Here is a 127,885-nt window from a genome sequence, read left to right as displayed (position 1 = left end):
ACAGGACTCAACATCACTCATGAAACTGTAGAGTGTTATTGTCATCAATTGAGCATTCTGAGATGTCAGTTCTTATACATAGTTCTGAGAGAAATCAGAGTGCTTCTTGATATACTGCTTCAGTGAGTACTTGAAGAAGTTCATCAGTTTGAGCTGTTACATGTCATAATTCATTCAGTGTAGGTTCAGAAGAAGTTGAGATATCAGTATCAGTATCAGTGTCAGTTTGAAGAGAGAGTATTCTAATCAGAGAAGTGTGTATAGTGTCATGAGTTGTTTTATCTTGATTAACTAGTATCTTCAGATTCAAGAGCTAGTACTCTCAGTTCATTCAGTAAGTATCTGTTACATCAGATAGCATATCTTGCTCTTGTTATAAGAGAACATCTATCATTGAGTTCTGACTGCCAGAATAGTAGTGTATCATAAAATAAAAGCAGCTTAAGAACTCAGATCATTGTATTTATTATTCAGTGAGTTTACAGATAGTTATAAAGTATTTAAGATTCTTATAATCTATAACTATCTCAAATTCAGAGACACTTCAGAGTTCAGAGTCTCATTCTTTTAAACAGTATATAATTGTAAGAAGTTTCTTATTATAGATCTTATAATTGTATTCAGCAGGACTCAGTTTCTTAGACATGAAGATATATGATTATAGAACATCTTCATCATCATATTATAATATCACTCTCTCTATTATATAGTCAGAGAAATCAGCTTCAACAACTGTCTCATAATCAGAATTGAATATTATCAGTGAAGAAGTATTAATAAACATCTTCTTTATCTGTGTAAATACAGCTTCAGTGTCTACTAATTATTGAAATACTGCATCTTTCTTAGTGAGTTCTATAAGTAGTCTCACAATATCTGAGAAGTTTTGTATAAATTGCTGATAGAAGTTAGTAAATCTGATAAAGCTTTATACATCTTTCACAGTGCACAGGGCCTCTCATTTAAGAATAGCAGAGACCTTCTCAGAATTCATTCAGATTCTCTTATCAGCTTCTATGATAAAACCTAAGTATTTAGTACTCTTGACTTTAAAATCACACTTGTTAATATCAATTGATAGTCTCACTTCTCATAGTTATTGTAGTACTCTTTGTACATACTCTTGATATTTCTTTCTGAATTTATCAGTGAAGATGAGAATATCATCTAGATAAGTAGATACAAATTCATTAAGAAAGTCTCAGAGTGCTTAGTTAATATACTTCTGAAATGTACTGAGAGCATTGACTAGTTCAAAGAGTGTGACTACTCATTCAAAGAGACTATATTATGTTCAGAATGTTATAAGTCACTCATCTTCTTCAGTAATATAAATCTTATGAAAGATGGTGATGATATTTAACTTTGTAAATCATTAAGCTTGTTCAATATAAGCTAGAGTTTCATTAATAAGAGATAAAGAATAACAGTCTTTCTTCATTAATCTGTTCAATTCTCAATAATTCATACAGAATCAGAGTTCTTCATCTGGTTTCTTTGCAAAGAGAATAGAGGCTGTGACAGAAGAGTTACTAACATGTATAAATTCTTTATTCAACAGATTATTAAGTGTCTTTCAAAGAAGAAGAAGTTCATCTCAGAATATGTTATAAAGAGAGTCTCATAGCAGTTTGAAATTCTTATTATTCTTTTTCTCTAACTTGATACTGTGATTCACTTCAGAACCTCATAAGAGAGAAATATTTATAATATTATCTTGTTAAAAGACATCTAGATATTCATGATATTATTAAGAGAGTTTTGTATGAGAATCTGTTATTATAACACAGAATAACTTTTCTAGAGTCTTTTTAATATTGATCAGACTGATAGAATAGGTTGATATATAGTTCTGCTATTAACAAACTTATCAGTGACCTTGTCAGTGATTTTAATGATGACTTCTTTTTCAGAGTATTTTATAAGTGTTGGCAGAGATCTGTGTAAAATTCATAGTCTTGTAAATATCATCTTTGTGAATTCTGTCATTATTAGAGAATATCAAGCTCCTGTTTTAAGCATTCAGTAAGATGCCTTGTTCAGATAGCTAGACAAGTTCTAATATAAGATTATAGTCAAGATTATCAACTTCATATATATAGACATCTTCATATTAATGTTCTCTCACATCTATGTTTAGTTTCACTATGTAATGAGTACAAAAATTCTTCAGATCATTAAATTCTGTGAGAGTCAGATTTAATAAAGAGATATGCTGAAGATTATGATATCTACACTGAAGATTTTATTATTGTATAGTGATATAAACTGCTGTCTATCATGGCTTTTATATATATATGTTATTAATCACAGTAGATATAAGAATCATATTCATTATTATTTTCTCTTCAAATTATTATTATCTGATCTCTTCAAGCTTCTGTTTATAAATTTGAACAGAAGTTAATCTTTTCTCTGTTTCACTGAGACATTCTTATAGTTATCTTCTGAATCTTTCTTCACTGCAATATAATTGATGTAGACAGATACTGATTCATCTTTTAAATAAGAAGACACTGATCTTTCTCTTAATTGAGAAGATATATAGATTAATCAGCAGTTGAAAGTAATATACTCTGATTAGTTACAGTTAATGCACACTTCTTATTAACATTGATCAGTGACTTCTTCAAGAGTGATATCAGAAACTCAGAAGCCTGTTCAGATAGCAGAGACTCTTGCTTATATGTAGATATTTAAGTCTACTCAATTCATAGTATCTGCATTATTATTATTCTTCAGTGCAGATATATGAGTTACTGAGATGTAACATCTTCTATCACTGTTCTATATACTCTTGAGCTTGATAAGATAGTCATTCAATGTTCAGAGCTGTGTGTAGAAGTCTTTATAAGTCTAGTCTTTATCTACATTTACAAGAGTCTGTAAGAGTTCAAAAGTTAATGTCTTCTTAAGTATACTAATCTTCATTCAATTCTCTCAAGATTAATCTCCTACTTCTAGAATTTTAATATTGAAGTCAGGAATAAATGTTGTAAGAGAAGTGTTTCTCTATCAGATACTTTATAATCAATTTAATACTTTCTATTACATGACAGTGTCTTGAAACAGAATATCAAGATATTTAATAATATTATCAGATATTCACAACACTGATTCACATGCTTTTATTCATAAATAAAACTTCTGTTTCATACAATTCTTCAATTATTCATTGATATATTAATCTTGATTAATTAGTAAACTGATGATATCTTCATCTATACTCAGTTTCATAAGCATTTTCATTCTTTATAATGAGTAGAGAGTGAGATTGAAAGTATTGAAATATACAAAAGTATCTAAGTATTCTTTCAGCACTTTTGTATTTAATTCTGTAGATATTGAAATTATCTGAGTTTCTTATTATAATAATTATTAAATCTCTTCATATTGATGTTATTGAGTTACATACATATCAGCTATTTATTGCTGTTATAATTTCAACATTACTTGAAATTACTGTGATATCACTTCTATGCTCATGTTCAAGAGTTCTTTCATATTATTATTAGACATGATTATCAATTATCAGATATGTAATTATATGAATATCTTATATATCTGAGTGTCAGAACTCTCAGATCTTTCACTGATATTCTCTTATAAGATCTTACTCTCTTTGTAAGATCTTATTACAGAGTCAGAGTGACTGATAAGCAAGCTTCTATTTAAGAACTCAGTGTCTGCTTTAACTGATTGTTTCTCTTTCTTATATATTATTACATATTCAGATATCTCTTGATGAATAATCATTTCTAATGAGAAGATAATATGTGAATAATCATTTCTAATAAGAAGATAATAAATGTTTTTCTAGTGTAAGAGACCTACACTGAATAGATTGATATAATATTAATAGATCTTATATAACAAAGAGAAAAATGTTAGAGAAGAAAAGAAAGAGAAAGTATGAGAATCAGCAATTGAAGTGAATATTTATATGTGTATATAATGATGTACATGATGATGCTTCAGAGTGGAAGAATATACATGTGTTCATAGCAGCCGAGGATCAGTGATCAGAACATACATGTTCATAACAGCTGAGAATCAGCAATCGGGAATGAAGTGGTAGAAATCTATGAAGTGTACAGAATAGTCTATATAATTAATCAGATGCAGCCTGCTACAATTATATATAAAAAACTGTATAATAAATAGATTTTAATAATTAATTAACTACTTTATTATATTATTTTTATTATATATTAATTATATTAAATATTTTTTACTTCTAATAATTAATATAAATTTAGATAAGATAATATTATTTTTAATAATAAAATTACTTATAAAGATATATTCACTATTTATATTTTTATTTATATAAAAATATAAAGATTATTAACAGACTTATTATAAAAGTCTATAATAAGTTAATTAATTTTAAAATTAATAGTTTTTTTTAATTTAATTTATAATAAGTAACTGTAGAATTATTAATACAGTGTTTTAAAATTTAATTAATAAATTTTTAATTTAAGTATAAAGTAGTAAATATCTTACTTAAATAAAAGTAATAAATTTATAAAAAGAGAATTTAATACTTTTTAATTAATTAATTAATTAATTTATTTATTTATATTATTTTTTTTATTTATATTTATTATTTTATTATTTTTATTATTAATTATATTAAATTTTTATAAAAATAATATTTTTAAGTTAATTAATTAAATTTAAAAATATTTTTAAATTATTTATTATAAAATATATAATATTATAATTTAAAGTTAAATTTAAATTTTTAAATATATTATATTAATTAAAATAATAATTAAAAATTTATAATATTATTTATTTTAATTTATATAAATAAAATTTTACTTTTAATTTACTTTTATATATTTAAAAAAATTAAGAAATATATAAAATACTTAATTAAAAATTTTTAATAATAAAAAAAATTAAATTAATTATATTATTTCAGAAAATAAATAAAATAATAATAAATATAAATTAATATAATTAAAGAGAATTTTTAATTTTTTTTATATTAATATAATATTATTAAATTTTATTTATTATTTTTTCTTCTTATTTTATATATTAATTATAGTTATTAAATATTTAAATATTTAAATTATTAAATTAATTATACTTTAATTAATTTAATAAATAAATAAAATTTAAAATAAAATTTATATATATTAAATAATTATTTAATATTATATAAAAAATATATTTTTAAATATTATATTTATATTTATTATTATTAATTTATATTTATTTAATTTAAATCAGATTTTTAAAAAGTTTATACTATAATTTTATACTTTTTAAAATATATAATATTAATTAAAAATCTTTATTTTTATTATTAATATATAAAAATTAATAAAATAAATTAAGTAATAATAATATTATTATATTTAATATAAAATATTATTAATTAAATAAAATTATTTTAAAAAAATATTATATAATATTATAAAAAAATAAAAATAAAAAAATTATAATTTATTTATTAATTATATATATATATATATATAAATTATTACTGAAAAAATCTTTAAAAATTTTTTTAATAATTAATTTTTTTAAATATTATATATTATTATTTTTTTTTATTATTTAACTTAATTTTATATAAATATTTTTAAAATAAAATAAAATTTTATTTAATTATATATTTTAATTTAATATATAAAATTTTATTAATATATATTTTTTATATATATATTTAATTATTAATTATTAATTACTTTTAATTTTAATTTTATATTTTATATATTTTTAAATAAATAATATTATATTTAAATTTAAAATATTATATATTAATAATTTATTTTATATAAAATTTTTTTATAATAAAAAAATAAATTAAACTTAAAATTTTTATTATAATATTAAAATACTTTTTAAATACTATTTTTTAATATTAATTTTAAAATTAGAAATTAAAAAAATAAAATAAATTATTTTTTACATCATGAAATTTAATAAAACATAGAAAAAAACTAAAAAAAAGAAACAAAGAAAAAACAGAGAAATTATTTAAAAACTGATTAAGAATTGATTCTTAAATACTCAAGCTTCATGAGTTATAAGATGATTGTAATTAAAAAAACTAAAAATATTATAAATCTTCACATTATAATAGTAATCTACTCAATCAATTAGTAATTGATTGATAATTAATTGAGAATTAATTGAAAATTGATTTATTAATTTCTGTCTTCACACAGTCTTTACAGAGAACTGCTACTCTCATATCTCTAGTCATTTTTTTCATTTCCTTTAAAAGTGACTCATAATCAGTTAGCAATTAATTCACAATCAATTAATTAACTTTTAAAGTATAATTTTCTATCTCACTGTTATCTTTGTATTAAGACAGCTTTGATAATATTATCTTATTCTTTTCTCTCAGAGTGAACAGGTTCACTGTAGTATTATTATAAAACTTTAAAGTATTTATTAATTAATTAAGAATAATCATATAAAAATCAGTTATTAATTAATTTATAAATACTTATTAATAGTCTCATTAATCACTTTCTACTTAATATAATTTCTCTGCTGCTTCAGCACTCAGATTCTCTCATGCATATTAATATAATAATAAAGATTATTTATTAATGAGAATTAATACTATAATTAATTAGTAATCAATTTAGAATCAATCTGAAATTAATTCAAAATCAATTATTAAATATCTTCATCTTAATGTATTCTGAAATTCTATAAAATATCTCTTTATATTCTATATGAATTTGTTCATTCATCTAATTAATTATAAATCAGCTATACATGCTTTGAAAATCAATTCTCAAGTAATATTCAATTAATTACTGTTTTATATTCTGAGAGAGTAAGATCTTCTACTGTCACTGCTTGAAGATATAGCTGATAACTTGGCTATAAAATAACATAAATCAGCTTCTTCATTTTTTTCATCAAGAATCATCAGATTTTCTGTCTTTTTTATTAATATTTCACTTACTGTCTGAGCTAGAGCTGTCATATCTGCTATTTCACTGCTTTTTTAATTGAAGAATGAAAAATTTGATTGATTAATAGATTGAGTGAATAAATGAGTGAGTGATTGAAAGATTGAAAGTCAATTATCAACTGATTATTACTGTATTGTGTGAGGTCAGGGTCATAATTATGTAATGAGGTCAAGTGGCGCACTTAGCGAGGTCAAGTTTTCTGTATACACCAAGCCCAAGCACTTGAAGCAAAGCAACCAAGTAACTAACTTAGCTCTGTGGGGTATTTTAGCTTAGGTGCGGCCTGCAACCACCCCCCCCCAGCGCCAACGAGCATTAGTTGAGTTATTCAAAAACACAAAAATAATACCAACGAATGATAAGAGACAAGAAAGAGAAAGTTATCAATAATGACGATGGCAAACAATTGGAACATCCCCTATTTTCGCGGGAATGGTGGGGGGGCGGCGGCTAACCTTGCTTTTGCGCCAGCCGTAGACTAAAGAGTGCCCTTTTCACCATATACCAATCTATGGTCCGTCCTATTATAATCTGAAGAACCAGAGATGGGGATGATGATGATCAATGACGGATGGCTTCGACCAACAACGGTAGCCGGTAGTTTCAAGGGCAAGGCGGTTCCCGGTTTCAGTCCTAATCTCAACTTACACGAATAACTGCCAAACGAGTCCAGTCCAGTCCAGCGCTTGAGGGGCCCAAAACAGATCGCCTAAAATAGCCTCCCGGGATATAGTTATACGATACAGAACTTCTAACGCCGCGGCGTCCCCGCGAGACTGTATTCGAATTTTTTGTTAAATTGTACTACATTGCCAATCTACTGGACTTGATTTATATATAGATCACCATCCTCTACTGCATAGAACAGTAGCAGTAGTATCACTCTGATATATTACAATTGTTTCATGTTTAATGTGCAGAGATACTGTTCTATTCTCTCAGCTCTTCTACTCAATGAGTTCAGTAGTAGCAGAAGTAGTATTTATAGTGCTTGTAAAATATTATATTAAACACTGCCTCAATTCTTGAATTCTTTTATTTAATTAAAAAAAGATAAAAGATTCTTGAACTCTTTTATTGAAAAAGACAAGATGATGAAGTTTTTCTAAAGAATCTAAACTATTCACAGAAATTATAAAGAATATGAGCTTTGCAAGCAGTTATTAACCTTAAGATTAGGGGGGTCACTATGATAATAGTATTCAAGTTGCGAGGGTAAGCTATGATAGTTATAGTGGCCAAGAGGCCCAATACTCACTAACCCTGTTATGTGTGGCGAGAATAGGGGTAAGGAAGATCCGCGAGGAGCGGGATTTCTTATATCAAGATAGGAAAGTTGTAAAATGCAAGATAGCGAATATGTATCAACAAATCAGATTGTATAGAATTTAGCATGAGAAATTACACTAATGATATTGCTAGGCTAATTGTGTCCTCGCGGCCAGACGAGGGAATAAATGAAAAAATGAAAAATTTTTATAGTCATTGATATGCTGTGAAGTATGATGTCATAGAAATGGAAGAACAACTTATCAAACTGATAGATGATTATGTTATGAGTTTGCCGTAAGTTACCGGCAAATCCAAAGCCTCGAGGAATTTAATTTCAAGGTATCAGATCTGATTGGCAGGCCAGATCAGTGGTCAGAAGCATGCTCTGTAAGGCTACCAATCATACCTAGCTGAGCGTTAGACTTAGTTACAGCCCTGGTACCTACATGTATGTACAGATGACTATTAGAGCAACGACAACGAAACAAACCTCCCCAACACATAACAAACACACCATGGTGTCAGTTGAGGGCTTGACTGACACATAATAACTAAGAATACAACGCAAGTTGAATAACCTCCATGAATTGACTAAATAACATGCAGGCTACTGTGATATAGATCGTCAGCGTGCTCAAACTCAAAATGACAGGCAAGTGCAAACACGAAACTGTAAGCTATCTAGATAATTATATACATGACATGTTGAGCTAAAGGACACCCCATTTCTCCCCTATAATACCTTCTCCCGTATAATACCTAAATACAATAGGCAGTGCCATTTGGGCCATCTCTGCAAGTGGCTGGTGCACCTGGGCTGCTTTTTCGCCTGCACACAGCTGAAAGTTGCCATCTTCCAAGAGCATTACAGACATCAACCGCGCAGTAAGTCGAACCAGCCACGCATTTGCACCGATAGGTGCCGGGTGTACATCGGGCACTGGCGTTCATATCCTCAGTAGGGGAAGTCAATGCGAGCGGGGCAAGAAGGAGAGCTAGAGCCATGAATTTGCCGGTGAGCTGCATTTTCAATTGCTGAATCTTGATGTTAGATTAAACACTTGTATTATTTTGAATGAAATATCATAATATTGTTAAGATAAAAAGAGAATCACCTTTGATAGGAACTTGGTTATTTTTAGAAAGACTCGGATATGCGAAGGTTTTGAAGTTGCAGATATCAATCTAAAACATAGATTTAGTTAACTTAAAGTCTTATAACAACATTGAGTTAAATTAATAGAAAACTTCTTACCTGTAAAATTGAACTTGAGAAGAATATGCTGATAGATGGGTCGAACTTTTCAGAGATGAAGAGTGAGAGAAAGAGGAAGAAGCTCTCTTATATAGATCAGCAGATTAGAATTAAAATCAGCAGATTATTTTAGATATTGTAACATCAGCTCAGAGATTACACTCTTCTACCACTCAGTCTAGTTGTATAGGAACTTAGATCTGCATTCCAATATCAAGTAAACAATTAAGTTTAGGTTAGAAATATTTTGTCCTGGTTAGGCGGAGAATATTGCCAATCTGGATAAAGTAGCAATGCAAGCTTGTTCACCCCATCCTGGGGGAAACAAGATTGATTCAATCAGAACATCCCAGAATAAATGTGACGATGACACCTAGAGTCAGCGTTTGTCAGACCTTAGTGCTTATAATTACATGTATGTATGTACATACAATGGATCCCGTATCGGGTTCCTTCCCGGTAGTTAGTTAGCGGCGGGATAACTAGCGGGCCGAGAGCTATCTTTCCCCAGCCAAGTCTTGGCTAGCTCATCTATTAGACCGTCAACCCCACAGTGTATCAACTAGAGCTTGGCAACTCAAACGCTTGAATTTAAGGTCTATGGCAGCAGTGTCACACTTAATAAAATACTGGAACTTCAACAGTTGAATTGTTGTGGGTTTTGGAACTCACTCTGACAATCATTGACATTTCGGAGCCTCTGGGGAAAAAGCCTCATTCAAAGCAGGCGAGGATAGGTTTCTATCACTCGTTCTAAATGGTGAGTAGAAGAAGGGATATCCAGGAAGAGTACCTATAGCGTAGGTAGATTGCTTGATCAATCAACAGAGTTACTTGCCTGCTACTCTACGAATCACTACTCACTAGTAGTTACAAGTACGGGTACATGTACCGTACTACGGAGCATAGTGCTCACAGATGGTTGCAACCCTCCGCCAGCATGTCTCCATGAGAGCTATTCAAACTACTATGTACATCAAACAGTGTCAAACAACTGTCTAGTTAATTTTAACGGCGGTGAAATTAACCAAATGGACTGTAGTTAGGTGAGACTTGATCGTGTTGCTAAATAAGATTACTAGTTTTATGAGCCTGAAATTGTTCTTATTCTTACTACTTCGTTGATCTATGAACTGTTGCCATGACATAGCTAGTCAATGGACATTATTCTATGTCATATCCACGGCATTATTCCACTATTCTCAATCACTTCATCTACTGGATCTACCTCCAATTATTTAGATCGGAGAGAATATATTGAATCATCAGTTGTTGACCTACTTACAGAGTAGGCTTTTAGGGAGTTCTCTTTAGCCAAATGAGTCAGGTCAAGCAATTTATTAATCCCTGACAAGGAGCTATGTAACTTCCTAGATAGATAGGTAGTCTTCGCAATTTTATAGCTTTCTACTAATGCAACTTAAATCTGAGAACTTGAGATTTGAGTCTTGAAAGCATCAGCAAATCTTACATTTTGGAAAAGCTCTCAATGCATGCTAGTTAAGATGATTAGAAACTATTTACAAAACTCATTATAAAAGAAGTCTGATAGCCTTTTTCTTTTCCATTAATTTTTTCCTTTCACAGAACATCTTCTCTGATTTGAAGCTATTCAGGTGAGATTTCATCTCTTTCCTTTCTAAACTCACTATTATCATGTGTGTGTGTGTGTTGACAATCGTTTCTCTAGACTGACTCGCCTTTCACACCCTCAATAAGGAGTATTTTATTCTATATTCAAGAGAAACATATTCTTAAACTGTTAGCTTACACTCCTTTTTTACATCAATTACAAAATGATAAAAGCTAACATGATAACCAAGATCGAGCGATTCACCGTCACGATGCAGTTGATCAGCAAACTCACGGTTCTAGCCCTTTTTCTCACACCACTTGCGCTGGCTGCACCTGCAGAGAATGCACCCGGGCAGGATGACGGCTCCAACGATCTCCTAGCATGCAGAGCTGGCTCGTACCGTTGCAGGTATATCAGTGATTATCACTCTCAGATTGAGGTCTGTGCTGGCGGCGGGAGATGGGCATTATCAGCCAAATGTGCGTTCATGAGGCTTTGCCAGTATGATAACCGCGGTCTCCCCTATTGTCCGTAAGAAAAGAGCTTGGAACTTATATGGAACTTGCACTCTGTACATGAACTCAACTTCGTTCGTTCAGATTTTTGTTGTACGATGATAGCTTGAATTATTATGATATCATTTATTCTCAATGAATCATGAAGCTTCAACAGCTGAATTAACACTCAACTATTCTCTGCTCCTTTTTCTTTTCCTCTTTTCCTTTTTTACTTATTATTTTTTTTTTCTCTTTTGCATGAGCGACTCAAATGTGCTAGTTATGAGAGCTAAAAAAAATCTAATGTACAGCAGTGATGCAAGAAGATTTAAACTTTTGAGACTTCTAATCAATATTCACTAGTCTCAAAGTAGTTTAACTCATAGTAGTTAGAAGTACACTAACTAGTTATAGTATCACATGATATTTAAATGCACTCACTCAACTCTATTTTCTCATCATTTTTTCTATTCTCTTTCTCTCTTCAAAATAATGAATCTTTATATTCTCTGTATACTATTTTCCCATACTACTGTCATCTTATTAGTTATATTTCTCCATCACTAACATGTAATTAATTAATTAGAGCTAGTAGCAGCAAGAAACAGTGGAAACACTAAACTACTTTGAGACTAGTGAATATTGATCAAACTTCTTGCGCGGCACTATATGTAACCAGCAGCATCAATCTCAGCAGGTTGAACTATCTCCGAAATTAGAATTTTTTTTTTAAGACATCGTGAAAGCAGATATATATATCGCCCTTCGATCTTCGAAGAGTTACCCATTATTTATTGATCTTTGTGGGGGGTTTCTTGTACGTATATTAGCATAACCAATGATAAGAAAATAGGGCAAAACTCCCTCCTCCCTTTTTAATATCCTCCTCCCTTTTTTTTTTTGGTTTAATCCAATAGCTGCCCTCATGGCTCACTTGATATGAACAAGCACACAATGGACGCAGTGAAAAACGAATTTTCTTTTCCATTGCATGTAACATTTTGGAAGATATTGATTGGAGAATCATGGCATGACTAATCTGTACAGTTTTTTTTACGATCCTTTTCTATCCACGAGAAAAATTACACGCCCCCTGCCGATCTGCGTTGGACCTGCGTATACTATACCCGGGAGGCCGATGTAGATAATGGAGAAGGAGTTCAATCTACCATTAGCGCGATAGTACAGCATGAACTCGTGGTTCCTTTCCAAACCTCTCACTGATTTCAGGTTTGGTGCTGGCTGACTTTACTACATACACACTGCCAATCAAACGGCCATCTTTCCACAGTACACGGCTCGTAAACACATATGTCCGCCCCATTTAAACCATTCCACGTTCATCCATGCACCCCACCCCTCATTTCCGCTAGAATCTCATTGACGCTCCGCCGCTGCAAGGCCCCCTTTCCACTCCCCTCTTCTTTCTCCCCCCCCTCTCCCTCCGTCTCCCCATCATATCCACAAGCCATCACCGCCGCGCCTTCCCACTCCTCTCGATCCCCATCCAGATCCACCGTAATAACCGCCCAACGGCGCGAAAAGCACCCAATCCACTTCTCAGGAGTCCGCTGCGCCGTCCCAAACCTAACCTCCAGATATGCGGCGAGCTCGCGGCTGCGTGGTTCTAGATAGCGGACAGTGCGGATGCGGTAGTAGCCGACGAAGGAATGCGGTTTGGAGGGTTGGTAGCGTCGTCCTGGGACCGCTTGGTCGATGAAGATGGGGTAGCTTGTCGGGTGGGCGGGGGATGGTGGGTTGTTGGTGTTGTTGTCGTTGTTGTTGCCGTACGTAGTGGTCGTAGTCGTGGTGGTGGTGATATTTGTCATTGTTGATGCTGCCGCGACTAGCACACGGAGAAGGTCGAGATTTGACTTGCAGAGGATTTCGCGCTTGGTTTCCCAGAAGGGATGGGCGTCGCTGAAGAGTATTATGTATGCCAGTGTGTCTAGGTCATTTGCGGCAGTGTTGAGGGTTCCTCGCCGCCGTCGTTCTCGTGCTTGTGCTGGTCGCGTGGTGGCTCTTGGGGGTGGAAATTTTCCATCTTCGGATAACCACCTGCTGTAATTGTTGTTGCTGCTGCTATTGATATTGTGGAAGAATTTATCGCGGAAGCTGTGATGGAACGAATGGCCGAAGTATGCGTCGATCTCTCTTCTTCGATAAGTTGTAGATGTTGGGTTTGGATGTTGCTGCTGCTGGGGATCCCGCTCTTGGTCGTCGCTTTCCTCCTTGTAGCGGAGGGCCGGTGGGATGTATTTCCTCGATTCCATTGTTAGACGATATGCTAAGTGGTATTTCAACCTGGGAACCTGTATTGGGTGTGATGTGGGGAGAAGGGCAAGCAGGTCTCTAACCCAACAAGGTTGGAGAGGGTGAGGTTGAGAAAGAAGAGCCCAGTTGAATTGATACAGTAGTAGCAGTTCAACTGAGAGGAGGAATAACACAGAAGAAATCTAAAGCAATCTGGCTGCTAGGCCAACTACATATCCATGTATATAAATAGATCCTCTGGGTACTTTTTTAAGAACTTCATAGATAATGGATCTCTCTGAAATAGTCGATCAGATTCTATTCACGTTCTGGTGACGATGGGTATATTATGAGCGCAACGATATAGATGGGCGCAAGATATAACAAGAAATGAAATTGATGTATGCTGATCTCCATTCAAGACTGAAGAATAAAAAGAGAAAAAGCGAACTCCAGGAGATGCACTGTTGAATGTCCATCTCATTTTTCATAAATATCGTTTTCAAGATATGAATTCTGTTCTTTCATTAGTACATCCATATCCACCATGACAAGATAATCCAGGCTTTTTAATGATGACAGAAATTTCTGATCAGCTCCTTCAACAGCTCCTACAGGTCCTGACCACGAAGCTGCTGCTTCATGGCGAGTTGGCAAAAGGAGTGAAGAAGGTTCAGTCAGAAAGAGCCAGGTCGATCTTTAATGAACCTGCTCTGGTTGGCCTCGCTTAAGAAACCTGAAAGTTATTAGTCCGTAACTTAATGATCTTTAAGCTTAAATAAATATACTGATATCTTTCTTCGATCTGACGTTTCCATTGTTCTTTGCATCTGTTCACATCGCAATTCCTCATGAGATCATATTTTACACTGAGAGACATAAGTCTCAGATTCCGTATTTCCCACTCATCTATTCATCAGCCTGCATGTGTCGAGTCTTCCCTCCCCATCCATAGTCGTTTCATTTGGAATCTGGAAGGCGAAGTCAGGTGTTAGTAAAGAATATCTGGTATCGCCCGATGATTTGCGGATTTGCGGAAGGAAGGTCGCCCATTCTCATCACCGGTTCTAAAATGCACATACATACATTATCTGCCCTTGTGCGTGTGATATAGTTAAATGGGAGCCCGTTATGGATAGCCAAAGCGACAGGTTCGGTCCATGTTCTTGTCTTGTAACAACCCCCGTACTTCTTTTTATTTCTTGCAGAATTTATTTTCTGGGGTGGTATCCCGTGGATCAGTTCTGCAGAGATATGCCGAACTTTAAAAGAAAAAAAGGGCTCTCTTTTCACTTCGGGCCGCAGCTGAAGCTGTGGCTTCTGAAGTTTCTGCTGCATTGTTTGGCGCAAGATCACTGGGATCATGCAGGGTCCAGACCTGCCTAACACATTCACAAATAATTTGCTGATTATCATCATGGTGGTTGATCTGTGGCATTTTTTGATGTTTTTGCCCTTGTGTGGCAGCCATCAAGCACCACCATGCGCCCCCATGACATAACTAATCAGCTGGCGGCGACAGAACCCATGTTGTGCCAGTGCTATATTTATTCGGCATTGCAACTGGGCATGGATAATACATCACTTCTTCCTGTCGAAGTGAATGATCCGATTCCGACAATACTCGGAGAAAAGAATGAATGAGCGTTTCCCTCGAGGGCGCTGGGCACATGAGCCATCGGTGGGTACGCTAGGGATGCGGTACACCATATCTTCCATTTTGAAAGCTAGAATTCGGGTTGGACGTTATGCGGTTTTTGAGGCGAGTGGTTGTTAGGGGTATTCACGTAGGGCCCAGGGGGGTGAAGCAGGAGGCGAGGGAGTCCCCTGTAGGCTGTGAGGCTGGTACTGTAGTTGTTACATTACCGGGAGGGAGTTGGTGTTTCAGGGGTTTTATTTTTGGGGTAGAAATCATCACACGCCAAAAGGCTGAAAATAGCCAATCCACGATCGCTCACTCACTCACCTTCACACAAACAAATACAACACATTCTCTAATCATATTTATCCATTATATCCTTGATATCGCTTCGATGCTGACTGCAGCTGGTGCTGATGACGCGCGGTTGCAATATTGTTCTTCTGCTGTACCTGGGAAGTATTTAGGGAAACACCCTTTTTTAGGAAACTCGCCGGGATCCATGACACTGACTATATATACATAGTATTGCTTCACCAGATATCCCTCTGTGTTTGCTGTTCATTCTCTTATTATCTCCGTTTCTGACTCGTTTTCTGACTCTCACTTCTTCATAAACAATCCTCACCTATAAGCCCAATCCAAATTCTCCTGCATGTTTCAAGCGCATAACACCCGTACGACCAGCTTCCTCTTGCCGTCATGGCGACCTGCCTTCATGGGCTTTTACAATCAATACTTATCTGGGCGCTTTTGTCCCTCCAAGTTATGGCTTCGTTTATATACCCTGCTGTGACAGATCCACTGCGAAGTGCGCATAAACACGAGATGGGGGATGTCGTACTAGAAACACAGCTTAGATTAAATATGGCTATCCCTTCTCGTGTAGCAAATGCTACTCGATCGGACATCGACAAGGCTAGGCGGATTGTGAATGCGGCAATTGAGAAAGCCTCAGTCCTTAACAAAGCTCGACTGGACCATCCAGTGAGAAATCACTATCCCTGGAAGCCTGGTTTCAAAGCTTCCCGTCGCGATGCATCCAGCGGAGATGCACCGCCACCTCTTCTCAAGATTAGCAGCGAGATAGCAGCTGCCTCAGCTCTCTTAGCTGAGGTGGAGGCTGTTGCTGAAGCTAGAGACCTTTCCAAAACTAAGCGCGATTACTCGTATATTGACGCCCTTTACAACCGTACGGCAGAGAAGCAAGCAAGTACCTTCTGGATGGAAGATATCGAAAGAAAAGGGGCCTGGCCGTTTGGGAATGATCCTTCCTTCCAGGTGTGATGTTACCTTGACCAATATGACGGGGGCTTTTAAGGTTATCTAACAGGTGGAATTAGGTTTTCCGTAACGTGAAAGACTACGGGGCATATGGAGATGGTGTGCATGTAAGCTATAGATTCTTGATTGCTGGATCAGCCTCTCATGGTTCTATATAGGATGATACAGATGCCATTAAGCGAGCAATGGCAGACGCGGGAACATGTGGTGAAAGATGCAACGGCGCGACAACCAAGAATTTCATCCTTTATTTCCCATCTGGTGAGCTGAATTTCCCACATGGACGTAAAATTTTGATATTCTATTGACCTATTAAGGCACATACCTTGTCAGCTCCACGATCGAGACCTACTTCGGAAGCCAGTTAATTGGAGACGTGAGTAATGGGTACCACTATCATGATTTGGCTCCAGGAGGTTCTAACGAGCCTAGGCAAACGATCGACCTGTCATTAAAGCTGCCAGTTCATTTGTTGGTCTTGGTGTGCTTTCCACAAATCATTATGTTGAAGGCGGTGGTGCTGGTCCAGATGGAAATCCAAAGGAGTGGTATGTTACCACGGTGAGTGAAGGAACGATTCGACTATAGCTGGATTGTTGAATATACATGTACACTGACACATTGGTGCAAAAGGCCAATTTTTATCGCCAGATCCGGAATTTCAGAATTGATATTACTGCCACAAACCAAGGCGCATATGTTGCTGCACTCCATTATCAGATCGCCCAAGCCACAAGCCTTTCAAACGTTGACTTTATCGTTTCTACGGAGCCTGGTACCACCCAGCAGGCCATTTGTAAGTGATCTTTTGTACAGTACTATATTTATCGTCCGATTCTGACCAGATCGAATAGTCACTGAGAATGGAAGTGGTGGAGTTATGAGTGATCTAACGTTCACTGGAGGAAATTTTGGAATATGTAAGTGCTCAACATCATCTCCTCAGTTTTCATAGTGACATCCTGTCCTGACGCGTGAATAGATGGCGGGAACCAGCAATTTACTGCCCAAAGGCTCAAATTTACAAATTGCAAAACAGCCGTACAGTTGATATGGGACTGGGGATGGGTAAGTTATTCACTTCTGATTCGATGAAAGTCCTGTGTCCGGGCGAAATCTTGCAACAATTTAACGCTGAAACGTTTTAGATGTGGAAAAACATCGAGATCACTGGATCTGCTACAGGCTTTAAACTTATGTCTGAGGATTCGGTCCCTCGAACTGGCTCTATAATGGTAATAGACTCCATCTTCAGAGATACAGACACGGCACTTCTCACGTTCCCTGCGACTGCGGAAAAAGGCAGAGGTACCACAGGAATTACCCTGGACAATGTTGCTTTCGAAGAAGTTAGAAATGCCGTCGCGGACAATGAAGGAAAGGTGTATCTTGCTGGAAGCGTTCTAAGCGTCGATACATGGGCCATTGGCCCAGTATATTTTGATATTTCCCAAAGAGATTATACCCTAGGGATGGACTTTACCACAAAACGAGAGTCCACCTTGCTTGCGGATCAATCGACTTCCCTGCCCAAAGCACCCTTCTTCGAGAGACAGAAGCCTCAATATGAAGCTATCCCTGCCTCCAAATTTGTTCACATGAAAGACCATGCCAAAGGTTCCACTCCTTTTTTTTTGTTCGAGTATGATCTATCACGTCATTGCTGACCTTCACTTCAAAATAGGGGACGGCGTTACCGACGATACAGCAGCATTCCAAAGTGTATTGAGCCAATATGCAAGCAGCGACAATATTATATTTGTCGATGCGGGTTCGTACATTTTGACTGACACCATCACTATTCCCGTTGGAGCCAAGATCGTTGGAGAGGGTTGGTCCCAGCTCGTTGCATTTGGCCCCAACTTCCAAGACGAAAGGTGAGAATATTCTTTCATCTAAAGATTTAAATGTATAAAGTCCTTGCTGATGTTGGATGCATAGGAACCCGCGACCTCTGGTTCGAGTTGGAAACGACGGCGATCACGGTGATGTGGAAATTCAAGACCTTCTTTTCACCACTAAGGGGCCTACGGCAGGCGCTGTTTTGGTAGAATGGAATATCAAAGCTACCTGCTCAGGCTGTGCTGGCATGTGGGGTACGTTCAACTCGAGACTTCGCCTTCTCCTTTTGTGATGGTCACTACCGTAGCTAGGACTACAGCTAATGGGCTGCAGATTCACACGTACGAATTGGAGGGGCTACTGGTACCGAACTTACTTCGACAGAGTGCCCAGCGATTACGAGCGGTGTAAATGATGATGGCTGCAAATCGGGCAGTCTTATGATGCACATTACCAGGTCGGCATCGGCATATATGGAAAATGTTTGGCTTTGGACGGCAGATCACGACATCGACGACCCTGACTTGCAAGATGATAACAATACTCTGGTAAGTATATGAAATCTCGTAACCGGCTTAGTGTTAGTACATATCTAAACCTGATACATATAGATCCAAACTTCTGTATACTCTGCGAGAGGTTTGCTTGTCGAAAGTACCGAGGCAACATGGCTTTATGGGACGTCGTCTGAGCATGCGGTCTACTATCAGTACAATTTTTACAAGGCTCAAAAGGTATTCGCAGGCATGATACAAACCGAATCTCCATATTATCAGCCAACCCCTATGCCGCCGGCTCCATTTGAATCCGCTGTCGGTATCTTCAGTGGAGATCCTAATTACGAACGTTGTCCGCACGGTTCGCCGGGATGTGATGCTTCGTGGGCGCTCCGGATAATTGAATCGTCTGAGATCTATATCGCTGGAGCCGGTTTATATTCTTGGTTCACAACTTATACACAGGAATGCAGTACGTAAAGAAATACTCAGCCCCAATGGTCCAGCTCCAATAAGTTCACCCAGTTCATAGTTAGTTGCACATTGGCTAATCTTCAGCTGAACCGATAGTTGCTACGCGCAGCTGCCAAAACTCGATGATACAGCTGGAAGGGAACAATGGCCGTGTCAGAATTCACAATTTAATCTCCATCGGGGCTACAAACATGATTATTTCTGATGGAACCCAGGTTACGTCGGAAGCCAATCTTGCCGTCGACTATCACCCATACTGGAGTCAGATTACTGTCGTAGATCCGATCCACAACACGGGCGCTCAACGGCTCATAAAACAGGGGCTCCATACTAGAAATGAAGACAAATGTTCAGTTCCTCCAGATGTTCGCGTGCCTGGAGGAAGAAATCCCACAGACCTGCCGCTCGTTGATATCGGCGGTGAGGCTGACCATGGATACTTTACATTGGTCAATGGATCTCCATACAACTGGATACTCACATATAATCACTCATATCAGATGGATCAGTGGAAGTGGCACGATGTTCCAGCCGGTAATTTAATGTATTTGTAACAGTTGTATACCATTATTTTGCTAACATATTTGCAGGTGAATCCGTTCAGTGCGAATGGCAGTTCGCCGAGTCCTTCAATAGATTCGATGATAAAGGCGAGGCATTCTACACGCTCGAGGGAACGAACAAGACTTTTCAGATTTGGGCCAGATACTACCAAGATGATCCTGACAATGAGTTCCATCTCCATGTCCTGTATGATGGATTAGAGACCAAGGATGTACCCAAAGGCACTTCTCTTGATTATCCTTCCAGAGGTGGCATCGGAGACATGAGAGCTATTAACTGGGTATTGACTGGGAGCGAAACAGAAGGCTTTTGGTCAAGCCATAAGCCGCCGATAGCGTGGATGTCATCAATATTACATATCATTGGTGATCGAAAATTGAAGCACGTTTGTATGCCGGGAAGCCACGATGCTGGGATGTCGAAGCTGGATGGGCACACTCAATGTTCGTTCCCTCCGTCCCCGATTACGTGGAATTTTAAGGTTGTTTTGCTAATAAAAGAACCCGCAGTTTCTAACGAAGGCAACACTTTGACTCAGTATTTGAATGTTTACGATCAGCTAAGGAGGGGATCTCGGTACTTCGACGTTCGCCCTGCCATCGGCAATGGAGGAAAGTACCTCACGGGCCACTATGGTTATATAGATATTCTTGAGATTGGATGGCAAGGGGGTAATGGAGAATCGATCCAGGAGATAGTGGATGGTATAAACAGGTATGAAGTCGATTCTCAAACCTGCACACTGAAAATCTAATCCAACCTGTGTTTCATAGATTCACCGCTGAAAATCCGGAGCTAATCATCATCAACCTCGACCTAACTCTTGACACGGACAATGGCTATAAACCCTTCAACGATGAACAATGGAGTAAAACATTCGATTTATTTGAAGGTGTCACGCATCGCCGGGGTGGCCTCCAGGGAGATTTAAGTGAGAAAAAGATGAACGAGTACATTGGCAACGGCCAGGCTTGCGTAATCATCATCGCATCAGGCGGCCCAACACGCCCAGACAAGGGGATCTACTCAACCCGCCAATTCCCCCGGTACGACAGCTACTCCAACACCGACCAAATCGACACCATGGCAGCCGACCAAATCGCAAAGCTAAAAGGAAACCGCAACCTCGTCCCTAATGACGGCGAACGGAAGGACATCTTCCACGTATTCTCATGGACATTAACGCTAACCCGTGTCTTCGAGCGAACTATCGCCGACCAATCCATCGAACTGGGATATGACCCCCTTTTCTGGCGTGGGTATCATTCCTTCACCCCCTTCTCGTACCCGAGTGTACTGTACATGGATTTCATCGGGAGTGCAGAGCAGGATACAAAGACACTTGAGAAGACGACGGGGGAGGTTACGGCGATGGCGATGGCGGTTAATATGCAGATTGCGAGTCAGAATTGTTATGTTGGTGGCGGCTCGATTGAGCCAAAGAAGCCGGAGTCGCCAGTGGCCCACCAACCCACGCCCGGGTCCGCAAGTCCACCGTTGCGTCCGTGTCTGATATCACTCACCTCCGCTACTCTCTTGATACCACTTGTTTTCTTCTATTCTTGCATATTTTGAAATTTTCTTTTCATTTTTTTGTTGTGTTTGGTACGATTGATGCTCATGAGCAAATTATTTAGTTATCTTGAGTCATAATGTAAAACGTGGGACTATAAAGGTTTCTTCAGCATATATTCGGATTCAAAATCTTAACTGATATTGCAATATCGCCTTAGATTGCAACCCCTGCGGGCAAATGTGTTTGCTCTCTAACTAACGCTTTTCGGTTAACTAATGCTATAGTTGGTGGGCTCCTTTGTTATGAATGAAAAAGTTACCATGCTTGACATCGCAAGCAAGAATCAAAACACCAGATGCCCCACCTTCAAGTAAAAGGAATATCACCAATAACATCAATAAATATACACAAACTTCTTGTTTTCTTGATCTGTCAAGTCGGAAAGAGTTTGATCTCTTGCTCTCACGCTCCTTGCATTTGCGCTCTCCACGCCAACATCACCACTCCCACCCCTTTCTTTCCCCATCGATCTATCCATTATAAACGCCCGCTTTCCAGCTGCAACTCTTTCTTTTGCTGTACACTGGCCAAGAGAGCCAGAATCCACACTTGTAGAGGTAGGTATGTACAATTCACACCAATGCGGCGAAGATCCCAAGCACATTGCGTAGTTTAGGATGATAGCCTGGTGCAAGCTGTCTTGTTGAAAAGAAAGGGCTCAACGTTACTAGCCGAGGAACTAGCTTTGTATAGTTAGTTAATGATGTTATGATGGACTGTTTGGTCGCTTAAGTTCGCTAAAAGCGATAGCCACGGCTGATAACTACTATGATATCATGATATCATCGCCTTGCGCATCCCGCGGCGAGACGTGGCTATCAGCATTCGGCTCGTCGAGCATACTATGCTATGGGGGGACCGGCATGCATGCTCTCGCGTAGAGCAATTCGAGAGGTAGGTTAATAGGTATTTCGGACTCGAATATTATGAAGAGTTATTCAGCTATATCCGTGTGTGGGATTACCACAGTCGGAGAATGGGCTTCTACCGCGCCTGAGAATTTCGATGTCTTCCGCAGATAGGACCCAGGCAACAGTCAAAGGCATGTGTGATGTGTGTGTGTGTGTTGTGTGTCTGTCTGTCTGTCTGCGAGTTGCTCCGTTGTCATGTTGCGCCTCATATTTCACTGTGTTTACCGCTTCAACAACACAACACCAGACTTCCACCACGCAAGATATACATACCATTCTCCCAACCACTGTCATGTCATGCTGGAGTTGATGTTGCCGCCCTGTCGCGAATCCATAGGCCTTCGTGAGACTTTTCTGATCTGCTTCGTGTATACGGTAACAGGCGCGTTTAATAAATGGCGTCTCCAGTACCCCTGAATCAGTTCTCTCTCTTCCATGCAATCGGCAACACTCCTGCTGTCTGCTTGACACAGGATATCCCTGGTGACGATCCTGCACGTCTGCTGTTGCTTGGATGCGGAGATGCTAGAAATATCCTCTTCACTAGCTTTATGAATAGTTCATCAAGTAACCATCTCTAGTTTGTTATCAACATGACACTATTGTATGATAACCACTGACACAATTCACTCATGATGATAGAACCTCGCCCGCTGGATTATACTTGCTGTGATATCCAACCTGCAGTTATTGGTGAGTTATGCTTTGCTCTTGAATTTGCCTTTGTCTGTCTGCTAAACATAGCCTTTTATAGCCCGAAATGTTCTTCTCCTTACTCTCGTCGTGGATACCAATGAAGGCGCGGATACCTCAATGCTGTGGAATATTTACTATCATTTGTTCATCGATGATAAGTCGCACAACCTTCTTGAATCCCAAGTCAAGAAGCTACATCGTTTCTCAAGCTCTCTCAAATATTGGCACAAAAGTGAGTATGGGCGGTTTCTGAGATTCTGCGACTCAAAGACTCTTGCTCTTGTGAGAGACATCTGGCATTCATATATATCTGTCCGGGACAAAGCCGACTACCTTGCTAGTTTCCGTAAGGCAATCCAAGCTTGTCTTGATGTCAAAGTTGCAACCGCGGGAAGCGGGATAGACTTGGGTGGAGCCCGCGCTGCTGCCCCCAATGCAATTCAAGCCCTTAAAGATCTCCCCGGTTTGCACTCGCGCTACTGGAAGAATGGGAGCACTTCCAATGATCCCAAAGCTCTAAATGTGCACCCGAACCCAACACTGGCACCCTTGGAAAATGACAACGCTCTGCTCCATTCCGGCACGGATCCACTACTTGGGTTCCACCTAGTAACCGCCTACACACCAGTGGATGCAGGATCCCATTTTTACCGCAAGGAGGTGGCTTTTGCTCATGCTCAAAACGCAGTTGAATCAGCTCGTCTTCAATTCAATATCTGGTGTCAATCATTAAAACGTGATCACAAATCCGTGACCGTGCGCTTCTTCGCTGGTGATGCCCTTGCCTTTTGTCACACCTTGCAGCATCTTGACACCACTAGAGAAACTTCTGCGAAGTGGTTCCGCACGTCCTATGGTTTTGATACTGTCTCCCTAGATGGGGAGGATTACGCGCTCGAAGATGGTGTGGCTCCTTTAGCCTTCGACGTTATTGACACCTCCAACCTTATTGATTTTCTTGGTGGTATCAACGTCTTCATTGCCGCTGGCCCATTGCTGTACGAGAAAGAATCATCCACGATCTATGCTGAGTCCTTTGCCAAGTACGTACCCGAAGTAGACGTACTATTGAATGACCTTTTTGCCGGACATTTTCCGACGGTGTCAATACTACTTGGTGTTTTCCCTGTCCAATACTGGACAAATTCCTCAGCCGTCGCAAATGCTGAGGAGCAGTTGATGCATGATTTCCGCAAATGTTCCATGGGGGATGGCGTCAATACGCGGAATGTGTACAACAGAACATTGTGGAAATATCAATGGCCCTACTGGTCACATTCGCCAGGAAGTAGCTGTTCCTCACTTATCAAGTTCGATCCGGACAGCTTAGCAGTTGTTCTGTTCGGGATCTACATGAACATGTTCATGAACGAAGACGTGAAGTTTGTCTTGGCCCATCCAAGTTGTGAAATGATTCGTTACCACCGTGGGAGTTTCGTCCGGTTTCTAGCATTTGTTAAAGGGCGCGTAATGGTTGACTGGAATAAGGCCATCTCGGCCTTGATCACACTGATTGAAGCAGATAAGGCTCTTGGAGTCGGGCAGAATTTCCTCCACGAACTTTATACTCAACTCCATATTCTTGATGTATATTCTGATCCCTTGTTTACCAAAGAATTCAAGTACGATCGAAGCTCCCATGATTTCCGTGCTTGGAAGAAAATGCCTTACTTGGTGTCTATCACGGTTAAAGTTCCAAGGGCAAAGCTCTCGGTTTTCACCAAGACGCGTTGCGGTAAACTAGCAAAGCCATATATCAACGGATTTGTTCAGTCAAAGCAGATGGGCCTGGGCCAGCACAGTCTGTTCGCAGTTGTGCAACTTGGATTTGGGCAAGCCATTTGCTCCGGGCCGCGGAATAGCGATCATTTTGCCGTAACTATTGCTAAGGATCACAGTGGCTGGAAAGGGAAGAGTCCTCTTATCATCTCTTTCGTCGTCCCCTCAGCGCTACTACTCGCGCAGCCAGAGAGCACGACAGTTGGGATGTCGCTTTATCACACACCTGGTATCTCCTCGATGTTTGAGGACGCATTGGGGACTGAACTAGTTGTCTTTTCCAGTGACCTTGGAAACCAATCCTCTGTATATATTTCAAAGCACCGCCCAAATCACGCCGGCATGCCGTGCCCACCCCAACTGTGGAGCAACAGAGTATACCCTGCGAAAATGCACGCAAGTTCCTATCATGTCACACTAACGGCTGATATCGATAAGAAAAAGAGAATAATTGATCGCTTCACCGCTCGTATCGATTTTCTCTCCAAAGAAGCAAAAGCAATCCTGACGCGCCAGAATAAGATCGTGGTTAGCCAACCTTCGCCCTGCTCCCTACGTGTACCTGTAGAAGGACAGGCTTGGGAGATTGTGATTACTTTTCCAGCTCCGGTCCTCAAACCGAACAAGAAAAACACGATCCGAGTTGCTAGAAAATCATCTTATGTGGAGATAATTGCACACAGGGCCGAAAAACCCGACCGCCAGGGCTACTCAGATTACATGTTCCCAGTCTTCTTGTCCGGAGGAGAACCTTTGGCTTGGAACATTCCATACCTTAATCCAAACCGACTACCTATTTTGGATACCAACCGTATGGAAGACTTTGGTTGGCTGATTACGCATGTTTCGACGATGTTTTCCGGCAAGGAGTGTGAAGTACGCAGTAATCTGGATAACACTCGTCCAAAGCCCGATCAAGACAGCAGATTATGCTTCAAAGACACCTTGTTTGCCATGCACATGTCGTTCGCTAGGGTTAAGGGAGAGAAGTGCAAGGTATTTGGAATAAGCTGCGGGGATATTGGACTGCATATACTATTTTTGCGCTCCTCCGTTCGCATGGACATATCCAACCACACCCTAGCTCTTGACGTTGCAATTGTCCCGCTACGGTTGGATATGGAAAAGCCAATACGTGATTTCATCGCGAAGCTAGACATGGACGAATTGATCACCATGCTCGTTGAAGAGGATGAGTTGAGATTATGGAAAAAGCTCCTGCCTGCGTTTGTCGAGCGCTGCAGGGAGTGGAAGCACAAGCCTACCTGCGAGTATAAGGCCAAGTCTCGAATCCCGCTCTCCGTCGAATTGCACCAGCCGGTACTCTGCTCGTGCGGGAACGGGATCTTCCCGCCAAATTTCGTTGGCGACTTTCCGAAGTGGGAAACTGTGTCCAAGCATGCTATCCGCGGTTTGATACCGCTTTTGTTCACTCTGCCGTATCTTGACACCAAGGATGCGCTGGGCAAGGAGAAGAAGGCGGGACAGAATCAGTGTGAGGCGTGTGGTGCTGGGAAATCTGTACATGGGCGGGCGTTGTTGTCATGCTCGCAATGCCATTTGGTGAGGTATTGCTCGTCAAAGTGTCAGCGCATACACTGGAAGGCCCATAGGAAGACTTGCTTGGGGAAAGGGACTGCGGGTCCTAATTGTTAAATGATGTGATGTGAGCGGGGAGATAGGTTGATGGAATGGGGTCATGGATTTAATATCTGCGCAAAAGGGAGGCAGAAAAAGTTCTGCGTTTTTAACTAATTGCGGGTAGAATATAAAAACAGTTGTCTTCTGATCTGTCGGTCAAGAGCTACCTTGGATGGATAGCTAGATAATAAATAGGCAGTGATCACGGTTCTGGGAGTAACTGGCACATGTAAAATAGCTTTGAGGAAGGGCGGCCTGAAGCGCAGGGAGTACTTGCCCGGGCACTCTCCTCGATATTGTTAGTACATGTACATGTACAGTACATGTACATACATCGGTGTATAGGAGGACATGTACTCTGTACATACATTTCGGGATGTTGTTCAGGTGGCGGCGGAGACAGCAGGAGGAAGACTCCACAGCACACGCCCACCGCCTGAAGCCAAGGATATATAGTTAACTATACACAGCGGCGGGAAGTCGAGACGTAAGTAATTAGCGCGCGGATAAGCCCGGCTGCGAGAGGTTGTAAGTGTTGATAGTGGATGCTGGATATGTTACTGCTCTGTATTCGTTTGAGAGCGTTTTCGGGGATTTAGATCATGATATCATAGAAAAATGATTTCAGTTCATGTTGTCTACTACAGTAGTTTCTGCGGATGGATTCTATATCCAAAGTTAATGTAACAATACATACTGACTCTGCCGGCAGCCTTAACTTGTCCAGTTAGTAGTTCAGTCAGATTTATGGCAGAACCAGGCCATCATGAACCTTCCCACACCCCTTCGGCACCTTGTGTAGCGTTTTAGGCGGCGGTGGAGGGTCGCCGCCAGGAGTGGACTTGTATACATTCTCGACCGACAAGTTATAAGAACCGGGCCGATTCCCCAAATTTACCCCGCACCGCAAGATTATATAGTTATACAACATTCGCCTCTTCGGCAGTCAGTCAACAACAATACATCCCACCCCACCTTTAAAGCTACAACTATTTAATACAGCAATACCTAACAACATATTTCTCCCTCGAAGAGCTCTAGCAACAGTATACAAATGGTCGCCAAAGTTCCCCCGTCCGGCGTCTGGTGCCCCGCCGTGACCTTCTTCGACCCCGTAACCGACACCCTCGACCTCCCCAGCCAAAAGAAATACTACGCCTACCTCTCCAAGTCCGGGCTCGCGGGCCTGGTCATCCTAGGCACGAATGCAGAAGCCTTCCTCCTAACCCGCGAAGAGCGCGCACAACTCATCGCTGCCGCGCGCGAGGCCGTCGGGCCCGATTTCCCCATCATGGCCGGCGTCGGTGCCCATTCCACCCGCCAGGTCCTCGAACATATCAGCGACGCAGCGGCTGCGGGGGCCAATTACGTCCTAGTGCTGCCTCCCGCATACTTCGGCAAGGCCACCACGCCTTCGGTGATCAAGTCGTTTTTCACGGACGTTGCTACCAACTCGCCGCTGCCTATGCTTATATATAACTTCCCTGGCGTCTGCAATGGTGTCGATCTGGATTCCGAACTTATCGCGGCGCTCGCGAAGCAGAACGAGAATATCGTCGGGGTAAAGCTCACGTGTGCCAGCGTGGGGAAGATCACACGGCTATCCGCATGTCTGACGCCGGAGTCCTTTGCGATTTTCGGCGGGCAGTCCGATTTCTTGATCGGGGGGCTCAGCGTGGGGTCTGCGGGGTGCATTGCTGCGTTTGCGAATGTATTTCCCAAGACGATTTCGAGGATATATAACTTGTATAAGAAGGGGGAGGTGGCGGAGGCTTTGCGGCTTCATCGGATTGCGGCGCTGGCGGAGTCGCCGTGCAAATCGGGCATTGCCTCGACTAAATATGCGGCTGCTATTTACTCGGCGAAGAGGGCAGGGATTGAGGGTGCGGAGGAGAAATTGAGACCTCGACGGCCGTATGAGCCGCCCTCAGAGGCGGCGAAGGAAGGTGTTAGGACGGCCATGGCGTTTATGGAGTCTATTGAGGATGGATTTTAAGAGTTCGGTAATCGGGTAGCTGCGGCCTGCTCGAGTTTGCGCGGAGGAGCAGCCGTGACGGGGCAATGGATGCCGAGAGCTACTGTGTAGCCTGTAGGGCATAGGCGTCTTCACATGTTAAATCGAAACAAAAGTTGTGTCATTCTTAACAGGTACCTATAGACTACAAAATAAAAGCAATAGCTGAGTGCTTATCACACATATCCCCTCCCATGGCGTTAAAAGTCAAGGATTCAAAGGATTGAATTTGGTTTCTCTAAATATCATGGCCGTGGGGGAAGTCGCTGCAGGCTTCTGGCCTGGGGCACATGTCCAATTACATTTGATAATAGGCGAAAGAAAGGAGCTTCAATGGGAGTGTATCCAAAATCCGTGGCTCATATCTGCCGGGTCCCTACGTAGGTAGAGTGACATCACAGCGAGAGAAAAGGTTTCCATTTACCCAGCGCTGGGCTCAAAGGTTCCGAACGAACTGTTGGGTAACTTTGATTCACATCGCGGCTGTGCAATAACGATCCAGCAAAGTCAAGAGCCATACACCACTGGCTATTAAAGGCACCTGGACAAGTCCATCAAATAGAATCCTCATATATCGATCGATGCCTGAACCTTACAGCGTAAAATGATTCATCAGGCGCCATCGGCAGGACCCGATGATGATGATGATGAATTGGTATCTGAAGCTCCGAAATGTTCCGCACGTGAGGATGAGGACAGGATGATAGTGATCTATCCTATCCTATATGCATGCACGCTGTAAATACAACAGATGAAATATCGAGAGAGACCTGAGTAAATGGAGTTGGAACTCACGAGGGTACAAAATTGGGCCATGGGATAATTGCTCATGGTTTTCCGGAGTACTTTTAATTTGCTGCTGTCAGTCAGTCTAATTATCACTGGGCAACAATAGAATAATAGTAGATATGGATTTTTTCATTCAATTGCCTGAGATTCATTTTAGAACTATTTCAATATCAAAAAAGATCAGAGGTTAAAAAAAGAATATTACTAGTGGTATTTGCCAGGGCAGGTCCCCGTATGGGTTAGGCCTGTTTGGGACTAAGCACCAAGCCCACGCGCAGGAAATACCGTAGCCGAGATCGTATGATTTCCCTTTTGTGCGTTCGCGATAAATGCGCTACGATGCGCTCCAACCACTGACAAGTCTTCCAGTCTAGTCTTACAGCGATACCAGGCGGTATTTGCTGCTTTGCTGCTTTGCTTGGCTATGATCTCATCTGGTGGAGCAGAATGAAGGCAATCCGGTCTTCCGCCTGCTCACGTGGCTCTGTGGCTTGGAACTTGCTGTCTGGGGGCTCCTGAGGTTTTGATATCCAACGCAACCTGAAGCAACCCCCATGAATCATCGTCCACTGCGACGAGTCAACGACGACTTCTCTTGGAACTTGAGACGGCCTGTTAGCATTCCTATAATAAATTAGCTATCCCTGCGAAACTATTGGATTGGCTTGTCGGAACCGTCCGAAGGATGAACGCCTTTTGTCCTTCGTAAATCCCTGCTGCGCGATTCGACTCTTTGTTTCTCTAAATAATACACCGCGCGGCACTTCTACTCGGGCCCATGCATACTTATGCTGACTTTATATCAAGCTTAACGACTACGAGTAAAGCTGCTTTTCCAATCCTGGAATCGTTGAGACTTGCTTCACTGGTTGAATAAGCTCAACACCAGTTTAGTTTCCACGCTTCTGGCCTGCTACTTTTTTGCCCACCCACCTCCATTCAATAATAACATCCAACGACGTGAGATATCTCTGTTTGATGGCAGCCTGATCCAGGGGGGCGATGTACTTGTACTTTACAGTGAATGGACATTATTGTTTCATTCATTACCGACGCCGCGCCCATTAATTGCCACTAAGATCTTCGACATTTTCACCTACTCAACCTCCAATTGGATTCATACTCTTTCTACACATTGCACTTGAACGACCAGGACAAATTAGTGCGCCTCAATTATCGGCATCCTTGCCTTTTTTTTTTTTTTTTTTTTTTTTTTTTTTTTTTTTTTTAATTATTTTATTGTTGATTTATTTTTATTTTTTGTTATTTTCCCCCCCCGTCGTCTTCTAGAAAAACACACCCACACAAAAAGGCAAAGGAAGATTAAATATATCCCAATTGCGCGCATGTGTTCGAATTAGAAGAGGGAATAAACTATTTGCCATGGATTCTCCCGTTGTACAGGGCGGCTCGAAATCCACCAGGTCCCCTATCCGAATGTCGATGAGGAGCCCATCGACTGATACCGCCTCCTTCGATACTCCCCCAGAGAACTTAACTGCAGACTGGTCCCAATGGATGAGATGGGACGATATCGATCATGATGATATGTCAGCGCATACGAATCTATTCAACTTGCCTTCGAAAATCGATGAAAAATTATCTGATATAAATCAGACCATGATGCCAAAGACTTTCGATGTTTTACCAGCCAACGTACCGTTCACATTCACAGCTGGCTCTTCAGGTCGCGATACCACCTCCCCACAGGAACCGCCATTTCTATCAGATATTTCTCCTGCGCCTTCCGACTTCTTTGATTCAGCATTCGGCCCAGAGTTCGTCAGCGGGCATCGGAATAACTCCGTGCCAGAAATAGCCTCACCCGGAGATATAACACGTAGGAGCACATCAGATGGAAACATAGTCAACCCCTCTACGCCATTATCATCTCTTTCACCAACAGACAGGAAGAGGAAGGCGCCCCCAGCTGAACCTCCAGGACCCTCTAAATCAGATGATACGCAGTCTGCTTCAAAGTCTTTACCCTCTAAGAAACGATCCCACAACGTAATCGAAAAGCGATACCGTGCCAACCTCAATGACAAAATTGCCGAATTACGAGACAGCGTGCCGTCCCTTCGTGCTTTAGTCAAGCAGAAAAATGGAATATCTGGCCAGGGAATGCGCGGAGATGATGAGATTGTATCGTCCTCTAACAAACTCAACAAGGCTTCTATTTTGGCCAAGGCCACCGAATATATTCGACATTTGGAACAGCGGAATAAGCGCTTGGAAGAGGAAAATGTCGGACTGAAAAATCGCCTTCGCCAGTTAGATAAAGTTCAGGAACAAAATTTAACAAACTACGCCAATGTTTCCGGTTCAGCATCATCGCCTGGTGCATATACTGTTTCCACTGATTCCGGACCAGGGTCTTCGCCAGGAGTCTTCTCGCAAACCGAAGAATTGTCTCCAGAGGGCTCGCCCAACCCGCTCTATCCCCCTGAAGGGCTTATTAAAGTTCCCGAGTATTTCAAACGCCTGCGAGCGAATGCTCCTCAACAACACTATGCAGAATCTCTCAACCAGCGATCAGATGCACAGACAACATATGCATCACCAGGAGCTCGACGAATGACCCTCCCCAACAAGTTTATGCTTGGAACGCTTGCTGCTCTAATGGTCGTCGGTGGTTTCGAAAACCAAACGAAATCAGATTCATCTAAAAAGGGGTTATTAGGTGTACCTCTGCAATTTGCTGGCGACCTTTTCCGCTTTGTTCGGCTGTATTTTGGCTTCCTAACGGCAACCTCATGGCAAATTCGAGCTTTATCTCATTTCGCATTAACTTCATTGGTTGTGGTTGGAGCAGCGTGCGCCGTCTTTGCTTACCTCTTTAATTCAGCCCCAAGGCGAGCAAAGAATCCTACCAAATCTGCCACGGATTCGAGAAGCGGTGTGTCACCCATCGAGTTCCGGCGAGAGGCATGGCTGACAAGTATCCAGACCGTCTGGGTTCCGAGCCACACGTTCTTCCCTGAGTGGTTCGCAGTAACGTGGCGCTGTATGGAGTATGTCCTAAGCTGTCTCCTTGGATCAAAGCTGTATTCCTGGCTCACAGGAATTACAGAAGACGATGAAACGGCGAGGGCTAAAGCATGGGATATTGCCATTGATGCCCAACTAACCGGAGGGGACCCGGAAGTAAGCAAGAGCCGGATGGTTTTAACTATTTTCGCCTCAGGCACGTTGCCGAGGACTCCAGCACGAGTGATGCTGAAGGCTCTCCATTGCCGTCTTTTACTCTGGAGAGTTGGTTCTCCAGGCTCTTGGGCTTTTAGACTCTCAAACCACGCGGGTTCCATCCTGGCCAGGTATCAGTGGGATATAGCGAGAAATCTCCTGAAGAATCTACCCGAGGACCATGACGACGCTCTTCCGGAACACCTTGTCACTCTACTTGAAGCGGATGTGGACGACGTTATGACCGATGCAATTATGCAACGCGCATCCAACATGGCGTGGAACAGATATACACAAGAAGCTACGTATGGTGAAGATGCTATGCTGGATATTGTCGTTGAGGACACAGCAGTACGCTCGCCTCTTGATGCTCTTGCGGCATGGTGGTCTAGTCGAGCCCTGCAGAACGCATTGATTCACTGCCTCGATTTCGATACTCTCCCTCCGGAACTTAAGCCCAGAATAGCCTTCGAACGCAGCCTCCATCTGGCGTTAAATGCCGCGCCTCTCGCCTCGGCTGCCTACACACGAGCTGCGGTAATCAAGGCCGTTTTCTTCGATGAAGACAGAGTAACAAATATCAACACGGTCCTTGCTGCTCTGCCGCGATCCAAAAGCCAGCCAGCCATCAGCAGCACAAACTTCCTTGATTCGTCTGTCCCACCATCAGCGCGGGCAGAAATATCCATTGCTGTTCGTTGCGCCATGATTGCAGCAATATTAAAGGGGCAGGTGGGTGGTGGAAGCCCATCTGAATCGTCCCAACTCACGCTTCGCAACGCAATTGAGCTCTTCAACGTTCTCCCCATAGATCCCGTTGAGCTTACACTCCTCGGTTTCGCTTCTCTATACCACCTTTTACACGTTTTAGCAACGGAACAGAGTCTACTTTCTGATTCCTCATTATCTTCATCCATATGCTCATCTGCCTCAGACACCACTACCTCGTCAACACAGCAGGATGAAACAGAATCCAGTACCAGTACCAGTAGCTTCTCTACCATTCCCACTCCGGACCTCGCTCGTATCGCTCTAGGCCTCATCTATTGGGTCCGCAATGCTTATAACCCGATTTCCTCGGGCTTTGATATGGAGTTGGTTGAGAAGGCTGTCAAGGGATGCATCGATGCCTGCCAGCGGGCAGGGATCCATATCGAAGCAGTTGAAACCAGATGGGAAGGCCAGCATCATCTTCACCATGGAGAAACCCCAAACGACTCTAACGACCACGTGCAAGATCCGCAAAATGTTACCGAGGCTCCCACAACCGATACTACTACGGCTACTACGGCTACTACAACTACTACTACTGCCAATGGAGCGTCGAGAGAAGCGGACCAGAAAACTGAACATGTTCGCCGTGATAGCTTGAAGAGCACGGATACGGGATATGGGAGCCTGGGTCATGAGGATGATAGGGGTGACGAGGCGGAGACGACGAAGCCTACTACCACGGCCTCTCACGCGAACACTGCCCTCACCCCACCGATGAATCTGGCTAAATAGCCCAGTGTTTTGTCTTTTCATGAATGTTTTTTTTTTTCTTCTTTTTAAATACTTGCAATTTTAGCGTGCCATTCCACTCCTTGGCGACTTGGGATAGATGTATGTATGTATTTTATGTATGTATATTCTTTTACGAAACACAATAAGGGAAGGAAAGGAAAGGATATGGCAATGATGGGAAAACGGAAATGGGAATGCTATGCCTTGCGATGGACCCTCCCCTTATTTTTCTACCCTAAAATAACTAGCCACTACTTGTGCCTTCGCTTCCCCCACCACATCTGTGGTTGGAGAGCCTCAACACAACGCTATTATCCCCACAATGCAACTTGTATGTTTTGTATGAGCTCACCATATGAAAGATACCTATTAAAAAATTAATATCTTCAACACAGCATCAGATATGAGTGAAATATTAATGATATAATAAGTATACTCTAATAGTTAGTAAATCTACTAGTGATTTCAAGTTAGTAGTAAAAAGTTTTAATACATTTTAAATTCTTTAGTACTACTATATTCTCTGCTCAAAAATATACTGATGTAATATCTGATGTTGTGTTGAAGATATAGCAGATTTCAAAAACATGCATTGACAGGTAGGTACCCCCCTATTTGAATGAAAACACTCTGTTGTACATGTACATACTGCAGAGATATAACACTTTCCTCTCCTACCTCTCTATATCTGAGGCCCAAGTTCGATTTTCAACTCTATCCGAACATTGGGCTGTTTAGACCAAAGGCTCTTCTCGCTGCCCTGGCAGCCTTGTCCTAAATAAATATAAAGTTAAACTTTATCTCGCGGTAAAAATTATCACATATTACAAGCTACAAAAGCGCTGAGCTTTCCCCCTCAACCAGCCCGCGTTACAAGATTTGATCCAAAACTTGTTCAATGGGAAGAAACCATTTGGAAAACACGTCAATGGTAAAGACATGTACATGTACGTGTACATACATAGTTATATATCTCGAATATGGCGTAAATAAGAAAATAAATAGGGTTCCAAACTACCTCCTCCCGTCTCACCAAACAAATAAAGTAACTTAATTTATCCATGTGTTGAACACGGCTTGAAATGGGAGCGAGGAGGGAGGAGGACTTTGCCGGCTAGTCAAGGTAGATAGATAGACGTTAAATCATATTCTGACTCTGCACAAATTCGCAAATCCTCCGGCCATCCTCCCTCTCTCTCCCCTAAATATCGAAAAACCCGAGGTGGCCCCCGAGTTATTCTAGGTAAGGACTAAAAATGCCAATTTCAAAAGAAAATCTTTTTCTCATATTGTGCAAGGTGCGAAACGCGACGGAATTGAAGTTGAATTCAATTCAATAGCTGGTTCAGAAAAACTTCGAAAAAGCAAAACAAAAATAGAGCCGCTTGTTGGCTAGCTGAACTATGATGAGGGTAAAAAAATTGGATATTGCAAAATATGAAAAAAAAAGGTTATACGAAAAGTCCCCGCTGGATAAGATTTTTCTCACATCACGTTTATCCATATGGTTCACTGGAAATCGAGAGCAGAGCGAGTTGCACATGAAATCATCATGGATCAAATTCATACTGATAGAGAGACGAGGGAAGAAATGAGTGACATCATCGTATCAGGTTACTCAAAACAACACAATTTAGATTCAAAAACGTCGTTCTCGGCGCGTTCCATTTCAATTCTCCTTTCATTTTCATTTCCCTTTTATTCACTGGTTAGCTCACATCAACCAGTTACTTCTCCGCCGTCTCACCACGAGGCGGCAGAGTAGGTGTTCCATTTGGGAACATCCCGACTCTCATCTCCGCCTCCTCCATAGTCAGCACCTTGACCCTCGCACTCCCGATGCCAAAAGCGCGTTTGATCGCCTTCCAGCTCTCTACCAATGCAAGGTACACTGCCACAGCGCCAAACACTATGCCCCATTCCCATGTGATCCCCGAGTGTTTAAAGACCGACTTGTTCACCACGGGTAGATACACAACAGGGAACACAATGACAACGCCGGCGCAGACAGCCCAGAAGAGGAACCGGTTCCGCCACAGGACAGGGAAGATGGAAAAAGGGCCAGAATAGCGGGCGGGATCGAGATTGAACAGAGAGCGGGTGAAGTGCTTGACTTCCCAGGCGGTGACAAGGAGGAGGAACGTAATGGTTGCATAAGTGGTGGCACGGGCGCGGAACACAACGTTGCACTTCGGGTTCCATCCCTGGTTGCAGTTATCTCCAAGATTGCCGCCCCCAGCACCATACACGACTGCTACGAATGTTAGGAGGCAAAGGGATCCCATGAATGTGCCGTAGATCATTTTATCCATGATTAGTTCGCGTGTGAAAACTCCGACGCGTAAGTTATGAGGAGGTCGATACATGATATCTGGTTGGCTTTCTTCCAGGCCCAACCCCAAGGCGAGGAAAGATGAGGTGATTAAGTTCACCCACAATATCTGTATGGGGGAAAGCGGGAAAACGGAGTTCTCATCCGCGTCTTTGAAAGTCAACGCCAATAAGAGTAATATTACTTGGGCAATGTTGGAGATCAGTAAGTGCATAAGGAACTATATACGGGGGGTGAAGTTAGCGGAAGCTGCCAATGGTATTTTTCTCTTGTATGTGGGGAAGTTATAAAGAGTTGTTTCATCTTTTCTACCTTCTGAATATTGTCGAATAAGCGACGCCCCTCTTCTACGGCTTTCACGACAGATGCAAAATCATCATCCGTGAGAACCATGTCGGCAGCCTCTTTGGCCACATCGCTTCCATTTTTGCCCATAGCAATACCAACGTCAGCATGCTTGAGGGCCGGCGAATCATTTACGCCATCACCAGTCATGACGCAGAACGCATGTCTTCGATGCATCGCCTCGACCATGCGAACTTTGGTTGTTGGGCTACACCTTGCGATCACGAGCGGTAGCGCTTCAATAGCATCGATCTCTTCGTCGGAGAGCTTGTCAAACTGCTCTGCACCCATGACTACAGTGCTCGCCTGGGCGGACGGTATTATATTCCCAAGAATGCCAACTTCATAGGCGATAGCTGTGGCTGTCTTGATGTGGTCGCCTGTAAGCATGTGGACAGTAATACCGGCCATATGACACTTCCTAACTGCGCCAGGAGTTTCGACACGAGGAGGGTCGTAGAGTCCAACGAGTCCAATAAACTCGAGATCCTGTTCGGTAGATTGCCGTAGGGATAGTTGGCCGAATTCGGTTTCGGGAATAATCTTGTGCGCTACACACAGGACCCGAAGACCTTCTCCGGCCATACTATCCACAGTGTAGCGAATTTCCGCCTTCTTCTCATCTGAAGCCCTGAGTAATGGCAACATTGACTCTGCAGCGCCCTTAGCAAAAGCTTCAGCAAACTTGCACTTGGAATCTTGATAAACGACGGTCATTCGTTTGATTGCTGAGTCGAAAGGAAACTCCGCCAGTTGTTTTCGCTGCTGGCCTTGAAGCAGAGCCAGCTTTCCGGAGTTGAACCGGAGAGCAAGAACGTGGAGGGCAATTTCCGTGGGCTCTCCCACAGCAGTCCAGTTATCTCCGGCATCCGTCACCGACTGGTTATCAATGGAAGCTTTGTCATTGGAATTATAGACGGATGACAAATTGCAAAGAGCTATAGCCTTGAGAAATGTGCTAAAGTTAGAATTGCTACCAACATGGTCGGTATCAATATTTGTGCCGTCCATCTGAACAAATCCACTTCGAGGATCAAACGGGTTTGTCGTATCGTGTACTGTCAGGGTTCCAGCGTCTGGAACCCACGCTTTCCGCGCAATCATTCGGCCTTGAGTAAGTGTACCGGTCTTGTCTGAGCAAATATTTGTGACTCCACCCACAGCCTCAAGTGCCTGGAGTTTTCTAACTACCACGTTGCCCTTGGCCATCGCCTTTGTACCAACAGCAACAGTTATAGTGAGGACTGCAATAAGTGACTCGGGGATGACGGCAACGGCAACACAAATACCGTATATCAAAACTTCCCCATGCACATCCCATTCATTGGCGGAAAAAACGATGATTGCCAACATGATAGCAAGCGCAAAGAGGATCAGCGCGAATTTGCTGAGCTTGACCTGGAGTGGCGTTCCCACCAAACCCAAGATGTGGACCAGGGTGCTCTTCACTCTATTCAACGTTCGCCGGACCACGTTTGAGCCCGCAACAACTTTTGGCCCTTGCTGGCGTAGAAGCTGCGCAATCTTACCTACCTCGGTATCCATTGCGGTTGCGATCACAATCCCAGCCGCACGACCCTGAGTCATTGTACTTCCAGAATAGGCCATGTTCGTCCGATCCCCTACTGCCATTTCACGAGAGGGGAAAACAAGATGGTGGTTTTTGGAAACGGGCAACGATTCGCCCGTGAGGAGGGCTTCATCGGTCGAGGCATTCATACCGTCAAACAGTCTCAAATCTGCAGGAATCATATCTCCAACTGCAAGTTGGACGACATCCCCAACTACGAGGGTCTCAGCCTTCACGGATTCAATTCGGCCGTCGCGAACGACTTTAGATACTGGGGCAGAGAGGGCCTGTAGCGAAAGGATAGTCTTTTCCGCACGGTAATCTTGGACGAAACTATGCTCAACGGGTTCGTACTTCAGCATCATTTCGGCATGGGAATGTCTGTATATGTCTGCAGGAAGTGAGGAACGACGTACCCAACAACAATATTGAGAAGGATAACAGCGGTTATAACAGCTCCTTCTATATAGTCATTGATCCCAAAAGATAATGCCATGGTTATAACGAGGACCTGCACATCACCGCACCAGAGTTAACATCGAAGTTATCGATCCATAATTACCAGTTGGCTGGCGAATAGTCGACTCGGGAAATAAATGTTTCTCGTACTAAAGTCAGACTGTTGGACACCTGTCTTAACAGAATTTTCCACAGGGAAACCCCCTCTGCTCCCTTAACTTTGTTAGGTCCATCCCGCTCAAGGCGAGATGCTGCTTCGGTACAACTGAGTCCATGCCTAATAGAATAATTATCAGCCGTCGAGGTTGGATTATAAAGCTAGTCTCGGCTAAGGTAGTGGGTGACTTACTGTAAATCAACCCCTAGAGCACGGGAAACTTCCGAAACGGGGTAAGAGTAGGCGTGTTCACAAATTTCTTGACATTTTTGGAGCTCGTCAAGGGTCGAGGTGGCTGTGAAGTTAACGGAAAGGGCAGTGCCTGGACTCTTCGAGACTTTTTCTATTTCGTCGAGACGGCGGTTGGTGGACGCCGATTGATTTAGGGCTGATCCCGAGTGCTGCTGGTGCCCTTCATGAATAGAAGAACGACTTGGTGGCTCTGTCGATTCCTCGACATCTGGTGGAGAGGTCTCTATGCCCATTCAATAGGAGGTACGATTTAACAAAGGAGCGAAAGGTCTCGACGAAAGGCACCGGAGTACAGTGAAGGTAAAGGTCGCACGTGTGATGATTTCACAGGACTTCAAGCAAAACGCTTGACGAGGAAGAACCAAAGAGTCGAAGGTGCAGAAATGGATGGGGGATCAAAAGAGCGCTGAACAAGCAAGGGTACGATTGTGGGGAGGCTATATATAGTTCTTATCAATCTGGATTCTCCACATCTCCAACTCAACGGTATGTATGGGTGTGCGTGGATCAGGATCAGGATTCAGCCAAAAGTTCCAATTGAAACGATGCTGACTGTGCATGCGATTTATGAATGAATTTCAGAGCTAGCCCTGGATTTCACTTTCACCATCATGACGAAAACAACGCTGTCACACACCGTCGAATCTCGTTAGTTTCTGCTTGGCTTACCCACAGGGCTTCTGCTCTGCCTTGACGCAAAGAAGAGAAGCGCTGGCTATTAACTAATCCATATCAACGCCCAAGCAGCCCCAACCAGGTAGTCCAAACGGTTTCATTCACCAGTTTCCACGGGTCCCCAAGCTGCATTGGATACCCCCAAATCGAGAGGAGAGAGAACGGGAATGGGGGAACCCTCAGTCTATCTGTCGACTGCTCCTTGACAAATTCTCCGCGTTGACCCGCTTGTTCTGCTTGGCCCGTGTGGTTCCAAGCTGCAAGTCCGGTTCTGGCCATATTTTTGTTGAGCGGGGTCTGCTGTCTAGACTCCTATTGGCTGCTCTGCTGCAGCCGTTGAAAGAAAGGACACCTGGAATCGCCGTGCGGATCACAGTTGCGTAGTTTCTTGGCTAGGCCACTCCACGGACTTGCGCCCAGGAATCATAAGCACAACCAGCTCAACATTCTCATTCCTCCTCCGTCGTTTCCCAGCACCTGAGTTTTCTCTTGACGTCTTGGCCGCCTCAGCACTTTTCGCCCCTAGAATGCATGGGTGCTAACGAAAGAGAATATAGGAAAATATTCTGTGGATTTGTTGGCCAAGGAGCAGCGTTCTTCGGGGGCTCATTTATACAGTACATGGCTGTTCTTGGTTGGCCCTGCGCGCCTGTCTCACGACTGCTTAATAGTGCGCTGATCGGTGTGGCTGCTTTTTCCCCCTAATAATATTGGCTGGGAGTCATGCCTTTTGCGATTAAGTACTCCGTAAATAATATAAAATAATAATTGCTACTGCCAGCTTTGCTTGAAGCTGTCTCTGACCCATATGCTGCCTGTCCAACCCACCAAGACCCCACGCAGGGGCGCTGTTCCGGCAAGTTGCGTTGAGGGACCCGGGCACGTTTTTTGTGCCTTGACTTCAATCATGGTTGGCAGTTAACATGCAACCGATATCGTCCCAACTTAAACAACAGGCTGCACCAGAAGTTCCCGAACCGACGCAAACAAGCACTTTTTATCAGTGTCCTCTGTCGAAGTCCTTTAGTAGCATCTCAACCCACGGATTGTTCACTTGACACATATCCATATTCAGACCGTGGGGGTCCGACACAAAATGGTGACACGCCAATCCTCACATAGCATAGGCAAAGGAGCACATGACCCTCATAATGTGTTGAAGCCGGACCAGTCTTGGCCCCAGCGTGAGGAGCAGCTGTCTAAATCGGTTGGACTGTCAAGATCACACAGGTGTTGACCAATGAACGCTGCGGAAGGGTGGAGCTTGGCTTGAGAAACCAATTCGCGTGTGAATGTAACCAACTCCATGAGCAAGGAGAATGAAATTTCCTCCCGTTAACTAGACTAGAGGTGTGATATCGAAGAGAATTCTGACGAGGAGCCCTGAGTTCGTCGTCGTCGTCATCCTCATCGAGGTGTCTTTGCTTCTGTAAGGCGCCGGGATGCCAAGCACTCTTCGGAGTCCGGGTTATCTATCGTCCGTTGACTTGTTCCCTTCACCATAAAACAAAAATCGTCAATATCATAAGATTCTCCAACTGTATTAACTTCCTCTCCGACCTCTTCGTTTGCTCCTGCACAGTTTATAGAGCCCAATGGCTGGCCCGAATGCCTCTCTTACTCCGCTCCGTTTCCCTGACGGTTCGGCATCGTACACATCCCCCACCGGAGATCACATAATTGGATCCGTAAATGGTCCTATCGAACCTGCCCGTCGCGACGCCCAAAAGTCGGAGGAAGCCGCAATAGAAGTTCTCGTTAAGCCAGGCGTTGGCGTGTCTGGTGTTGGCGAGAGATATGTCGAAGGCATCCTGCGGGGTATCCTGAGTCGGGTTATACTACTTCGAGAAAAGTCAATGCCTAGGAAGGCAATTATAATCACTTTGGTGGTATTGAAAAATAAGGGAGCCGACGGGAAGGTTGCAGAACGGGGTGGATCGGTAAGTGCAATGAGCAGCGCGAAGGACAAAACATTAACTCTCCGGAAACCCACGTCGGTTGGACCTTTCTTTATAGACCCCTCCTTACTGACTTTGAGCTGCCAAGTGTCTTTCTATCTTACCTTCGCTGCTTCACACGGCTCTTCTAGCATTGCTGTCTGCCGCAATCCCGCTCTCTATGGTATACACGTCCGCCTTCATCGCAGCATCCCCGACCGGCGATCTAATTGAGCATCCCTCAAATTCCCAAGTCAAAGCTGCGAAGTCATTACACGTCCTAGCGTTTTCGTCCAAGGGGCATCTACTGCTTAACGAAAGTGAGGGTGAATTTGATCTCGATACCTGGGACAAAGTTTATGAACTCGCCCAATCTACCTGTACGGGAAGTCCAGGGGTAAGAAAAGGAGACGGCGACGTTGATATGGATGGTGTGAAAGCGGGCCAAACTCTCGAACAGCTCTTGAGAGATACGGTGGAAGATAAGGTCAGGGAAAACCTGGCGTGGAAGATTGCAACGACCTGAAGGCCTCATCCTACATATTTCCTTGCTGCACTGAAGACGACAATGTACGATATACCGTACAATTCAGGCACCGGGTAATTGCATGATACCGTGCATGTGAGCGGCCATGTGCTAAATCATGCTACGCCCGGTGTATTACATACATACACTAATCGTCACACGCAGGTAGATGCCCTCCACCATGCTTGGAATCTCCACCCCTTCAAGCTGTGGCACATGCTTCTGACGTGTTTGGGTGATTGGAAGAACAACCTTGGAAGTATTTGTGACATTCCAGGCTCTGGGATTCTAGCCAATGAATGGCAAATTTTGTCGACTCTGACACAACCTGCATGCTCTAGGTGCTGTATGGCTGCAAAGGGAATTTTCGTTTGCTCTTTGTCTGAGAACAGGGGGTAAATGGGAATGGTGGTGAACTCATGAGGCGGGCTTATATTGAATTGTTTTGATACCCAGTTTGCTCTTCCAGACATTGGCATCAATTGAATGACTCTCTATGTCCACTGAATGCAGAAAACCCCCTAAGGCCACTTGATCGTACCTCTCTATATCGCAGACCATCTTTATCTACATATATAGCCGTGACATTTTCCGTCTCATTACCACTCAAACCCTAGCAAGTTGAAATTATCGCGCATGATGAACTCCACAGCGACCCTTGAGCCCAAACACATACCGACCCGCGGTCCTCTTCAAGCAAATCCACACTCACAAATTGTTCAATAATTGCTTCAGTCCGATGTATATTACAGACTCTTAGGTTCACCATACCGAAATATAGAAAATGAGCCAGCGGCTTGCAACCCAGGAGCAAAATGCTTAGAATTATTGGGAAGAAAATCGAGACTTTGTCCTTCAATTGCCTACTTTACCTAGGTACATCTGATATTACCATGTTTACACCCATCGAGCCAATCAAAATCCCGCGGGCCTTGTGCACATAATATCTGATACAGTGCACCGCCAAAGTGAATTGCAAGAAGAGTTTCAAACTTGTTGCAAGGTGCTGTAGCATATTCCCTCGTTGTTACGCCATGGTCATTGTTGGGTTCGCTTTCGTGGCTATCAGTATGGAACGAAACATTAACCCCCGCGATTTGCGCAGACCGGAGGATGGGAAGGAACATTTCAAGAATAACATACCAAAATCATCTACAAAAATCTTACGAGAAATGTATGACTCCCTCCTGTCCATTCCATTCAGTAGGTATGCATATATATAAACAGTTGACTAGCAAAACATAAGTGATGACGTGTTTATACCAGATTCGGGAATCTACAGTGCAAACCATAAACCAATGCAAAGGGCTACATCCGGCAACACACCCTTTTCCTTCAGAAGGCTCCTTAAGTTTTGGAAATTCGTCGCCGTCTCGTCTGATTTAAAATCGGCAATGTCTTCTCGCTTTCTGTATTTCAGATACAATTCCAAGTCAAAAATTGTGACTTTGACAAAGGTCCCGGGGTAACTGCCAAAATAGACTGCAATAAATGTACCGACCAGATTTTGAATTCAAGCCCAAAAGGAGCGATAATCAGTCCACCTCACGACAAGGTATAGCACAAAGCCAAACAAGACTAACAGAATGCTCAGGGAGATGGCCAGCAAGCTGTTGTTGGCCAAATATGTTTCGGGGGCAGCGGTGGTGAGGGAGAATCCAGAGCCGGAAGCGGAGGGAGAACTAGACATCATGTCAGATACCCTACTCTCTTCATCGGTGAAGCTCCCACCTGCGCTAGGAAAGTCGGAAAGGAGGAGGGGAGTTTCCTCGTCGTGCGCAGTTTGCTGGGATCGAGGTGAAGCACTGGATGTGTCTGGAGAAATGTCGCTCCTCGCCATGTTGCTTGTAGAGGAGAACAAAAAGTGAACAAGACCCTTCGATTTTATGTCCTCCTTGTTGATAGCATAACAGATATGGAGTAATAGGAGGCCTGAATAAGAGTGGAAAGGGTGCTGTTCATCTGAGTGTTGATGGGTACAACTCTGGGGATGGTTATGAAGGAATGAGCTGGGGGGGGATAGCAATGCCCTGCCAACATAATATTGTGTAGTTGTTATGGCAATTGATGATATATCATCATGAGCTCTAAGAAGATCATGAGAACACCATGCGGCATGAAGAGAATATTGTCTCCCATGAAAGAAATCAATGCCAATGTTTGCAGTTCTCCCTGCGTATGTGCTCGTTCTCTAGATCCATATCTCACTGCAAAAAAGATGACAACCGAGATGAATGAGAAAGAGTATAATATCTCATTACAATCAAATCGTTCTTTCAAGAAATATTTAACCGGAGCGCATCTCAAAAGGAAGCATGCAAAATGTAGTTAATTAATATTCAATTTTCCAGAAAGATATGATGAATGCGGTGATGAAGTGGCTTGCAGTTCCACGCGCTGGCTGTGGCGGTGGCTGCTTGGCAATGATGTCAAAGTCGACAACAACATGCTTCAACCATCCCGATACGTCTTAATATATTAATATCGAATTATGGTCAAGCGCCAACATATGTGCAGAAATGCAGCTGCTCTAGGGATTATTTTTTTTCCATCTTGATTTCTAACCCTTGGCTCCACAAGGATGCTAGCATCGGATAGCGTGTCGAGCCGTATTATTCCTGGGACGTTGATTGAATAATGACACAAACACAACCGAGTTTCAGTAAACCACGCCCTGATCTGATGGTAGTTGAATTAAGGTTGCTTTTACATAGGGAGCTTTTGCCTAGAGCCGATATCTCTAGCTGGCTGTACTGTCGTTTTGCCCGGAAACAGAAAGACCAAGCTCCTTGATCTGGAGACGATATGTGGGATCGTTGCTCAGTTTCAGCCTGCTTCGAGTTGGCCGTCCCCACGAGACTCCTTTGGCAAGGCAAGTGGAATGAAGGGGAAAAGCTGTCGGATTATCAAGTAGGACCTGTGGATATCGCTCCCAGCAAGCCCTTTTGGGCAACTTCAATCTTTTACCAAGGCCAGCCTCCCTTGCCTTTGATCGATTTACGGATCCAACAATCATCTCTCCCTAAAAGTATGCCTGGCTATTCCTTTTCTATTAGTTATCTAATTCCTGGTCCTTTTCATTCAATTCATGATTCGACATTCCTCTCAGCAATGCTAATTTCACTGCTTAGCTCACTGATTAGCTCACTGGGGGTGTTGCTTATTGGCCTCGTGGCATCGGTGCACCCGTCCCGATCTAGTTCCTTCCAGGTGATTGAACAGCTTACTTCTGTTCCAGATGGCTGGACTCAAGGACCTGCTCCAGATAAATCGTTGATTCTTCGATTTAGGCTAGCTGTGCATGCGGAGAAGGAGGCCATCTTCCACCAGAAAGTGGTGGATATCTCCACTCCAGGCCATCCCCTTTATGGCTCTCATATGAAGAGAGATGAAGTTAAGGACTTCTTACGACCTCGCTCAGAAGTGTCTGCTCAACTTATACTGTGGCTTACGTCTGGGGGGCTCAGTAGTGTCAAGATCAAGGATGATGGCGCCTGGATCAGTTTTGATGCTACTGTCGACCAGGCAGAACGTCTTCTGAATACTCGTTTCTACTCCTTCATAGATGAGCAAACCAAGGGCTCCATAATACGCACTCTCGAGTATTCCGTTCCCGTATCCGTTGCCTCCCATGTTCGCATGATCCAACCTACGACGAGATTCGCAAGGCTCCAACCGCAGGGTTCAACATTGTTGAGGGTCACTGCACCGTCCATGGAACAACAGACAAAGAAGGAAGAAGTCAATTGCTACCAGCTGATCACTCCATCTTATCTGTGCACTATATACAACATTCCATGTTCCAAAGAACCACAATGTACTCCAAGCAAAGTCGGTGTTTCCGGCTACCTTGAGCAGTATGCCCAGTACACAGACCTCCAGCTTTTCCTTTCTACCTACGTTCCTGAAGCTCCCGACGTCAACTTCTCAGTTCAGTCCATCAATGGCGGCCTCAACATCCAGGATCCCTCAGTGAGGAGCATGGAAGCGAACTTAGACATCCAATATGTGCTTGGTCTCGCACCAGCTTCAAATGTTACCTATTATACAACTGGAGGAAGGGGGAAATTCATTCCGGACCTCGATGCACCAGACCCAGCACAGAACTCCAACGAACCATATCTGGAGCAGCTACACTTCCTTCTCGACTTGGCTGACGAGGATTTGCCCGACGTCCTCACCACTTCATACGGAGAAAACGAACAAAGCGTCCCAGCCGGCTATGCCGAATCAGCATGCAGTCTCTTCGCAGAATTGGGCGCAAGAGGTGTCTCTGTGATCTTCAGCAGTGGCGATTCAGGTGTGGGTAGTTCTTGTAAATCGAATGACGGGACAAATAGGACAGCCTTCACTCCTATCTTCCCCGGTGCCTGCCCTTTTGTAACCTCAGTTGGCGCCACGAGAGGCATGAACCCCGAGATAGCAGTGGCTTTTTCATCAGGAGGATTCTCTGAACGATTTGACAGACCTTCTTACCAGCAGGAGGCCGTCCAGACATACCTCAACAAGCTGGGCAATAGGTGGGATGGCATGTACAATCCTGCAGGACGTGCTTATCCCGATGTTGCTGCCCAGGGGGTGAGTTATTCTATATTTGACAAGGGGGAATTGATCATCGTTGACGGTACCAGGTACGTGGTTTAATTTCTACGAGGTTCCCGAGCGCAAGGTATATCCGCGCATATTACACATAATTCAGCGGGAGTAAAATAAAAGAATAACAGAAAAAGTGATCAATGTGGACGACCCCCCACTAACCAATAACAAAAACCACATGTTCGAAATCTAAATACAGCGCATCCGCCCCTACTGTCGCTGCAGTAGTCTCTCACCTAAACGCTTTGCGACTTTCACATCATAAGCCTGTCCTCGGCTTTCTTAATCCCTGGATTTACAGCACTGGCTTCGAGGGGTTCACGGATATCGTGGACGGAGGTTCCACCGGTTGCGCCGGCACGGAAATAGCCCCCGGCGTCCCGACGGGGTACGTGGGGTATGCTAGCTGGAACGCGACAGAAGGTTGGGATCCGGTTACTGGGTTTGGAACACCCGATTTTTCGAAGTTGGTGGAATTATTACCTAAGGATGGGGAGGCACCACTCTGACTGAGCGGACCGGGAAATGTTGGCCGTGTTTGAAAGCACAGATTGACTTAATTGATGGTGTTTCTGCGGACTGCTCATAATAGGTAGTATAGATTCAATTTTACTCATATTTCCTTTGACTTCTGATAATTTTTCGGGTGAGTCATATTGGGTGGAGAGGAAGCCAAAAGTCCTGCCAGGTCAAAGATTTCGTATGTCAATGTACGCTGATGTTAGAATATTTTCAGCTTTAGACTAAATTGTTGAAGCAAAGATGGTGAACGAACCATGGGCCAGTTACACGTTGATGCTCTTGGGCCAAACTTGCCCAGCGACAGTCAGACTGAAGAATCTATTGACTAGTCTCCGTCAGCCTCTTCTCGTGACAACCCCTGACTTTCCGGACAAAGCGCTTAAAAAGATCTCACAGCTGAGCCTAGAGCTATGATAGCTAGTGACAAACGATTCGAATGATATCTTATGTGATATGTGGGTGGTGGAATACGCGTACTGCACATTGGTATGTGTAGTTATTGTACGGTGCGAGGGAACTGTGTTCAGTCCCTGGTGTTGGTCGGCAAATCTTGTAAAAATCATTTGAACCAATTTTTGTCGCTTATATAACTATCAAGAGTGAGGTTATCGCTAGTGACGCTGATCTGGTTACTTTCTTGGTCAGGTTGGTGACCCTTCCGATACGCGGCAAAAATGTAACAGACTGGCCCCTAGCGATCCTAAAATTAAACTTTTCAAATGGATGTTCTGTTACTCAGATCTTGCATCCGTCTGATCCACGTCCCGTCCCATCGATTTGCATGCCTGTAGCGTACGGCGGACACGGAAACACCACGGCTCCAGAGGGTCCTAAATATTCCACTCAAAATCCGATCCCCTTGTTGGAGCATACGTTTTCAAATGGCAGGGGGTACAGGTGTGGGCAGGGTCAAATTGCTGAATTAACGTCCTTGGAAATTTCTTCTGCACGGAAGAGAACTCTCATGGAAGCAGTGGGGATCTATTAGCGTACAGAGCACACCGATCATAGCTGATAAGAAATACATGACAGTCACTGTATCAGTACTGCCTCAGAGTTAGCGGGGACAAGGACAAATTTAGAATTGCTTTGACTAATTGTGTGTCTGGAATTTTGGTCCAACCACCACAAGAGAGTGACCTGGGATATATCTGGCACAGTCAAATAAAAAGGTCACTGTTTCTGCTGTTACTGAGGGGGTGGTGTCTATCCGACTCTTGATTCACATTCGAAAAGAGGATGTGTTGGATAGGTGGAGTCGGGAGGGGTCAAGGGGCGAACAAAGTTAGGACCCCGCCCCAAACTGCGAGTCGAGTTTGAGCTAAGGATGTGCGGCCACTAATAAAAAGCTCCTTTATCTTTTTTGCTGGGGCAGCAAGATCGATATGGGATGGATATTCCTCCCTCGGGAGGGAACAACCGGTAATAACGTTGCAATACATTTGGCAAGTTTTCAGATTCTCCCTATCCGGTCGTGATCCAATTGCGTTTGATGCCGCTGCCATGCAAGAGATGTCATCACCGGGTGCGGCGTGGTATGTGATGGCCACGGTGACAGCCTTTGGCAGATCTGGATAGGCTCGAACAAATGTTCAATCACCCACTACAATACCTTGAAGTCCTGTGGATCAGCGTGTATCCAGTTAGAGCTGTCAACTGCTCATTTCCCAGCTTGGATGGCGGCTATGACGCTAACTCGGAATTAGGCGCAAAATTTTTGGGAATTTGTGATGTGAAGTGTGAAGGAAAATAGTGCAGTAAGTTTTGGAGGCACATCTCTCTCAGTCGACCAACCTTGTTATTCTCGCAAACCACAAGCGGCCTGAGACCAGAAAATGCCAACAAATAGTTAACTAATATCTTGGCCCATTGTGCGAAACCAATCTTTGGTCAAGATCGTAGTGCCTAGAAATTATCTTGACGCCATGATATCATCACATTGGGAATCGTAAAAACCGAGCAGAACCTACTCCGTAGAGCAACCAGCAATTCGGGTCAATGAGATATGGGTATTTCGCGCCGTCTCCTCGGGGATTTCAAGTTTTATCTGCTCGTCTCCTAGCTACGAAAGAAGTCGTTTTGCGTTTTCTTTGTGGAGCAGACGACTGAAGCTGACGAGAGACTTGAAGCAAAGCCCTGTTCGCGTGTTCCCATGGCGTAACTAGCATATTCATGCCGGTGAGGGCAAGATGAAGCGAAAAACCGAAAATATCTCCGTGATATCCGCCCAGCCATAGTGTCAAAGGATTGATCGAGAAAGAAAACTGCAGCAGTGGAGAAAGCCTCAAACGCGGAGTGTCACGGAAATTTCTTGTTGGTTTTGCCAGTAATCGCCTCTTTTGGTTGTCTTAGCTGGAAGTCCCAGGGAGTGTTAGGCGTTGATAGCGAGAGGACCAGGCCTGGAGAGTCATGTGATCTGCAATGCCCTTACTCAGCAAACCCTAACTTACGATCGCCAAATGCGGTAATCATAACCACCAGCCTCAGCACGAGTTTGTTCCCGGCGCTGGTTTGTTGTTTGACTTCGGCGGAGATAGCCAACCTCACTAGGGGCCTCCCGAGTCTATAAAAGCCAGTATGGTCCGCTTCACTCATTCCACTAATCGTCCCATGTCGTCGAGCCATGTATACATTTCCCATCCTTCTCTCCCCGTTTTCCAGCCAAGATCTCCGAGGCTCCCTTTGGCCCACTCGCGTTGCTCCACTTCCCCTCGTATCTCTGCCGAATAGATAAGACGAGCTGTCAGTCACTCGCTTGCGCATCAGCCGTTATCAATCAGTCGGAAGAGCGCCATCGCTGGGAATTACCAGGCTCTTTCTCAGCGGGGTCTTTCGGCGCATGTGAAATTTTCTCACGATGTCGTCCCCGTTATTCCCACATCCCAGTCTCTCGCCGGACAGTCTCCAGACGATCGGAGAAGAACCTAGTTTACCACCTTCTCCATCAAAACAGCAAGAACAACTACAGGAGTCCAGCAGTGAGGCTCCCAGCTCCTGCAACCCTGCTACGAAACCTCAATCCGCTTTTCCAGATCTCGCATACGGTTCCTCTCACACCTCCAACACCTTGCTTCAGGACTACGCTAGGAATCTCGATCCTTTGCAATTGGGCGATCCGATCTCCCCGCGCTGTCAGAATCATGAGAAAAATACCGGTGCCCCATCGTCTTCTATAACCCCTCAACTTGAAACACTTCCGCCGCTTCCCGGCTCTCCGTTCCCTCCGATGAGCTCGACGAGATCTTTCCTACAGCGCCGCCAAAACTCGCGCTCAATCGATTCCATACCACGCCAGACAATATTAAAAGCCCTCGCTTCGAAAGGAATCGGCTCAGTCAGTGGTCAAATACCCCTTACGGCGTCATTAGCAGGCCTTCCCTCTCAAACCGGCTCTGAGGCAGATCACAGTTCGGCACAGGGGCGCTCTGTTGCTCTTCCGAGCTCGAGCCTGAACCACGAGAGAACGCCATCCACCGCACCCTTCCCTTTAAAATCTCCTTGCTTTTATCACCAACGATTCGACGCAGCCGTCAACATTGATAAGGTGTTTGAGGAGATTGCTGCGGACGAATGGATGTCGCATTCGAGATTGATGCAAACTGCGACGGGTGTTCGAGAAGTATCGAAACAGTTGCAACGGCGCCCTATTAAACTGGCGGTCAAAAACGTCATGATTGTTACGAAAGCACGAGATAATCGCCTAGTATACCTCACACGAGAGTTGGCAGAATGGTTATTGAGCACACCACGATACGGTAGTAACCTAGGTGTAAATGTCTATGTCGACCACAAGTTGCGATACTCTAAACGTTTTGACGCTCCCGGTCTATTAGCAAAAGAGGCTCAGTTCGAACATATGCTGAAGTATTGGACTCCTGACCTTTGTTGGTCATCACCTGAAACTTTCGATTTGGTTGTTACCTTGGGGGGAGACGGGACTGTCCTCTTTACCTCTTGGCTTTTTCAACGTGTTGTACCGCCTGTACTATCTTTTGCGCTCGGGAGTCTGGGCTTCCTGACGAATTTCAAGTTCTCAAAATACAAAGAACACCTGAATCAAATCATGGGTGACGTGGGTATGCGTGTAAATCTGCGGATGAGATTTACATGTACCGTCTACCGTTTGGATCGGAAACCTGGACATCTGCCTGGGGCAGTTGTAGAGGGTGAGCAGTTCGAGGTCGTCAACGAACTTGTCATTGATCGTGGGCCTTCGCCATATGTCTCAAACTTAGAACTATATGGTGATAACGAGCTGTTAACAGGAATCCAAGCTGACGGCTGTATATTTTCTACTCCCACAGGTAAATTTGCCTTTAACACCTAATCCCACCTCTTACACAGGAAACTAACTATACAAAGGTTCTACCGCGTACTCTCTCTCGGCGGGCGGCTCTCTTGTCCACCCTTCAATTCCCGGAATCCTTCTTACCCCCATTTGTCCGCACACTCTTTCTTTTCGCCCTATGGTCCTCTCAGATGCTCTACTCTTACGGATTGCTGTGCCTGCCGCTTCTAGATCTACTGCATACTGTTCTTTCGATGGCAAGGGTCGTATCGAGCTTTGTCAAGGCGACTACGTCACAGTGGAAGCGAGCCAGTACCCATTCCCCACAGTAGTTGCGGGCTCAGGGGAATGGTTCGAGAGCGTCCGCCGTGCACTACGCTGGAATGTTCGCGGTGCCGTCCAGAAGGCGTGGAGCGGCGATACTGATGAGGACCCCGACACTACTAATGGCGAAGTCGAGGAAGACCAGTGGGATATCGACCCGGACACTGACACGCCTTTCGGGGCGGGGACCGATAGCGGGCTGGGCCCGAGTGAGGATGGAGAAAGCCCTGACCCTGGCTCAACTAGTCCACTTTGCAGACAAATGAGCCTCCTTAACATGTAGATATAGATCATGCTTATGATTTTTTTTTTTTTTTTTTTTTTTTTTTTCTGTCTTGCACATATATTCTTGCACATATATTTATACAGGCCCTGGTTCAGGTTTACATTTCTTGGTTTTCAGATAATGGCTGTCATAACCGGTTATCCCATACATATATACATGGTCCCTTTGATATACAGATTTTATATTCTTGAAAGAGGGAGTCGAAAATGATCCTCCTCATATGGTCATGAGTTATCCTTTGATAAAAGCTTTCCCGGATGGAATATATTGTTTGCACACGACTAGAGGGTTAATATGTGTTCAATCATGTTACGTCATGAATCCTTTGAGGTCAAAAGCGGTGGTACATTGCCCCGCGCATCTAATTATTCTCGGAAACCCCGCAGGACCCCTGCAGCTCACGTTTGTCACCAACAAGGGAAAAAGCAAAAATATAAAAATCGCACAATGCATCAACACTGTGGCGCGAACTCTTAACTAAAGTGATCAATTAACTGTTCCTTTGTCATTCTGCCAATGGGTTGGAGGCACACTTTGTACAGCCTTTTCATTGCTTATTTTCCCCGTTTCATATCATCCTCGGGTCCGGGTTGATTCAAGCGAAGGGTCTCCCCACGCTTCGAAACTCATTGGGTTTTTCCACTTCTTTTATTTTTTATATTTATTTTATATTTATTATCTCCTTTTGCTCTTTATTGACAATGGACCATCCGTTATTGCGTTCCAACAGGTAACTTGGGTGTTGCCTCATCCTTAGATGCCACCGAGGCCTACGACATTGTCAAGTTCACGTTCTCAAGGCTGGGCGATAGCCTAATATAACCATGGAGTTTGGTTGGAATAATTTCCTATGTTCGGCGATAGCATTTCACGATGATGGTTGACAAGGGCATCTTGTCAGGTATTGATTAATTCCCCATGGCCCATAGCACTCTTGAAAGAGGCTGTGAGGGGAATTCCGAATTCAAGGACAACGATCAAGAGGTTTGGTAAATGAAGGGAAATTTGAACAAGCCACTGAATCTGTTCAGAGCGAGAAAACAATTAACAGCAGGACATGCATGATTTCCAATGTCACACTTGACTTATCGATCTCCATACCGGGTATCATCATATTATTATTAGTTGACGCGCGTTGTCAATATGCTAACACCCTTCTAAATCGCCATCCAATTCCTCTATATAAGTACATCCTATATATCATCAACATGACACTGCATTTATGCTCATCCTTCTTTGGAAGACACCGATCCCCTGCAATTGATTCAGTATCATCAGTCTTCACACCATCGTCAACGTCAACAGCTATCAGAGGCTCGTCCGATGGGTGCTTCGGCACCATGAAGACAACCAGCGAGGTTGGGATCACTGTGAGGCCAAACATCACGAAGGAAACAATAAGGTTCACCATCGGCGTGGTCTTGGCAGCTCCGATAACTACCGTACGAGATGGCTGATAACAACACTGCGGAGCGTGGTGGGAAAACTTCATCTTACCAGAAAAGGACGTTCACAGCAAACCCCCGTCCAAAGCCAGGCTCAGCCCAGTCAAGCGTTACCTTCGACTCAGAGCTAGAGTACAACCTCTCTTTCGCAACCTGCCACCCGAACAGCCCAAACATGAAAGTTGCAACGAAGAACCAAGTACACTTTGCCAGCACCAGGTTGGCTAAAGCACTTCAAATCGAAGAACCAGCCCTAGGAAATATTTGCAAATGTCGACGCTATGCCGGAGCATAGTAATGCTGACGTTCATGAGCGGACAGAGAAATATGCCGTCTGATAAATGCCTAAGATATGAGACAGTCCAGCCGAAACCAACCAGCATCGGGATCAGCATGTATATGTGCTTGGTCTTCAAGACTTTCCAGGCTCCTTTGAACTCTCCCTTGAGGGTCTTATCGGCCCATGGTTGCATAACTTTTGTCCCGTTAGGCCGAATGACCTTGCCCGGAGACGATATGAGGGATGAGAGTGGCAGGCCCAGGCACTACTGGATTGAAATGAGGACCAAGTAAGTCACGTATCCAACTTTCCCTTTCTCATCCCCCTTAACGTTTAGAGAAAGGGATCTGGACGCGTCAATAAGTTGGCCTAGTTCACGAAGTCCGAGCCAGATATCAGCTTTTCACGCAGAATTAGTTTCGTCTTCGCGTAGTTGCTGGGCGGTAGAGGATTGACTTACTCATTTTACCACGATCTTTCACTGTGGGATATGCAATGGCCATAGCTCCCTCTGTGGCCCAAAGGGCGGACGCAGCATGACCACATGTGACGCCTAGAGAAGGGCGAACCATTTCAGTTCCATATCTATTATTGACGTATAGCGCTGCTAAGTACGGCGCGTAGCCAGGGTGCCAAAAATTAGGACTTTACATAACCCGTATCTGTTCCCGAGGACACCGAATATTGTGCAGCCAAAAGGCCATCAACCTATCGGTAATGCTTTGTTTAGTGAATCTGTCGTCATCAGCCGCACATAGGAAAACTAGAGAATTACCCGGATGTCAAAGAATTAGCTCCATTGACGAGACACAGCTCTTGCTGGCCGCCAGCACCAGTGTCTAGGAACGGAAACAAAATGTGTCCGTCGATCGAGTCCAATATGGATTTTACTTCAGGGGTGTTGAAGTCGAAAACTTACAATTCAACGCATTCCAGATACCCGTTGCGTGAAGGAAATCAATCCCACGATAATGACATTAAACAGTGGGCTGCGAAATCTGCTCGTAAATATGGATACTGGCTTCGACAGCGCCGTTTCTTCAATGACGACAGGATATGCTTCCCTTCCTTTCCTCAACCTCCTGGGAGGGCCTGATAGTTGCCATTTAAGTTATACCAGCTGTTATTTCTTTCGTTTTGAAAGCATACTGGACAAAGGAACAGAGACCCTTGTTGTATTCAAGTAAATGCCATTCTCCACCCATTCAGAATCCTCCCTCCCATCGCATGTCAAACCTTGCCATGGCGCAATTTTTTATGGAGCGCCCATATCAACCATAGCTCGTCCCCCCAAGCGTCTCCACTCCATGCTCGCTGTCCCGAACTTTTCATCCCTTTCGTCAGATCAGGTACCCGCTTCAGAAAAATGGAGCGCTGTGGTTGTCTAAAATACTAGTCCTTAGCGACATGCAGTAATTGGAGGTATGGTATCATCACAGTCATCGCGCGCTGCCGCTTTCAGCTGCCTTATCCTCCTCAACCCACCGCGTGACAGCCAATCAATGGCTCAAGAGGTCAACAACGGACCGAATCATTGTTCAAGACGGCAGATCGGACCGAAAACCGTGTGACTTCCGCTCCGAAAGCGAATGGAAACACGCTTGTCCGACTCCAACATTGGAGAGCTTCGTGCGCAATTTGTGTTAACTCTCCCAGCAGATCATTATGCCAGTTTGAGGGAAAAGAAGAAAAATAAGTTTTAAAAAAAGGGAACCGCCGGAGGCATTACAGCAATCTGGGACAATCGAGATATCGTGGCTCATCACTTTGCAAAATGCATAAACTCTAGATTCAGTTATTCAGTGTACTGTACATTATATGTTCGCCATTTGTAGACCGTCCGCATGTATGCATAATACCATATCAGAACGTAGAAAATCGTAGATCTATGGTACAATCACATAAACGAACCAACATGTTGACAAATCATAAAGGAACGGGGTATACTACATTGAACCGGATGTTAGTTACCAATCGCAGCTATCTGACAGTATCGCTGCAAGAGCCTCGAGCCATTGTCTGTCGACATCATCGAATCCAGATGGCTGAGTGCAGTCAACATCAATTATAGCAACGGTCTGATAAATAATTCTCTTAGCCTGCTATAACATCTTTTCGAGCACCCATATCACAAATTTGCGGCAACACAAATACTGTAGCATTTGCGCCTGGAGGGAACTAGAACTCACCTCTCCATTCACCAAAATCGGGACAACAATTTCACTTCTACTCTCAGCGTCACAGGCGATATGACCCTCCCAGTTGAGCACATCTGTCACCAGGACGGTTTCACGTCTTTCAGCTGCTGCCCCGCACACTCCCCGCCCAAATTGAATTAACTGGCAAGCAGGCTTGCCTTGAAAAGGGCCTAGTAGGAGGGTTTTCGTACTTGGTGTCCCCTTGGTATCTGAGTCGGGAGAAGCCAAAGATGGAAATTTATCTTGTCGAACGTAGAAACCAGCCCAGTTCACGTTGGATGAAGGCGTGGGCAGGGCGGCATATGCATGCCATAACAAGGAGGCAACATTGGCAAGATTGCTAGGCCTTATGTTGAGCAGTGTTCAATTGGAATTTCTTCAATGTGCAGATGGGATGCGGACATACCTCACCTTAATTATTCCCGTATAAGCGTTCTTGTTAGCATATGATCTATTGAAAATTGCCATCATCGAGGGTATTGAGGCTATTGAGGCTATTGAGGCTATTGTGACCATTGGGCATCGATAGAGAGGCATAGGCTGCAGGTACGGAATACATACCCAATTTCGCTGACCATCCAACAACCCTTTCGCTTGTTCAAGGACTTGACTGTACACCTCCGCCTTTGACAAGCCGGGAGCGAAATATGACGAATCTGCGTGTGGCTATTTCGGGCTGTTGTCAGATGGATTGCCAGAACTCGTCAGGCCAAAGGCGAGGTGAGGCATACCATTTTCGACCGTCCGAGGAACAAAATGGAATTTATATTGGAGGGATTATGATGTTATATATAGCAAGCGTAAGGAAGCTCTGGATATTGAGTGAGTGTGTAGATGACACAATCGCGAAGACGTTTTACTCCGAATATATACGCAGTATTAGCACAAGTGTCTCATCATCGAATGACGAAAATGTAACCTTGCCGCTCAGGTTGAGGTTCCGTGTATATTCAAAAACACATAACCAAAAGTTCATCATTTGATCTTGTCCCCTTTAACTGCTCTGTATCATCAAGTTGCCGATACTCATCACCGTAAGTTCTAAAATGATTGGGCACCCGAAATTCGGCGGCAGAAATCAACTAGTTAACCAAGAAGTAGACATTCCACCTGTGCCTCAGCGTAGCTTGCTATCGTCTCCAAGTTAACTACATGGCTCTCTCATTAAGGAACAGGTAAACTCCGCATACCCGCTCAGTATCCAACTCTACTTCGACGAGGTATCTCATCTTTCATAATCTATCATTTTTCGCCCGCGAGGAACATGCGCCATTCCCTGTTTCTGCTCCAGCTGTTGGCGGAGTTAAACCGAGCTGCAGACATTGTGTTTCCTCCAGTTGCAGCCATTCATGGCTCCGCGTCACAAGCACCGCTTGGACTGGAGAATACCATCGATATTGTGTCTGGCAGTCAGTTCTCCGGGCTGATGACCTTCGCAAATGTACCATATGTCAATTGCTTTGTGGATAGCGAAGCAGAGAAGCAACGATATGATATTGCGTTTATGGGTGCCCCTTTTGATACGGTATGCGCAAGCTCTGCCACAAGTGAACAATATTGTCTCTACCGGCTACATTGGTAGATTTGCAATTTATATTACTGATTGTTTATTGATTTCTTCACGAATTTACAGGGTGTAACTGCTCGTCCTGGTGCGAGATTTGGTCCGGGAGGAATCCGCCGGGGTTCTCAGCGCATTAGACCAGATGGTGCCTGGAGTATCTACACTGGAGAAAATGTCTTCCAGAGTTGGGCAAGCATTGTTGATTGCGGAGACGTTCCTTTGACTTTCTTGGATAATACCGTCGCTTTGAAGCAACTTGACAAGGCGCATAAGGTGAGTTGCTTCATTGTACTCTGTAAGCTGGCGTTAGATGGTTCCTGTCCAATCCCATGCATGGTAGTTTTTTTCTTTCAATGTGATGAACAACAAACGTCTTTGGGATTGAGAGAAGAGCTCTCCGCCATCTCCACCGTAATCGTGCATTGTTTCCAGATCTCACATTTTCCCACAGGTGGTTTCATCCCGACCCGCCAATGCGTCTGATGTTACGAGGGTCCCTCGCATCATCACCCTCGGTGGTGACCACACGACAACACTGCCAGCGTTACGATCAACATATAAGCATTGGGGCCCAGTCGCCGTCATTCATTTTGACAGTCATATCGGTTGGTATTTTCCCACTTCCGAGACCCTAACATGAAGTTGAGGGGGCTGTATTCCATGATTTCCGAGGAATGCGTTGACTAATGGAACACCCTCCGCAAAATTTCAGACACATGGGACCCTTCTGTGTTAGGTACACATACACTTTCACATATCCAGCTCTGTATTTGGCCATAGTAATACGTAAACTAAATCTGAGCATAGGTGGCGGCATTTCAAATTATGCGTGAGTTTATGGCACCTGCGAAAAGTCATCCCGCTGACAACTTTTAACTCACATTCACATCCAGAGGTGTCAATCACGGCACATTCCTTCATATCGCCCATGAGGAGGTAAGTAGACATACTCCCGTTTTCATTGTGCCTGTTGTAATACATCTGCTCCCCGGGATTCTTTCCCCTCACACTATCGAGTCACAGGGCCTCGTCCTCAACTCATCCTCCATACATGTCGGCATTCGCGCGCCCGTCGTGCGGCCCAAAACAGACATAGAAAATGATATCCGGTGCGGTTTCGACATCATCACAGCCCGCGACATTGACCACATCGGCACAAGTGGCATAGTGGAGAAGATTAAAAAGCGCGTCGGGAATAACAAGGCTTACATAAGTGTTGATATTGACGTTTTGGACCCGGCATTCGCACCTGGTATGTATTCTTTCCACCTTTCGTGCTTGAATCAACTTCCTTTCTTCGGCTGGACGTCTGTCGCCATCTTTGGTCTTAAATTTTTCTGTCGCTAATTTTGTCTATCAAAGCAACGGGAACCTCGGAGCCTGGGGGATTCAGTACCCGTGAACTTCTCACAATCCTCGATGCACTTGTAGAGAGCGAAATCCAGGTCGTCGGCGCCGATGTTGTTGAAGTTGCACCCATCTATGATACGGCTGGTGAATCAACGGTACTTGCAGCAGCAGAAGTGGCGCATTCGTTGTTGGCACTGATAGTTCGCGGACCGGTTTAATAGGTACTGTCCTAAGGGGAAGGAATAATGGAGATGAGTTAGTGGTCTGGTGTAATATGTGAATGGTCAAGGGAAACGGTGTCGTGCCGTGCTGGAGCGAAAACCGACGGGTGAGCTGAAACATTGCTTGGCATAGTCTGAACCCCCTGTTTCAATATTTAGGTGATTGGATATGTAATAAAGAGCTCTGCTCCTTCATTTCTTTCCATGTTCGTGTATATGATACTTGCCGGACTTCTGGTATGAATGCATGTGCTAAAGACTATATCGTCACGTAATTTTTTTTGCCTCCTCGACTGAATCAGTAGTCCACCATACCTGATGAGGGGGTTGGGCAGCATTAGCAAGAGATTTCGAACTCAGAATGTAGTCAGGTAGTTAAGCCAGGGACATCTGCGTTAAGGTTGTACTGCATACATTGATGTGCTCTGTTTCAATCATCCTGATATTCGAAATACAAACTAATTCTTTGTCTGATATGATATAAGCGTATCTGGTATTGAACAGCTTCGCGTAGTGAACCACTTGACGGAGTGGTTTATAGAATTCCTCTTGTTTTGAGTGATCGTTGATGCCTTGGATGCTAGCTCCAGAGCGCAGTCGACAATGGTATGATTCCATTTCAAGAGGACAGCAGTAACAGTTGGCTTATTGAGAATACACACAAGCGGAGCGTAGAACTGGTGCAGGGGGGTCAAACTGATATGGCTGAGTGAGGGCATCGCCTAGAAATAGCAATCAAGTTTTCATAGGTAAAATCTGTCCATTTCTCAATGCCCTCCAAATCTTCATTCAAACTGAGGTTAACAACTGAAAGATATTCAAGCAGAGTGAACATGACCATCAATTAAACTGGCCAGTGAAACCATGAATTTCACATTTAATCTTATTTGATCAGGTCGTATACATTTCTTGATATAAGTTCTGAAAGAAATGATGGGAAAAATAACTAGATTTATAAAATGTTTTTGTAGCACACGAGCCTTGATGTGCTAATTATTACAGAGCTAGTCTGTATTAGGAAACAGCGATTCTACAGGCAGACTGCAATATAGTAGAATTGAATATTTTCATCATCATCATCATTCTTCTTTATAAATCATATAAATCATCAATTTGATTGCTCTGTAATAACTAATTTTTTTTAAAAAAAATAATATCTGCATAGCTCAGTCTGTAAGCTATCTAATCATCTTTGATGAATTCAATAGCTATTTTTAAGAGATGCTGAAAATGATTCAATTTTCTCTGAAGAGAGATATTCTCATAGTATAGATATTCAATCTTAACTTCTTTGATATCAAGCAGCTTGATACTATCATCTCTGATATAACATTTAATAAAGTGAGCTGAGACTGTAACAGTAGCAGTAGATTATTTATAGAGAGAGAAATTCTACTTAATAACTATAACAGACTTCTTTTTCTTTTTCTTCTTCTTCTTCTTTTTTTTCTTCTTCTTCTTCTTCTTCTTCTTCTTCTCTCTTTTCTTTATCTCTGTTTTCTTCTTCATCTTCTTTATCATCTTCTCTATCTTCTTCTTCTTCTTCTTGAGATTGATGATTCAGTTGTGTAATTATATATCAGCTTATTACTAATTTATACTTGAATTTATAGTATAGACTTACTTAAATAATAAAGATAATAACTTCTTATACTGCTATAGTAACAGTTGATACATACATTATAACAATAATCTTGAAGATGAACATAACTTATAAATAAGTCTTCATCTCAGATGCAGTGATTATAAGGTTTTTTTATAGTTACTTTAAATACAGTAGTATAGTCTTCTGATTAATAGAATAATTTAAATTAAAAGTCTTATTCTTCTACATATTTACTGTATAAATGCAGAGTAGTATAAAAAGAGTAATAGTTTCTGTTAATAATTTATCTGTCAGAGTCTTAGCTAGAGCTGTTCAGCTCTTAGAAGATAACTCAGTGATTATAACAGAGAGATAGAAAACACTGCAAATAAAAGAGAGATAAGTAGTGAACTTTTCATAAGCTGTAATAATAGTAGTATAGATAGATAAAGAGTGAGAGCTGTTTATATATAAAGAGAGAAAAGAACAGTGATCTCTGACTACAGTAATCTCTGACTACAGTAATCTTATTATCTATAAGAGGCCTGCACTGAATAGATCAGTATTAAGATATAGATCTTATATAATAAAAGTGAAAAACATTAGAGAAGGAAAATAAAAGAGAAAGTGTGAGAATCAGTGATTAGAGTAGATATTTATACATATATAAGATAAAGCTTCAGAGTAAAAGAATAGAAACTCTGTGAGTTTCTTAATCAAGAATTAGCAACTGAGAATCAGAGCTTTCAGCAGAAATCTATGAAATGTAATGAAATGAATTAGTGACCGAGAATTGAAGCTTTTAGCAGAAATCTATAAAGTGTAGTAAAATAGTCTATTAATTGAGTGTAGTCTGCTATATTAGCTCTCTCTTTTCAGAAGTGAGATAGAGTCACAGATACATAGTTCTCATCAGTTGAGAGCTGCTGTTTCAGATAATATGAAGCTCAGAGTTCAAATTAGATAATTATAGTTAATCTATTTTACAAGATATTATCAGCTGCAGCTGCAGAGTCTTTTATCAAGAATATTTTCAATCTCTTATTTAAGTTCATTATCTTCTTCTATAATCTGTTACAGCTGCCAGTCGGAAGTCAGTTGAGAAGAAAATAAGTCAGTGATAGCATAGTAAAGTAAGCTTATATAAAAGATATTATAAATTTCAGATGAGATATCAAGATAATAGTTATAACTGTCTAGAACTTCTATCACCTTGTATTTAATATAATAGTAGTTAAGTGTATGAAATAAGCATGTGATCTGTATATTTTTAAGATTTAATCACATCAGGTCTTCTATCTTATATTACTCAGTGAAATCTCAGTGAACATTGATTTGATTCTCTTAATCTTATTTAGTACTTATCATGAAGACTTCTGCTCAGTTATAGACATCTTAGAGCTTTATTACTATATTATCAGCAATCTAAATTGAACTGTGAGAGTTCAGTATGAACTGTGTAATCTCTAGAAGATTTAACATCTTCATGTGATAACTATGTGTAAGAAAGAACAGACTTATATCTGTTGAAACAGCATCTCAGTTATTGATAACAATCTCTGCATGTAGAAGAAGATTATGTCAATTGTTTTATAAGTAATTACATAACTTATAAAGATAATTCTTTACAGTCTGAATTATTCATTCTGATACACTATCAGTCTCAGAGTAATAAGCAGTTGATAAACAGTGTGTAATCTTGAGAACTTAACAGATTCTTATTCAGAGAGTACTCATAAATTAACAGTTATAATCAGATACTATAGATCTTGATAAGTTATATATCTGATAGAACAGACTTTGTAAGAAAGCTTCAGTGATCAGTTAGTATTTATCTTATTACAAGATTTTAATATTATATCTTTGCTTAATTAATTAATAATAATCAGAATATTGCTATAACTCTTACTCTCAGAAAGATTAATAGTAAAGTCAATTACTATATCTTATTAGATTTACTCAGAGATATTGAGCAGTTTCAGTAGATCTTTTCTACAATTTTATTATAAGATAATAGAGAAATAATGATTGCAGTTTTGAATAAAGTATCTGATACTGTTTAATATCTCAGATCAGTAGAACTCTCAAGAGATTATTTAATATAGTTATATATAATCTGAATAATCAGTTATATATAAATCATATATCTCTTTCATTATTCTGATATATAAGAGTTCAGATTGAGATACTCAGCATTATTCAAAGAATTGCAGAGTATTATTATTATCAATTAAGTATTCTGAGATGTCAGTTCTTACATGTAGTTCTGAGAAGAATCAGAATGCTTCTTAATATACTACTTCAGTGAGTATTTAAAGAAGTTTATCAGTCTAAGCTAATATATGCTACAATTCATTCAGTATATATTTAAGACAAGTCAGAACATTAATAGCAGTTCTGATCAGAGAAGTATATATAGTATTATAAATTATTTTATTATGATTAACTAGTATTTTCAAATTCAAGAGCTGATAATCTCAGTTCATTCAGCAGATATTTATTATATCAGAAGACATATCTTACTCTTATTATAAGAGAGTATCTGTTATTGAGTTCTGACTACTGAGATAATAGTGTATTATGAAATGAAAACAGCTTAATAGCTCAGATTATCACATCTGCTGTTCAGTAAGCTTGTAAGTAATTATAAAATACATGAGATTCTTATAATCTGTGATTATCTTAAATTTAAAGATACTTCAGAGTTCAGAGTCTCATTCTTCTAGACAGTGTATTATTATGAGAAGTTTCTTATTATAGATCTTATAATTACACTCAGTGAGACTTAATTTCTTAGATATAAAGATGTATAATTATAAGATATTTTTATCATTATATTGTAATATATGTAAGGGGCCTACGCCGAATAGATCGGTATAATATTATAGGTCTTAGATAACAAAGAGAATAACATTAGAGAAGAAAAGAAAGAGAAAGTATGAAAATCAATGATCAGAGTGAATATTTATACATGTTACACAGTGGCATATGCGGTGAAGCTTCAGAGTGAAAGAATAGAAATTCTGTAGGTTTTCAGCTGAGAATCGGCGACTGAGAGTCAGAATGTTAGAAATCTGTGAAGTGTAACAGAATAGTCTGTATAATTGATCAGGCGCAGCCTACCACATTAGCCCTCTCTTTTCAGAAGTAATATAGAGTTGTGAGTGTGTAGTTCTCATCAGTCAAGAGCTGCTGTCTCAGATAACATGAAGCTTAGAGTTCAGATCAGATGATTATAGTTAACTTATTTCATGAGATATTGTCAGCTGCAGCTGCAGAGTCTCTCATTGAGAATATTCTCAATCTCTCATTGAGAATATTCTCAATCTCTCACTCAAGCTCATTATCTTCTTCTATAATGTCTGGCAGCTGTCAGTTGAAAGTCAGTTGAAAAGAGAACAGATTGATGACAGTGCAGCAGAGTAAGCTTGTGTAAAAAACATCATGAATCTCTGATAATATGTTAAGACAGTAGTTATGAGTATCTAGAACTTCTATCACTTTATACTTGATATAGTGATAATTCAGTGTATAAGATGAATATATCATCTGTATATTCTTAAGATTTAATCACATTAAGTCTTCTATCTTACATTATTCAGTGAGATCTTAGTGAATATTGATTTGATTCTCTTAATCTTGTTTCATAGTTGTTATGAAGATCTCTGCTCAGTCACAGACATCTCAGAGCTTTATTACTATAGTATCAGTGATCTGAATTAAACTGTGAGAGTTCAGTATGAACTGTGTAATCTCTAGAAGATTCAACACTTTCATGTAATAACTGTATGTAAGAAAGAATAAGCTTACATCTGTTAAGACAGTATCTTGATCATTGATAGCAATCTCTGTGTGTAGATGAAGATTATATCAATTATCTTATAAGTAATTGCAGAACTTATAAAGATAATTCTTTACAGTCTGAATTATCTGTTCTGATGCATTATCAGTCTCAGAGTGATAGATAGTTAATAAATAGTATATAATCTTGAGAACTTGATAGATTCTTGTTCAGAGAGTGCTCATAAATTTACAGCTCTGATCTGATACTATAGATCTCAGCAATTCATGCATTCAATAGAATGAGCTTCTTAGAAAAGCTTCAGTAACTTATTCAGTATTCATCTTATCTCAGAATTTCAATATAATACTCTTACTTAATTAGTTCATGATGATCAGAACATTTCTATAGTTCTTACTCTTAGAAAGATTAATAGTGAAGTTAATTATCATATCTCATCAGATTCTATTAGAAATATCAAGTGATTTCAGTAGATCTTCTCTACAGTTCTTTTATAAAATGATGAAGAAATAATAATTACAGTTTTGAATAAAATATCTGATGCTATTTAATGTCTCAGATCAGTAGAACTTTTAAGAGATTATTTAATACAGTTATTCATAATCTGAATAATCAGTTATATATAAATCATGCATCTCTTGCATTATCTGAGTGAATAAGAATTTGAAGTGAGAGACTCAATATTACTCATGAAATTATAGAGTATTATTATTATCAATTAAGCATTCTGAGATGTCAGTTCTTATACATAGTTCTGAAGAGAATCAGAGTGCTCTTTGATATACTGCTTTGATAAGTGCTTGAAGAAGTTTATCAGTTTAAGCTGTTATATACTATAATTCATCTAGTGTAGATTCAGAAGAAGTTAAGATATCAGTATCAGTGTTAGTTCAGAGAGAGAGTGTTCTAATCAGAGAAGTATGTATAGTATTATAAGTTGTTTTATCTTGATCAACTAATATCTTCAGATCTAGAAGTCTGTATTCTCAGTTCATTCAACAGATATCTGCTATATCAGAAGACATATCTTACTCTCATTATAAGAAGATATCTGTTATCAAGTTCTAACTGCTGAGATAGTAGTGTATTGTAAAATAAAAGCAGCTTAAGAACTCAGATCATTACATCTATCATTCAGTGAGTTTATAAATAGTTATAAAGTATTTAAGATTCTTATAATCTGTGATTATCTCAAATTCAGAGATACTTTAAAGTTGAGAGTCTCATTCTTCTAAACAGTGTACAATTGTAAGAAGTTTCTTATTATAGATCTTATAATTGCATTCAGTGAGACTCAGTTTCTTAGATATGAAGATACATAGTCATAGAACATCTTTATTATCATATTACAATATCACTTCTTCTGTCATATAGTCAGAGAAATCAGCTTCAACAACTATCTTACAATCAGAATTGAATATTATCAGTAGAGAGATATTAATGAACATCTTCTTCATCTGTGTAAATGCAGCTTCAGTGTTTACTGATCATTGAAATACTGAGTCTTTCTTAGTGAGATCTGTAAGTAATCTTATAATATCTGAGAAGTTTCATATAAATCACTGATAGAAGTTAGCAAATTCAATGAAGCTTCATACATCTTTCACAGTACATGAAGCTTCTCATTTGAGAATAACAGAGATCTTCTCAGAATTTATTCAAATTCTCTTACCAGCTTCTATAATGAAATCTAAGTATTTAGTACTCTTAACTTTGAAATCATACTTATTAATATCAATTGATAGTTCTACTTCTTGTAGTTATTTTAATACTCTTTATACATACTCTTAATACTCTTTTCTGAATTCATTGATAAAGATGAGAATGTTATCTAGATAAGTAGATACAAACTTATTAAGAAAATCTCAGAGTGCTCAGTTGATATACTTCTGAAATATACTGAGAGTATTACTCAGTTCAAAGAGTGTGACTATTTATTCAAAGAGATTATAACATGTTCAGAATACTATAAGTTATTCATCTTCTTCAGTGATACAAATCTTATGAAACATAGTAATGACATCTAGCTTTATAAATTATTGAGCTCACTGAATCTGTACTAGAGTTTTATTGATAAGAGATAAGAAATATCAATCTTTCTTTATTAATCTATTTAGATCTCAGTAGTTCACACAGAATCAGAGTTCTTTATCTAGCTTCTTTACAAAGAGAATAGAAGCTGCAGTGAAAGAGTTACTAATATATATGAATTTCTTATCTAACAGATCATTGAGTGTCTTCTGAAGAAGAAGAAGTTCATCTTAAAACATATTATAAAGAGAGTCTCACAGTGACTCAGAATTCTTATTATTCTTCTTTTCTAACTTGATACTGTAATTCACTTCTGAGTCTTATAAAGAAGATATATTCATAATATTATCTTATCAGAAGATATCTAGATATTCATAATATTATTAAGAGAGTTTTGTATGAGAATCTGTTATTATAGTACAGAATAACTTTTCTAGAGCTTTCTTAATATTAACTAGACTGATGAAATAGATTGATACATAGTTCTACTATCAGTAACTTTGTCAGCAGTTTTAATAACTTCTTTTTCAGAGCATTTCATAAGTATTGACAGAGATCTGTGTCAGATTCATAGTCTTGTGAATATCATCTTCATGAATTCTATTATTATTAGAGAATATTAAACTTCTGTTTCAAGTATTTAATAAGATGTCTTGTTCAGATAGTCAGGCAAGTTCTAACATCAGATTGTAATTAAGATTATTAACTTTATATATATAGATGTCTTCACACTGATGTTTCTCAACATCTATGTTTAGTTTTATTATATAATGAGTGTAAACATCTTTTGAATCATTGAATTCTGTGAGAAGTCAGGGTTTTGATAAGAAGATATACTGAAGATTATGATGTCTTATAACTGAAGATTTTATCATTGTATAGTGACATAGACTGCTGTCTATCATGACTTTTATATTATATATGTTATCAATCACAGTAGATACAAGAATTGCATTCATTATCATTTTCTCTTTAAATTATTATCATCTGATCTCTTCAAGCTTCTGTTTGTGAATTTGAACAGAAGCTAATCTTTTCTCTGTTTTATCAAGATATTTTCATAGTTATCTTCTGAATCTTTCTCTAATATAATGTGATTAATATGAACAGATGCTGATTCATTCTTTGAACAAGAAGACACTGACCTTTCTCTTGAGTGTGAAGACACATAGGTTAATTAGCAGTTGAAAGCAATGTGCTCTGATCAGTTAGAGTTGATGCACACTTCACATTAATGTCAATCAGCAACTTCTTCAGAAGTGATCTCAGAAACTCAGAAGTCTGTTCAAATGATAAAAATCCTTGCTTGTGTATAGACATTTGAATCTATTCAGTTCATGACATCTGCATTATTGCTGTTCTTTGACACGGGTGTATGAGTCACTGAGATGTAATGTCTTCTGTCACTGTTCTGTACACTCTTGAGCTTGATAAGATGATCATTCAATGTCTGAAGCTGTGTGCAGAAATCTTCATAAGTCTGGTCTTTGTCTATACTTACAAGAGTCTGTAAGAGTTCAAAAGTTAATGTCTTCTTAAGTATACTAATCTTCATTCAATTCTCTTAAGATTGATCACCTACTTCTAGAATCTTGATATCAAAGTCAGAAATGAATGTTGTAAGAGAAGTGTTTCACTGTCAGATACTCTGTAATCAATTCAATGCTTTCTATTGTATGACAGTGTCTCAGAACAGAATATCAAGATATTTGATAATATTATCAGATGTTCAGAACACTGATTCACATGCTTTCATTTATGAATGAAATTTCTGTTTTATATACTTCTTCAATTGTTTATTAATATATCAATCTTGAATCTCTTGATTAATTAATGAACTGATAATATCTTCATCTACACTCAGTTTCGCGAGCATTTTAATTCTTCATGATAAGTAGAGAGTAAGATCAGAAGTATTAAAATATGCAGAAGTATCTAAGCATTCTTTCAGCACTTTCATATTTAATTCCGTAGATGTTGAAATTGCATGAGTTTCTTGTTGTGATAATTGTTGAATCTCTTCATATTGATGTTATTAAGTTGTATACATATCAGCTATTTGTTATTATTGTAGTTTCAACATGGCTCAGAGTCACTGTGTCACTGTGTCTATACTTATGTTCAGAGATTCTCTTATATTATCATTAGACATGATTATATCATTTGTTGAATGTGTGATATCTATAGAATCTGAAGAAGTATAATTATATGAATATCTTATATATCTGAGTGTCAGAACTCTCAGGTCTTTCACTAACATTCTCTTGTAAGATCTTACTCTCTTCATAAGATCTTGTTACAGAGTCAGAGTGACTGGCAAGCAAGCTTCTATCTGAGAACTTAGTGTCTGCTTAACTGTTTGACTGTTTCTCTATTTCTTATACATTGTTACATGTTCAGATATCTCTTGATGAATAATCATTTCTAATGAGAAGACAATGTGTGAATAATCATTTCTAATAAGAAGATAATGAATATTATTCTAATATAAGAGGCCTATGCTGAATAGATCAGTATAATATTATAGGTCTTATATAACAAAGAGAATAACATTAGAGAAGGAAAGAAAGAGAAAGTGTGAGAATTGATGATCAGAGTGAATATTTATACGTGTACATGATGGTGTACGCGGTGGAGCTTCAGGGCGGAAGAATAGAAATTCTGTAGGTTTTCAGCCGAGGATCGGCGACTGAGAGTCGGAATGTTAGAAATCTGTGAAGTGTAATGAAATAGTCTGTATGATTGATCGGGCGCAGCCTGTCACAATATAGCTTCTTCTGTAACATAGTCAGAAAAGTCAGCTTCAATAACTATCTTATAGTTAGAGTTAAATATTATTAATAGAGAGATATTAATGAACATCTTCTTCATCTATATAAATACAGCTTCAGTGTTCACTGATCATTGAAATACTGAGTTCTTCTTAGTGAGTTCTGTAAGTGATCTAGTAATATCTGAGCAGTTTTATATAATATTAATAGAAGTTAGCAAATTCAATGAAGCTTTATACATCTTTCACAGTGTATAAAGCTTCTCATTCAAGAATAGTAGAGATCTTTTCAGAATTCATTCAGATTTTCTTATCAGCTTCTATGATAAAATCTAGATATTTCAAACTCTTGACTTTAAAATTACACTTGTCTATATCTATCAGTAGTTCTGCTTCTTATAGTTACTATAATTCTCTTTACATATATTCTTGATATTCTTTTCTGAACTCATCAGTAAAGATGAGAATGTTATTAAGATAAGCAGATATAAACTTATTAAGAAAATCTCAGAGTGCTCAGTTAATATACTTCTGAAATATACTGAGAGTGTTAGCTAATTCAACAGATGTAACTACTCATTTAAAGAGACTATATTATGTTTAGAATACTGTGAATCACTTATCTTCTTCAGTAATACAGATCTTATGAAAAGTAGTAATAATATCTAGCTTTATAAATCACTGAGCTTGTCTGATATATACTAGAGTTTTATTGATAAGAGATAAAGAATAGCAGTCTTTCTTTATTAATCTATTCAGTTCTTAATAGTTCATACATAATTGAAGTTCTTTATCTGATTTCTTTGCAAAGAGAATAGAAGCTGCAGTGAAAGAGTTACTAACATATATACATTCTTTATTCAACAGATTATTAAGTGTCTTTTAAAGAAGAAGAAGTTCATCTTAGAACATATTATAAAGAGAGCTTTACAGTGATTCAGAATTCTTATTATTCTTCTTTTTCAGCTTGATACTGTGATCTACTTCTGAGTCTTATAAGAGAAGTAGATTTATAACATTGTCTTGTTAAAAGACATCTAAATATTCATAACATTATTGAGAGAGTTTTGTATAAGAATCTGTTGATATAACACAGAATAACTTTTCTAGAGCTTTTTTAATATTAGTCAGACTAATAGAGTAGATTGTTATATAATTCTGCTATCAGTAATCTTGTCAGTGACCTTGTCAGTGACTTCATCAGAAGCTTTTTCAGAGCATTTTATAAGTGTTAACAGAGATCTGTGTCAGGTTCATAGTCTTGTAAATATCATCTTCATAAATTCAATCATTATTAAAGAATATTAAACTCCTGTTTTAAGTATTTAATAAGATATTTTATTCAGATAGCTAGACAAGTTCTGATATAAGATTATAGTCAAGATTATTAATCTCATATATATAAGCATCTTCATATTGATGTTCTTCAACATCTATGTTTAGTTTTATTATATAACAGATGTAAACATCTTTTAAGTTATCAAATTCTGCAAGAAGTCAGAGTTTTAATAAGAGAATACACTGAAGATTACAGTATCTTATAACTGAAGATTTAATCATTGCATAGTGAGTTGTGACATAGATCACTGTCTATTATAGCTTTCATATTATACATATTATTCATCACAGTAGATATAAGAATCACATTCATTGTTATTTTATCTTCAAATCATTATTATATGACCTCTTCAAGCTTCTATTTATAAGTTTGAGCAGAAGCTAATCTTTTCTCTCTTTCATCAGAGTATCTTCATAGTTATCTTTCAAATCTTTCTCTAATAAAACATGATTGACAGAGACTGACATTAATTCTTTTCTTAAATAAGAAGATACATAAACTGATCAGCAGTTGAAATTAATATATTCTGATCAGTTACAGTTGATGTACACTTCTTATTAACATCAATCAGCGGCTTCTTCAGGCGAGATCTCAGGAACTTGAAAGCCTATTCAGATGATGAAGACTCTTGTTTATACATAGATATTCAAGTCTATTCAATTCATGACATCTGCATTATTATTCTTTGATATAATGTATAAGTGTAACATTTTCTGTCATTATTCTGCATACTTTTAAGCTTGATAAGACGGTTATTCAATGTTTGAAGTTGTATACAGAAGTCTTCATAAGTCAGATCTTCATCTACACTTCTAAGAGCTTGTAAAAGTTCAAAAGTTAGTATCTTCTTGAGCATGTTAATCTTTTTTTAATTCTCTTAAGATTGATTACCTGCTTCTACAATCTTGATATTGAAGTCAGAGATGAATGTTATAAGAGAAGTATTTCTCTATTAAGTACTCTGTAATGAATCTAATATCTTCTGCTGTATAGCAGTATTTCTGAACAGAATATTTAGATGTCTAATAATATTATCAGATATATATAACACTGATTTACATGTCTTCATTCATGAATAAAACTTCTGTTTTACATAATCTTTCAATTAATCATTAATATACTAATCTTGATTAGTTAATGAACTGATCATATCTTTATCTATACTTAGTTTCACAAGTATGTCTAATCTTCATGATAGGTAGAGAGTGAGATCAGAAGTATTAAAATATGTAGAAGTATTTAAATATTTCTTCAGTGCTTACACTGTATTTATATCTAATTCAGTCAGTGTTGAAATTGTCTGTGTAGAGATTTCTTGTTAAGTTAATCATTCAATTTCTTTGTATTAATGTTGTTAATTCACATGCATATCAGCTATCTGTTATTATTGTAATTTCAACATTGCTCAGAGTCACTGTAGCACTGTATCTATACTCACATTCAAGAGTTCTCTTATATTATTAGTAGATATAGCTATATTATTTATCAGATGTATAGTATCTGCATTTAAGAGTTCTTCAGAAGAAATGTATTTATATGAATATCTTATACATCTAAGATGTCAGAACTCTCAGATCTTTCACTGATATTCTCTTTATAAGATCTTATTACACTGTCAGAGTAACTGATGAGTAAGCTTCTTATTTAGAAACTCAGTATTCACTTAACTGATTATTTATTTCTCTATTTCTTACGCGTTGTTATACATTCAGATATCTTTTCAATAAGTAATTATTTCTAATAAGAAGATAATAAACATTTTTCAAGTGTAAGAGACTTACACTAAATAGATTGATATTAAGATATAGATCTTATAGAACAAACGTGAAAAACATTAGAGAAGAAAAATAAAAGAGAAAGTATGAGAATCAGTGATTAGAGCAGATATTTATACACATATGAGATAAAGCTTTAAAATGAAAGAATAGAAACTCTGTAAGTTTCTCAATCAAGAATTAATGACTGAGAATCAGAGCTTTTAACAGAAATCTATGAAGTGTAATGAAATGAATCAGCGACCGAGAATCAGAGCTTTAAGCAGAAATCTATAAAGTGTAATAAATTGATTTATCAATCGGGCGTAGCCCGCGATATTATCTGCTTTCTATTAAGTTATTTAACTCAAAGCTACAGTAATAGAGCAGTTTACAATAATTACAGCTATACTGCTGTTAGATCTGCTATATAAATTAACTCTTTTTCCTAACTTATAGAGAGAGTATAAGTTCTGTTTAATCTGTATTTTTCTTATAACTCAGATTATAGAATCTCTTATTATTTAAACTTCTACTTAATTAATTAAAGTAAATATGAAATTATCTAAATCAGACTTATTAAAAAGAGAGAGTATAATCTTACTATTACTATAATAATTAATTATTTAATTATTTAATAATTTAGCTTAATTAAAATTATAATCTATAACTACTACTATTATATTTTATATAAGTAACTGACTTACTATATATTAACTCATCAACACTTAATATTTTATAGATATAAATTCACTGATATTTAAATAAATAATTATCTACAGAGCAGCTATTTCTATTCTATTTATATAAAAAAATCAGTATTTAAACTCTTGAATTCTTGTAATTATTAAGATCTGCATTATATAGATTATTAAAGCTTGAAGATAGTAAGTTACAGAGTAAGTATCTCACTGATAAGAAGCTATAGATTAATAAGTCAAAGATATCTATCTATATATATGTCACGCCCCCGGCCGCGTCAAGGCCCTGTTGCGGTTTCACACGGCTCATCACTTTCTTGCGGATGATTTCATTCATCTCACAGACTGTTCAAACCGGTTTTCAATAACTCTATGACATCATTCAGATATATTATAGAAAGATTCAATTGATGAATATAAGAATTCTGCTTTGATATGAGGTTAGCAGATTACTCTTTCATAATAGTAAGATGCTGCTGAGATATCACTTCAGCTATTCTCACTCATGAAATGAGAGAAGAGTATTCACTCATTATCTATATAGAATAGCTAGATGCTGACTTCTTATCAAAGAAGTCAGTAATTTATTTTTCTTCAACTGAAATATATATAAGAGTTACTGTATTTCTCATATAATCTTCTTAGTATACTAAGTATCATATCTGTGATATTCTTGTAATAATTCTGTAGTTTATAAGCTCACTATTTAAGTAAAATAGTTAAGCTCACTTATACAGCTTCTTAAACAACTATCTCTATATAACATTGCTGACTAGTTATCACTTTAGTTCTATTATATTACAATTTAAATTACTTGATCTGATTACAAGTTTGAATCAGTTAAGCTCTATTAATGAACTGATATGATTGCATATACTTATACTGAGATCAACTTGATCTCACTCTCTGAGAGAAACTTTATATTATTTTCTAGAGTATATACATCTCTACTCTGACAGAAATCTGAGATTTTTGAACTCACTGCATATTTTATATAAGCTTTTCAATCACTCTGTTATTATTACAGCTTCTACACATCTATATCTATTATAGAGATAGAGAGATTAAGATCAGAGATTCTCTCAATTATAATAGAAATATATTATCTGAATTTCACAGCTTCATCTGTATTCTTGAACAGAAATTTCATCTTAATCTGAGTTAGTTTAATACTTATGAGATATAAGTAATATACACTGTTAACCTTCTTGAAGACATCTCTGTGACTACTTGAATTATCAAGAAGAGAGAGCTTAAGTATATCAATACTATTATCACTTAAGAAGAATTCAAAGACTTTCTACTGAATCAAATCAAAGATCACTGTAATTATAGCTTTACAGCAGCACAGTGATTCAACTCATTATATTAATAAGATAATGAGAATTCTTTCAATTTCAATACAAGATTTAAAGAGTATTGAGAGAAATTAACTGATAATTTGAATTAATTAAAAACACAGCTTTATCTCATAAAGCTGACTTATAAGATGTAGACAATAATATCACAGTATCAAAGTATATTAATTAATTACACTGAGCTTGTTAATTTAGCTTTCTGAATTTATTTGAATAATTAAAACTCTGAGAAAAAGATTAATAAGATCTCTTCTATATAATTAATAATAAGATCTAAGCAGTGCTGTGATAACTTCAGTATAGAGAAAGTAAAGAAGAATTTCAAGTATTTCAATTCTTCACTCACTGTAAAGAAATATTAAAAAAGATTTGATAAAGATCTCTATTTTAACTGTGAAGCTGATAATCACTATACTAGTGATTATAAGAAGCTGAAGAAGAGAAGAAACTGAGAAGATATCTTTTTAAAGTTGACTTCTCTTCTGACAAATGTATCTGTAGAAGATAAAGATGAGAAAGAAATGAAGAATTAATAATTCTCACATCTCTGAGTTTATATTATAATTATAATGAATACTCTGAATGAGAAGATATCAGTGAGATATCTACTTAACTTCAGAGTAAATATTAACTTCATATTCCATTTCTTTTCTTTAATGAAGAATTGAAAGAAGGTAGATCTGCCAGATTATATGAAATTTACTAATAAAATAAAATGTCACTATTTTAATATAATTTAAGTGAAGTGTGTAATCACAGACTTAGAAGAAATCTTTAAGAAGAGCAGTCTGCTTCTTCACACTGTTAATATTATAGATGAGAATGTCATTCTAGATCTTTTATAATTGAGAGAAAACAATTCTCTCATTGACTGAGTTACTCAGATATGATAGTATCATCTTATTAATAAAGAGACAGTGATAGAGAAATCTGAAGAGTTTCATCAGAAGAATCTTGAGAAAAAGATAGAGTTAATATATTGTATAACAGATGACTGAGACTTGAAAATAGATGAAGAAGTCATTATCCTCACTACAAGATTAGCAGTAATATTCATTATTAAAGATGAATGAATATAATATCTCTTTATAGATTATAAGAATATCTTTTCAGAAAGAGAAGCAGTGAAGTTTTCTGACATTAAGATATAATATAAGATCTGTCTTGAAGATGATATAACAGTGCTATACAGATCTCTTTATAACTTGTCTGTAAAGAAATTGAATATTCTGTGTAAATATCTTGAGAAAGTGCAATTGAAGAACTGAATACACTTATTAAAAAGTTCAGCAGAGATGTCTATACTCTTTATACTTAAGAAGAACAGTAGGCTATGCCTATGTGTAGACTACATAGATCTCAATAAGATGATAGTTAAGAGCCCCGGTGGCCGAATGGTTAATGCGGCCACCCGGTAGCGCCTTGGCGTGGGAAACCAAGGCGTGTGGGTTCGAAACCCGCAGGGGATACATTAAATCTGAAACTCAAGCACCTCAGGTTTCTAATAAATACAGAGGTGTACAAATCGCTTCAATAAAATCGCTCTATGTTCCTGGGCTGGGAAGTTATTATCGCATGTATCTAATTGTCACTCCTTTGTATTTTCTATGTTCTTGTTATCTTGGCGTAGTCTCAACACCTGTATTTCCTCCTGTATAATCAACACTTGGCCTGTATTTAACATCACGCAAGGACTCATCATAAGCTCCACTTGCATATGAGTATAATGAAATAATAATAATAATAATAATAATAATAATAATGACAGTTAAGAATCACTATTCATTACTATTAATTAATAAGATAATTAATTAATTATCTGAAGCAAAGATGTTCTCAAAGATTAATATACAGAATATCTATCATAGAATCAGAGTTAACAAAGATAATATTTGAAAAACAGCTTTTCATATCAAGTACAGTAATTTTAAATATTTTATTTTATCTTTTAATCTTTGTAATACTTCAGTCATCTTCTAGATCTATATAAATGAGATACTGTGAGGCCTTGTCAATATCTTCTGTATAGTATACTTGAATAACATTCTAATCTTCTTAAAAACAGAGAAAGACCATGATACTCATGTTTGAGAAGTGTTAAGTTACTTGAGACAGTATTAACTTTATATAAATACTGCAAAATGCTTATTCTACATACAGAAGATTGATTTTCTAAATTATATTATTGAGATTAATAACATTTCAATGAACAGAAGTCAGATCTTTATTATTAAGAACTAATCAGTGCTGTGAATATACTGTGAAATACAGATATTTCTAGAATTTGTGAATTTCTATAGATGATTCATCTATACATATTCACAGATTACTGTTCTTCTTACAGATCTGTTGAAGAGAAGTGTGAAAGATAGAAAAACAGAACTATTTATTCTTATTTAAGACACTGTGCAGGCATTTACAGAATTGAAATAAGCTTTTACAGATATTACAATACTGAATCACTTTCATCTTAACTTACTCAGTCAGTGTGAGACTGATGTATCTGAGAATGAGATCTATGAAATCTTTTTACAGTTGACACTGAAGATCTTTCAATATTGAAATAATTGAAGAATAATAATCTCTGAAAATACAGATAATGAAATGTCTGTGAGAGAAGACTTTTTCACAGAGTCTATAAGATACTGTAAATAGAGATCAGTGATCTTCTTCTTCAAGAAGTTATTACTCACAGTCTCACATAGAGAAGATATAATATTTATGATCAAGAAATATTAGTAATTGTCAAATTCTTTAAGATCTGATAATATTATCTTCAGAGTAGTAAGTACTCAGTGCAAGTTCTCACTGATTATGCAAATCTATGTTACTTCTTAATAACAAAGAGCTTAACAGAATATCAAGCCAGGTGAGTAAAGCTGCTTTCAGAGTATAATTTCTATATCTGATACTATTCAGATTAGCTTAATCTTATTAATACACTGTCTAGATAATCTGATTATAATATTATTAATAAAAAGAAGACTTCTATAAAAGAATCTCTGTTATCACTGCAGAAGAAGCTGGCTGCAGAGAGTTAAGATTCTCTGAAGCTCAGAAACAGTGCTGATAAGATAGCTGTATAACTTAGTATAGAAGATGAAAGAAAACTCAGATCTCTGTAGAGAACTGATACTGAAGATTATAAGCTTCTCATGTTATATCTTACTATTATTGAATTGATAAAGAATGAAATAATCTACAATCTTTCAATCTAACTACTTTTCAAATTTATTAATAAGTTATAGAAGAAGAAGATCCCTACTAGAGCTTAAATTCAGAAGTTGAAGAAGAAAGAATTCAGTTTAAACTTGAAAGAGATAGACTCTGAGTAGAGCAGTGCTGCTAAGAAATCAAGTCACTGATAACTAGAAGAATATGAACTTCTACTGCTGAATGATTCAGTCTTTGTCTCTTATAGTAGAGCAGTGTGTCAGAAGTTATTAAGAATTTATTATAATGATTCTTATATAAGACACTTTAAGTTAGAGAAGACTAAGAAGCTTTTAAAATATAAATATATTTAAAACAAGCTCTGAGCAGATGTCAAAGAGTATATTGAAACTTATAATATCTATTAAAGAATAAAGATTCTGCAGTATAAGTAATACAGTGAGTTAATATCACTGTCTATTTCAAAGAGCTTATAACAGAATCTATTAATGAATTTCATAGTTAATCTGCTGAAGTCAATAAGAGTCAAAGAATATAACTCAATTTTAATCATTATCAACTGTTTTATAAAGATGATAAAATATATCTCTACTTATAAAAAGATTAAAGCCTCTGAATTGACTGACCTGTTTTTAGATATCATCATTTATGATCACAGTGCTCTGAACATCATTTGTAATCACAGTGCTCTGACAAACCGCTTCACCACGAACTCGCTCGATTTTTCGAATAAGAACCCGCCGATAGATCCATCGAAAAGCCCTCGATCATACGAGCATTTTGACCCCATCGCCGACCGCATACCCTGTGTGGTGGTGGAGATATCCAGCCAAATGTGAACTAGACATTGTTTGAAACTCCTGTGTGGGATTATCCCCTGTTCACCCCTACCACACCACAACCCCGGGCCAGATTGCCATACAAAGTGTAAGATGAAGAGACCTAGCCATATACACCAATCTTCTTGATTTTGGAAGATTCTCAATCTGTAATTGTGAAGATATCTGAGAAGTGATCTCTGTGAAAACCCTATTCATCTTTGATGTTTCAAAACATCAACATCAAGTCTCATTCTCATATCATCCTTTTCAATCTGGCTCATCCTCAGCAGAAAAATACAAAAAGATATCTTGATGATAATATTAAGTATACAATTAACAGACACTTCTGAAGTGCAATCTCTGTGATCTATTATCAGTGTATCTAGACTTCAATATCAAGTCTCACTCTTATACTACCTCTCTCAATCTGATCTATCTCTGACAGAATAATACAAAAAGATATCTTGACAATAGTATTCAATACATAATTAGCAGATAATAAGTCAACAGTATATTAACAACTATAAAATCAGTATATCTCAAGATCTGACTGAGTTTTTAATCTCTGCACAGTGAGATATATTAAATCTAGTTTTAATATCTCAATATTTAATAGATTCTGTAAGAGATTGAGAACAGCAACACTAAATTTCTATTAAATTTAAAAATTAACTTTATATTAATATAATCATTGATAAAGTCTTCTATTTTAAGATATAAATAATCAGTTTCTCTACATTCTGCTGATAATATTTATATTATTATATAGAAATAGATGTATATTCTCTATAATATTAAGACTCTGAAGAGGAAAAGTCTTGATAGAGAGTATATAGTAGTATATATCTTAGCAGTTTCTATCTCATTCTTCTACAGCAGTTAATATAAAAAAAAAAAAGATCTTAGAAATAGTTTTTTACTTCTCTTGAAAAAGTAAGATATTTTCCTCTGAGTTTTATATAATATTCTTACAAAGAATTAAAAACAGAGCTGTTTTCTGTCATAATTTCATATTCTTTTAAGTAAGAATTACTTTTTCAGTGACTGAAGAGTCTTTATTAATACTTACTTTCTTTTTACACTCTTTATTAACTGATTTGAGTTGTATACTTATTGTATGAGAAGAATTGAATGATTTAGAATAAAATTAAATAGTTTTAATTAATTTCTCTGTAAAAAATTGATTTATTTTTTATCAGTTTTTCTCTCAAAAACTGTTATATTATCTGATTTATTATCAATTGATATCATACTCTTTCTCACTGTATCTTAAGAAAGAGATTGTAAAGATTTTATTGATTTATCTTAAAAATCAATTTTAGTTTATTAGATTCTCTTCAAAAATCTAATCTAGTTACTGAACTAGTGTGAAAAAAAATCAGATATTTTATATACAAAAGTCTTATATTCTTCTTTTGAAACAGTCTGATCAACTTTTTAATTGAAAACAGACTTAGAAATATCTCAATTGAAACAGTCTGATTAACTTTTCATTGAGTGAGAACAATGAGTTCAAAAATACACTCAGTTGATGTAGAAAAAGATGCTTTCTCAAATACTATTTCTGAGATTCAAATTCTGAAGAGAAGAAAGAAAGAAGAAATAGAGAAATAATAAGTTCTTGAAATACAGAAACTTGAAAAAGTAAGTAAAATTCTTGAAAAGCAGTGTCTGAGTGAGATGAATGAAGAAGTTCTGTTAATTCTTCATGCTCAGACTAGACAACTACAGAAGATGATCAAGTTCAAACTTGAAATCTCAAACACAGTTCAAAAAATATTGAAAATTTCTAGTACAATCACTGACTTTTCATTATACTCTTCTTCTTTTTTTTCTACTTCTTTTTCTTCTTTGAATTAGAAGAAAACAAATGCTCAAGCAGCTGAATCTACTGTCTCTAAACCTGCTGTCTCAAAACCTGCTTAAAATCCTGAGAAAACTGAGAAGAATACTGCTCATATCTCTATTCATAGAAAAGTGAAAAAGAAAATGTAAAAAGAGAAAAACTTTCAAATCTTCAGAAAGAGAAGACTTATTCTCAAAGTCTCAAATCAGAACATTCTGCAAAGAAACAAGCTAAACTCAAATCTCATTCTCAGAATCAGAAATGAAATTAATCAGCAGTTCTTTTCTCAGTTGATGACTGATATTGAAGTTTAAAAATCAGTTATAGCTTCAATTGAGTCATCATTCTTTGAAAACTTCATTATTCTGACTACAATGTCTGAATTCAGTGCTGAATTCCTTATTCAGAATGAGAATCTCTGAAAGTTAGCAGTAAAATCTTTGCTAAACATAATAATTCTATCTGAAAGAGATGAAAAGTGAGACAAATTCATTCTTCATAATATTTCAGTTGAAATTTTTGACTGTGAAGAAGGAATGCTACTTCTCAAAAATGAATTGAAAGAATATAACTCTATTCAACTGAGAAAGAAGTCTGTATGACTAAATTCAATTGAGTTCAGACAAAGTAGGAGAAATGCCTCTGTTCTAATGTATATAAAAACACTTATATTATTATTATTATTATTATTATTATTATTCTTCAATTATAGATGTATGCAGTCAGAGACTATGATATCTACCTGAGAATCTTTAGTTCTCAGAGTTTTTTCTATATCTATAGAGTCAACTATTATACGCTTATCAATTTTAGATATGCAAAATCAGAAAATTTCAGCTCAGAATACAAAAACTGTTTACAAATTACAGTATTTCAACACCTTCTGATACTTTGAAATCATTTGAAAATATCATGCCAAGGGAAAAGATAACATCGTCTTAAAGATAGACACATTAAATAGATAGATAGAAAAGAACAGAAAGAAACAAGTACAGTAAAGAGAGACTATAACAAAATAAAATTATTAAAAGATAGTGTATAGCTGTTTTAACAGACTATATCTAATCAATTTCTGCCTCTTCATATTCAGATACTTCTGAATTCAGTCATTTTCTTGTAGCTGCTTGAGTTTCTGATAGAAAGTCTATTAAGTATTTAATTCCTGTCTCAGTTGAGAATAAGAACCTCATATTTAATTGATTCAAATTATACTTCTTCTTTAATCTGACTCTGAGACTATTGTATAATGCATAATATATTATAATATACTCAGGATTTTCATTCATGTTGCAGAATAAGCACTCTGTTGAATCAAATCTATCATCGAATCTTTATATATAAGATTTGAAATAGCCATGTTCTAATTTCAGCTATATTATAGATGAGAATATTTTCTTTTTACATTTAATTGAACAAGATTTTCACTTGAGTTTTGTTTCAAATCTTGAATAATGTATACTCTTCTTTTGTTTCTACCAGCTTTCATTTCACTTATCTAAACAAGATTCTTTTATTTTTCTCTTTATAAAAGATTAGAATATAATTTTTTGAATAGATCTGCTTAATTCTGAACCTTTTTTTACAGCTGAATCAGCCAATTCATTACCATGAATATTTATATAAGCAGGAACTCACTGCAGATGAATTATCAGCTTTGATGTTCTTCTCTTTTGAATTTTTAAAATGAAGTTTAAGATCAGTTCAAGATTCATTTAATTATTATAAATCTGACTATTTCTAAGTCTTTTTAAAGCAGCTTGACTATCAGAGAATATTTATATCTCTTGCAAACTATTTTCTCTTTTATAAGATTTTATTTTAATAAGTTTGAAAGCTTTCATGTAAGAATAAGTACTCGCAGGCGATTATTCGGGTGTTTGCAGCTTGGCGTGATATATACTGTTAACTACTAGAAGTGTTCACGGTAGAAAGATAAATGTAGAGATTAAATGTATAATAGTATTCAAGCTGAGTTATGAATAGTATTCACAAACTCCAGTCTATATAGTTGTGTGTAGCCAAGGGCCGCTAGCCCTATTGATTATGTGAGAGATAGAAATAGAGATAAAGAATTCACAAGAAGCAGGATTTCTTACATATTCTTCTCTCTCTAAGGCTTTGTCTGCAAAGCCTTTCACTGAGTGACTTCATAGTCAGCTTAGCACTGCAGTGATACTCACTAAAAATCCTTCACATCTATAAAAAATCTCAGTGAGGAAAAATCCCTTGTTATTATAAAGAGAAAAGAGTCTGTCACTCAGTTTCTTGTTTCACAAGGTTTTTTATGATCTACAGATTCTTCTCTGACTATCACACAGATTCATCTCACATCTTTCATACAGAAGAGTTTCAGTTGACTCTCAATTATTTTCACAAGGTTCTTGTGTGATCATCACACAGATTCATTTCACAGATGAATCACTCTCTGTGAGATCACTCTCATCAAAGAGAAATATTTGTGAGTTAATCTTTCATTCATTCTCACAAATCATTGCTCTTTGACACTGTAGAATTGTGAGGAATTTTTCATTCTTTTATCAACTCTGTAGAATTGTAGAATCAAGATATTCACAGTCTGCAATCACTCTTTATAGTCACATAGAAAGATTCAGACCTGTAATTCACAATCACTCTTATTTATTAAAGTGATCTGATTGTTTCACAGAATCACTCACAGTGTAAGCAAATCTCTCTAGAGTAGTATAAATATTCCAGATCTATTCACAGAACTTCATCTTCTTTTTTCTTTTTCTGTAACAGCTCTCATTCTTATAAACTGTGAGTATTCTCATTCATTCATGAAGTGTTTTCACTCAGATAATAGAGAGAGAGTGTTTCTGACAGTGTCTGTATATTGATTCAAGAACTTCTCAAGAATAAAAATTTTTTCAATTTTAATCTCTTTATAAACAATATCTGATTACTGCTGAGCTTCTCATGAGTGTCTCTGCAACTTCTCTGATCACTTTTTATCAGCTGATGAAGCAGGGATGCTGCTGCCCATGACTGTGTCTTCATCTCTCTCAGTCTCACCACCACACCTGATCTTCAGGCCAGCGGTCAACCCCCTGTCTTCCCCAGGCCAGTCTCTGGCTTCAAGCAGTGTAGTTCTCTTCTTTACTGTAAGTCTTCTCATAAGTAATTTCTTACAGATTCTAGCTAACAGTTCTTGCAAAGCTTCTAGTGTTGTCAGTGTCTTCTGCAGTCTCACAGATCTACAATCACTTTCTCTCTGCTCACACAATCTCTGACCAGGCATATGTAAATATGTCTAGGTTCTCTATCAATGATTCTCACACTGCAGTGCATTTCCACAATCTCATTATTAATGAGAGATGAGTCCCCAGGTACCTGCAAAATCCAGGTAATCAAGATAATGCAAATATTATGAATTTATAACAGAAGTTGATCTGAGCAGATAAGCCTTCTCTCTACATTCTCATTGTTTCCAGGCTGAATACTTCAGCACAACTGAAAGAGCAGACACAGCTTTGTGAGAAATATCTGATCACATATATAGATGACCAGTCTTCAAGGTTCTGCTGCAACTGTGTGTACTCTGATGTTCAGCTTCTCTGAAGTCTGTGCATTTCTGACAGTCTTCATATCAAATACAACAATTATCTGTATCACAGACATGATACTCTCTGCTTCTTTGAAGAGAGAAATTGATAGTTGTGAAGAGATTGAGTGTTATGAATATTGATAATATAAGTATAAGTTTTCTTTATTTTTTCTTTATTAATCTCTAAATTGTATTCACAGCTCTGTTTATTTTCTTGTTTTTTAGCTTTAATGAGAACATGTTTTCTTCTTCTCTTGTATACACTGCAGACTGTTCATCTCAGTAGAAACTCATTATCTTGTAGACTAGGGTTCATAAATGACAGTGTTAATATCTTTATCACAATCAGGTTCTTAGCAAAGATCACATCATTCTGACTTGTCAGAATTCACAGTATGAAAGTCATGTCTCAGCTTCTACAGATGTCTTATCTGCCTGAATGATTCTCAAGTGAACTCATTCATCTTGTCAGAATATTCTTGTCACTGAACCTTGAATCAGAGCTCACAATCTCACTTCTCTGAGTCAATAATTTCTTTAACCTGATATTCTCTTTCACTCTCTAATACTTTATAGACAGAGTGATGAGTCACAGAGTTCTCTTCTAAGAATTCCTTATATTCACAGAGTAAAGAGACATGAAAAATATTATATATCTGCAACTCAGATGATAGTTTCAATCTGTAGAACTGCAGACTAACTTTCTTCATAATCTTACAAGACTCTGTTCACAAGAGATTCAGCTTCTTACTAGGTCTTCACATGATAATGTTTTCTAGACTCAGTCAGACTCTATCATCTTTCTTGAAACTCTTTATAATATGCTTGAAGTCATAGTATCTCTTCTGATACTCTTGAGCCTTTCTCAAGAATTTATAAGCTTTCTCCCAGATCTTCTGAATTCTCTCAGTCTGTTCACAGACATCATCACACTCTATAGTGTACTCTCACAGGTTTATCAAGATCATCTGCAGATGAGTCTCAGTGAGCATCTCAAAGAGGGTTTTACCTGTGCTGACATATTTTAAGTTATTGTATATAAACTCTGTGAGTGATAATTAATGCACTCAGTTATTCTAATTATAATTAACAAAGCATCACAGATACTGTTTCAATATACTTATCAGGTATTCTATCTAATCATCTGTCTGTTGATGAAAAGTCATGCTTAGATCTCATAAGATCTTCAGTATAGTTATCAGATCAGATCAGAACTCTTCTACAAAGATTAATTCTCTGTCTGAGATAATGTTCACAGACAATTCATGCAATCAGATCATATCACAGATAAAGATATGAGTCAAATTCTTTAACTTCAAGTTCTTGCAGATGAGTATAAAGTATGTTATCTTGATAAAGTGATTCACTATCATCAGCACACTGTCAAAGCAGGCATCATATATGTCCTTGCTTTCAGGAAGGCTCACAAGAGCATTCATTTCTAGCTGTTTTCAAGGTTTTCATAGAATGAGTAGAGGAGTAAGTTCTTCATATAATCTGAATCACACTATCTGTGAATTCTGATAAACAGTATAAGAATTCACTATCTTCTTCACAAGTCCTTGTATCTTCAGTCAGAAGTATTTTCTTATAAGTAACTCATGAGTTCTAGTGTCTGTAAAATAACTTACTAGAGAAGAGTCATGATACCTTTTAATGAGTTCTACACATAGAAACTCATTCACAGGTATATAAATCCAGCCCTCTCTTTATAAGAGATCATTTAAGTCTCTTCAATTCTTTATTTCTGCAGGGTTGATCCCTGCTGTGAGCAGTTTCTGAATATATTAAGTATATTCATTCTTCAGTTACAGTTCAGATAATCTGAATAGAAGATCTTACAAAGACTTATACTCTGTTTTCTCTTGTATCAGGTCTTTCATAATGCTTCTCAAAGCTCATAAACTCTTCAGATTATAGATACTCTCTTCAAGAATTCTCACAGAGATTCTCAGAGTGTTAACTCTCAGTGTTATAGAGAGTAGTTGCACAGGCTTCTTCTCTCTCTCTTCTCTCTTCTCTCACAGAGAATTGAGAGACTCTTCAGTCAATCTCTTCATAACACTCAGTCTAAGCATCTTATAAAGCTTTTCTGCCTTCTCTAGTCTCTCTGTGTCTGTCACTCTGATCTTCTTAATATAGTCTGGCCTGTAAGAGAGTCTGTCTGCTGAGTTCTTAGTTCTCTTAATATATTCTATCTTGAATCAGAACTCACTCAGTCTCTGAGCTCAGTGAATCTGTCATTGTGAGAGTTTCTTGATTGAAGTAAACTGTTATAAGCTATTATAATCAGTTCTAACAGTAATCACTGTCACAAGGTTCTCAAAGTAGTGACATTAGTGATAGAAGGATTTCACTATTATAAGAAGCTTCTGATCATGAATGTTATAGTTGATCTTCACAGATTGTATCTTTCATGAGAAAAAGGCCACTGAAACTCAGTTCTCATTTAACTGTAGTTGTAAGACTATTTCTGAAATTATAAAGAAGAAGACATCTATCTTCAATCTGATTAAGAGCAAGAAATCAAAGTGAAACAGTATCACTGTATTTATAAATATCTGTTTCAATCTTACAAAGGCTCTGTGAGCTTCTGAGATAAGAAAGTTCTCACAGTTCTCTCTTCTTAATAATCTTTTCATTCTCTATTCACAGAATGACTTCTTCTTATTTTCACTCTTCAGCATGTCTGTAAGAATCAAGAAGATTCTCATAAATACAAAGATAAATCACTTATAGAAATTCACAAAGCTCAGAAAGATCTGAATCTCATGAATACTAGTTAACTTCAGTCATAATAGAATAGTCTCAATCTGTGAAGATTTCATCTGAATATCATTTATAGTGATTATATATTCTAGGAAATTAATTCAGCAGACACTGAAGTTGCACTTTATAAGCTTAACATACAGTTCTGTCTCATCTAAGATCTTTAACACACTTCATACATGCTCAGTGTGTTCTTCCTTCTTCACAGAGTACACTATCACATCATTCAGATATATTATCACAAAGATATTCAGATATACACAAAGTGTTTTATTGATGAAAGACTGAAATATCACAGAGATATTAGTCAGATCAAAAGACATCACTAGATATTCAAACAGTCTCAGTGTGGTTCTAAAGACAGTCTTTCATTCATTCTCAGATTATATTCACAGTCATGTATATATATTGATCACATTCAGTTGTGTGAATATGACAGCTCTCATGAGACAATTGATCACATTCTCAATCAGAGACAGAGAGTAGCAGCTCTTTGTTATCTTGAAGTTCAGGTCACAGTAGTCTACACACAATCTGAGATCTTTATTCTTCTTCTTCACAAATATCACAGAGGCTTCTGCAGAGGCCTGTGAAGATCAGATAAAGTCATTCTTCAGATTCTTCTTCACATAGGTCTGCAAGACCTCTGTCTCATAATAGAAGAGCTTATAGATTGATTCTCAGAAGGGTTTCTGCTCTTCTATCAAATCTATTATCAGATTCTTCTCACAGTGAGAAGAAAGCTCAGCTGCCTTAGCTGGGCTGAACATCTCTGCAAGATCTCAGTATTTCTCTGGTATCTGAAGCTCAGTTTTCATGACTGTGAGATTCTCAGACACTTGTAAAGTCATTATATAGATGGGCTTGTCTTCTCTAATTAACTCTGCAGCATCAACTGCTTCTATCTCTGTAAGTGAGTCTGTCAACACTGATCAGAAGTATAAATCTGACTCACAGACAGCTATGTGCAGATTGTGTCTTTGAAGCTATACAAGTTTCAAATATATATCATCTGTGATGTCTGTGATAATCACAGTTTTCACAAATCTTCTTCAGGTTTCAGAGAGATCTTGCAATTCAAAGATAACTCTTATAAGTCTCTCAGCTCTCAGGTCTGAGTTCTCATGCCCTGCTTATTATAAGAGCAGGTTCTCAGTCTTCATCTTTCAGCTCATTCACTCTGTGAGCTTTAGGAACATCACAGTGACCTGGGATTCTGAGTTCATCAATACTTTTCATACTTGCAGAGCAGCAGCACTGCGGTGTGATCTCTTCTTATAAGCAAGCATTTTCATTGAGAAAGCAACAGATTCAGGTGTCAGCTTCAAGACTCTTAAGAAGGCTGTTGCTGACTCTGTTCATAACTTCTCAAATTTCTATTTTGATTTATTCAGATAGTTTATGCAGAGATGTTCTGATTTAGAACAGATGAAGCAGAGTTTCTTTTCCTTGATCTTTCTGTTGTACACTCTGTTTATAGAAGCTTATAAAGCTTTTTCTTTCTGCTCAGCAGTCAGACACAAATCTCTCTGTATCTTATCATCTTTTTCTAACAAACCTGTTCTCTGTTGTTCTGGCCCTTACAGAGTCAGTTGATGATCTGCTCTTCACAGGTCTGTGACTCTCACAGTGATCTGCAAGCAATGAATGAGAGTCATCAGTTTCTCCAGAGTCAAGAACTTAGAGCCTTGCTCAATGAGCTTGTTCTGCATGTCTTTATTCAGTCTCTTCATAAACATCATTATTCAGGTCTTGTTTCAGAGCTCTGTTTTCACAGGTCTCAATTCACATCACAATTCTATGAAGCACTGTAAGTAGTCTTCATCAGATTTCTCATCTCTTTTTCTAATATTGATAATCACAGTTCAGGTGTTCTCTGTTCAGCTCATGAAGTTTCTCAACTTGTTCTCTAGATAGGTCTTGAGAACAGATCATCAGAATCTCTCATGATCATTCTCTAGATAATTCAGCCAGTTCTTGACTTCAGTGTAATAGAGGCCTGTCATTACATAGATAACAGCTTCTTCATCTTTCATGTCACACAGCTGGGCTTGTAAGTCAATTTCAAATACAAACTTGTAAAAGCTTTTATAGATTGTGGTTCAATAGATGGCCTTAAGTGGTCATGACTTGAGAAAGTTTCTTTTCAGTTCACAGGTGTCTCTGAAGATCATGTCTAGAGACTCAGTTCAAGGATGTTTACAGACAGTAAGCATTTCTTATAGAAAAATAGCTTAATTCTGTGAGAGATGCTCAAGAATGTTCTTCACTGAGATTAATTCATTCATGAGTTCAGAGAGTTTCTCTGTCACAGATGCAGAGAATGATGTTCTGTGAGTGATTGATAAGTTCTCTGAGACTTCTTTCATGAAAGTTATTCATGATTTGAGTGACTGCTTCTGAGTGTCTGCAGTAGGGTTTGCAGGGATTGAAGCATGTGAGTTTCTAGTTCTTTCAGTCATAACAGGCAGTTGCTGACTGACTGAGCTTGAAATGTAAGAATAAGTGCTTGCAGGTGATTATTCAGATGTTTGCAGCTTGACATGATATATACTGTTAACTACTAGAAGTGTTCACAGTAGAAAGATAAATGTAGAAGTCAAATGTATAATAGCATTCAAGCTGAGTTACAAATAGTATTCACAAACTTCAGTCTATATAGTTGTGTGTAGTCAAGGGCCGCTAGCCCTATTGGTTATGCGAGAGATAGGAATAGGGGTAAAGGATTCGCGAGAAGCGGGATTTCTTACATTTCACTATTGTAAATAGTTCAGCATCAAAGACTTTAGATTCACAGTCTAAATTTCAGAAATCTGAGATAAAATTGATATTATCTTCAGTATAAGCAATGCCTGCATCTAATCTATTTAAATTCTCATTTTTTGAGTCATCTGAGTAAATCAGAATAGAGTTCTTTATATTGATTGTAGAGATCTTCTTCAAATGCTGTTCATATTCTCTCTCTTTAGATAGTTCACTTATTTATAAGTCTATGAGAGATTTCAGCTTTTCTTTTCAGAGAGATATCTTCTCATGATCAATTTTCTCAACATTTAATGAAGAAAATTGATTCTTAATAAGTGAATATAGTCTATACAGTTGAGAGAGCATTTTCTTTAAAGCATTATTCTCATTTCAATCAAGAAATCTATTTCAATTCAGTTCATTTCCTGAGTTAACTGATGAAAATGAAGAAGAGACTCTGTCTCTGATTATATGATTTAAGCTCATCTTCATGACTCTTAGAGCATAGTTCATACAGGCCTTTTCAAATTGAATAGCAGAAGATGAAATTGAAGCTTCAATTTTCATTGCTTTAATAGAAGATGATTTGAATGCTCTCAGAATTCTTCTCAAAGCTCTGTTTTATAGACTTTGAAACAGTTCAGTGAAGTTATCTTGATTGTTTCACTAAACTTAAACTTTATAATCAGGTACTGAGATAATACAGACTATGTATAACTGTCTCATAGCCTGAAAGAATAGATCTCTCTCAGTATTTAATAGTCTGATTATACTATTCAGTAGTCTCTCTGTCTTGATGATTCTTTGTTAAATATGATATTTAAAATTCAACTTAGAGTTTAACCATACTTCTAGTCATTTGACATTCAAACTGGGTTTAATCTCTTTATTCAAAAGAGTTAGACTTAGTTCTTTCTCATTAAGCCTGGAAAAAAAGTGAATTAACTCAGTTTTATTCATATCAAATTGAATTAGATTGATATCTGCTCTAACAAAAATTTTCTTTACTGCTTTCTCAATCACTTCTAAATTATCTTTAATTGTCTTTGAACTGTAGAGGAGACTAATATCATCTACATAACTTGAAGATCTCACTATTTTCTTCTCTCTATTCTTGAATAGATATGCAGTGTATATTACAAATAAAACAGATGAGATTGAAGATTCTTGTAATACTTCTATTTTTATCTCAGTTTTATCTTGTTTTCTTTCATTAAAGAATAGTTGTATAATTCTTTTAGATATGTAATTAACTCAATTTATTAGAGAAAGTGACAGTTTTAACATCTTCAAAGTTTGAATTATCTTAGACTTTGAAACATGATTAAATGCATCTTTTATATCAATAAAAACTGCAGTTAAGAGCAGGCCTTCATACTTTACTACTTGAATATTATGAATAACTGAGAGAATAGTGTCAATTGCAGAATATTGTTTTCTATCTCTCATTTATTCATTAAATAGAAGAGAATTACTAATAGAGCTTATAAAAGATAATCTAGTAGCTATTATCTTTTCTAGAACTTTTTTCAAATAGTTCAACAGAGATATTACTCTATATAACTTAGAAATTGAAGCTTTTCTATTAGGTTTTACAAGGATTACTTCAGTAGCTTCTCTTCAGTATTCAGAATGATAATCATTTTTTAAGAGATTGAAAAAGAGCTCAAAATATTCATTCATCAAGTAGAAATATATGTTTTGAATAATTAAATGATTAATTGAATCAGGCCCTGCAGCAGTTTTAATTGAACTTGAGAATATTACTGACTCTAGTTCATCACATGTAAGCTCAGATCATTCCCAGTTACTTTCATCAATATATTCATGAAATGACATATTCTTCTCTTCTAAATGTGATGAGTTTTGAAAGAGAATTCTCATAAAAGCTTGATATTTTTTCTCAAAAGAGTTTGCTGTATACAATTCATTCTGAAATTTATATTCTAAGATTGAAAGCTTTGCTACACTTCTTGTTTTAGTATAGTTGAAGACTTTAAAAACTTCTTTTTCTTATATTTCTTTAAGAAATGTGTTTCAGTAATCTGTTTTGACTTTTTTAATATCTGAAAAATATTCATTTCAAATAGCTTTGAACTCTTTATCAGATATTAAGTTATTCTTTCAATCTCTCTTAGCAGTGACTAATTGCTTTCTTTTAGAAGTGATATTCTCATTTCATCAAGGTTTGAAATACTCAGAAGACTTTTTCTTTGAAATATTTTCTTTAATACTTGTTAGAAGAATAGATATAATCAGCTTTACTCTATTCTTAAGTATTTCATTTGAGATATCTTGACTTTGATTTCAATAGAGCTCACTCTGTCTTTCAGATTTCAGCTGTTTTACTCTTTCTTTAACTGCTTTTTAAACAGCTTTTTCAAAGTTATACTGATTAGAGAGAAGAGAATTTTCACTTCTTTGTTTTTCACTCAGTTCAATATCAAATTGAATGATCTCATGATCTGATTCTGAGATTTCATTTAAATCAATAAATTAGTTTATAAGTCTTTTTTCAATTAGATTTTGTGATATAAAAGTTAGATCTATAATAGATTTCTGTTTCATATCTTTTCTAAAGAATGTTTATTGATCAGACTTGTTAACTAAATCTATTAAATGCTTAAAAGTTCATTCAATCAGTTTATCTGCTCTTACTACTCTTATACACTCTGAGTTCTATCAGAGATGATGTGTATTGAAGTCTTCTGCAATTATAGAGTTTTTTAAGAGAGTTATATTCAAAAATTCTCTATCAATTGTTCAGATATTGTTGTTTTCTTTCAATGACTTTTCATTATAGATATTTATAAGTTGAATAGTATTAAACTCATTCTCTTTATCTATAATATCACTCACTAGAATATCAGAGTCAGATATAATATCAAATCTCAAATTAAATTAATATCTTGATCTTTTTCTTCTATAGATTACTACTCTTGATTTTATCTCAGACTTTTCAGAAAGAAAGTAGTAATAGCTTGAATGAGAAATGATATACTTTTACTCAGTATCAAAGTTTGATTCTTGAAGAAGTACAAAGTCAACTTTGTATTCAAATATAATCTGAAGACAAGAATAAATACAATTTGAGTTTCTATTCATATTATTTTGAATAAATGTGATTTTTGAAGAGTTTTTAAACTTTTTTTATTGTTTTTGTTGTATATTCATACTAAGAGAGAGTAGAGATAGAGTAAAATCTAATCTCTATTATCAGATAGTAGATTATAACTATTTTGAAAAGTAGGAATCTCAACTGCTTATATTATATCTAGTTTATTATCAGAGTCATTTCTCAATTCTCTAATCTTAACAGAAGTTTGAGAATTCAAATTCTATTTATATTTAGCTGAAGAATTGAAGTTTGAAGATCTAGATAGTTAAGAATTTCTTCTTTTTAAGCTTGCAGTTATAGATTTACTAGCTTGACTTTTCTCTTCAGTTTTAGATTCACTTTGAGCTTCATCTTTTCTTCAGTTCTTCTGAGTTCTTGAAGTAAATACACATTCTTTTGAGCTAGATGCATGTTATTCTTTACAATTGAAGCACTTAAGTAGAGTATATTAACATATTTCATCTCTTTTTAAGCATGTTTCATATTTATACTCACTAGTTTTATGATCTCTAGCATAGAATGCGCATTTTGAGTCTCTGAAATAAGAGATTGTAAAGTGTTCATATCTTTGACAGTTTGAATACTATGTTTGAGCTTTGAGATTCATTCTTGAGTCTTTGTATTCATGAACTCTCATTTTCAAATCTGTTACTCTTACTTCAGAGATTCTTGATTGTTCAAGTGTCTTTATATACACTAAAACAGAGATATTTCTTCTACTCTGTCTGAACTTAATTGAATTAAGTTATACAGACTCTTTTCTCAGTTGAATAGAATTGTATTCTTTTGATTCATTTTTAAGAAGTAGCATTCCTTTCTCACAGTCAAAGATTTCAACTGAAATATTATAAAGAATGAATTTATCTCACTTTTCATATCTCTCAGATAGAATTGTTGTATTCAACAGAGATTCTACTACTGATTTTCAGAGATTCTCATTCTGAATAAGGAATTCTACACTGAATTCAAACATTGTGATCAGAATGATGAAGTTTTCAAAGAAGAATAACTCAATTAAAGCTATAACTGATTTTTGAACTTCAATATTAGTTATTAACTGAGAAAAGAACTGCTGATTAATTTCATTTCTAATTCTGAAAATAAGATTTGAGTTTAGCTTATTTCTCTGCAAGATGTTCTGATTTGAGACTTTGAGAATATATCTTCTATTTCTGAAAATTTAAAGATTTTTCTCTTTTTACATTTTTTTCTGCACTCTTCTATCAATAGAAGTATGAGCAGTATTCTTCTCAGTTTTCTCAGAATTTTGAGCAGGTTTTGAGACAGCAGATTTAGAGATAGCAGGTTTAGAGATAGTAGATTCAGCTGCTTGAACATATGTTTTCTTCTGATTTAAAGAAGAAGAAGAAGAAGAAGTAGAAAAGAAAGAAGAGCAAACTGAAGAGTCAGTAATTATATTAGAAATTTTCAAAGTTTTTAGAACTGTGTTTAAAATTCCAAGTTTGAACTTGATCACTTTCTGTAGTTGTCTAGTCTGAGTATGAAGAATTAACAGAACTTCTTCATTCATCTTACTCAGACACTGCTTTTCAAGAATTTTACTTACTTTTTCAAGTTTCTGTATTTCAAGAACTTATTGTTTCTCTATTTCTTCTTTCTTTCTTCTCTTCAGAATTTCAATATCAGAAATAGTATTTGAGAAAGCATCTTTTTCCACATCAACTCAGTATATATTTGAACTCATTGTTCTTACTCAATGAAAAGTTGATCAGACTGATTCAATTGAGATATTTATTAAACTCTTTTGAATTGAAAAGTTGATCAGACTGTTTCAATTAAGAGGTTTCTAAGTCTGTTTTCAATTGAAAAGTTGATCAGACTGTTTCAAAAGAAGAATAAAAGACTTTTGTGTATAAAACATCTGATTTTTTTCACACTAGTTCAGTAACTAGATTAGATTTTTGAAGAGAATGTAATAAATTAAAATTGATTTTTAAGATAAATCAATAAAATCTTTACAATCTCTTTCTTAAGATATAGTGAGAAAAAGTATGATATCAATTAATAATAAATCAGATAATATGACAGTTTTTAAGAGAAAAACTGACAAAAAATAGATCAATTTTTTGCAGAGAATTGATTAAAACTATTCAATTTTATTCTAAATTATTCAATTCTTCTCACATAACAAGTGTGCAACTCAAATCAGTTAATAAAGAGTGTAAAAAAGAATTAAGTATTAATGAAAGCTCTTCAGTCACTGAAAAAGTAATTCTTACTTAAAAGAATATGAAATTATAATAGAAAACAGCTCTGTTTTTAATTCTTTATAAGAATATTGTATAAAATTCAGAGAAAAACATCTTACTTTTTCAAGAGAAGTAAAAAACTATTTCTAAGATTTTTTTTTTTGCAATAACTGCTGCAGAAGAATGAGATAGAAACTGCTAAGATATACACTACTGTATATCTTCTATCAAGACTTTCTCTCTTCAGAGTCTTGATATTATAGAGAATATAAGTCTGTTTCTATATAATAATATAAATATTATCAGCAGAATGTAGAGAAACTGATTATTTATATCTCAAAATAGAAGACTTTGTCAATAATTATATTAATACAGAGTTAATTCTCAAATTTAATAGAAACCTAGTATTGCTGTTCTCAATCTCTTACAGAATCTATTGAATATTAAGATATTAAAACTAGATTTAATATATCTCACTGTGCAGAGATCAAAGACTCAGTCAGCTCTTGAGATATACTGAATTTATAGTTGTTAATATGCTGTTGACTTGATCTGTTGACTTGTTATCTCCTGATTATGTATTGAATACTGTTGCTGAGGTATCTTTTTGTATTATTCTGCTGAGAATGAGCCAGATTGAGAGGGGTAGTATGAGAGTGAGACTTGCTGTTAATGTCTAGATACACTGAAGACAGACTGCAGAGATTGCACTTCAGAAGTATCTGTTGATTATATGCTTGATATTATCACTGAGGTATCTTTTTGTATTTTTCTGCCAGGGATGGGCCAGATTGGGAAGGGCGGTACAAGGGTGGGACTTGGTGTTAGTGTTTTGGAACATCAAAGATGAACAGGGTTTTCGCAGAGGTCACTTCTCAGATATCTCCACAATTACAGATCAGGGATCTTCCAAAATCGAGAAGATTGATGCATATGGCTAGGTCTCTTCACCTTACAATTTGTATGGCAATTTGGCCCGGGGTTGTGGTGTGGTAGGGGAGAATGGGGGATAATCCCACACAGGAGTTTCGAACAACGTCTGGTTCATGTTTGGTTGGATAACTCCACCACCACACGGGGTATGCGGTCGGCGATGGGGTCAAAATGCTCGTATGATCGAGTGAAGTAAGAGTAGCAGGTTTGAAAATGAGAGTTCATGAATACAAAGACTCAAGAATGAATCTCAAAGCTCAAACACAGTGTTCAAACTGTCAAAGATATGAATACTTTATAATCTCATGTTTTAGAGACTCAAAATGTACATTCTGTGTCAGAGATCACAAAACTAGTGAGCATAAATGTGAAACATGCTTAAAAAGAGATGAAATATGTTAACACACTCTGCTTAAGTGCTCTAATTGTAAAGAAAAACATGTATCTAGCTTAAAAGAATGTATATTTACTTCTAGAACTCAAAAGAACTGAAGAAAAGATGAAGCTCAAAGTCAATCTAGAACTGAAGAGAAGAGTTAAGTCAGTAAACTTATAACTGTAAGCTTAAAAAGAAGAAACTCTTAACTATTTAAATCTTCAAACTTCAATTCTTCAGCTAAATGTAAATAGAATTTGAATTCTCAAACCTCTGTTAAGATTAGAGAATTGAGAAATGACTCTGATAATAAACTAGATATAATACAAGCAGTTGAGATTCCTACTTTTTAAAATAGTTATAATCTACTATCTGATGATAGTGACTAGATTCTACTCTATCTCTACTCTCTTTTAATATGTATATATAACAAAAATAATAAAAAAAGTTTAAAAACTCTTTAAAAATCACATATATTCAAAATAATGTGAATAGAAACTCAAATTGTATTTATTCTTATCTTCAAATTATATTTGAATAAAAAGTTGATTTTATACTACTTCATGAACTGAATTTTAATACTGAGTAAAATTACATTATTTCTCATTCAGGCTACTACTGCTTTCTATCTCAAAAGTCTGAGATAAAGTCAAGAGTAGTAATCTATGAAAGAAAGAGATCAAGATATTAATTTAATCTAAGATTTAATATTATATCTAACTCTGATATTCTGATGAGTGATATTATAGATAAAGAAAATATGTTTAATACTATACAGCTTATAAATATCTATAATGAAAAGTCATTGAAGAAAAATAACAATATCTGAATAATTGATAGAGATTTTCTGAACATAACTTTATTAAGAAACTCTATAATTGTAGAAGATTTCAATACACATCATTTCTAATGAAATTAAGAATGCAAGAGAGCAGTGAGAGCTGATAATCTGATTGAATAAATCTTTGAGCATTCAATAGATTTGACTAATAAGTCTGATTAACAAACATTCTTTAGAAAAGATATGAAACAGAAATCTATTATAGATTTAATCTTCATATCATAAAATTTAATAGAAAAAAGGCTTATAAACTGATTTATTAATTCAAATGAGACATTAGAATCAGATCATGAGATTATTCAATTTGATATTAAACTGAGTAAAAAATAAATGAGTGAAAATTCTCTTCTCTCTAATCAGTTTAACTTTGAAAAAGCTGATTGAAAAGCAGTTGAAGAAAGTATAAAACTGTTAAAATCTGAAAGACAGAGAAAGCTATATTGAAATTCTGGTCAAGATATCTCAAATGAAATGCTTAAGCATAGAGTGAAGCTCATTACATCTATTATTCTAATAAGTGTTAGAGATAATATTTCAAAGAGAAAATCTTGTGAGTATTCAAAATCTTGATGAAATGAGAATATCTCATTTAAAAGAAAAGAATTAGCTACTGCTAAAAGAGATTGAAAGAATGATATAATATCTAATAAAGAGTTTAAAGCTGTCAGAAATAAATATTTTTCAGATATTAAAAGAGCTAAAACAGACTGCTGAAATAAATTTCTTGAAGAAGTATAAGAAAAGAAAGCTTTTAAAGCTTTTAACTATACTAAAACAAGAAGTGTAGCAAAACTCTCAGTCTTAGAATATGAGTTTCAGAATGAATCATATACAGCAAACTCTTTTGAGAAAAAATGTCAAGCTTTTATAAGAATTCTCTTTCAGAACTCACCAGATTCAGATTTAGATTCAGAGAAAGAGAATATATTACTTCTCAACTACATTGATGAAAATGATTGAAAATGGCCTGATCTTACATAAGATGAACTAGAGTTAGCTATCTTCTCAAGTTCTGTTAAAACTGCTGCAGAGCCTGATTCAATTAATCACTTAAGTATTCAAAATATATATTTCTACTTAAAGAATGAATATTTTGAGCTCTTTTTCAATCTCTTGAAAAATGAATATCATTCTGAATGCTGAAGAGAAGTCACTGAAGTGATTCTTATAAAACCTAATAGAAAAACCTCAATTTCTAAGTTATATAGAGTAATATCTCTACTAAACTGTCTAGAAAAGGTTTTGAAAAAAATAATAGCTACTTAACTATCTTTTATAAGCTCTATTAATAACTCTCTTTTATTCAGTGAATAAATGAAAGATAGAAAACAATATTCTGCAATTAACACTGTTCTCTTAGTTATTTATAATATTTAAATAACAAAGCATGAAGATCTGGTCTCAACTGCAGTTTTTATTAATATAAAAGAAGCATTTAATTGTGTTTCAAAGTCAAAGTTAATTCAGACTTTGAAGATGTTAAAACTGTCACTTTCTCTAATAAAATGAGTTAACTGTTTTATATTTAAAAGAATCATACAACTTTTCTTTGATGGAATAAAATAAGAAAAGACTGAGATAAAAATAGAAGTACTGTAAGAATCTTCAATCTCACTCATTTTATTTATAATATACACTGCATATCTATTCAAAGATAGAAATATGAAAATAGTGCAATCTCTGAGTGATGTAGATGATATTAATTGAGTCTACAGCTCAAAAACTATTAAAGAGAATTTAAAAATAATTGAAAAAGCTGTAAAGAAAATCTTTATTAGAGTAGATATCAATCAAATTCAACTTAATATAAATAACACTGAGTTAATTCATTTCTTTTCTAGATTCAATGAGAAAGAACTATCTTTAACTCTTTTAAATAGAGAGATTAAACCCAGTTTAAATATCAAATGATTAGAAGTATGATTAAACTCTAAGTTGAATTTTAAATATCATATTCAATAAAGAACTGTCAAGACAGAAAGACTACTAAATAACATTATCAGACTATTAAATACAGAGAGAGATCTATTCTTTCAGACTATAAGACAGTTATATATAGTCTGTATTATATCAGTAGCTGATTATGAAGTTTAAGTTTAATAGAATAATCAAGGAAATTTCACTGAACTCTTTCAAAGTCTGTAAAACAGAGCTTTGAGAAGAATTCTGAGAGTATTCAAATCATCTTCTATTAAAGTAATGAAAATTAAAGCTTCAATTCTCTCTTCTGCTATTAGTTTTGAAAAGGTCTGTATGAACTATACTCTGAGAGTTATAAAGATGAGCTTAAATTATATAATCAGAGAAAGAGTCTCTTTCTCATTTTCATCAGTTAACTCTGGAAATGAACTGAATTGAAATAGATTTCTTAATTGAAATGAAAATAATTCTTTAAAGAAAATGTCTTCTCAACTGTACAGACTATACTCACTGATTAAAAATCAATTTTCTTCTTTAAATATTGAAAAAGTTGATCATGAGAAGTTATCTCTCTGAAGAGAAAAGCTTGAATCTCTTAAAGACTTGTAAATAAGTGAACTATCTAAAGAGAAAGAATGTGAACAGCATTTGAAGAGAATTTCTACAATTAATATAAAAGACTCTATTCTGATTTATTCAGATGACTTAAAAAATGAGAATTTCAGTAGATTAGATACAGACATTGCTTATACTGAAGATAATATTAATTTTATCTCAGATTTCTGAAATTTACACTATGAATCTGAAGTCTTTGATGCTGAACTATTTATAATAGTGAAAGCTTTCAAACTTATTAAAATAAAATCTTATAAAAGAGAAAATAGTTTGAAAGAGATATGAATATTCTCTGATAGTCAAGCTGCTTTAAAAAGACTTAGAAATAGTCAGAGTTATAATGATTAAATGAATCTTGAACTGATCTTAAACTTCATTTTAAAAATTCAAAAGAGAAGAATATCAAAGCTGATAATTCATCTGCACTGAGTTCCTGCTCATATGAATATTCATGATAATGAATTGACTGATTCAGCTGCAAAAAAAGGTTCAGAATTAAGCAGATCTATTCAAAAAATTATATTCTGATCTTTTATAAAGAGAAAAATAAAAGAATCTTGTTTAGATAAGTGAAATGAAAGCTGATAGAAATAAAAGAAGAGTATACATTATTCAAGATTTGAAACAAAACTCAAGTGAAAATCTTGTTCAATTAAATGTAAAAAGAAAATATTCTCATCTATAATATAGCTGAAATTAGAACATGACTATTTCAAATCTTATATATAAAGATTTGATGATAGATTTAATTCAATAGAATGCTCATTCTGCAATGCAAATGAGAATTCTGAGTATATTGTAATGCACTGTACATTATACAATAGTCTCAGAGTCAGATTGAAAGAGAAGTATGATCTACATTAATTAAATATGAGATTCTTATTCTCAACTGAGACAGGAATTAAATACTTAATAGACTTTCTATCAGAAACTTAAGCAGCTATAAGAAAATGACTGAATTCAGAAATGTCTGAATATGAAGAGAAGAAAATTGATCAGATATAGTCTGTTAAAACAGCTATATACTATCTTTCAATAATTTGTTTCACTACAGTCTCTTATTATTGTACTTTACTTTTTTCTTTCTATTCTTTTCTACCTATCTATTTAATGTGTCTATCTTTAAGACTGTGTTGTCTTTTCTTTTGTCATGTCAAATGATTTCAAAGTATCAGAAGATGTTAAAATACTGCATTTTATAAACAGTTTTTGTATTCTGAGCTGGAATTTTCTGATTTTGCATATCTGAAATTGATGAATGTATAATAGTTAACTTTATAGATATAGGAAAAACCCTGAGAACTTTTAGTTCTCAGATAGATGTCATAGTCTCTGACTGCATACATCTATAATTGAAGAATAATAATAATAATAATACAGTGCTCTGAAATCATTGATAACAGATTAAGAATTCCTCTTTATCAGTAAATACTGATCAGCTTTTTACTATTATCTTATAATAAGATGTCTTCTCAGCACTGCATTTCATCTGCAGACAGATAATCAGACTGAATATCAGAATCAGATATTAAAACAGCATCTTTGAGTGTTCTATTCATATTATTAGAATGATTGACTCAAACATCTTCTGACTGCTGAATTTATATATAATAATATAAAGAACGTAATCTTAAAAGTATCTTCTTTCTATGCTTATTATGAATATAATTCTTCATTACTCAGTGATGTCATAGATGACATTTCAAAGAGAGAGATAGATAGTCAGAATATTAATTAAATACAGAGAACAGAGTATCTCTCAGTGTCAGAAGTAAAAGTGAGATTGAAACTTTTAAATAAAATTTATGAGAAGACAGTGAAAAGTATTCACTGCACTCAGAAGCAGTAGATAGAATACTATAATTAAAAACATCTTTCAATGAAGTTCTTAATAGAGGATCAAGTACTACTTTCAGCAAAGAATATCAAGATAACAAGACTGTGTAAGAAGCTCAGTGAGTGATGACTAGAATCTTTCTCAGTAATAAGAGTAATAATTAAGCAGATATATAAGTTGAAATTACTCTCAGAATTAAAATCAATTTATTCTGTTTTTTCTATTTTCTATTTAAAGCTCTATAAGTAACACTCTGAGACAGAGCTGTCTTGACTGAATGATATCAAGATTGAGAGTGATATCAAATATCTTGTGAAGAAAATATTAAATAAGTGAATATATTATAACAAGCTTCAATATCTTGTTAAATGAGAAGATTATTCATTGTTAGAGAATTCATGAGAACTGCTTGAGTATTTGAAAAATGCTGAGAAAGAGATTGTAAGCTATAAGACAGCTAGTAGAGACTCCTCTATTACATGTCAGAAATGTTGAATAAGAAATGCTGCTTAAGACTTCTCATTTTTCTCAAAGAGTTTTTTAGAGATAATCTTGCAGTGATGAGTCAGTATCTTATGAACTCTGTAGTACTCTTCTTCTATTTTCTCTCAAAGAGTTTTTAGAAGTTTAATGAGACTATATAAGTGTAAAATTCCTGAAGCAGTTAGAGAAAAGAGATATTTAAAATTAATAAAAGATTAATATTATTGATCTGCAGACTGCTGCTATTCTAATAGAGTCACAGCCTGCAGAAAAAGTAAAAAGAGAGATCTCAGAGTCTTTTTATCAATAATCACACTCTCATCAAACTCATTCTTCACAGTTAAAGTCTTCAGTACTGATATATTTGTCTATTATAAAGTTAGTACTGCAGTGCTGTAGAAGAGTATGCTACAGAAGAGCATGAGAGATATATAAAATATTAACTTATCAATTTATAAAGAATCTCAGTTATCTGCTTCAATTGAAGTAAGATTCTCTTCAATCAGTGATTAATCTCTGTAATACTTTCAATAATAGTGCTGACTGATCTCTTCTTAAGACTGATCATTCTGAGGTGTTTTTTTATCTTAAAGATTCACACTTTCATCTTCTTCTGCAGATGAGCAAGAGAGATCTTCTCAGTCTTGACAGAATTCATCAATACTTGAAGCTTTGAGACTCTTACTCTGTACTGCTTAAGTATCTGAACTTCTTGTCAGAACTGATATTGTAAGAAATCCCGCTTCTCGCGGATTCTTTACCTCTATTCCTATCTCTCGCGGAACTAATAGAGTTAGCGGCCCTTGGCTACACACAACTATATAGACTGGAGTTTGTGAATACTATTATATATTTAATCTCTACATTTATCTTTCTATTATGAATACTTCTAGTAGTTAACAGTATATATCACATCAAGCTGCAAACACCTGAATAATTACCTGTGAGCACTTATTCTTACATTTCAAGCTCAGTCAGTCAGCAACTACTTATTATAACTGAAAGAACTAGAAACTTGCATGCTTTAATCTCTGTGAACTCTACTACAGACACTCAGAAGCAGTTATATGAATCATGAATTATCTTTATAAAAGAAGTCTTAGAGAACTTATCAATTACTCATAGAATATTATTCTCTATATCTGTGACAGAGAAACTCTCTGAATTAATAAATATATCAATCTCAGTGAAGAACATTCTTGAGCATCTTTCATAAAATTAAGCTATTTTTCTATAAGAAATGCTTACTGTCTGTAAACACTCTCAAATCAAGTCTCTAGACATAATCTTCAGAGATACTTATAAACTGAAAAAAAACTTTCTTAAGCTGTAATCACTTAAGATCACTTATCAAACTACAATTTATAAAAGCTTTTACAAGTTTGTATTTGAAATTGACTCACAAGCTTAACTATGTAATATAAAAGATGAAGAAGCTGTTATCTATACAATAATAGATCTCTACTACACTAAAGTCAAGAACTGACTGAATTATTTAGAGAATGATTATAAGAGATTTCACTAATCTGTTCTCAAGATCTATCTAAAGAATAAGTTAAAAGACTTTACAAGCTGAACAGAGAACATCTGAGCTGTAATTATTAATATTAGAAAAAGAGATAAGAAATCTAATAAAGACTACTTACAGTACTTCATGAAATTATAACATGAATTAAGATCTGTGAAAATAGAGTTCTGAAATAAGATCTGAATAATGATGTTTATAAAGAGACTGAATCAAGATATATAGAATAAGCTTATTAAGTAAGACTCTAAGTTCTTAATTCTAAAGAAACTGATAACTTTTATTTATTACTTACAGATCACTGTGAGAGTTACAGACTTATAGAGAGTGAATTATCAACTAGTCTTATAAGAGTCAGAATAATAGAGAACAGATTTATTAGAGAAAGATAATAAGATATAGAGAGATTTATATCTGACTACTAAGTAGAAAGAGAGTGCTTCACAAGCTCTTATAAACAGAGTATATAATAGAAAGATTAAGAAAAAGAATCTCTACTTCATCTATTCTAAATCAGAACATCTTCATACAAACTGTCTGAATAAATGAAAATAGAAATTTAAGAAGTTACAGACAGAGTCAGTAACAGTTTTCTTAAGAGTTTTAAAGCTGACATCTGAATCTGTTACTCTCTTAATAAAAATACTTACTTATGAAAAGAGACTGTACTGTAGTACTACTGTCTCATAAGTATAAGAAGTATTAATAAACTCAGAATCTTATATTAGTATAGTATCTCTAAAGCTTACAGAGTAAATAAGCTGAATGATAAAAACTAAGAATTTGCTCTTATAATAAGCAGAGTGTGAGAACTCAGATCTGAGAGCTGAGAGACTCATAAGAGTCATTTTTAAATTACAAGATCTCTTCAGAATCTGAAGAAGATTTGCAGAAACTATGATTATCACAGACATTATAGATGATATATACTTAGAACTTATATAACTTCAAAGATATAATCTGCACATAGCTGTTTATGAGTCAGGTTTATACTTTCAATCAGTATTAACAAACTCACTTATAAAGATAGAATCAGTTGATGCTACAGAGTTGATTAAAGAAGATAAGTCTATCTATATAATAACTTTACAAATATCTGAGAACTTCATGATTATAAAAACTGAGCTTCAGATATCAGAGAAATACTGAGATTTTACAGAGATATTCAGCTCAGCTAAGATAGCTGAGCTTTCTTCTTACTGTAAGAAGAATCTGACAATAGATTTAATAGAAGAATAGAAATTCTTCTGAGAATCAATCTATAAGCTCTCTTACTATGAGACAGAGGTCTTACAGATCTATGTGAAGAAGAATCTGAAGAATGACTTTATTCAATCTTCACAGATCTTCACAGAAGCCTCTGTGATATTTATGAAGAAGAAGAATAAAGATCTCAGATTATGTGTAGACTACTGTAATCTGAACTTCAAGATAATAAAGAGTTATTATTTCCTGTCTCTGATTGAGAATTGTGGCGGGCTGCGCCCGATCAATCATATAGACTATTCCATTACACTCCATAGATTCTTTCATTCCCGATCGCCGATCCGCGGCCGCTACGAACGCGCGTAGCGTACGCTCCGATTCTCAGCCATTTCCGATCACTGATCCTCGGCCACTACAAACACGCGCATATTCTTCCACCCCGAAGCTCCACCACATACACCACCATGTACATGTATAAATATCCACCTTGATTACTGATTCTTGCACTTTCTCTTTCTTTCCTTCTTTAATGTTTTTATCTTTGTTATATAAGACCTATAATATTATACTGATCTATTCAGTGTAGGCTTCTTACACTATAAAAATGTTCATTATCTTCTTATTAGGAAATGATTATTCACACATTATCTTCTCATTAGAAATGATTATTCATAAAGAGATATTTGAACATGTAATGATGTATAAGAAATAGAGAAACAGTCAAATAGTTAAGCAGACACTGAGTTCTCAGATAGAAGCTTGCTCATCAGTTATTCTGACCCTGTAACAAGATCTTATGAAGAGAATAAAAGATCTTATAAGAGAATGTCAGTGAAAGACCTGAGAGTTCTGACACTCAGATGTATGAGAATACAATTATACATCTGATAATTGATATAATCATGTCTAATAATAATATGAAACTCTCAAATGCAAGTATAGATGTGATGTCACAGTGACTCTGAGCAATGTTGAAACTATAACAACAATAAATAGCTGATATGCATGCAACTCAACAACACTAATATGAAGAGATTCAATGATTATTATAATAAGAAACTCATGCAATTTCAACATCTACAGAATTAAATATAAAAGTGCTGAAAGAATGCTTAGATACTTCTGCATATTTTAATACTTCTGATCTCACTCTCTACTCATTATGAAGAATGAAAATACTTGTGAAACTGAGTGTAGATGAAGATTTCATTAGTTCATTAATTAATCAAGATTGATATATTAATGAATGATTGAAAGATCACATGAAACAGAAGTTTCATTCATGAATAAAAGCATGTGAATCAGCATTATAAATGTCTGATAATATTATGAGACATCTTGATATTCTGTTCTGAGACACTATTATGCAATAGAAAGTATTAGATTGATTACAGAGTGTCTGACAGAGAAACACTTCTCTTATAACATTTATTTCTAACTTCAATATCAAGATTCTGAAAACAGATAATTAATCTTAAGAGAATTGAATGAGGATTAGCATGCTCAAGAAGACATTAACTTTCAAACTCTTACAGACTCTTATAAGCATAGACAAAGACTTAACTTATAAAGACTTCTGCACACAGCTTCAGACATTGAATGACTGTCTTATCAAGCTCAAGAGTATACAGAACAGTGGTAGAAGACATTATATCTCAGTTACTTATACATCTGCACTGAAGAATAATGATGCAGAGACTATGAACTGAATAGATTCAAATGTCTATGCACAAGTAAGAGTTTTCACTGTTTGAACAGACTTTCAAGTCTCTGAGATCACTTCTGAAGAAGTCACTGATTAATGTCAATGTGAAGTGTATATCAACTGTAACAGATCAGAACACATTGCTTTCAACTGCTGATCAATCTATGTGTCTTCATACTTGAGAGAAAGATCAGTGTCTTCTTGTTTGAAGAATGAATCAGCATCTGTTCATGTCAACCATGTTATATTAGAGAAAGATTTGAAGAATAACTATGAGAATGCTCTGATGAAACAGAGAAAAGATTAGCTTCTATTCAAATTTGTAAACAGAAGCTTGAAGAGATCAGATAACAATGATTTGAAGAGAAGATAATAATGAATGTAATTCTTGTATCTACTGTGATTGATAATATGTATAATATGAAAGCTATGATAGACAGCAGTCTATATCACTATACAATGATAAAATCTTCAGTTGTAAGATGTCATAATCTTCAGTGTATTTCTTTATCAAAACCTCAACTCCTTGCAGAATTTAATGATTTGAAAGATATTTGTATCTGTTACATGATGAAGCTGATCATAGATGTAAGAGAACATCAATATGAAGATATCTATACATATGAAGTTGATAATCTTGATTGTGATCTTATATTAGAACTTATCTGACTATCTGAATAAGACATCTTATTGAATACTTAAAACAGAAGCTTGATATTCTCTAACAATAATAGAGTTCATGAAGATGATATTCACAAGACTATGAATCTGACACAGATCTCTATCAACATGTATGAAATACTCTGAAAAAGAAGTTATTATTAAAATTACTGATAGAGTTACTGACAAGTTCACTAACAGTAGAATCATGTATCAATCTATTCTATCAGTCTGACTGATATTAAAAAGGCTCTAGAGAAGTTATTCTGTGTTATAATAACAGATTCTTATACAAAACTTTCTCAATAATATCATGAATATCTAGATATCTTTCAATAAGATAATATTATAAACATACTCTTCTTACAAGATTCTAAAGTGAATCACAGTATCAAGTTAGAAAAAAAGAATGATGAGAATCTTTAATCATTATGAGGCTCTCTCTATAACATGTTCTGAGATGAACTTCTTCTTCTTTGAAAGACACTCAATGATCTGTTAAATAAAGAATTTATATATATTAGTAACTCTTCTGTCACAGTCTCTATTCTCTTTGCAAAGAAATCAGATAAAGAACTCTGATTCTGTGTGAACTACTGAGGTCTGAACAGATTGATAAAGAAAGATTGATATCTCTTATCTCTCATCAATGAAACTCTAGCACAGATTGAATGAGCTCAATGATTTATAAAACTAGATATTATTACTGCATTTCATAAGATTTGTATCACTGAAGAAGATGAATAACTTACAGCATTCTGAACATATTATAATCTCTTTGAATGAATAGTCACACTCTTTAAACTGACTAATACTCTCAGTATATTTCACAAGTATATCAACTAGATGTTTTAAGATTTTCTTAATGAGTTTGTATCTGCTTATCTAGATAATATTCTTATCTTCATTGATAAATTCAGAAAAGAATATTAAGAATATGTGTGAAAGATATTACAATGACTATAAGAAGCAGAACTACTGATAGATCTTAACAAGTATAATTTTGAAGTCAAGAGTATCAAATATCTGAGTTTTATTATAGAAGCTGATAAAGAAATTTGAATGAATTCTGAGAAAGTCTTCATTATTCTTGAATGAGAAGCTCTGTATACTGTGAAAGATATATAAAGCTTTATCAGATTTGCTAACTTTTATTGATGATTTATATAAAACTTCTCAGATATTATAAGATCACTTACAGATCTCACTAAGAAAGACTCAGTATTTTAATAATCAGTGAACACTGAAGCTGTATTTATGTAGATGAAGAAGATATTCATTAATATCTCTCTACTGATAATATTTGATTCTGATTATAAGATAGTTATTAAAGCTGATTTCTCTGACTATATAACAGAAGAAGTAATATTGTAATATAATAATAAAGATATTCTATAATCATATATCTTTATATCTAAGAAACTAAGTCTCACTGAATGCAATTATGAGATCTATAATAAGAAACTTCTTACAATTATACACTGTTTAGAAGAATGAAACTCTGAACTCTGAAGTATCTCTGAATTTGAGATAGTCATAGATTATAAGAATCTCAAATACTTCACAACTATCTGTAAACTTACTGAATGATAGATATGATAATCTGACTTTCTAAGCTGCTTTTATTTTATAATACACTATTATTCTGACAGTCAGAACTTGATAACAGATGTTCTCTTATAATGAGAGTAAGATATATCATTCAATATAACAGATACTTACTGAATGAACTGAGAGCATCAGCTCTTGAATCTGAATATATTAGTTGATCAAGATGAAACAGCTCACAGCATTATATATACTTCTCTGATTAGAACTGATATTAATATCTTCACTTTTTCTACACTGAATGAACTGTGACATACAGCAGCTTAGACTGATAAACTTCTTCAGATTCTCACTGAAGCAGAATGTTAAGAAGCACTCTGATTTCTCTCAGAACTATATATAAGAACTGATATCTTAGAATATTTAATTAATAATAATAATGCTCTATAATTCTGTGAATGATACTGAGTCTCTCACTCTGAACTCTTATACACTTAAATAATGTAAGAGATGTATAATTCATGTATAACTAATCATCTGAGCTGTAAACAACTGTATAGAATAATTTTCTGAGAATTCTACTGATCTGAGATATTAAATAGTATCAGACACTTTGTCTGAAACTGCAATTACTATTCTTCAATTATTTTATAAAAGAACTGTAGAAAAGATCTACTGAAATCACTTGATATCTCTGATAGAATCTGATAAGATATAGTAATTAACTTTACTATTAATCTATCTGAGAGTAAGAATTGCAGGAACATTCTGATCATTATTGACTGACTAAGTAAGAATATAATATTGAAATCTTATAATAAGATAAATACTGAATAAGTTACTGAAGTCTTCTTACAGAGTTCATTCTATTAAATATATGAATTACTGAGATTGATAGTATTAAATCAGAGTCATTAATTTATAAGTACTCTCTGAATAAGAATCTGTTAAGTTCTCAAGATTATACACTGTCTGTTAACTATCTATCACTCTGAGACTGATAATGCATCAGAATGAATAATTCAGACTATAAAGAATTATCTTTATAAGTTCTATAATTATTTATAAGATGATTGATATAATCTTCTTCTATATACAGAGATCACTATCAATGATTGAGATGCTGTTTTAATAGATATAAGTCTGTTCTTTCTTATATACAGATATTATATGAAAGTGTTGAATTTTCTAGAGATTATACAGTTTATATCAAACTCTCACAGTCTGATTCAGATCACTGATAATATAGTAATGAAGCTCTGAGATATCTGCAACTGAGCAGAGATCTTCATAACAACTGTAAAACAAGATTAAGAAGATTAAATTAATATCTGATGAGATTCTGCAGAGCAGTATAAGATAGAAGACCTTATGTGATTAAATCTCAAGAATATATGAATCACATATTCATCTTGTACACTAGACTATTACCATATCAGGTATAAAGTGATAGAAGTTTTAAATAGTCATAACTACTGTCTTGACACATTATCAGAGATTCATGATGTATTTTATACAAGCTTGCTTTATCACACTGTCACTGATCTGTTCTCTTCTCAGCTAACTTCTGACTGACAGCTGCCAGGCATTATAGAAGAAGATAATGAGCTTGAGTGAAAGATTGAAGATATTCTCAATGAGAGATTCTGTGACTGTGGCTGATAATATCTTATGAAATGAATGAACTATAATCAACTGACCTGAACTCTGAGTTCCATGTTATTTGAAACAGTGGCTCTTGACTGATAAGAACTGCTTCTGAAAAGAGAGGACTAATGTGACAGGCTGCACCTGATCAATCATATAGACTATTTCATTACACTTTATAGATTCTTTCATTCCTGATCACCGATCCGCGGCCGCTATGAACACATATAGTGTACACTTCAATTCTCAGTCATTTCTGATTGCCAATTCTCAGCTGCTATGAACGCGCGCATATTCTTCCGCCCTGAAGCTCCACCGCGTACACCACCATGTACATGTATAAATATTCATCTTGATTGCTAATTCTTGCACTTTCTCTTTCTTTCCTTCTTTAATGTTTTTATCTTTGTTACATAAGACCTATAATATTATACCGATCTATTCGGCGTAGGCCTCTTACAAGAATATAATCAATTATCTTACAGAAGCTATCATATTCATACAACTGAATATGATTAATATATATACATGACTGTGAATATAATCTGAGAATGAATGAAAGACTGTCTTTAGAACTGCACTGAGATTATTTAAATATCTAGTGATATCTTTTAATTTGACTAATATTCTCATGATATTTCAGTCTTTTATTAATAAAACACTTCATATATATCTGAATATCTTTATAATAATATATCTGAATAATATAATAATGTACTCTATGAAGAAGAAAGAACATACTAAGTATGTACAAAGTGTGTTGAAGGTCTTAGATGAGATAGAACTGTTTATTAAGCTTATAAAGTACAACTTCAGTATCTATCAGATTAATTTTCTAGAATATGTGATTATCACAGATGATATTCAGATGAAATCTTCACAGATTAAGACTATTCTATTATAATCAGAGTTAACTAGTATTTATAAGATTCAGATCTTTCTGAGCTTTGTGAATTTCTATAGATGATTTATCTTTGAATTCATAAGAATCTTCTTAACTCTTATAGACATACTAAAGAATGAAAATAAGAAGAAGTCATTCTATGAACAGAGAATGAAAAGATTATTAAGAAGAAAGAGCTGTAAGAACTTTCTTATCTCAGAAGCTCACAGAGTCTTTGTAAGATTGAAATAGATATTCACAGATATAGTAATACTGTTTCACTTTACTCTCTTACTCTTAATTAGATTAGAGATAGATGTCTTCTTCTTTACAATTTCAGAAATAGTCTTATAACTACAGTTAAATGAGAACTGAGTTTCAGTGATCTTTTTCTTATAAAAGATACAATCTGCAGAGATTAACTATGACATTCATAATCAGAAGCTTCTTATAATAGTGAAATTCTTTCATCACTGATATTACTACTTTAAGAGTCTTATAACAGTGATTACTATTAGAACTGATTATAACAGCTTATAACAGTTTACTTCAATCAAGAAACTCTCACAGCAGTAGATTTACTGAGCTCAGAGACTGAGTGAGTTCTGATTCAAGATAAAATATATCAAGAAAACTAAGAACTCAGCAGACAGACTCTCTCACACATCAGACTATATTAAGAAGATCAGAATGACAGATATGAAGAGACTAGAGAAGATAGAAAAGCTTCACAGAATGCTCAGACTGAGTATTATAAAGAGATTAACTGAAGAGTCTCTTAATTTCTTATAAGAGAAGAAAGAGAAGAGAGAGAAGAAGTCTGTATAACTACTCTTTATAATACTGAGAGTTAATACTCTGAGAATCTCTGTAAGAATTCTTGAAGAGAGTATCTATAATCTGAAGAATTTACAGACTTTGAGAAGCACTGTGAAAAACCTGATATAAGAGAAAACAAAGTATAAGTCTTTATAAGATCTTCTATTTAGATTATCTAAACTACAACTGAAGAATGAATATACTTAATATATTCAGAAACTGCTCACAGCAGAGATTAATCCTGCAGAAATAAAGAATTAAAGAGACTTAAATAACCTCTTATAAAGAGAGAGTCAGATTTATATATCTATAAATGAGTTTCTATATATAGAACTTATTAAAAGGCATTATAACTCTTCTTTAACAGGTCATTTTACAGATACTAGAACTCATGAGTTATATATAAGAAAATACTTCTGACTGAAGATACAAGAACTTATAAAGAAGATAGTGAATTCTTATACTATTTATCAGAATTCATAGATAGTGTAGTTCAGATTATATAAAGAACTTACTTCTCTACTCATCTTATAGAAATCTTGAAAATAGCTAGAAATAAATACTCTTATAAGTCTCTCTGAAAGTAAGAACATATATAATACCTGCTTTAATAGTGTGCTAGTGATAGTGAATTGCTTTATTAAGATAGCACACTTTATATTCATCTATAAGAACTTGAAGTCAAAGAATTTAACTCATATCTTTGTCTGTAATATGATCTGATTGTATAAATTATCTGTAAACATTGTCTCAGATAGATAATTAATCTTTATAGAGAAATTTTGATCTGATCTGATAACTATACTGAAGATCTCATAAGATTTAAGTACAGCTTTTTATTAATAGACAGATCATCAGATAGAATATCTGATAAGTATATTAAAACAGTATCTATAATACTTTGTCAATTATAATCAGAATAACTGAATGTATTAATTATCACTCATAGAGTTTATATACAACAACTTAAAGCATGTCAGCACATATAAAACCTTCTTTAAGATACTCATTGAGACTCACTCACAGATGATCTTGATAAACTCATGAGAGTATACTATAGAGTATAGTGATATCTGTGAATAGACTGAGAGAATTCAGAATATCTGAGAGAAAGTCTGTGAATTCTTGAGAAAAACTCAAGAGTATCAGAAGAGATACTATAACTTCAAGTATATTATAAAAAGTTTCAAGAAAGATGATAGAGTCTGACTGAGTCTAGAAAATATTATCACACAGAGATCTAGTAAGAAGCTGAATCTCTTACAGATAGAGTCTTATAAAATTATGAAGAAAGTTAACTTATAGTTCTACAGATTGAAACTATTATCTGAATTATAGATATATAATATTTTTTATATCTCTTTACTTTATAAATATAAGAAGTTCTTAGAAGAGAATTCTATGACTTATCACTCTATTTATAAAGTACTAAAGAGTGAAAGAGAATATCAGGTCAAAGAGATTATTAACTTAGAGAAGTGAGATTATAAGCTCTGATTCAAGATTCAGTGATAAGAGTATTCTGATAAGATAAATAAGTTTACTTGAGAATTATCTGAGTAGATAAGATATCTGCAGAAGCTGAGACATAACTTTCATACTATAAATTCTAATAAGTTAGAATAACACAGTCTTTACTAAGAATCTAATTGTGATAAAGATATTAATACTATTATTTATAAACTCTAATCTATAAGATGATAAGTTTCTACTGAGATGAACAGTCTACAGTGTTTACAAAGAGAAGAAGAAATCATATTCTTATTAAAGCTAAAAAATAAGAAAATAGAAACAAAGCTGTGAACACAATTTAAAGATTAATAAAGAAAAAACAAAGAAAACTCATACTTATATTCTTAACACTTATAACACTCAATCTTCTTATAACTATTAATTTCTCTCTTTAAAGAAGTAAAGAGTATTATATCTGCAGTACAGATAATTATTACATTTGATACAAAGACTGCTGAAAATGTACAGACTTTAGAAGAGCTGAATATCAGAATATACATAGTTGTAACAGAGTCTTGAACACTGATTATCTATATAGATGATTAGATATTTCTTATAAAGCTGTATTTACTCTCTCAGTTATACTGAAGTATTCAGCTCAGTAACAATTGAGATACAGAGAGAGAGCTTATCAGTCTAGATTAACTCTCATCACAAGTTCATAACATTTGCATTATCTTAATTATCTAGATTTCACAGATATCTGAAAACTCATCTCTCATTGATAATGAGATTACAGAAATGCACTGTAGTGTAAGAACTATTAATAGAGAATCTAGACATATTTGCATATATCTGATCAGAGATTATATAAGCAGGGAAGAGATGATTATAGATCTGTGAGACTGCAGAAGACACTGATAACATCAGAAACTTTATAAGAACTATTAATTAGAATCTGTAAGAAATTACTTATAGAGAGACTTATAGCAAAGAATAGAGCTGTACTGCTTGAAGTCAGAAACTGATCTGAGAAAGACATGGAATTAATCACTGACTCAAAGATCAGATGTGATGACAGAGCTGAGAAGAATGAAAATACTGTTATAAGCAGTGATATCTCTGCTTTATCAGTCAGTAAAAAGTAATTAGAGAAGTTATAGAGACACTCACAAGAAGCTCAGCAGCAGTCAGATATTATTTACAAAGATATTAAAATTGAAAAAATTTTTATTCTTGAGAAGTTCTTGAATTAATATATAGATATTGTCAGACACACTCTCTCTCTATTATCTGAGTGAAAACACTTCATGAATGAATAAGAATACTCATAGTTTATAAGAATAAGAGCTGTTATAGAAAAAGAGAAAAGAAGATAAGATTCTGTAGATAGATCTGAAATATTTATACTACTCTAAAAAGATTTACTTACACTGTGAATAATTCTATGAAACAGTCAGATCACTCTAGTAAATAAAGAATAATTATAAATTATAGATCTGAATCTTTCTATATAATTATAAAGAGTGATTGTAGACTGTAAATATCTTGATTCTATAATTCTACAGAGTTAATAAAAGAATGAAAAATTCCTCACAATTCTACAGTGTTAAAGAACAATGATTTATAAGAATAAGTGAAAGATTAACTTATAAATACTTCTCTTTGATAAGAGTGATCTCATAGAGAGTAATTCATCTGTAAGATAAATCTGTGTAATAATTATATAAGAATCTTATAAAAATAATTGAGAGTTAACTAAAACTCTTCTATATGAAAGATGTAAGATGAATCTGTGTGATAGTTAGAGAAGAATCTGTAGATTATAAAGAATCTCACAGAATAAGAAACTGAGTGATAGACTCTTTTCTGTTTATAATAACAAGGAATTTTTCCTCACTGAGGTTTTTTTTATAGATATAAAGGATTTTTAGTGAGAATCACTGCAGTGCTGAGCTGATTCTATAAAGTCACTCAGTGAAAGGCTTCACAGACAAAGTCTTAGAGAGAGAAAGATATGTAAGAAATTCTGCTTCTCACAGATTCTTTATCTTTATTTCTATCTCTTATATAATTAATAGAGTTAGCAGCCCTTGACTACACACAACTATATAGACTGAAGTTCGCGAATACTATTCATAACTCAGCTTGAATACTATTATACATTTGATCTCTACATTTATCTTTCTACCGCGAATACTTCTAGTAGTTAACAGTATATATCACATCAAGCTGCAAACACCTGAATAATCGCCTGCGAGCACTTATTCTTACAGATATGATGTCTTCTTGTAGAGCAGATAATACTTACAGAGAGATAGAAGTCATTGTTTCAGATATAACAGAAACAATGAGAGTGAGAGAAGAAATAAGTGTATAAAATCCTCTCTTTCTTCAGCTGCTTAGTGCAGTGTAAGCATATGATAATGCTAGTCAGAGATCATACTGAAGCCTTCTCACAGAGAGAAGACAAAGAAATCACAGAACTCTGCAGACTTAACTCAGCAGGATTCTGAGCAGAGCTCAGACATGTCATGAAAGACAAACTATGAATTGAGCTTCTCAGAGCTACTGTCTCTGAAATCAAGCTCTTTCTGAGGTTCTCTCTGAATGATTACACAGAGTCATACATCACTGTATTGACTGAGAAGAGAGACAGTGTTGTAATAGCAGTGAGAAAAGTAGAGAACAGATCAGATGCAGATAAATTAATCAGCAGAAGAGATAACATCTCACTGCAAGATATGACTACTATTACTGCAGCTGTAAGAGATGTAGAAGAAGAAGAAGATATAGTAATAAGAGTGATACTTCTGCAGCTCATTGACATCACTGTCTTCATCTTCAATCTGACTTTCTTGACAGTCATAGAGGCTGCAGCTGCATCATGAAGATGTTTATTACTCACTAGAAAATATCAGAATAAGTCTCTTATTATCTCTTAAGAATGATGCTCTCATGCACTCACTATTACAGATGAGAAGAGAGAAGAAAAATGTTTTATAAGAGAGAGAAGATCTTTTCTGAAAAATTCTATCACTACTGTTAACTTTATCTCTAAAATATATCACTTTTGCAGAGAATTTCATATACAGGACAGAATATAATAAGAGATCTGTAAGTCACTTATTAACTATATTTTTCATATTTTAAATTGATATATAAGAAACTTACTTATCATGCATTTGATTTGAACAGAGATGAGAAAGAAAGACCTACACAGTTAGCAGAGAAACTTATCTATTTTTTTATACCACAGCATATATACTGTTAATTGATTAATAATTATTGCTATATAATAAAGATAACTTCTAATCTGATAATCTTGAGAGTATTGAGACTATGCTCTTAAAGAGAAGAGTATTATTATATCTCTGACTGTGTCAAGACTCTGTTATAGTTTAACACAGCTTATTACTTTCTTACAGATGATTTCATTCATTTCATAGACTATTTAAACTGATTTTCAATCACTCTATAATATTATTTAGATATATTATAGAAAGATCTGATTGATGAATATAAGAACTCTACTTTTATACAAGGTTAGCAGATTACTCTTTCATAATAGTGAGGCACTGCTGAGGTATCACTTCAGCTATTCTTGCTCATGAAATGAGAGAAGAGTATTCACTCATTGTCTATATAGAATAGCTAGATACTGACTTCTCATCAAAGAAGTCAGTGATTTGTTTTTCTCTGACTAAAAAATATATAATTGTTACTGCATTTCTCATACAACTTTCTTAGTATACTAAGTATCATATCTGTGATATTCTTACAATAACTCTGTAGCTCACAAGCTCACTATTCAAGCAAGATAGTCAAGCTCACTTATACAGCTTCTCAAACAACTATCTCTATGTGACACTGCTGACTAGTCACCGCTTCGGTTCCGCCACGTTACAACATATTAAAGAAAGAGATAAAAGTGAAGAAGCTGTAATAGAAGCTGTAATAAGCTATAATTAGTAAAGCAATGATAGATTTTAGTAATTATTACTTATACATTACAGTTCATATCTCTCTGTATTTAAATGTCTTATTTTCATTATATTGAATTCATCTTTGTAAAATCTGTGATAATTAAATATCTTCTCAAAGAGTAATTCTTGATAGAACTTCATCTATAAGATAGTAATATAAGTTAAGCTAGCTGCAAAGTTTTTCTTAATAATATTCAGAATAATCTTATTAAGTGATAGATCTTAAAATTTATAAACTGTAATAATATAGACAAGAGTAGACTGACTGATGAGATTATGAATTTCACATTTAATCTCATTTGATCTGATCTTATACATTTCTTAACATGAGTCTCATCAGAATTAAGTATAAAAAAAATCTGAAAATGAATTATTTCTGAAAGAAATGATGTGAAAAATGACTAGATTTAATTCAAGAACAGTGAAAAAAGAGTAATTTCTAAGAATAAATAATAAAAGATGATTATTCTTTCAAAATCAGAATAAGACTGAGACTGAAGATTAAATGCAGTCTCATTCAGTTCATTCAGTGATTGCTTATATAATCAGAATTTGATAATAATTATTGATAACACTTATATAGACTGATCATGTGACCGTGTCTGAGACCAGAACTAGAATATTTGATAGTGTTATTATCAATTTGACTAATCTCATTACATGGTTTTAAAATTAGATAGTAGTCTTATACTGTCTCAGTGAGACTTACTGTTTACTCTTATCACATTTTTCAAATGAGATCATGATTTTCACTTCTCAATTTAAATTATTTGTATTACTTTATGTAAGAGGCCTACGCTGAATAGATCAGTATGATATTGATAGGTCTTATATAACAAAGAGAAAAACATTAGAGAAGAAAAGAAAGAGAAAGTGTAGAAATTAATAATCAGAGTGAATATTTATACATGTATGTTATAATGTATACAGTGAGGCTTCAGAGTGAAAGAATCTATACACATTCATAGCAGCTGAGAATCAGCGATTGAGAATGACTGAGAATCAGAGTGTATGTGTTCAAGAGTGAAGTGAAAGAATCTATGAAGTGTAACAGAATAATCTATATAATTGATCAGGTGCAGCTCATCACATTAGTCTCTCTCTTTCAGAAGCAGTTCTCATCAGTCAAGAGCTACTGTTTTAAATAACACAGAACTCAGAGTTCAGATCAGTTGATTATAGCTGACTCATTTCACAAGATATTGTCAGTCACAGCTGTGAGATCTCTTATTAAGAATATTCTCAATCTCTTACTCAAGCTCATTATCTTCTTCTATAATGCCTGGTGACTGTCAGTCAGAAGTCAGTTGAGAAGAGAATGAATCAGTAGCAGTGTGATGAAGCAAGCTTGTGTGAAATACATCATGAATCTCTGATAATGTGTCAAGGCAGTAGTTATAACTATCTAGAACTTCTATCACTTTATATCTGATGTGATGATAATCTAGTGTACAAGATGAATATGTGATTTGTATGTTCTTAAGATTCAATTATATCAGATCTTCTATCTTATATTGATCAGTGAGAGCTTGATAAACATTGATTTAATTCTCTTGATCTTGTTTCACAGTTGTCATGAAGACCTCTACTCAATCACAGACATCTCAGAGCTTAGTTACTATATTATCAGCAATCTGAATTGAACTGCAGAGGTCTGATGTGATTCACACCAGACCTCTGCAGTTCACACCGTGTGAACTGTGTAATCTCTAGAAGATTTAACACTTTCATGTGATATTCATATATAAGGAAGAACAGGCTTATATCTATTGAAACAGCATCTCAACTGTTGATAGCAATCTCTGTGTGTAGAAGAAGGTCATGTTAATCATCTTATAAGTGATTGCAGAACTTATGAAGATAATTCTTTACAGTCTGAATTGTCTGTTCTAATGCATTATCAGTATCAGAGTGATAGGCAGTTGACAGACAGCATATAATCTTGAGAACTTGACAGATTCTTGTTCAGAGAGTACTCATGAATTAACAGCTCTGATCTGATACTATTAATCTCAGCAACTCATGTATCTGATAGAATGAACTCTGTAAGAAGGCTTCAGTAACTTGTTTAGCATTCATCTTATTGCAAGATTTCAATATCACACTCTTACTTAGTCAGTCAATGATGATCAGAATGTTTTTACAATCTTTACTCTTAGATAGATTAACAGTAAAGTCAATTACTACATCTCATCAGATTCTATCAGAGACATTGAGTGATTTCAGTAGACCTTTTCTACAGTTCTTTCATGAGATAATAGAAGAATAGCAGTTGCAGTTTCAGATGAAGCATCTGATACTGTTTAATATCTCAGATTAATAGAACTCTCAGAAGATCATTGTATACAGTTATTCACAGTCTGAATGATCAGTCATACATGAATCATGCATTTCTTGCATTATTCAAGTGTGTAAGAGTTTGAAGTGAGAGACTCAGCATCATTCACAGAATTGTAGAATGTTATTATCATTGATTGAACATTCTGAGATATCAGTTCTTATACATAGTTTTGAAGGAAATCAGAGTGCTTCTTAAGATACTGCTTTGATAAGTGCTTGAAGAAGTTCATCAGTTTAAGCTGCTGTATGCTATAGCTCATCTAATGTAGGTTCAGAAGAAGTTGAAATATCAGTAATAGTTTTAATTGAAGAAGCACATATAGTATTATGAGCTGTTTCATCTTGATCAACTAATATCTTCAGATTCAAGAGTCAGTGCTCTTGATTCATTCAGTGAGTATCTGTTACATTGAATAGTATATCTTGCTCTCATTATGAGAGAGCATCTGTCATCAAGTTCTGACTGCCAGAATAGTAGTACATTATAAAATGAAAGTAACTTAAGAACTCAGATCATCACATCTGTCATTCAATGAGTTTATAAGTAGTTATAAAGTATCTGAGGTTCTTATAATCTATGACTATCTCAAATTTAAAGATACTTCAGAGTTCAGAGTCTCATTCTTCTAAACAGTGTACAATTATGAGAAGTTTCTTATCATAGATTTCATAATTGTATTCAGCAGAACTCAGTTTCTTAGACATGAAGATACATGATTGTAGAACATCTTCATTATTATATTATAATATCACTTCTTCTATCACATAGTCAGAGAAATCAGCTTCAACAACTATCTTATAATCAGAATTAAATATTATCAGTAGAGAGATATTAATGAGTATCTTCTTCATCTGTGTGAATGCAGCTTCAGTGTCTGCTGATCACTGAAATACTGAGTTCTTCTTGATAAGTTCTGTAAGTGATCTCACAATATCTGAGAAGTTTTGTATAAATTGCTGATAGAAGTTAGCAAATTCAATGAAGCTTTATACATCTTTCACAGTATACAGAGCTTCTCATTCAAGAATGACAGAGACTTTCTCAGAATTTATTTAAATTCTCTTATCAGCTTCTATAATAAAACCTAAGTATTTAGTACTCTTAACTTCAAAATCACACTTATTAATATCAATTGATAGTTCTGCTTCTTATAGTCATTATAATACTCTTCACACATACTCTTGATATTCCTTTCTGAATTCATCAGTGAAGATGAGAATGTCATCTAGATAAGTAGATACAAATTCATTAAGAAAGTCTCAGAGTGCTCAGTTAATATACTTCTGAAATATACTAAGAGCATTGACTAGTTTAAAGAGTGTGACTACTTATTCAAAGAGATTATATTATGTTTGAAATATCATAAGTCACTCATCTTCTTTGATGATGCAGATCTTATGAAACACAGTAATGACATCTAACTTTGTAAATCATTGAGCTTGTTCAATACAAGCTAGAGTTTCATTGATAAGAGATAAAGAATAACAGTCTTTCTTTGTTAATCTATTCAATTCTTGATAATTCACACAGAACTGAAGTTCTTCACCTGATTTCTTTGCAAAGAGAATAGAGGCTGTGATGAAAGAGTTACTAATATGTATGAATTCTTTATTCAACAGATCATTGAGTGTCTTTCAAAGAAGAAGAAGTTCATCTCAGAACATGTTATAAAGAGAGTCTCATGACAGTTCAGAGTTCTTATCATTCTTTTTCTCTAACTTGATACTGTGATTCACTTCAGAACCTTGTAAGAGAGGTATATTTGTAATATTATTCTGTCAGAAGACATCTAGATATTCATGATATTATTGAGAGAGTTTTGTATGAGAATCTGTTATTATAATACAGAATAACTTTTCTAGAGCCTTTTTAATATTGATCAGACTGACAGAATAGATTGTCACATAATCTCACTGTCAGTGACTTCTTTTTCAGAGTATTTCATACACATTGGCAGAGATCTGTGTCAGATTCATGATCTTATAAATGTCATCTTCATGAATTCTATCATTGTTAGGGAATATCAAGCTTCTGTTTTGAGTGTTTAACAAGATGCCTTGTTCAGATAGTCAGGCAAGTTCTAACATAAGATTATAATCAAGATTATCAACTTCATATGCATAGACATCTTCATGTAGATATTCTCTCACATCTATAGTCAACTTCATCATGTAACAGATACAAATGTCTTTTAAATCATCAAATTCTGTGGGAAGTTGAGATTTTGATAAGAGAATACACTGAAGGTTATGATGTCTTACAACTGAAGATTTTATCATTGCATAGTAGCATAGATCACTATCTATCATAGCTTGCATATTATATATGTTATTAATCACAGTAGATACAAGAATCACATTCATTGTTATTATCTCTTCAAATTATTGTCATCTGATCTCTTCAAGCTTCTGTTTGCAAATTTGAACAGAAGCTAATCTTTTCCCTGTTTCATCAGAGCATTCTTGTAATTATCTTCAGAATCTTTCTTCACTGCAATGTGATTCATGTAGACAGATGTTAATTCATTCTTCAAATGAGAAGGCACTGATCTTTCTCTTGAGTATGAAGATATATAGATTGATCAGCAGTTGAAAGCAATGTATTCTGATCAGTTACAGTTGATGCACACTCTACATTGATGTTAATTGATGACTTCTTCAAGAGTGATTTCAGGGACTCAGAAGCCTGTTCAAACAGCAGAAACTCTTGCTTATGTATAGACATTTGAATCTATTTAGTTCATGATATCTGCATCATTGTTGTTTCTTGATGCAGGTGTATAAGTGACTGAGATGTAACATCTTCTGTCACTGTTCTGTATACTCTTGAGCTTGGTAAGGCAGTCATTCAATATCTGAAGCTGTGTGTAGAAGTCTTCATAAGTCTGATCTTGATCTACACTTACAAGAGTCTATAAGAGTTTGAAAGTCAATGTCTTCTTAAGCATGCTAATCTTTATTCAATTCTCTCAAGATTGATCATCTGCTTCTAGAATCTTAATGTTGAAGTCAGGAATGAATGTTATAAGAGAAGTGTTTCTTTGTCAGATACTCTGTAACCAATCTAATACTTTCTGTTGCATGGCAGTGTCTTGAAACAGAATATCAAGATATTTCATGATATTGTCAGATGTTTGCAACACTGATTTACATGCTTCTATTCATGAATAAAACTTCTGTTTCATGTGATTCTTCAATTATTCATTGATATATTAATCTTAATTGATTAATAAATCAATGACATCTTCATCTATACTCAGTTTCATGAGCATTTTCATTCTCTATGATAAGTAGAGAGTGAGATCAGAAGTATTGAAATATGTAAGAGCATCTAAGTATTCTTTCAGTGCTTTTGTATTTGATTCTGTAAATGTTGAAATTGTATGAGTTAATCATTGAATCTCTTTATATTAAAGTTATTGAGTGATGTGCATGTCTGCTATCTGTTACTGTCGTAATTTCAACATTGCTCAAAGCCACAGTGGTATTGCATCTATACTTGTGTTTGAGAGTTTCATATTATTGTTAGACATGATTATATTGATCATCAGATATGTAATTGTATGAATCTCTTATATATCTGAGTGTCAGAACTTTCAGATCTTTCACTGATATTCTCTTATAAGATCTTACTCTCTTTGTAAGATTCTGTTGCAGGGTCAGAGTGACTGATGAGCAAGCTTCTATTTGAGAACTCAGTGTTCACTTAACTGTTTAACTGTTTCTCTATTTCTTACACATTGTTATGTGTTCAGATATCTCTTGATAAATAATCATTTCTAATGTGAAGATGATTAACATTTTTCTAATGTAAGAGGCCTATGCTGAATAGATTGATATTATATTGATAGGTCTTATATAACAAAGAGAAAAACATTAGAGAAGAAAAGAAAGAGAAAGTGTAGAAATCAGTGATCAGAGTGAATATTTATACATGTATACAATGATGTACACAGTGAGGCTTCAGAGTGGAAGAATCTATATGTGTTTATAGCGGCCGAGAATTGATGATTAAGAATGGCTGAGAATCGGAGTGTACATGTTTGAGAGTGAAGTAGAAGAATATATGAAGTGAAGCAGAAGAATCTATGAAGTGTAATGAAATAGTCTATATAATTAATCAGACGCAGTCCGTCACACTTTAAATGACTTTAAATCTTATTTAAGTGTTATCAAAAAGTGTTACTTTTTAAAAAACTAAAAATAGTCTAAAAAAACCTTAAAATGTCTAAAAATAGTCACTTTATACTAAGAATGAGACTAAATAAAATCAAATGAGATCACTTTCTCATTTTTTTCAAGTCATGGTTGCATTTTAAGATCTGATATATAGTTACTTTGCATGTTTTTTTAATGACTAGTTCCAGCGAATTCACGTCAAGAAATGTATGAGATCAGATTAAATAGAATTAAACGTGAAATTCATGATCTCAACAGTCAGTCTAACTGCAGATACTCAGAAGCAGCTACTTAAATTATAAATAATCTTTATAAAAGAAGTCTCAAAGAACTTATTAATTACTTATAGAATATTATTCTCTATATCTGTGACAGAGAAAATCTCTGAACTTATAAATAAATCAATCTCAGTGAAGAACATTCTTGAGTATTTTCTGTGAAATCAAGCTATTTTTCTATAAGAAATACTTACTGTCTGCAAACACTTTTGAACTGAGTCTCTAGATATAATCTTCAGAAATACTTATAAATTGAAAAGAAACTTTCTTAAGTTATAACTATTTAAGATTATCTACTGAATTACAATCTATAAAAGCTTTTATAAGTTTATATTTAAAATTAACTCACAAGCCTGACTGTGTAATATAAAAGATGAAGAAGCTGTTATCTATATAATAACAGATCTCTACTACACTGATGTCAAGAATTGACTGAATTATTTAGAGAATAATTATGAGAGATTCTGCTGATCTGTTCTTAAAATCTATCTAGAGAATAAGTTAAGAAACTTTATAAGCTGAACAGAGAATATCTGAGCTGCAATCATGTCGGAATGAGTGTCACGGATGAATATGTTGAAGATATATGAATCTTATATGTATTAAGATCTGCTTGTTATATTATCTGTACACTATCTAATCTATCTATTTCATACAAAAAATAGAGCTATTTATAGTAAAATATATGTGTGAGTCAAGAGAGCTAGCATAAGCGAGTATTAGATGAGTGTTGTAGTAAGCTGATGATGATGAGAAATATTGTAGTAATATGATGTTGATGATGTTCAGTAGTAAATAACCTCTTTTTCCTGACACACCCTCTTCAGTGAATGTAACATGTAAATGAAAGTGTAAATGAAAGTGTAAATGAAAGTGTAAATGAAAGTATAAATAAAAGTGTAAATGAAGCTGTAATAAAAAGAGTGTAGATGAATCTGTAGAGATTATATCAAGATAGATCATTTATTCTGCTTACATCTTGATGATATCTGATATATCAACTAGGCCTAGTATCTTGATAAATTCCGTATGTTTCTGGCATGGCAGAGTCTTAATGAGGTCATCCACTGGCATCTGAGCTGTAGGCACTCAATTAACTGTAATATTACTGAATTGAACATGTTCTCAGAGTCAGCTTTCATATATATCAACATGGCAGAGCTTTATGATTATACAGAGATCTTTCTTTGTAAGAATATTAACAGTTTGACAGTTATCACATTGAATACAGATCTTGTGACCAGGTTCAAATTGAATATGTTGAAAGAACCTATCTCATCAGATAGACTTCTTACCAGCTTATGAGATAGCAACAAGCTCAGCTTCTGTGATAGATGTAGTTATAATTGTCTGTCTATTTGATTTCCAATCAACAGTCTCATCAAATAGTTTAAAGATATATTCTTGTGTAGAGCAGTGATTCAGATTATCTGCAAAAGAGGCATCACTGATAGCTTTGATGATATCAGGTTTGAGATCAAGTTGTAGAGATCTGTCAATGTTACCATTATATTGAATAGTGAGATTCTTCATATCATATAGATAAGATATCATTCTATTCATCTTCAATGAGTGATGTTTCAATGAATTCATCATGAATGTAGCTAGTTTACTCACTGCATATATGATATCAGAGTGAGTCATTATCACTGAGTAGATGCAGAAGCTGATATATTGTTGATAATGATAGATTTTTGTGAATATGACTGACTTGTTAAAAGGCTCTAATGATGCATCAGTTAGTGAGGTATATGCCTTGCAGATGTGTGTGAGATGATATGTATTAACTATCTTATCAATATAGGCATTCTGACATAGCCAGAGCTTCAAGTTGAGGCGATCGCGTATTATTCACATGTTGAGGAATCATTTCAAATCTCTCATCTGTCAGATCTTGTAGGTGTTTTTAAGATCTTTGATTAGTTGATCTCTTTCTTTCAAATCTTCTTTTCATAATAGAATGACAATATCATTCACATAGAAGAAGATGATTAATCAATTATTAGAGAAGAGACATCAATTCTCTGATATAGAGATGAAGTTTAGTGTTCTCAATGTTGAAGATAGTTCTTTTAACCAGAGAAGAAGTGATCTGCATAATTCATATAGTGCTTATAGAAGTTTTAGTATATAATTTATACACTTCAAATTTTGCATCTTCTTCAACTTTTATCATTCATCAGATAGTTCTATATATACTAGCTCATCAATATCACTATTAATGAAGGCATTGATTTCATCTAGCTGTTCCACATCTAGATCAAATGCTGCTGTTAAAGCTAATAAGATTCAGAGATCTCTGGCAGCTAGTGTGTGAGCTTTTGTAGTGAGATCTGTGATTGGTTGAAGATCTCTGTGTATACAGATGTGAGCTTTGTATTTCAAAAGAAAACCTTCATCATCGAATTTGTAGATGAATACTTATTATAGAGAGATAACTGAGACATCTCTCTGTAATCTGCTAGTAATTTCATATGTATTCTGTAGAGATATACTATCTCATTCCTGCTTGACAGCATTCTCAAATTCTTTGTAATGTGGGTGTTTTTCAACATATGCTCAGTGGTTCAGTGGATCTGGCTGTTGAGATATATGAATTCTTGAAGTCATTATAAATGCTGTATTGTTGATAACTGTGAAAACAGTATTTGGAAATAAATATTGAGACTTGTAGAAGTCTGAGTGTGATTGAGAGAATGTCTCATTGATTATTCAAAACAGATTGTTTTTGACATTTCAAACTGCTATAAGGTGAGCAGCTCTGTGTTTTCAGGTTCTGCAGTCATCAATGATATTTGCTTCATCAAAGTCAGCACTGATATCATGAGCTCTAGATGCAATGTTCTGTGTTCAATTATCTATCACAGCTGAATGAGTATTAATATCAACATCAGAACCTGTTGACTCTGGCATTGAATCTGATGTAGAAAGGATTGAAACATTATAGTGTTTATACTCATTATTTTCCTCCTCTATTTTTTCAGAGCTTTGAGCATTTTCTTCAGAATGGAAAACATCAATATCTGCATCTATAATCTCTTTCAATTGATTGATAGAAGTCATTGATGATTCTTGAACTTTCATATGTAGAAGCTTTACCTTCTCAGATACTCAATCTCTAAGTTGTCTTTCAATGTAGAGATCTTCAGAGTTGAATTTCTTATTCTCATCAAACATCACATCTCTTGCTCTTATCACCTGTTCTAAGTGTGGAATTCAAATTTGATAGATGTTTATAGAATCATATTCAACTAGATATTTAATATATGCTCAGAGATCTAGCTTCTGAGAGTGATTTCTATTAAGAACTTCATTCAATATCTTTGCATAGATGCGGTATTCATAGATTCAAAGATGAGTGCAGAAGTGTGATTTAATCTGTAGAAATTCTTTCAATACTTATAGAGATGACTTTCAATCTAGGATTCTAGTAGAGGTTCAATTCACTAGGTAGATGGCAGTAAGTACAATCTCAGGGAAAAGTGATTGTGACAGAAGGAATTCTATTCATAGAGTTCTTGTCTTTG

At 36.2% G+C, this 127,885-nt stretch overlaps 15 protein-coding genes and 1 pseudogene across 20 annotated transcripts; 10 read left to right on the top strand and 6 right to left on the bottom strand.

Annotated features, from left to right (window-relative positions):
- Positions 1 to 8,763: 8,763 nt before the first annotated feature.
- BDBG_00755 (uncharacterized protein) lies at positions 8,764 to 9,428 on the bottom strand. The gene is made up of 2 exons (XM_031720021.1): positions 9,347 to 9,428; positions 8,764 to 9,266 (listed from the first exon to the last, which is right to left on the bottom strand). The coding sequence occupies exon 2, from the start codon at positions 9,255 to 9,257 to the stop codon at positions 8,991 to 8,993; it is 267 nt and encodes an 88-aa protein (XP_031576002.1). The 5' UTR covers positions 9,258 to 9,266; positions 9,347 to 9,428; the 3' UTR covers positions 8,764 to 8,990.
- Positions 9,429 to 12,523: 3,095 nt separating this feature from the next.
- On the bottom strand, positions 12,524 to 14,455 carry BDBG_00753 (uncharacterized protein). Its single transcript, XM_002629461.2, has one exon. The coding sequence runs from the start codon at positions 13,830 to 13,832 to the stop codon at positions 12,900 to 12,902; it is 933 nt and encodes a 310-aa protein (XP_002629507.1). The 5' UTR covers positions 13,833 to 14,455; the 3' UTR covers positions 12,524 to 12,899.
- Positions 14,456 to 14,644: 189 nt separating this feature from the next.
- BDBG_00751 lies at positions 14,645 to 22,249 on the top strand. 2 transcript variants are annotated; one of them, XM_031720019.1, is made up of 18 exons: positions 14,647 to 14,963; positions 15,335 to 16,732; positions 16,795 to 16,842; positions 16,894 to 16,996; positions 17,053 to 17,111; positions 17,168 to 17,296; positions 17,369 to 17,531; positions 17,590 to 17,655; positions 17,718 to 17,803; positions 17,884 to 18,352; positions 18,420 to 18,612; positions 18,677 to 18,831; positions 18,911 to 19,125; positions 19,189 to 19,546; positions 19,645 to 20,082; positions 20,139 to 20,555; positions 20,622 to 20,826; positions 20,886 to 22,249. In XM_031720019.1, the coding sequence occupies exons 2-18, from the start codon at positions 16,154 to 16,156 to the stop codon at positions 21,685 to 21,687; spliced, it is 4,485 nt and encodes a 1,494-aa protein (XP_031576000.1). In that variant the 5' UTR covers positions 14,647 to 14,963; positions 15,335 to 16,153; the 3' UTR covers positions 21,688 to 22,249. The 2 variants fall into 2 exon arrangements, with proteins under 2 accessions (XP_031576001.1, XP_031576000.1); XM_031720020.1 differs by having other exon boundaries at positions 14,645 to 16,732; positions 17,193 to 17,296.
- Positions 22,250 to 22,994: 745 nt separating this feature from the next.
- Positions 22,995 to 26,863, top strand: BDBG_00750 (uncharacterized protein; the record flags this gene model as incomplete). The annotated part of the gene is made up of 3 exons (XM_031720018.1): positions 22,995 to 23,166; positions 23,242 to 23,292; positions 23,354 to 26,863. 3 exons carry the CDS (start codon positions 22,995 to 22,997, stop codon positions 26,728 to 26,730), a joined length of 3,600 nt encoding a protein of 1,199 aa, XP_031575999.1. The 3' UTR covers positions 26,731 to 26,863.
- A 458-nt stretch (positions 26,864 to 27,321) lies between these two features.
- Positions 27,322 to 29,705, top strand: BDBG_00749 (4-hydroxy-2-oxoglutarate aldolase, mitochondrial). The gene has a single exon (XM_002629457.2). It carries the CDS (start codon positions 27,770 to 27,772, stop codon positions 28,709 to 28,711), a length of 942 nt encoding a protein of 313 aa, XP_002629503.1. The 5' UTR covers positions 27,322 to 27,769; the 3' UTR covers positions 28,712 to 29,705.
- A 1,034-nt stretch (positions 29,706 to 30,739) lies between these two features.
- BDBG_00748 (HLH transcription factor) lies at positions 30,740 to 34,710 on the top strand. The gene has a single exon (XM_002629456.2). The coding sequence runs from the start codon at positions 30,902 to 30,904 to the stop codon at positions 34,208 to 34,210; it is 3,309 nt and encodes a 1,102-aa protein (XP_002629502.1). The 5' UTR covers positions 30,740 to 30,901; the 3' UTR covers positions 34,211 to 34,710.
- Positions 34,711 to 35,937: 1,227 nt separating this feature from the next.
- BDBG_00747 (potassium/sodium efflux P-type ATPase, fungal-type) lies at positions 35,938 to 39,558 on the bottom strand (the record flags this gene model as incomplete). The annotated part of the gene is made up of 5 exons (XM_002629455.1): positions 35,938 to 36,762; positions 36,855 to 38,790; positions 38,874 to 38,968; positions 39,067 to 39,193; positions 39,266 to 39,558. The coding sequence occupies 5 exons, from the start codon at positions 39,556 to 39,558 to the stop codon at positions 35,938 to 35,940; spliced, it is 3,276 nt and encodes a 1,091-aa protein (XP_002629501.1).
- A 499-nt stretch (positions 39,559 to 40,057) lies between these two features.
- Positions 40,058 to 40,279, bottom strand: BDBG_00746 (uncharacterized protein; the record flags this gene model as incomplete). The annotated part of the gene is made up of 1 exon (XM_031720017.1): positions 40,058 to 40,279. The coding sequence occupies one exon, from the start codon at positions 40,277 to 40,279 to the stop codon at positions 40,058 to 40,060; it is 222 nt and encodes a 73-aa protein (XP_031575998.1).
- A 1,316-nt stretch (positions 40,280 to 41,595) lies between these two features.
- Positions 41,596 to 42,463, top strand: BDBG_00745 (exosome complex subunit Rrp46; the record flags this gene model as incomplete). Its single annotated transcript, XM_002629453.2, has 2 exons — positions 41,596 to 41,940; positions 42,047 to 42,463. The coding sequence occupies 2 exons, from the start codon at positions 41,596 to 41,598 to the stop codon at positions 42,461 to 42,463; spliced, it is 762 nt and encodes a 253-aa protein (XP_002629499.1).
- A 437-nt stretch (positions 42,464 to 42,900) lies between these two features.
- BDBG_00743 lies at positions 42,901 to 44,908 on the bottom strand. Of its 2 annotated transcripts, XM_031720016.1 has the most exons (3): positions 43,965 to 44,908; positions 43,607 to 43,872; positions 42,991 to 43,516 (listed from the first exon to the last, which is right to left on the bottom strand). In XM_031720016.1, exon 1 carries the CDS (start codon positions 44,301 to 44,303, stop codon positions 43,977 to 43,979), a length of 327 nt encoding a protein of 108 aa, XP_031575997.1. In that variant the 5' UTR covers positions 44,304 to 44,908; the 3' UTR covers positions 42,991 to 43,516; positions 43,607 to 43,872; positions 43,965 to 43,976. The 2 variants fall into 2 exon arrangements, with proteins under 2 accessions (XP_031575996.1, XP_031575997.1); XM_031720015.1 differs by having other exon boundaries at positions 42,901 to 43,516; positions 43,607 to 44,856.
- BDBG_00742 (tripeptidyl peptidase SED3) lies at positions 44,614 to 47,568 on the top strand (the record flags this gene model as incomplete). The annotated part of the gene is made up of 4 exons (XM_002629450.2): positions 44,614 to 44,639; positions 45,239 to 45,373; positions 45,595 to 47,094; positions 47,259 to 47,568. The coding sequence occupies 4 exons, from the start codon at positions 44,614 to 44,616 to the stop codon at positions 47,566 to 47,568; spliced, it is 1,971 nt and encodes a 656-aa protein (XP_002629496.2).
- Positions 47,569 to 50,438: 2,870 nt separating this feature from the next.
- Positions 50,439 to 52,476, top strand: BDBG_00741 (NAD+ kinase; the record flags this gene model as incomplete). The annotated part of the gene is made up of 2 exons (XM_002629449.1): positions 50,439 to 51,885; positions 51,944 to 52,476. The coding sequence occupies 2 exons, from the start codon at positions 50,439 to 50,441 to the stop codon at positions 52,474 to 52,476; spliced, it is 1,980 nt and encodes a 659-aa protein (XP_002629495.1).
- A 1,002-nt stretch (positions 52,477 to 53,478) lies between these two features.
- On the bottom strand, positions 53,479 to 60,103 carry BDBG_00739 (GAF protein). 3 transcript variants are annotated; one of them, XM_031720012.1, is made up of 8 exons: positions 59,952 to 60,103; positions 57,134 to 59,852; positions 56,964 to 57,068; positions 56,809 to 56,813; positions 56,394 to 56,742; positions 54,980 to 56,282; positions 54,665 to 54,912; positions 53,479 to 54,603 (listed from the first exon to the last, which is right to left on the bottom strand). In XM_031720012.1, exons 2-6 carry the CDS (start codon positions 57,134 to 57,136, stop codon positions 56,172 to 56,174), a joined length of 573 nt encoding a protein of 190 aa, XP_031575993.1. In that variant the 5' UTR covers positions 57,137 to 59,852; positions 59,952 to 60,103; the 3' UTR covers positions 53,479 to 54,603; positions 54,665 to 54,912; positions 54,980 to 56,171. The 3 variants fall into 3 exon arrangements, with proteins under 3 accessions (XP_031575993.1, XP_031575994.1, XP_031575992.1); XM_031720013.1 differs by lacking the exon at positions 59,952 to 60,103 and having other exon boundaries at positions 53,513 to 54,603; positions 54,665 to 55,989; positions 56,155 to 56,282; ... (1 more) ...; positions 56,594 to 56,742; positions 57,134 to 57,458; XM_031720011.1 differs by lacking the exon at positions 59,952 to 60,103 and having other exon boundaries at positions 53,513 to 54,603; positions 54,665 to 56,282; positions 56,809 to 57,068; positions 57,134 to 57,458.
- Positions 53,929 to 54,219, top strand: BDBG_00740 (uncharacterized protein; the record flags this gene model as incomplete). Its single annotated transcript, XM_031720014.1, has 1 exon — positions 53,929 to 54,219. One exon carries the CDS (start codon positions 53,929 to 53,931, stop codon positions 54,217 to 54,219), a length of 291 nt encoding a protein of 96 aa, XP_031575995.1.
- Positions 57,023 to 60,103, top strand: BDBG_00738 (agmatinase). The gene is made up of 10 exons (XM_031720010.1): positions 57,023 to 57,436; positions 57,504 to 57,927; positions 58,036 to 58,239; positions 58,418 to 58,571; positions 58,679 to 58,702; positions 58,774 to 58,795; positions 58,860 to 58,902; positions 58,990 to 59,218; positions 59,329 to 59,937; positions 60,042 to 60,103. The coding sequence occupies exons 2-9, from the start codon at positions 57,667 to 57,669 to the stop codon at positions 59,532 to 59,534; spliced, it is 1,143 nt and encodes a 380-aa protein (XP_031575991.1). The 5' UTR covers positions 57,023 to 57,436; positions 57,504 to 57,666; the 3' UTR covers positions 59,535 to 59,937; positions 60,042 to 60,103.
- A 16,154-nt stretch (positions 60,104 to 76,257) lies between these two features.
- BDBG_16189 lies at positions 76,258 to 76,346 on the top strand (annotated as a pseudogene). Its single transcript has one exon. The product of its transcript is annotated as a tRNA-OTHER (tRNA).
- Positions 76,347 to 127,885: the final 51,539 nt, after the last annotated feature.

Source organism: Blastomyces gilchristii (assembly GCF_000003855.2).
Source record: "Blastomyces gilchristii SLH14081 genomic scaffold supercont1.1, whole genome shotgun sequence".
In the NCBI taxonomy this organism is placed as follows: domain Eukaryota; kingdom Fungi; phylum Ascomycota; class Eurotiomycetes; order Onygenales; family Ajellomycetaceae; genus Blastomyces; species Blastomyces gilchristii.
This window is presented reverse-complemented; position numbering and strand designations above follow the sequence as displayed.

Bases quoted from the DNA above. Each gene is read 5' to 3' on its own strand.
- BDBG_00751 (XM_031720019.1), top strand. From the start codon at position 16,154: ATGGCGACCTGCCTTCATGGGCTTTTACAATCAATACTTATCTGGGCG. The intron at 17,656-17,717 runs GTAAGTGCTCAA...ACGCGTGAATAG, and splicing joins TGGAGGAAATTTTGGAATAT to ATGGCGGGAACCAGCAATTT. The intron at 19,547-19,644 runs GTACGTAAAGAA...CTGAACCGATAG, and splicing joins AACTTATACACAGGAATGCA to TTGCTACGCGCAGCTGCCAA.
- BDBG_00738 (XM_031720010.1), top strand. From the start codon at position 57,667: ATGCGCCATTCCCTGTTTCTGCTCCAGCTGTTGGCGGAGTTAAACCGA. The intron at 57,928-58,035 runs GTATGCGCAAGC...ACGAATTTACAG, and splicing joins TGGGTGCCCCTTTTGATACG to GGTGTAACTGCTCGTCCTGG. The intron at 58,796-58,859 runs GTGAGTTTATGG...ATTCACATCCAG, and splicing joins GGCGGCATTTCAAATTATGC to AGGTGTCAATCACGGCACAT.
- BDBG_00743 (XM_031720016.1), bottom strand. From the start codon at position 44,303: ATGGCGAGGAGCGACATTTCTCCAGACACATCCAGTGCTTCACCTCGA.
- BDBG_00755 (XM_031720021.1), bottom strand. From the start codon at position 9,257: ATGCAGCTCACCGGCAAATTCATGGCTCTAGCTCTCCTTCTTGCCCCG.
- BDBG_00753 (XM_002629461.2), bottom strand. From the start codon at position 13,832: ATGGAATCGAGGAAATACATCCCACCGGCCCTCCGCTACAAGGAGGAA.
- BDBG_00739 (XM_031720011.1), bottom strand. The intron at 56,743-56,808 runs GTATGTCCGCAT...CATAAGGCCTAG, and splicing joins ACGGGAATAATTAAGGTGAG to CAATCTTGCCAATGTTGCCT. The intron at 56,283-56,393 runs GTGAGTTCTAGT...ATTATTTATCAG, and splicing joins CGATTTTGGTGAATGGAGAG to ACCGTTGCTATAATTGATGT.
- BDBG_00748 (XM_002629456.2), top strand. From the start codon at position 30,902: ATGGATTCTCCCGTTGTACAGGGCGGCTCGAAATCCACCAGGTCCCCT.
- BDBG_00749 (XM_002629457.2), top strand. From the start codon at position 27,770: ATGGTCGCCAAAGTTCCCCCGTCCGGCGTCTGGTGCCCCGCCGTGACC.